The sequence below is a fragment of the Cyprinodon tularosa genome, unplaced genomic scaffold (genome assembly GCF_016077235.1).
Source record: "Cyprinodon tularosa strain WSP-4 unplaced genomic scaffold, ASM1607723v1 ctg101, whole genome shotgun sequence".
In the NCBI taxonomy this organism is placed as follows: domain Eukaryota; kingdom Metazoa; phylum Chordata; class Actinopteri; order Cyprinodontiformes; family Cyprinodontidae; genus Cyprinodon; species Cyprinodon tularosa.
In genome coordinates, this window is record NW_024037794.1 from 923,581 (window position 1) to 1,045,476 (window position 121,896).

Consider the following 121,896-nt stretch of genomic DNA (forward strand, 5'->3'; position numbering starts at 1 on the left):
ATTTTAGATCCTAGTGTTTGAGATCCTCTCATTATTCTCAATTTGCTTTTTGCATGCATGTCTGCAAAGACGGAGTGAAATAGTCAAAAAGTAAACTATAACACTGTTCCTGCAACCTGTTTCTCTGAAAAAGGTTTGAGTGCTTTTGTTTCTTATAACATCTCCCTGTGATGGTTCGCAAATGGATAATAAATGTGAAGATCATTGTGGCGGCTCTCAAAACTTTTTTTATTTTTTTATGGTTGAGTCTTTATGTAAAGCTCCTCTGTCTTGCTTTCTGTCATCAGTCTCTTCTATATAGGTGATTTTACTTATTCAGACCACATTTCTGTTTTGGCAGTCTTGTTTCTCCCCCCTATCTGCCTCTCTCTTTCCTTATTGCATCCAGGGATTTTCTATACCCCTGCCTGATGTTTTCCCATAAAACATTTCCATTCTGTTTATGCAGTAGGCTTAAATTACCTACACGAACAGTTGAAACTGAATCAAACGTAGAGCCAACTCCTCGATGCACGATGCGGCAGAAAAAGAAAGATAAAAGATTGAACATGGGATTCTTCGACCTAAGAAGAGGTGATGTAAGAAGATAATAAAACCCAGACAGAAAAACAGAGATAGAAAAAAATAAGCCAGGCCGAAGACTAATCATTATAGAAAGAAACAGAGCATAGTGAGAAATGTACACAAATGCTGCTGATATACAAAAAGATTTAAACAAAATCTATATGGAGTAATTTATAAACAACTAGACAATGTCTTAAAACAGACTTTACACTAATGGCCAAAAGAAAATTAAATATAATAAACTTCCATAAAGAAAATTAAAACGCACCATAAAGAAATTATCTCTGGAGAAAATGTGCTTCAATTTCATAAAAACAAATGAAGAATTCCGTAGCAAAAAAAGATAAATGCCATTTTTGAAAAAAATGAGTTGAGGCATGTAATACACTCTTTGCATGGTACTGCTAATAAAAAGTATGTTTTTTTTTATTATTTATAAAAACTGTGTTATCTGTTTTTTGCAAATTAACTCTTCAAATGTTTTTTCAGAGGTTCAGCCATCAAACAAGACACAGACAAAAATGATTATAATTTCCTTTGGTTGAAAGAATTTTAACTGGTTTAAGGAAAGTTTGCTGGATTGCTCAGTTTTATCTGTGAGATTTATGTTGAATGTTTTGCATTTACTGGCTTCATCTAACCCTGGGCTCTGCATATCTTTATACTCAGGGACTCTGGTGGATTTACAGGCATGTTTTGTATTGTCATTTTGCGGTTCTGTTTCCGGTTGAATTTATTTATAAGTGGTGTCACATCTTTTCCAAATCTTCCTTTTAGATATGGTGAAAGTCATAGTGGATTCAATGATGGTGAACTCACTGATTCATTGTGTGCCAAACCCCTTCCAGCCTCCAGGTTGAGTCCCTTATTTATAATAATCGATTCGATACATGTATATATCCTATTATGTTTACTCATTTTCCAGAATGGGAGGTTTAAACCCAGAAACTCAGTATTTGTTGCCACTCTTGAGCATGATAGAAGAAAGGCGCAGTTTTTAGAGTCAAAAAATAAAATGATAAATCTGCCAGTTTCAGGATTCATATGGGAGCTGTCGACCAATTTCAACAGGATGCAAATGAAACTGCGGCGATGTAGCCAACAAGGCACAGTCAGAGCTTAGATTAGATGGGATGTCGTGGGGCAGCTGCAAGATGAGCAACAGAGAAAATACAGCTATGGCATGGAGCGAGGCAATTCTGTGCACACTTTCAAGCAAGACAAGGTTGAACAGGAAACTAAATTGTGTGTGTCTATATATATATATGTATATATATATATATATATATATATATATATATATATATATATATATATATATATATATATATATATATATATATATATATATACTCAATAAAAATATAAACACAACACTTTTGGATTTGCTCCCATTTTTTATGAGATTAACTCAAAGATCTAAAACTTTTTACACATACACAATACCACCTTTTCCCTCAAAAATGTTTCACAAACCAGTCTAAATTTGTGATAGTGAGCACTTATATGTTGCTGAGATAATCCCTGTCCATGCCATATCAAGATGCTGATCAGACACCATGATTATTGCACAGGTGTGCCTTAGACTGCCTACAATAAAAGGCCACTCTGAAGAATGCAGTTTTTACACACAACACAATGCCACAGATATCACAAGATTGAGCGAGCGTGCAAATGGCATGCTGGCATCAGGAATGCCAACCAGAGCCGTTGCTTGTGTATTGAATGTTTATTTCTGTACCATAAGCCCTCTCCAAAGGCGTTTCAGAGAATTTGGCGGTACATACATACAGCCTCACAACCGCAGACCTTGTGTAACCACAACAGCCCAGGCCCTCCATGTAGTTGGTGGTCACACCAAATACTAACCGGTTTTCTGAGCCCCCCCAATAAAACAAAAATGTACCTTTCAGAGTTACCTTTTAGTGTGGGCAGTCTAAGGTACACCTGTGCACTAATCCTGGTGTCTTGTTAGCATCTTGATATGGCACACCTGTGAGGTGGGAAGGATTATCTCACCAAAGGAGAAGTACTCACTATCACTGATTTAGACTGGGTTGTGATCCACATTTGAAGGAAATGGTTATAATGTGTATGTGGACAAAGTTTTATGATTTCATCTCATAAAAAATGGGAACAAAAGTGTTGCGTTTATATTTTTGTTGAGCGTATGTACCCTAAGTTTCCAAATTAGTGACCTAAGAAGATAATTAAACACACATTTTTGTGGTTAGTGATGTTGCAATTAATAGAATATCAATCTGAAATGCATAAAAAACCATAAATATTAAGGTCTTAAAAAATATATTTGTTGTATTGATTGAAATGGGTCCCATAGATTGGCTGGTGGCCAGTGACACAGCTGTTTACAATTGACAAAATACCCACACTACTGTTCTCAAATGCTCACTTTGTATAAAAGCACTATGTTATGTATCTGTTTCTTGAATACAAATTATTTTTGCATCATGGACAAGAACAAATAATTGTCACAAGATGATAGCCGCAAAACTGTAGACCTATGACAAGCTTGGATAATGTTATGAAACCATCAGCAAAAGTTTTGGGGAGAAGATAAGGGTGATTTTTATTGAAATTTTTAGAAAGTGGAAGCCACACAAAGTGAATGTTGTAAGATATCTATGTAAGATACCTGCTTGTGGTTTGAGGATGATGGTAGAAATTTAGGAGCAACCTTAAATAACTTGGCAGGAGTTTATTAACAATCTAAAGCAGGGATGATAAAACTCAAGTTCTCAAGGGGTGGAATCCTGGAACCTTTAGAAATCTCCCTGGTCCAATGGGATCAAATAACACTTGGCTTATCTCATTATTGTGATCCCCCCCCCCCCCCCCCACTCTACTGCAGAGGGGTATCACAAAATGACTAATATATTTGAATCTACTTAGAAGGACTCAATATTACGGTTTTAGATTTATGTATAGATGTGCAACATCAGTTAACAGTTGTTCCATATAATGCAGAAAACTTTGTGTTGACATTTAAAAACAGTCTGGCACACCTCAGACTCAATGACCTGCATCACTACAGCTTTAATCTTCATGGTCAATAAAATGAGACTGGCCTCGAGCGTATATTTGTAGCACTTTTAAATATTATAGAATCATCACATAAGCTTTTCATGGTTGGTGAGCATGATGTTCACATCACTGTGTGTCCTCATTGTAAAAAAAACTGCTGCTGTTCGTTCCCAGGAAAATATGTTTCATGCAATGTTTTTGCTTCTGTTCATTAATGTAATAGCAAAGACTGCCAACTTTATATATTTGTCATCTACATACTGAAAATTTAAGAAAAAATTAGAATGTATTTACCACAAAGCACAACTACTGTACCTCCAATAATTGCAACCACAGAAGTGAAGGTGCAATTTGTAACATTTTTTAAGATACCTCTCACTCTGAAGTTTCCAGGGCTGCTTCTTAGTATTCACTTATCCTCACACTGAAGCCCCTTGGCTTTTTCCTTTTGTATTTCCAGATAGATTTAGGAGTTGCAATGCTCAGCAGAGATGTTATAGTCTAACATTGGCAGTTGCCAGACTTTTATACATATGTTTGGTTCTATGCTTTATGTTTTTGTGCAAAATGTATTTCTTTATCTTTTGGTAAACTGTTGAAGAATCATAAAACACAACATATGCACAGTTACCGCAAAACTATTCATTTGAGATTTTGCAAGAGAGAACGTATTGACAGCCTACCCCGTGGAGCCTTTGCCAGGGTGCTGAAAAACAGTCTGGCTGCTTGTTGAACGTCAGCTTCAGGAAGAGCAGTGGTCTTCGTCCTGGCTGTTGGGACTCCCAGCCGGTCCACATGCACGTTGTGGACCTGGAGAAGGCATTTGACCATGCCCCTGGTGTTGGGGGGGGGTCTCCTCCAACAGACAAGGGCCCGCCGGAGGAGGTCTGGTTCAGGGACCAGTGAATCTTGTCCCCATCTTTTTCCCCTGCTTCTGGTTACCTCAACCAGAGAAAGGTGTTTTTTTCCCCTTCAGGGGTGGAGAGATACTGTCTTAACCCTTTAAAGCCCGATCCAAGAATAAAACAAAACAGAAAATTACTTTTTTTTGGTTTGAAGTCCTTATTTGGCCTTTTAACAAAATATGTAAAAAGAAAAAACATAAATAAATTTTTGTTATTAATAATTTATTACTATGCGATAAGTCAAGATTATTTTTTGTGTAGTCTTCTGCCCTCTGTTATCAGGTATATTGGATTGTGTACAATAGGATTTTGAGCAACGTTTTTACCATTAAATTATGCAAAAGATGTCAGACGCAAAACATTTCAGAAACCGTATGTATCAAATACGATACATTTGGCATTACAGGGTTAAATGGAGGAGTTCAAGTATTTCAGAGTCCTGTTTCTGAGTGGGGGGGAATGGAACATGATATTGATAGATGGATTGGTGTAGCTGCTGTTACAATGCGGACACTGCACTGGTCACTTCTGGTGAACAAAGAGCTGAGCCGAGAGGCAAAGCTATTGATTTATGGGTCAGTCTACGTTCTTACCCTCACCTCTGATCATGAAATCTGGATATTTGCCAAAAGAACAAGTGCCCAGAGACAAGCGGCTGAAATGAGCTTTCTCCACCGGAGGGCTGGGCACTCCTATGCATCAAGAGGAACCAGCTGACGAGGCTCAGGCATCTTTTTCGATGCTCCCGGACGCCTCCCTCAGGAGGTGTTCCAGGGACATCCCAATCGGAGGAGGCCCAGGGCAAGCTGGAGGGTCATGCCTCTCTGTTGCCCTAGGAATGCCTCGTGCTTTCCCCAACAACTGGAGGAGGTGTCTGGGGAGAGGGAAAGTTTACAGTCTCTAATGTCGCTGCTTCCCCTCGACCCAGTCCTGGATGAAGCAGAAGATGAAGAGTACGAGTGCGAAAACAAAGTGACAAAAAATGTCATATGTTCATTTTGAAACAGATCATGTAAAGTTGCCTTAATGGGAGGAAAAAAAAGTTATTTGAACTTATTAATTTAAACGTTCCACTGAGTTTAAGAATGCAGAACTGTATCTATGTCTATTTCAATAGTAGGTAGGTAGACATTATGGCATGGTGTGCAGGTGCTGGAGGTATAAAATAGTGTAACAAATATATAGCTAAAGTGGACTTACTCCAACTTTTTAGTTGAAACATTGCACTGCAACAGGCTTATAATCATAACCTCTAATTAATTTGTTCGTTTCTAAAGGTGGTAATTGTGACCACATTTGCCCTGTCAATGTAGCCTTTGGGAGTCGTACCCAATGTTAAAATGACAATATACTCAAATATAGTAAAAGTCCCACTTCCTTTTAAGTCTGACAGCACCATGAGAAAAGATTTGTTGAATTCAGAAGCATAAAAGACTTCTACAAAAAGTTGCATTTAAAAATAAAAAACACACGCTTTTCACAGTACAAACTAAACTGTTTAACAGTTCAACAGTTGGATTGTACAGTAAAAAATTATCTCGAAAACAAAGCAGGCTAACATTAAGCTTGTTATATGGCCCTCACTTCAGCCCTATTGAAAATATGTCGACTGCCTTCAATTTATTGTCTTATTTAATTTAATCAAAGGTAACCAATAACATATTACCCAAAATAAAAGAATAAAGAGTGTGGGTATCAGTAAACTTATGGTGGAGAAGGACAGATAACATGTTAGAAAAGGTTTAGATAAAGCCTCTAATTCCTTCCCCTCTTGGATGATTTCCTATGGCTACTGTCACATAGGAGACGAAAGTGTCTGTGGTGTTCTTAACTTTTTCTAGATATCTCCCTGTCTTCATAGGACCTGTTGGATTCTTTTGATCAGCTCCAGTGAGATTTTCTGGGGTTTACCACATTACTTTCTCCCTAAAAAACCCTCAGGATATTTCAGGAAATTTTGAAAGGACTGTTTTACGATGGACTGGAGTGAGAGGCCTTGCTGGAGCAGCTCATCAATCCTGCCATGTTCATAGACAGAAAGCCTTTTTACCTTTGCCAGGAGCAAAAAGCATAATAGCTAGATTTATCCATTATATTTCGCTTTATATAGCTGCGGTGGGATGCACGGTGGGGCCATTGTTAGCTCTATTGTTTTGCAGAATTATGGTCCTGGTTTTGAATTCTAGTTTGTTGCCTTTCTATATGGACTCTGCCAGCTCTTACTGGATCATCACAGAGCAACACAGCGACACAAAGGATAATCAACAATAACCGCTCACACTCATACCTCATATGCAATTTAGAGTAACCAACTACTCTTATGGCCCTTGTCACCTTCTCAACTCAACTTGATTTTACACGGTTCAGGCAGTTTTCCATTACAATTAAATAACACCTCAGTATGGTTGAGATTGTCATTGCAAGCTGACCAAAGAGTGCTAAAAGAAGCATTACAAGGTTTCTTAGTGAAATAGAGAAGAGAGAAGAGAAATAGAAAAGATGGAAGAGAAAACACTCTAGATACTGTAGGTAGAGGAGAGAGTTTGAAGCGATCAAATGTATCAAACTGAAGGCTAACAGCTAGACAACAGCTAGGGCAGGATAATGGTACCTGATGCAGCAATTAAGGTGATTAAGCTCAGGATAAAACAACTCATTATTGTAGTGTGCAAGCTTTGTGTTTATCAGATGGCTGTAGGTCTTGTATTTAACCAGGCCTGGTTGAAAAAAGTCAGGATATCTAAGTAAATTTTGCAAAAATTCTGCAAAAAACTGCACCCTTGATAGAACTTTCAGTAAATGTGTGCCATTAAGGAAGAGAGAGAACACTGCTCTGTGAAATTCAGTAAGCAGCCATAGAGTACAAGATTATTCAACAACTTTTTGGGCTCAGCATCTCAAATGTGTGCAAAAGTGTGGAACAGTTTTGGGCTTCTGCAGACATGCAAATGTTCCTGTTTCCGAGCTCTTGGTTGCCTTAAAAGCTGCTGAAGTCTCTAGATAGTCACTAATTTTAACTATTCTATCTAAATTATTTGACTCTTAAAACTGGTTCCAGCCTGAAGCAAAAGAACTATCAAGACAATAAAAAAGTAAATACTAACATAATTATGGAGAATATCAAATGGACTTTATGAAACAAGATTTTACTCAAATTGGTCTTTCGGTTCAATTTGATGTTCTAAAAAAATTGAGGCATGCTGTGGGGGTTCAGATATGACATTAAGGTTATTAAGTAATTTTATAAAAATCAAATGGAGGTAATAACTTTAGTCAAATAATGTCAGTCAAGAAGAATGTACAAATATAAATATAATGTTTTGTCTGTTTGTGAACTTAAATCCGGGAAAATAAACTTTATATTTATCATGGATTTATTTATTTATTTTTTATGAACATTGACCATTCTTTATTAGGACTGTAGGCAGTTTTTAAATTCTGTGTTATGATATTTTTTCTTTGGGCTCTAAATAGTAGATTAGATAAGATTTTCTCTCTTACCAGAGAGGAATAACTACTTATTGTTGTAGATGAATTCAAATCTAATACCTTGGATATAAATTCCAGCATGACTTGTTTTTGCAGGGTTTGGAAAGATGTGGATGTAGAAATCCATTGTTAAAATCAAATTACTGCAAGTCAAGGGGTGGCCATGTTTTTTTTTTAAATGATCCGACAAATAATCTGATGTGCACAAGCTGTTGATTTTCTTTGTAAAATAGGAATAATAATAAAAAATAAAAAAATTATAACACTCCACCACATGGGAGAAGTTATATGTGAGCTTCGAAATGCAAACATTTAGATTTATCACATTTAAAATAAAAATATATATGAGTATTAGTTTATACATTCATGGTAATGATTTTTAGTCAAACATGTTGAAACACTTTCATGTTCAGAAATCATTAAAATAGGGAAGTCATGCATAAATAAAACACATGACTCGTCTCAGTAATATTACTGCTTTCTACACTCTGTAGGTGATCTCTCTGCTGTAATAAGATAAAGACCTCAGTAACAATTCATCCGGCCTGTGAGGTAGCACAGGTAATAGAAGGATAGATGAGATGAAAGCATTTTATTTGCAGCCCTCCTGGGTATGAAGGACTGTTTTGAGCTGAAACATTAGAAAGGCTAGCTTAAACACAAAGGTCTTAATCTATTCATACTAAAAAGAACCAGTTTCAGAGCTTTTCAATATAAACTCTTTCTATAAGAAATGCATGTTTTAGTCCTTGTGCTTTTACTCTGTGTTGATCTAGCAATGATTAGGATCCAAACACTCAATAAAGTAAATATACTAAATGTGTGAAGTATTAATCACAGACAAACAACAGAAAAGCTAAATAACCCACATAGAGAAAAAGCAAAACTTTTCGATTTCTGTTCAGTAGAAACAATAGAAAATAATAGGAAAAACCACTAAAACTAGCTAATTTTGTGTCTGTAAACATTGTGACATTTTTTATATCTTTATATATCAAGATGTACAATAGAATACAATTCAAATTAACCTAAAAGGTTCACAACTGGATTAGATTTTATTAGAATATCCAAGAACACCCCATTGGGAAAATTCCTAACTGATGGAGTGAGTAGCTTCAAATTCCTACGACCACTGTTTCAGAATTTTTCTGAAAATATGATGCTCTGCTTGTGAGAATAAATACTAGAAATACAGCCAAAAAATAATAATGCTGATAAAACATTTAATTAACATTTTTAAAAAGTAGTGGCTGTGAAATTACATCCCCTTACTTAAACAATGCCATAATGAATGTAAAACAGCTGAAGGTCTTCCATCCAAGAAAAAAATTGGCGGGAGTTATGTTTTAATCTATAGGAATTAGCATTATTTTAATAACATAAAGATTTGGAAGAATTTTTATTAACATGAATAAATTAATTAGAGCTACATTATTACTAAACCAATACACATTCAAATGATAGATGTTTCATTTTGTCAGGACAAAATCGCATCATAAAGTATATTTACTGAGCCACAAAGCTGGGGTTTCAGATCCCTGATCAAACAGAAGAAAAAATGAGATCCTATCTTAATACCACTAAAACTTAAAGCTCCAAATAATTGTTTAGCTAAATTGTAAAGGCAAAATATTAAATAGCTCCAGGAGATGAATCAGTTATGCTCTTCTGACAGAGCGTACAGTATCATAAAAAATTGATTTATTATTACCTATTATACACCTCAAAAACTGATCTAAAAGATATAATTTCTCTAACTAAAACAATCTTGACTAATTTCAGCAGGTAAATAAGATATTCTGCTAAAGGAATGACTTAAAGACAATTAAATATTATAAATTTGAAATAAGATAATGGCCATGTTTCTTTTTTATTTTGAATTTAAAGCATTTTATTCCATCTGCAAATCGTCTTACCTTCCTGATCAAATGAAGTAAAAACACGTATTTCAAGAAAAAATTGACTTACATATTATATATATTTTTGTAGTTTGTTTTTTTCACTCCAGGGGCCATAACAGGGGCCACAACCAGTTCTGCAGGGACACTAGCCTCTGCTGGACCCATGCTCACATTAGTCCAGGGAACCTTCCTGGCTGGTTTTTTCACTAAATTAGTGTAATAGAATAAATCCATGTTGACACAATTTAAAGTGTTATTACTATGAATGACAAGCATCAAAACTTACTGACTGAAACTATTATATGCAATATATTTTTCTACTTTGCCCATTTTTAAAATATTTCTGGCAATTGTGTTAAACTGCAAAAGCAAAACACAATGACAGTCCAGGAATCACATTACAGTTTCTCCATTACAGCAAAATAAACAGTGAGGTGAATATTTATTTTTTCTTAAAAGAAAAAAGCTATTTTAATTTGCTCACTATGGAGTTCTGAGTAAAAGCAATGCTGCATCCCGTCTTTAACCAAGACTTAAACACATCATCCTGTCCTGGATCTGCAGGAAGCACGTGTTCTGCAAATATTGTTCAACAATCTCATGCTCATTATTCAAAACTTTAAAAACACGGCCAGGTGTTTTGCTGCAGATTTCAAATAAGAGCACGGTTTATGATAAGTAAAGGTGAAATGAGGCTATTACTATCAGCAACGCTCTTTTTAGCTGATTAGTTTACCCTTTCTCATTCAAGACAAGCTAATTACTCTACTCACCCATACTGCACTGCATTTAGTGATAAACAGTAGGTTGACATTAGGCAGTCAGTTTTTACACAATTATTTAAACTTTCTAAACACAACAATGCCCTGATCTTTGTTGTTGGGGAACTTAGATACAGTCAGGAGAGTCAAAGTAAGAAAAAAGTTAGTGTTTTACATGTACGAGCACTTTATTTTGGTGATAAGGTGCTTCACACAGACATGTGAAAACACTGTCTACATATATTAGTATGGTTATTTATACTTTGGAAAAAACATAAGGTTAGCTGTGTAAGAAGGGCATTATGGCAGCTATTAGCAACAAAAGCATGAGGTTAGATTGAAAAGTGTGCAAATAAATATGTGCTGAGATGTTCTCCTTAAAGTCTTAGATCAAAATAATTGATAATATAATCAAACATATGTTGTTTATTCAAAGCATAAAATGTTTCCAAACAACATTGAAAGTCCAGTCTCATTTTTATTGCAAAATTATAATTGTAAATCATGTTTGTCAGAGTAGGCTGCGTCGGACCAATTAGTCTTATATGCTTCAAAACTCACTAACCCTTCAAATTAAGCTTTTAACGTCAAATTGTGCATATATAATATCACAAGTCTATTACAAACACTAAAAATGTAACATCGTTTAACATTAACAGGGGTCTGCTGCGGACTCATGTAGAGCAAGAGTCAGGACAAATTATCGATTCAAGAACTGCACACATTAACAAAAACTAGAGAAACTAAGTGGGTAATCTGATTAGAATGCAGTTTCTTGCTGCACAAATTATCATAATAATAAGGAAACCTAATTTTCTTTAGTGCTTCCAGATTCTTGGTTTGAAGCCCAGTTAAGATAAATATATTCTTTGCAGTATAAGGGACAAGTTCTGTATGTTGACTTAGGATTATGTGAAAACGAGCATACAGAGTTACTTAATTAATAAGCATTAAAGTAACTGCTGATCTTTTATGTACCATGAACACTTCTAGGATGTTAGGCAGTTAAAGTGTCTCCTGTGGCGGCACAGCAGCTCACTTGTGATTACTGTCGCCTCCCAGTAATAATATCTTAAATTTGAACTCAAATAAAGCATGCGCAGTAGATACTTTTTTTGTATCCATGTAGAAACCCTAATTAAAAGGAATAATAGAAATAGTGCAGATACCTAAACTGCATGAAAGTAATGAGGATAGCCCAACAGTCCCTCTTTTATTTATTTCTAAATGGCTATTTCTAAATGATGATATGTCCATTTTTAGAGACTTGCAACTAAATATGCAGGGGTGTCAATTTATATCTATGTGCGACTATATTTCCACATTTTCTCCATTGTACAAGCAAAAACTTGAATGTATGTTTTCAATTCAAGTACATGCATATTTGAAGTGAAGGGAAATAATACATCCCTCTTATTCTTTTTGCAAACATGCATATAAAAAGTATGGTGTTCATATGTATTCAGTCCCCTTTTTAACACTATATTACAGAGAGGAAAATAAATATTTGAACACCCTGCAATTACATTACAGTGACATGCAAATGCATTATGAAAAAAAAAAAATCATATAATGGGATTTCCACATTTATTTATTTTTATTGGATTATGCCTCTCCATGAACCACCATGAACATGCATCTCAGGTGATAATTTCCGACTCCTCCATTGAAGGAATAGTACACCCAAAAAATGATTAGCCTTCATTTTCTACTCACCCCCATGCTGAACAACACTCTGGAGTACTTTTTTGATATCTCAAATGCATCTGGAGATCTGGGAGGCTTCTTGCTGTCTGCTGACATTCAAATAATGGAGGTCTATGGTGCCCGAGACAGAAAGGTCCATAAAAGTCCACAAAAAACGTGTCAATATTCCTCCATACTGCTCGTCCAATGTATTCCAAGTGTCCTGAGTGGGTAGCATCCAGAATTTACTCGAAACAAAGTCATTTAGAATGTTTTTAGAGCATAAACAGTAGTGTATAGGATTTCCTGAAAGCGCGCACCTGCGCGTTCAGGACGCTACGGAAGCCGGCAGACCAAACCAGATGAAAGTGCGCATTCAGCGTCTGCTCTGCCGATAATGCAAGCATAGAAGAAGAAATGTGCTGTTTACCTGTGCAAAGAAAGAAACAACGAAAGAAAAATGTCTGAGGACTTCAGTGTTGAGGAAGAGCATGAGTTCTTTGCCGAGCTGAATGCGCATTTTCATCTGGTTTGGTCTGCCGCGGTTTCCGTAGACTCGTGAACGCGCTTTTAGGAAATCCTATACACTACTGTTTATGCTCTAAAAACATTCTAAATGACTTTGTTTCGAGTAAATTCTGGACGCTACCCACTCAGGACACTTGGAATACATTGGACGAGCAGTATGGAGGAATATTGAAACGTTTTTTGTGGACTTTTATGGACCTTTCTGTCTCGGACACCATAGACCTCCATTATTTGAATGTCAGCAGATAGCAAGAAGCCTCCCAGATCTCCAGATGCATTTGAGATATCAAAAAAGTACTCCAGAGTGTTGTTCAGCATGGGGGTGAGTAGAAAATGAAGGCTAATCATGTTTTGGGTGTACTATTCCTTTAAGTGGGAGAACTTGCAAAATTGAAGGGTGTTATAATTTTTATTTTCCTAACTGTAAAATATGTGTATCAGTTCAACTGATACAACAAAGCAATCTTTTTGCTATTTTCCTACAAAATATTCCGAATTGTATATTAACTGTACTGGTATGAAGTGTAACTCCCCTCCTCTATTTATGCATTAGATGATTAAAATGACCGCCGTCTACAACTAGTAAACATTTTATTGATTATAAAACTTCATGCAGCAATTGTGGTATTAATCATTTTACATCAGATGGGTGAAGACGTTAAATCTCCCGAGAGCTCAAAAGTTGTGCTCATAAATACTAATGGTAAAATGGAGTGGATTCTTCTTTTTCATTGGGGAATACTAAAGAATAGTATAACTTTGTAGACACTGTTGAGTTTAGACATACAAAATCAGGCCAAGAGTCCCAAAGATGTACTTTCAGTAATTGAAATCCAGGCTGATGCCATAGTCTACTACTGTCTTTAATTATTAATTTTTGATTGCAAACTATTCCACTGAAAAGTCTATATGGAAGTTAATTCTTGAAGACTCTGTAATCAGTTAAATAACGTGCTGCTGTCATTTTGCACATCTCTGATGTTGCTTCTATTTTCAAATATCCATTACTGTAAAAATGTCCACAGCTGTATATTGGTTATTTATTCTCCAGGTGTATTTATATTGTAAAAAAACTTTACAGTACAGTATTTCTATTTGTTTATTTTTTAATTCTTCACTCCTCTGTTATTTTCATACTCTTTTCTAAGTTCCATATTTGTATGACCACTATAATCTTTTTGCTGCTGTATCACCACAATTTCCCCATTGTTGGACGATAAAGGGATTTTCTATTCTATTCTAATCAACTCAGTAATTGAAAAATTGATTAAATTGATTTATTGGCTTGAATCGTCACTATGTAAAACATAATGTTAAATCTGAGTATTAATTATGATACAGTATATTTTTTAACCAATTTCTAATCTATACTATACTGCAAAAAAATGATACGATAATTTACCTTCAACAAGGTATAACTTTGAGGGACATCAAAGCCATAGGGTTTTGCTACAAAGTCAGCACACCCTATCCAGCTATAAATGGACCTCAGAAAACTCTACTTCCCTAGAGAAGAATGCTCTGCTTAACACTTAGAGATGTAAGGCTTAAAAGCAGCTGCTTGGCCAGAAAAACCCAGTAAATCTCTGTAGAATGGTCTTAAAGGCTATTCAAACATTTTTAACTGATATGCCAAAAACTCAATCTGGTTGCATGCAAAGTTTTCTGAAAGATTACCACGTCATGCTGCTGCTGAGGGAGAAGACTGAAAAAATGCTCGAACATTGGTCCTCACTGAAGTGAAAGTTAAAGCTGCCTAGGTGTTCAGCTCTGGCTGCTAAGTTTATGCTAAGTTCTTTACCTGTGTGAGTAAATATCATTATTAAAACGGATACAATTGATGGCAAGGTTTTTCTTAGTCTTTAATGTCTAAGCACAGATGCTATCAAAAATAGCCTGATTTTTCAGTTCTTATCTTGATGCCGTCTCCCTGTATAGGAATTTCCTTTTTCATTTATGTTCTGATAGATAGCTCTGGAAAAGATAACCTAGAACTTGAAGTTGTTGTAGATTGATTAACTAAATTAATATCTGTTTGTCTTCAAACACACTCATCTGTTGTTTACCATGAAGCCTCACAGGATGGTCAGCCTCTGGCTTTCCGGTAATTCTGTGCTTCAGCCAGCAGATGACACAATGCCTGTTCTGGCGTGCTGGAATTCTATTTAGGCTGAAAATGACTATCATAATGCTATCAGAATGAAGGCTTGGTTTATAATACCTTAATTTATCATGATAAAATAATTTTAATAGGCATAAAACATGACTGTGCACCGTTAAGTTAATGAAATGGCCTTATTAAGTATGAAAGTCATTAGCTGCTGTCTCTGCAGAATGCTAGGCAAACCTGCACAATGTTAGCCTATGTGTCTGTGCCCCAATTGGTGTCTTTATGTGCCCTAGAAACCATCTTGCTTAGTTAATGCTATTTCCAATCCCTTAATCTGCGTTATAAAACTCCTTTTCATTATTAAACATATTTCAAGGTACCTTGCTGACATTCACCGTGCTCCCCATAGTGATGCATTCCTTCAATGATGCTTGCTTAAACTTGCTTGAAGAAGCATCAAGCAAGTTTAGGTCATGGATTTTCCAAACCCAAAGAGCAATATACTGTATGTCAGTAGCTATGCTCCCAGTTATGACCCAAAAGAAGCACAAAATACCCCATATTATTGAAGAGTGAGATTTCTTTCAATCAGAAGCAGTGGATGTGTTAGACAAGAAGAACTTTAATTAGACTTTAATGCTGTAAACAAACTGACATACATCTATGGCACAACAATACAGGTAATACACAGAAACATCTAATATGTTTGATATGTTTTTACCATAGCATGTGAAACAGTACTGTACATAGTCCTACCACTCTTAAGATATAAAGTACAAACTGTCTAATTTGGGAAGTATTTACATAGGTCTTTTAAGCTTTAGATTTTATAAATGTAGAATAAGATGTTTTTTCTTAAAACTTGCTGACAAATACAACCTAATGTTTGACATTAATGTTTACTTTACACTGTTTACAGATATAAACAGAACCAATATACTGACAAAATATATGTAAACACATAATCAGTCTTTAAGGCCAAAGGATATGGGATACAGTTTCCAAAAGCTTTCACAAATGTCAAATGTCAAAAGTTGAAAGATGCAGATTTTGATCGTTCAGTCAATTTTAAATAAACGTCATTGGATTCTGACTAAACTTAACTCCTCCCTTTCCTTAATGTATTTTTTTTAAACAACTGCCTATATTCAGCTTGTGAAATTGTGTTTGTCATGAAATGTATTGTTAGAACTAATGAATCAGAGCTTACCATAACAGCATTGGTGTTATGGTACATCGACATTCATAACAGAAGACACTTTTTTTCCTTCTGCAAATTACAGTTTGTTTCACGTGACAATTTAACCTCAGTGTTATTTTCCCAAAATCATTAGTCCTCAGTTAAAATTTTAAAAGGTGTCTAAAAACAAGTGCTAAGAAAATGTGCTTGATCTAAAAGGACGTGTTGATCCTGATCACTATTGGTGTGGAACGTTCTACAACGTTGCTTCACCTTTTGTGGCAGAATAAATGCATGTTTTAAGAATCCCACCCATTTTCATGTGCAAAGCATGTACAATTGTATCATAAGCTGTACATATTATTTGGTTCATGTAACAAATCTGTTTTTGTTTTCTTCTTAAAAATGCAGCAGTTTAGCTTGTAATTCAAACTGTTGTAACTTTTAATGTCTGAAAGCTGTACTAAACAAAAATTGCTTTGTATACACTCCTTGTGTACAAAGTGACAATAAAAGTTGTCTAAGTCTGTTGACATTGTTTGTCATGCATCTTGGCATTTTGAAACAAAACGTGTTATGTAAGTCTATATTATAGAAATAAATGTATAATCCTGTCACGCCTTTGGAGATTTTTTATTTTTGTTTATTTTAATGTACCTGCTGCGTATATTGCAATTAATTTAGGTTTAACGTTCTGTATGTGAACCAGAACAGTGTTAAAAGTTCAGTGCTTTATGAGTGTGATTAAAGGTACCAATAATTATTGGTGAAATTAAATATGAAAAAAGCATAAACTAACCTCAATTGGAACTCTTTACAGAACTCAGAGGATTCAATCTTCATTAGTGCAGACAGAGAGTTAGCATGAGAAGCAAGGGATAAAGTCTTGTCATTAATGAGGCAGATTAATGGGGAGTTCTTTCAACATATTTGAAGTGACACTGAGTACAGCGTAAAGAGCTTCTCAGAGTTAATGCACTAATGGCAGGGAGGTTTTTGCAATTAAAATGATTTCTTGTACCCTGTCTTATCTGAAGATATGATTTTGCAGGCTACAAAAGCAGATGCACAAGAAGTAGAGTTGTACACCGTATTGAATCACAATCTTTATGGATATGTCAGTGGCTGCATCCACATAGGGTACTGGGAGACAAATTATGGGAGAATATAGTACTCGAAGTGAAAGACATTGATGGATAGATAAATGAAATACAATTTTTGTTTCATTGTGGTCTTCTTCGTATTCTAAAGGAAACAAACATTTAGAAAAAGAAATAGAAGAAAACAGCCCCTGAAAAATGTGTTTTTTTCCATGACTGTCAAGTGGACAGATTGTTACTACTTTTGATACCCACATCAAATATATGGTTTATCTTTAATGGCTGAGATGCTGATTGTTGGGGTGATTTTGTCATTTTGAAGAAAGAGAAGTCTCCAAAAAATTGTGGGTTATTGTAATTGATATAATTATCGCAATCTTCAGTATTCATATCGCAGCTAAATATTTTCCTGGTATTTTGCAGCCTTCTGTCAGCTAGTGTTGCGTCTTTGTCCTTCTTTGGATCTACTGTAGGATGGAGTGTAGCTGAAAATCTAGCCTTTACATTTCTTTTGAATTGCAAAGTATATTTCCAAGTTCGTAAAGCAGGATAATTTTTTTTCCTTTTTATTATTTGAAACATTTTATGTGGAAATACAGCATGAGCTAAATATTAGCCAGTCATATCTAATGAGCAAACATGCTAACGTTAGCCACCTATCCAAACTTCTACAAACAAAAGCATAATCAGCAGAAGCTAAATATGTTTAAATGAAGACTGTGGCTGTATGTAGAGTCAGATGCTTGGAAACAACTGATGAAGCTCTCAGTGTCAGAGCATTATAGCTAAATCAAGTTTAATGGTGTTGGGGCAGAAACGTAAGTGGTGACAAAATATCTGTAGCTGTTAAAAAAGCAAACAATAAACAATCCTAATTATAACTGTAGAATGATTTACGTAGACTAAAATTACCCCACTCTTGTGGGCTATAAGGTCCAGATTAAATTACATTTTACAGTTTTAAAATGTACACGTGTTATAATCTATGTTTACATGGACACAAAGAATTGGATATTTCATGTAAACGTGTCAGACTGAAGATTCTAATCCGATTCAGTCCGAAGTGGAAACAGATTTCATTCAGAAAGAGAGAGGTGATTTTCCTGATTGCCATTCATGGGTGTGATTGATTTAAGATGCTGCATCCTTCAAGGATCTGGTTTATCTGGACCGTTAAAATAGATCCGTGAAAATAAGGAGGCTGGAAGAGTTTCGACTATGGATTCAAACAGGTCCAGCCTTCTCCGTCCACATGCTCTATGGCCTAGCAACTGTAATAGTCGACCCACAAAGCAGGCGAAGAATGAATGCAGAACTTCTCACTACCAAAAACATTTTCGAGGAGCTTCAGCAGCAGTACCGTCATCACAAATATCATATTTATAGTCCCCACACTGCACAGATATTAGAATCTGTGCTTAACTGTCATCCAAACCCATTTGCACTGGGACAGATTAAACCTTTCAATAAACCAAACAGAAACCCACCACTTATCTGACTTAATAACCATTTAAAAAACTATTTCCATTTATTTCAGACAGAATTATTAAAATACTTGTATCATATTAAACTGCACTTACAATATTCACCACTGTTGGGCGCAATTTACAATTTTCCTCTGAGCACGGAGCAGCCGGCTTGCTTGGTCTCGCAATGAATCACGGGATACCCAAGGCTATGTAGGATACACCCAAGGCATATTAACTTAACTAAAATGCCCATCCAAAAAAGAAGTATGAACACAAAGATGCAACAATGGTCCATAATGTAAAAAACTACATTATAGACACGACTGAAGAAGACAGAATGTGAATGGCAAACACAAAGAATAGCTAAAGTTGAGGATGAGTGGACAAGTATGGGTTTGTTAACAAAATAGGCAGCTTCTTCTACTACCATAGTGTTTCCGGAAAATGTAATAATTCCGCGAATCTGATCATTTTACTGGGTTTCCATATAAACAGGATTTTGAATTCATGATCAAGGTTTAGATCCGATTGGGAAAATGTTGTGCATGGAAACAATTGATTGAAACTTTCACAAAGGATCTGATTAGGACTCTGTAGCTTATAATTTACATGGATGGGTTTTAAACCAAATCGAGTCATGATTGGAATGTCTTGAGTAGTTGGCTCAAGAAAATGTATTTAGAATTGAAGTGGGTCTTAAAGTTTAAATGAACGATATGATAGTTATATAAAACATCTTGAAGAATAGGTCAACTCAGCATGGGATTACTGAGAAGAGTAAGTATTTTAACCATAGACCAGCAGAGCATTTCTGTATATCATATATAACTTACTGAGCTGACAGAAAATTAAAGCTTAACAGGTTATTCTGTCCATGCTTTGGACTTTGAAGCTGTTCAAACTGAAGAGTTTACTTCTAAGCTACTATAAGCAAGGAGATGGTCAAATAACAGCATGATGTTACTTTGCCCTACAGCAAGTAACAGTCGAGGTATATTTATTAAACAGACAGAATCCAATTAAAGTTTAAAGTTAACTTCTAGAGAATCTGATAAGGTAAAACTGGATTTGGAGAAGCACCGCTTGTAGGCTTCCAGGGCATTTCTGTCTTCATCCATTTGCATCCAACGTTTGGCCTTCATTTTAATAAACTGTCAAGTAAATAAGACCAGACAATATGGGCTCATACAGCCTTTCCCTCATTTGTGAGATCCTGATGACGAATCTTCAGTTTAATGATTGCATATAGTTATGTAAAACAAACGCAAAAAAAATCTTTAGGGAACTTGGCTGGTTTCTTCTTGGTTTTTCTTTCTGCAAAATCTTCTCTTTACCTCTGTCCAAAAAGCTCCCTAATTTTAGAGGAAAACGAACCATCATAGGAAAATGAACACACCAGAAAGAGATATTTCAAGATGAGAGAATAATTAAATGTGCTGCCTGTTGACGGGAGCAGCCAGCAGGCTTTTTGCCCTCCTGGTTCCATCCCTATAACTTCATTTTGCTTTCAAAACATTTAAAGTATATGTTTTGGAGGGAGCACTAAAACCAGATCTCCTAGGGATAAAAAGTGAGAGGCTATGACAGCAGCAAATTGGCTTTTTTCTCCCGTGAGCCTTACTCAAGACTCCCCCACCCACACCCACCACACTACGTGCGAGCAATTTGAATTGTGCAGTAATTGCTTATGTTGCTTTTCTCCCCACACAGATTCTACAATGGATTTTGATCTCATTACTTTTGCCCGCGGTTGATTTCTGAGCAATTCTAATACTAAGCACAGCGTTAAAAAAAAAAAAAACACAAGACTACTTCTTCATGCTTTTTGGTGGGTTGAGTGCAAATCGTTGAAGGAAATGTGACAGCAAACCATTTTGAAGCTCATCCCTGGTTTTTTTTCTTTTTAAATGAAGCAATTTTTAAAAACATTCTTTTACAAAGTGGCTTCCTTTTTTATTAGCCTGTTAGAAACCGTTTCCTCTTTCTTAACCACAGTATGATGAAGAGAAAAGAAGAGCCAAAGGGGCAGCAGAAAAATGGATGCAACATGAGTTATGAAATAAAAATCAAAAGCTGCACTCTAGCCTGGTTGCAGACGGGTGGACTGGGTATGGTTTTGCGTTGAGTGTATGGTTTTTGTAGCCTTGGGTGACATTCTTCTTACTGAAGTACTGTATATGTACTTCTCACTTTAAGAAAGGGCAAACTCTAGATATAGCTTTTGCCCACACGGTTCTCTGCCCCTGCACTCATATTGTGTACCTTTGTTTACTTCCTTTCGGAAAGGAAGCTTATATATTGAAGGATGAGTCATATCTTGTTGAAATGTTGAATGAGCTCAAGCTGAATAAAAAAATAAACCAAGATGAGATACTTTACAGTCTTAGAAGGAAAGGAACATAAACTTGTTTGGAGGTATTTACATGTCTTTTCTGTAACCATAGACAGTGGTTCACAGTGAGTGCTTCAATGGATTCGACATTGGTGGCGACTCTGACACCGCGAAAAAAGGCCTTAGTCGTTCCAACATTCCCAGTTCAGGAAGAGAGCTGGCAGCAGCAGTAATGGCAGAGCGAGCTCTGCTTGGCTAGCTTCTCCTCGCTGACTCCCTCTGGCACCGGATTCAGTGCCAGAGTCCTTCTCAGAATACGGTGGGATAACGTTAAACTCCTCGTTCGCTCCCTCTTCTTCCTCCTCCCCCTCTTGCTCGCCGTCCTCCATCTGTGAAGGAGAGAAAGAGTGATTGCTCTAATTATTAAGAGCAATGAAACATAGAGGGAAGGTCAAGAAGAGACCTTCTGCACAACACAAAGTTTACTACACATGAAAACAGCTCAAGGCTACCAAAAAAACATCAAATGCCAAGAATAGGTGTTTTAATTGAAAAAAAAGTGGAATTATTTTAATTAGTCAAGCTGCTTTGGAAGATTTGATGTTTTTCTTGTGTACTTCTAATGCCATGTGTCCAGTGTAAACACATGGTAATAAAATAGCAACCTTAGTAATACAAGGTTTTTCATGTAATATACATCTTTTATTAAGAAAATTCATTAATCAGGTAAGAATTAGGACTATGTGCCTAAGAGTCTGCAGGCCCCCCTTTGTTGCCAAAACAGTCTTAACCCATCAAAACATGGATGTCAATAAACTTCTTATGGGTGCAGAGATTTTAGATTTTGGAGCCTTAAAGTCCAGCAAATTTAGATGTGGGTCTAGAACAATACCTGAGTCACTTTTACTTGCAGCATGCTTTTGCTGACTGGAGCCGTAGGTATTAGGGAGAACTGTTTCCATTAAAGGATCTTAAACAGTGACTTAGCAGCAGGTATGTCAAAGAAGCATCCACCTAGATGGCAGGATGCAGGGTTTTCCAAAAAGGATTACAGCACAAAAGCATCATACTTGCTTCCCTCCTTCTTAGCGCATTTTCATGCCATCTATATTCTCACCCAGATACCAACATGATATATAAATATTTTAATTACTTCCTTCCATTGCTTTGTGTTCCAGAAATATAGATTTATACATTTATCTAATGTAAAGTCTGAGAGTAGTATGATGTTTTAGGTGAATTTTGTGTAGAAGGACCATCCTTCCAACTCTCATTCCATCCTACCATCGCCCGTGAAAAGAAATGATAGTTAAACTTATCTGCACAAGGCAGAGACTGATCCCCAAATCAAAGGGGGAAGTGCACCTTTTTCCTGTGGATCAGATGTAAGAGGATCTTACTGTTATTCTGGATGATTGTTAGTAAGTGGTGAACCACCTCTTTAAGGTAATGGCCTAAAGAAGCCAATAATACTATATCAGCCACAAAAAGCATAGGTAAGATTGTGAGGTTTCCAAATCAAACAACCTCCTCTCCATAATTAAGATCCTGTCAATTACCCCATAAAGGATCTGTAACAAGAAGCACCACCATATATTACTGATGATACGCAAAGGTTTACAGGTGCTGGTCATAAAATTAGAATATCATGAAAAAGTAGATTGATTTCAGTAATTCCATTTAAAAAGTGAAACTTGTATATTATATTCATACATTACATACAAACTCATATATTTCAGATGTTTATTTTGTTTAATTTTGATGATTACAAATGACAACAAATGAAAATCTCAAATTCATCATATCAGAAAATTAGAATATTGTGAAAAGGTTCAAAATTGATGGCCCCTGGTGCCACACTCTAATCAGCTAATTAACTCAAACCACCTGCAAAAGCCTTTAAATGGTCTTTCAGTCTAGTTCTATAGGCTACACAATCATGGGGAAGACTGCTGACTTGACAGTTGTCCAAAAGACGACCATCGACACCTTGCACAAGGAGGGCAAGACACAAAAGGTCATCGCTAAAGAGGCTGGCTGTTCACAGAGCTCAGTGTCCAAGCACATTAATAGAGAGGCGAAGGGAAGGAAAAGATGTGGTCGAAAAAAGTGTACAAGCAAGAGAGATAACCGCACCCTGGAGAGGATTGTGAAACAAAACCCATTCAAAAATGTGGGGGAGATTCACAAAGAGTGGACTGCAGCTGGAGTGAGTGCTTCAAGAACCACCACACACAGACGTATGAAAGACATGGGTTTCTGCTGTCGCATTCCTTGTGTCAAGCCACTCTTGAACCACAGACAGCGTCAGAAGCGTCTAAAGAGAAACAGGACTGGACTGCTGGTGAGTGGTCCAAAGTCATGTTCTCTGATGAAAGTAAATTTTGCATTTCCTTTGGAAATCAAGGTTGCTTGAAGTCCAGTGTAAAGTTTCCACAGTCAGTGATGGTTTGGGGTGCCATGTCATCTGCTGGTGTTGGTCCATTGTGTTTTCTGAGGTCCAGGGTCAACGCAGCCACATACCAGGAAGTTTTAGAGCACTTCATGCTTCCTGCAGCTGACCAACTTTTTGGAGATGCAGATTTCATTTTCCAACAGGACTTGGCACCTGCACACAGTGCCAAAGCTACCAGTACCTGGTTGAAGGACCATGGTATCCCTGTTCTTAATTGGCCAGCAAACTCTCCTGACCTTAACCCCATAGAAAATCTATGGGGTATTGTGAAGAAGAAGATGCAATACACCAGACCCAACAATTCAGAAGAGCTAAAAGCCACTATTAGAGCAACCTGGGCTATCATAACACCTGAGCAGTGCCACAGACTGATCGACTCCATGCCACGCCGCATTGCTGCAGTAATACAGGCCAAAGGAGGCCCAACTAAATACTGAGTGCTGTACATGCTCATACTTTTCATGTTCATACTTTTCAGTTGGCCAACTTTTCTATAAATCCTTTGTTTTTATTGGTCTTCAGTAATATTCTAATTTTCTGATATGATGAATTTGAGATTTTCATTTGTTGTCATTTGTAATCATCAAAATTAAACAAAATAAACATCTGAAATATATGAGTTTGTATGTAATGTATGAATATAATATACAAGTTTCACTTTTTAAATGGAATTACTGAAATCAATCTACTTTTTCATGATATTCTAATTTTATGACCAGCACCTGTATACCCTGGATTAAATTTGAGTCAGTCAGTCTTTAGACGGAGGAACCAAATGTTTCTAAGAAAAACTTTAATGTGAGTATTCTTACTCCTAAAAAAAAACATCTTGTGCTTGAAACTAAATGGAGAAAAAATCAGATAAGAAAAGCACCAACCGCAAGCAATAAGGGGAGACAATAAGGTAAAAGGACAAACCAACCGCAGGAACAGCTAGAACATGAGATCAGAACTGGCAAATCAAGCTGTTAATATTTCAAAACAGGAAATACAGATAACACAGTGGACTGAATTAAAGCATTTTATCAAATTAAAAGTGGAAAAACAACAAAACAGACAAAATGTTTTAAGAAGTCAGAGGTCTGGTTCCAGGCCCAGGTTATCTCTCTCTCTTCTCTGCAGGGTGTGATGGGAAGGTGATCCCCATCACCGCTAATTAGAGCCTTTCTTAACAAGCCTGACCTCCCCAAGCTGTTCCCTGGACTGCAGGGTTTCATGCACCCACTGCCTCTTCCTCTTTGCTAGTAGAGCTAGTATTTGCTTTTTAGAACAGGACAGATGCATAATTGCTGCTGACTACACAACAAATGACCCAATACTCAGCAAACCAGTGCAGCAGCAGCAGGCGGCTCAGCACTATGGCAAGTGCAGTTCAAACTGCATCCTGTGTGAAGGACCTTTAAAAGATTTTCGCAATCTGTTGATCGTAGTGATATTTATGGGCAGAAAATTTATATTTGGGAACCTTCGACAGTAGTCCCCTAAATTGCAACTTTTCATAGGCGCAAGGTGCAGACATTCTGTCAATTAGGTGTCAGGGCAGAGAGCCCTGCAAGCTAATATGATGTAATTTAACCCTCATAGATGCGTCAGGCATAAATTCAGCTTTAATGGTCTCCTTTCTTTGGACTTTTCTTTCCAGAAATCTTCTGTCCTTTATGTCTCTTCTCTCTGCCTTCCTTTCCTGTGCCCTACATGTATTCCTTCCCTCTCACCTTATTTCTTTCCTTCCTGTTTCATTACTTCTTTAACTGTTGACCTTCTTTGACCTCTCCCTGTTTGGGTCCTTCCTTTGTTCTGTCTTTGTAGCCTTTACTGTCTGCTTCTTTCTTGGGTCCTTCATTTTCTTTTCTTTTTAACTATCATGTCTTTTAAAATACAACATAACTGACATTTCTGAAAAAAGGACATTTGCTCATGGCCACTCTGTAGTAAATTACATGCATTTTTCTGGCAGGTAATTCCAGACATAAAAGGAAGCTTCACCAGTCAGTTTGATTTTATTTTACTCCAGCCACTCAACATCACTGTTAAGACTCTAAAAGTGAAGTGTGCATAAGAAATAGGAAAGTCAAGTCATCTGTACTGTATGACAGGGTCCTCTAAGGCTTCATTACTGGGAAGAAGATATTTGCAATATAGGATATAGCAGGATTACAACTGTACATATGAAAAAGATTAGCTCACTCACATGAATATTAACAGTAAAGATTGCACCAAACACCTACAGCTAATCCTGCACCATACTGAGAGAGGGAGATATGAGACGAAGTAAAACAGGAATAATCTGGGATTATGTAGAGAGCTATTGGGCCTCAAAGTACTCCTACAGTCCTCAGTAATACATAGGTGTATTGATTCTGTATACAGTCTACTGACTTGAGCCAAATGCCTAACAGCAACACATAGTGAGCCTCTAGCAATAGAGGATACTTACACTGTTGAATTCAGGAAGCGTATTGACGCTAACATGGACCCTCTCCTGGAAGACGCGAGGAGAGGGCTGAGAAACTGGCACTGGAGTGTGCTCCATGGGAGGAGGCGCAGAGATTCCCATGGAGCTGATGGCTTTGTCTGAAAACAAAATCAGCAGGGGACATCTTCATTAGTTTCACATCTTAATTCGTCTTTGAATCAGCACTACAACATTACCAGTGTGTGTTCTCAGCAAAGATGAAAGCCAAATACTTCATGTTTTAAGATATTTATGAGAAAAGCTGTTTTAAACATATTAGCTTATAAATAAGTTTTTGTTTTAAGCCTAAATTCAGTTTAGATCCATATTGATACACATTAGAGCAAAACTCAACTAATAAATATCTTCACACAAAAAAAAAAAAAAAAAAATATATATATATATATATATATATATATATACACAGCACAGAGCACAGACAAAAAGTTTGGACACAACAAGTTTTCTTTATTTTCATGACTAAAATTGTAGATTCACACTGAAGGCATGAAAACTATGAATTAACACATGTGAAATTATATACTTAACAAAAAATTGTGAAACAACTGAAAATATGTCTTATATTCTAGGTTGTTCAAAGTAGCCACCTTTTTTTTCCATTGATTACTGCTTTGGGCACTCTTGATGAGCTTCAAGAGGTTGTCACCTGAAATGGTCTTCCAATGGTCTTGAAGGAGTTCCCAGAGATTCTTAGTCCATATAGGATAATAGGAGGGGCCACAATTGATGATGTCCGAAGCCTCGCTACAGTGATACCATGTGACCACTTCGGGAAGTGGTTAAGAAAGCGCAAGAACTTTGACAGGCATTTAAACAGCCTCAGTATTCAGTCAAGATGAGGGAGATTGTAGGAGAGCTGCGGTCAGTTGAATAGAATTTGGATAGATTCTAAGAATAGATTGGTTGTTTTTCCAACCAATCTATTTGGTTAAAACTATTTCAGTTAGATCAAACAATGTAATGTTCAAAATCTGAGCAAGCCAGTGGACACAGTTGTAGCTTCAGTTTTAGGTACTATTGTTGTCTGTTACCAAAAGTTACCAATGTTGGTACCGCCAGCTTTAAGACATTGCCTTTCACTCCTGAGGTTGATGGTTCAAGACCCACCTTAGACTTCTGAAGGTTGTGATTATACTTAAGTATTTTGGCTAATGTGACTAATTTGCATTAGTTTGCCCAAGTAAATATGTAGATTGGGTAAAAACACTGCCAAATTAGATAGATCATTAGATAAAAATGGAAAGAAAATCACAAATTTTATTACTAACTGTAGTTATGCACTCCAACAGTTGGTCGGTGAGATGTTCACATGAAGCCTCATGAACTGTGAGGATAGTTGAAGCAATTTAAAATCACAAAGGAAACGCTGAAACGCTCTCACCACGTGTTGAGGAATAAACTCGCCTGAAGACACTGGCTCGACAATAATCTCCTCAATGGAACGGAAACATGAACCTTACAATAAACCAAACTAACGCAACAGAATATGTAGACATCAAATGGGGAAGAAACAATGATCTGGCCCCGATAGCTGGGCTAAGCTGAATATAAAGGAGAACCAGCAGGTGGATGAGATGAGTGATAATTAACAGCCGGGTAGAGTTAAGCAGGTGAATGACATGAATAATTAAGGTGAGCTATTAGGGCAGATCATGACATCATCCTCCTCAGTAGTTAAAAAGTAAGTGAGACAAGAGTGTCCACATATTCATCCATTTTTTTAAAAGTCAAATGTAAATATCAAGTTTTTTTCTGATTCTGATCAGAGCACACAGTTTTATTAGAGTTCAGAAAACTTGATATTTTCATGCTTAGAATGTCTAGAAAAATAGTAATCTATTGCAACACACTAAAATACAGTTAGTTTTGGAGTTTTGTTCTTTTATCTTCTATACGATCCTCCTCAATGTTCATAGTTGCAAAATAAACATGCTTATCCAGGCTTGAGGCCAGCGACCTATAGAAATAGGTCTCTGTGTCACGTTATATTTATACCAGAGGAAGCTGGAAGGCAAGTACTGATAGATACAATTTATCTGATTAACTTTGAAAAGTAAAGCATTATTCAAAGAAATAATTAAAGATGTATTTTTTTAAAGGTTTTAAAAAATCATTTCTATTAGATGCATCTGACATTGTTTAAGAAATCCATCATGTTTTTAAGAAGTATAAATAAGACTATAACAGGAAAAGAGACAATTATATGGAGACAATTTGCTGGGATCCAGTTATCTATCTATTTAAAACATGTTAAAATAATTATGGGATGGCATAGATTGCACAGAGTACTGAGAGGCTGCAACTGTGGAGGGCAAAGTCAAAGTTCCACTATGGATGAGTGAGAGAAAACTTTTAAAACACTGCTATTTTAAGCCAATATTTTAAACCAATAAAAAAAAGCCCTAAAAATTAACACAATTTACAATAATTAAGTTTTTGTGAAAGTTATCAGGTAAAAGGGTTTTAAGAAATATATTTTACATCTTTATTATGATAATGGTTTTCTTACTAGAAATATTTGTCTTGTTTGTATGAAAACACCTTAGTCTCAGCTTTCTGACTAAATAAATGAATGGGAAGCAGAGAAATATTAAAGTGTTGAATTGAACTGAATGTAGGAAGTGTGGATGGTCACATATGGATAGGCTGTTTAATCACCAACATAATGAGCCCTGCCACAGGCCCGTCTGCTGCTCAGCCTGCTCACACATGGCCACTCTGCAGTAACAAAACATGCAAACATGATTTCTGCAAGGTTAACCTTTTTAAACGGTTAACAAAAGCTGTTCACTTTTTAGTTTTTTTTAACAATTGGTTAATTAATTTGATACTATTCATAAACACATATTAACATAAGAATAAGAGGAAACACCAGTTTTCTGGAATAAACCATCAGCTCCAAACTTCCGGATAGCTATCGTATCCAATTGGCAGGCAAAAAACAGGCCTGCAGAGTCTCCATTGTCTTTCACTATCTACACTTTGCATTGGTGTGCAATCATAACTAATCTCAGCCTCAACATTATTTCTGGAGGACAATGTTGCGAACAAAAAGTAAGCACTGCGGCTAAATGAAAGTCACATACAGCCTGATTGCTAATAAGGTCCCTCATTGTGAAATCTTATTTCTAATTAAAACCGCCTGTCTGTCTCTCTGTCTGTCCCTTATTCTTTCAGTTTTTCTTAGTACAGACTATGCTAAACAATGCATTCTTACATTTTAATGGGATATACTTAGGAAAAACTCTAGATGCTCACTCTGGTTTGGCAGCAGCTCAAGTGCAAGCCGCATCCAGTTTATCAGATTTGGTGAAAGGATTCATTGACTCTGCCGACTTTCGAAATCAGATTCACATTTGGCAGGCAGCCAAATACCAGGGAGAACGTCTTGCTGTTCATTTATTTATAAGAAGACATTATGGTTCAGTGACTAACCCTCTCAATCATCAATTATGGCCCATCTCATTTAAATTCTGTATTAATGCACATTTAGAAAGTGCTCACTTAGATCACCATCTCAACATTAATTAAGATAACACTTACATTTGACAGCTTAAATACAACATTTCCTCCCTCTTATAACAGCGGCGGATGAAGGATTGACAGTTACAAGATTCTTCTAGAAAGCATAAAGATGAAAAATAAATTGGTAACCGCTGCACTGCATTATGAACAATCAAACACAAAAATGATTTTAACTGCTAATTATGGTTTTCACATTACCATCACTATCTAATGTTTTGCATTACTGTGACTATCTGCGTTAAGATTTGTGGCAGCAAAGCCCTTAAATCACAAAGATGCAAATCATAGATTCCAGTCATATGGAAGGATTCTGGCAGAAAACTGGTCCAAAGCTTTACTCATTAAATACTATGGTTACAACCAGAACCAACAGGTGTTTTTTTCTAATATACAAATACACCTGTTATTGAATACCTTGTAGAGCTCTCTTTTGTCACTAGCTATCTTACATAATCATTTCACAAGGTTGAGGCTTTCAGAATGGGTATTTGACAATTTATCTTTGTACAATTTCTCTTCAAGGTGGATAATTCTTTTTTCCAAAAGTGCCACACATATGAACAGGACTTTGTTGAGAAAACTAACTTATTCAAATAATATATGTGATATAAAGTCTTGAAATATTTATTTTTTATAGGGTGCCAAATACACCGCTCGATGTAACTAAACCATAAAATATGATATGACATGACTAACTGAAAATGTGTTAAAAAATTATCTCTGAGAAGGAGAGTAGAATGTCATATAATTTTAAATATGGACATTCTTGTGTTTAGGTCCATGTTTATTGTGATCATGTCCATGGAGCCTGGGTGAAAGTTCAACTGAATAAACTGATTACTTACCTTCATCTGCCTCAAACACCAGCTAATCAGCTTTGAACCACACCTCTACAAAAGCCCAATCAGCATCCAGCGTTCATCTTAAAAGGCCACAGATCCACAACTCAGTCTGCTACCCAAAGCGCAGGCAGTGGTCGTGCTATGTCGGACTTCAATTCAGATGACGGCGTTTCAACCACCTCCATCCTCTTCTCTACCATCCTAACCAAAGCTTCATCAGAGTTACATTCCTCCTGGACTTTTACTGCCTTCCCTGTCTCTTTTCAACCGGTCCGGCAGAAGAAAGCCATGTTGAGCCTGGTTCTGCCAGAGGTTTCTTCCCAATGGGGAGTTTTTCCTCTCCACTGTCGCTTCATGCTTGCTCATCATTGACAGGTTCACGCAACCTGTTTTATCCAAGCTGGACTTCCATCTTTCAGGTCCCTGAGTGAAGCACTGGTATCAGCTCACGCAGCCCACTGGATCTCTCCATACAGCTCAAGCATACCGTCTCACCAACCAGCATTCATGACTGACCTTCATCTATCTTCACTCCACCACCAGTTTCAGGCTTGGGGGAAAAATCCCTGTTCTTCACTCCTGTTCTTGTATATCAAACAAAATTCAACACCATGTTTCCTGCCAAGGTCTGAGGACCAAAAACTAAAGTAATATTATCAATAAAATGGTCTTTTTCTTTCTGCGTATTTTTCAGTTTCATATCTCATCTCTATCCCTTAGAGCAGCCATATGCTCTAAAAAAAACTGAATCATTAACCTAACTCAACTTCAGTTAGTAAATATCAATGAGCCGTGCAGCATATTTCTATGAAATCTGAATGTGTGAATGTTGGTTCTTTGTGACCTTCAGCATTGTGCAGCTGCACACGCTCATAGGTGCCACAATTTGACTCCATCCAAAAGGCTAAATATCTTGTCGGGATGCAAAGGATGGATTTGTTTGCAAGGCATCTGTTTCAAGTGTTTAAAACAAATAATCTAGAAATATTATAAATTATACAGTTTTTTATGAAGACACTAGTAAAAAAAGTCGCTTACACTGACACTGTTCAGAATTATTTAGTAGGGCTTAAATAGAACACTCTAAGTGATACTAAATGAGGAGTCATTTGGGAGTAATAAGGAAGCGGAGTCAAAAGAGACAAATCTATGAAAAGAGGCAGACCTCCCATTACTGTTCTGTATGAGTTTTCTCTTTTTAGAATGATCAGATACTGGAGCACATGGGGGTCCTAAAGTAGCTCCCCGAATAGAGAAGTGATAGCAGTCATCTTCAAAAACAAAAACTTTTTCAAGCATAATAAATCTTAAGAGTTTTGTCAATTCATTACTTAATGAAGCTCCATCATATACAAGAGATTTGATTGTCCTAATGCTAGATCAAATTTTTCAGTTTCACAGCAAAAGAATGAATTACTGTTTCCATGTAACATAAAACTGGAGGAACTGATGTTTTCTGCTGTTAGGTGAAAGACAGTGAAAACAGTTCACTACTTTTGTAAAGCCAGCACAGAGCAGGTATAACCAACTGAATTTCCAGTTTGTATCTAACTTCCAGTTTGAATCTTTTCTGGCGTTTATTATCCAAGCTCTTATACCATATATCTGATTGTTCCTTATGTTCTTAACAGTGCACTTTTCTTTCAATCTACAGGTTCACTAGTGGATCCTCGAATTTCTAAAAGTAGAATGGCGGGCAGATCTTTTATTCATCTGTCTCCTTTCCTTTGGATCAATTTCCAGTTTTAGACGTTGAGGCAGACACCTTGTCTACTTTTACAGCTAGGCTTAAAACTTTACATTTCTTAAAGCTAATAAATATAAAGGCTCAGGTTATCCTGAGATATCACTGTAGTTATTCTGCTATAGACTTAGACTGCTGGAAGACATAGAGGCCACTTTTCCTCAGTCTGCTACATTTTCCAATTTCACAATATTTGTTAGCTTAACTTTATGTTCTCTTTGCTCTTTCTTGTAATATTAGTCACATCTGGCCGTGTAGCTGTTATATGATGCTGAAGGGAGGCATTAGCTGGACTAGTGCTGTCAACAACTTAATGTGATAGCTCCATCTCTCTCTTGGACATACTGAAGCTATTGGTTCAGTTTATTCCAGCAACTAACTGAATGTGCTCTCTCTTTTCCCTTTAAATCTGATAAAGGCAAAACATTTAGAGTTAATTTGCTGTTTTTTATTGATTTCAAAACAAAGCTGCCTATGAATCAGTGCTTCAGTGGTCATTTTGTGTCTGTTCCGTCTTTCTAAACCTGTCAGTCGTGGAAGAAGGCGTTCAGCTGAAGGTTTCTTCTTGTTAAAGAGGAGTCTTCCTCTTAATTTTTGCTATATGGATGCTCTGTGCCTAAACCAACCGGTCCATTTTATTCAATTGACTCCAAAGTGCATGTCATGACATGTTGTTAACGGAGCTAAATAAATAAATTAAATTAAATACTTTCATGCAGGGTTTTTTATGGAGCAATTCAGCTTTTCTCATATATGCTTTAGAAGACTAAGTTATAGAAACCAAGTTATTTTTGAAAGAAATGTGATTTCATGTATGTTGAATAACTTCTGTACTGAGTTGGCCTAAGTTTTAGATTATTTTTTTGCTATCTTCTAAATATTTCAAAGTCTATCATGTTTTCAATGGGCACAAAGTGTGGGCTTCCTGCTCTTGAGATGGTCTGTCCCACAAAGTTTATTTTACTTACTTAGACATAAGTTGTTGCTGAACAGATACTGGATGCGTTGACAGCCCTGCAGTTCGTTCCCGCTGCCTTCACACGTGCACCACTGGGATACCTCTGTGCTGCTGTTGCTCACATAGTTGGGAGTCATAATTGTTCCTGAAAAAAAAAAAAAACATATAAACAACATTTTCGCTTGACAAAGGTATTTTGTCATGCTAAATGTAAAAAAACAGGAAATCCTAAGTTTAAAGATTATATTAAATTTCTTGCATATGCAGGGTTGCCAAATTAATGATTTTCAATATTTATGAATGCAATTAGCCTTTATTGTTTTTTGTTTATTCAAAAGCAGGAGAAAAACATAAATACAATTTTTTTTTTTGCCAAGCTTCAAATGTTTTGCTTTCTGGACTTTATTAGATCCAATTTAGTTTCATCTCTTGAAATAACATTAAAAATATATATTGATCAAACATAAAAGCAAAAAACATAAAACTGATATGAGTTCTTTAAGTTACTCTAAGCATTTTTTCTCCGTAAATTTCCCTGTTTTACCTTCATGTGTGCTTTCATTTGTTTTTCACTGTCTCACCTATGAGTCCAGTATAAGCCTTGAGGCACATGGCTCTGCTTTCTCGCATACAGCCAGAGGCAGAGAGAGAGGAAGACTGGCAGTTATGTTGAAAATCTGCAAACCGGGATCTGAAACACACACGCGCAGAAACACAACACAGAGTCAGTGAAGAAAATGGGTTTTCAGATCATCAGCACATTAAAACTGTATGCATTTTAAAACATTTTAAAAATTCTGTTTTGGCACTCAGTGCTGTTATAAATCAAAACATTTAAAGAAACAGCAGGAACAGAAACAACTGCAAAGAAATGTGTTATTTTTATTCAGCATATCAGCATCAAGCACTTCTATATAAAAAAACTACAGAGTAAATGTAAAAAGTGGATCTGAATTGCGATGTGTAAGGTATTTTTTAAACATTAAAATTATTACATAAAATTATTATAATTTGATATAATTAACATAATTATTTTATTGTGTAAAATGATCTAAAATGTTTTATTTACCATTTTTTATCAACCTTTTTTATCTTTAATTTTATAGAGGGTAACATTTTATTTTACACTCAGAAACCCAAATAATCCTGACCAGATACAGTATAAATTTTAAATTTAAAACACACTTTGAGTACCTTCTCTCGACCCCCTCTTTCTATTTCTATTAAAAGATTTTGTGTGTTTAAAAGATTGGAATCTCAGATCAAGAAAAAATAATCACCCACTGCTGAGTGCTAAGAGCACAACAAATAGATCAGACAAAGTCAGTAGCTAGACCACAGATGCACTGGCAGTTGTTTACTGATTTATAGCATGTTAGAAATGCTTTTCTCTCCAACAATACTCAAATAACTTTTAGCCACTGTGGTGCTGAAACTGTAAATTCCAGTTTTAGTCCCGATGAAGGCCACTGGAAACAACGCACTTCCACAAAATGAAACAGTCTGGCTCGGTATTTTGGATTCTGATGGCAGACCACTTTAAAGCAACAGACTAGAAGCCATAGAGTTACTTGTATCTTATCCACACCTCTAAAGTAAACATTAGAGCACAAAAAATATACCTGATCAGGTGTCATATCTTTTTTGCTGGTTAACAACAACTATTAGCTTAGTTAACTCTCATGTTAAAGGGGATCTCAAAATGCCGTAAAGCTCAACTCTGGGCCACATGATACATTCATATACTTTAGTCTAGTTCATAAACACTTATGAGCAGAATTTGATTTATGTGGAGAGAAAGCAACAGAAATGGACGGGTTACAATGACAACAGCTAAACAGAGCATTGCAACAATCTCTGTGTTTGCAGATGCAAATTTGGTCAGCAGTGGTCTCAGCTACTTTGCATTCAAGAATGGGCTCACAGCCGGAAACTAATAGATAAATCCAGAAGGGTGATGATTTGTTAGATCTCCAAGTTACTGCTTCAGTTATTTCAATTCCTTACTGGAGAAAACTTAATATAATTGTTCACTCGATAAACTCAAATCTAAGGGTGCTCCGATTGATCGGTCACCGATCGTTATCGGCCGATAAAGGCTTTAAATAGTTTGATCGGCGGTCTCCATAAAGGCCGATCAGATGGGCCGATGAGACGCACTACTTGTTGGATTCACTCCTCCGATTCCTCTAGGGGCGCTGTAGTTGCTCTGCATTGGTATGCGACTGGAAGTGGTGAAGAAGAAGAAAACGGACGGTGGTCCGGTAGTGCATTTAGGTAACCTACGCGCAGCTAAAATAAAATCTTGTTTGTTTAAGTAAATCCATTTAAGTTTTATTTTTATTTTCAACCAAACAAAAAAGGTATAAAGACAGATATTTCTCCGACGCACTCAGGCCCCGGATTCGCGGGCTGCTTTCTGATGTCCTTGTCCTGGAAGCGACTGGCACTGAGCCCCCAGAGAAAGTCGAGCTGGCTCCTTAAACGCTATGTAGGCTGAGTTGTTGGATGAAGACGGGGAACATGGTGGCGGTGACATCAGCAGCTCAACATCATCGCAGATTAACCTCTACGTATCAGAGCCAGTCATCCCACGGAGCGGACAGCCGCTTGTTTTTTGGCGAGACAATAAAAGTCGTTTCCCCGCTCTCGCACAAGCAGCACAAGCCTACCTCTGGGCTCCGTACACAAGTGTAGATAGTGAGCGACTTTTTAGCACAGCAGGGAATATTGTAGATGAGAAAAGGAACAAGCTGTCTGCCAAAAATGCAGAGATGCTTATATTTCTAAAGCAAAATCTGCCATTGATTCTTAACAAGTAAGCTTTAAGAGAAATGGCTTTACTAATCTCTATTCCTCTTCTTTCTTTCTAATTGACTCATGATTTCCATGCTGTGCACTTTAAATGTATGTAGATTTAAAGGAGCTAAAAGAACATTTAAAGTTAGCATTTGTTTGAATTTTACAAAACTTTATTACTACTGAAAAATATCTGAAGTGATTAAAAGGACATTTTAGACTTTGAGCTAGGACAAAAAGCCAAACAAGAACTGATATATTATCTAAAGATGTGTGACTGTTCCGTCATGGCTTCTATTTTCAGTTAATTACCGCAGGACAAGCCTAAAATAAATACCTTATGCCTTTTTATCATGGCATCCCAAAATATTTGATTTTGTTTTCTTTGCTCTGCACTTTAAGTTTGTGTAAATTAACAATGACAGATTTTTTGTATCTTATTTAGAAATAAGGCTTATTTGTTAAGCTCTAAGCTGTTTAAGATGTTTCTAAGGAAGTAAAATGTAGAATGTTTTCTGTCAATAAAAGTATACAGTTGACAATTCACAATACATTATGTTCTGTTAATTTTAATACATATACATTTTTGTTAAGACTATTAAAATTGAATATATGACATGATAAAAGGAAGGCTTCAGATAGACCCAGTGATCGGTTACTGGTGATCGGTGATCGGTTTCAACCAATACTGCTTTCAGCAATCGGTGATCGGCCCCAAAAATCCTGATCGGAGCACCCTTACTCAAATCCATGCTGGATACTTTGCTAGTACTACTTCCAGCAGAGATGCTGTAATGACCAGGTCTTGTGTTCCACATATAACATCACCACACTATTGAAACTTCTGGCTGTCTTTTTGTAAAGCCACTCCGTATGAAGAAAGCATTCGATGTGTATTTATTTTTGATGAATATAACAATAATATTACTTGCACGTTATTAAATATTAAATTATTTTATCTTTCTGCAACAGATTCATTGCACAAACCAAAATTGGTAGCTTGCTATTGACTTCATGACATTACCACTCTTACACAATACTTTCCCAACTTAAAATAAAGTATCAAGTACATTAATAGGTTATTAATGCAGAGCACAAAAAGGCATCTATTGCAATTGAAACATTTATCTGCATTGCTGTTGGACACTCAATAACAAATTTAAATTACGTGCAGCTTTCAGAACACCTTTTTTTTCATTTGTTTTATAACATATTTGTGACATGAGAATAAAGCGCCAAAGTCAAAAACCATAAAAAACCAACAGGCATCCAGTTTTCAAATATATATATATATACATACACACATATATTGTAATCTCTTTATTTACATGTATTACTATATATTGTTGCTTTTTTTTTTTTTTTTTCATGGTTCTATGCAGTGCAATAGAGATCGTGAGTTGGATGCTGTCTGTCAGCATCTGGAGATCCATCTTAAAATCCTTTGTGACTCCCAGGTCTATACCTTTAACTTGATGTTAATAATTGCCTATAGTTATATAGTCAAGATATTCATTTTTTGTAAAGGTGGACTAACTTTAAGAACTGACATTGTGACTAGAAACATTTTCTGTTTGGGCTTTAGAGATCTAAAATTTACCTAGTTATTATTAAAATAGAAAATAAATCTGGTAATAGATTTTTAGTTACTTTACATAAATCATGCAATAAAAAAAAAAACTGCAGGTTGATTAAAAAAAAAGTCAAACACTTTTTAGAGATTAAACCCCATATGGATTTACTTGTAGCTGGTCAGAGCTGTAAGGAAAGGGAGAACTAGATATGTGTTCTTATTGCTGCCCCACATTGGACTAAAGGTCTCCACTTCATCACCCCTTCACTGCCTTCCCCAGTTGCACCAGATTTTAGTAAACTAAAGGGAGCACATAACAGGTTGGATTAACTAAACCAAAGAGTCTTATTTTTAACTGTATTATGATCCTCTGGTGTTTAGATTTCAGCTCCTATTTGTGTTTTGGTTTCATTTTATTATTGTTGCAAATGCCTTGCTCATACTAATTTAAATTGTCTCTCTTGCTGTTTTATAAAAAGGTTTACTAAAACCTTACTAGTTCACCCTTTTGTATTTCATTTCTTTGTTTATTCATGTGTTATGATCTTGGGGCATTTGAATTAACTTCTCTTGGATCTGTGTATTCCCTGGGCTTGTAGTTTATTTCTGTCTAGCTCAGTTCCCTTTGGGTTAATTTTTTTGCCATCCCTCAGTCTTACCTCCTTGCTCTCTCCCACAGCTTTTCCTAATTAACTAATCCATATTCAGTGTCATTCTAAACTCTTCCCGCTGTACATAAGCTGTCTGATTGACATTATTCTCGGCTGTTCCCTCCTGTTACTTTCTCAATGCTCTATATTCTGCTCAATGTCCTCAACATTTTCTGTTTTCATAAACAAAACCTCCATTCTCATCCCAAGTTCTGTCTGTATTTGGTCCTGTTCCGCAATATAAAAAACATGAGCCTAGGGAGTCTATCAACGATGTATTCAAAAATACTGTATTTTTCCGCTTCTCTGACGGAATGTTTCACAGCTTTTCTCATTGATTTGTTGAAACTCTTTGCTGCCTTGTGAAACAGAAAATCTTATGAATTTTTTATATTAAAGGAATTTTGTTAGTAAAAACGCACTAGCACAGCTCTATTATGAATTACCAGTATCAGGAAAACACCCTGTGCATTATTGTCCCCCTTAGTCATTTAGAAAATAGAGTAGGGTACATTTCACATAACATCAGCAAACTACACTTTTCTAGTTGCACTTGTCATAATTTTTTTAAATAAAATACAAAAAAAAGCAAATAATCTCATGTTCCAGGATAGACTTTACAATGCACACCTCTGGGTTGAGCTGTATGTGTTTATGAGTAAACTAACAGTGCCAGATGAATCAGTAAGTCACATTCAAATGCATTTCCTTTCCTTAAAAAGCACCATGCTGCTCCAGAGTGATGGGAGAGTCTCTCTCAGGTGGAGTAGTTCAGTTGTCTCCCAGTATTATTCATGACTGATAGGAAAAGAGACCATGAAATTGACCGTGGGTTGGGTGCAGCTTCTGCTGTGGTGTGGCTGCTGTACCATGTCTAAGTGTTAGGAGAGAGAGCTATGGCAGAAAGAAAAGCTTTTTATGTTCATGCATCCTGAGTCTCACTGATCAAGAGAGTGTGACCAAGTAGGCTACTGCACTACCCAAGAAGAGCTGAGAAGTTCTGCAGACCTAAAGGAAATTCTCAAGAGGTTTTGGTTTGGATGGTGCCCTGAAGCTGACCCTTTACTCACATGGAGACCACTGTTGCAGAAAACATGACCCTGAATTAAACTATAGTGCCTTAGTATTCATACTATGTGCCTGACTTCACCTATTGCAACCAAGAAAAAAAAAACCTAATCTCACTCTAGTCCAGTGTCCAATATTTCCCTGGCCACAAATTGCCTACATGTTTTTGTTCTATGAATGCTAATATTGTAAATTACCAGCAATCCAACAGCATCAAGTAGACCAAGTAAGGGATAAAGCTTGGAAGATGTCCATTCCATCCTCCTTAAACTGGTGATGGATTACTTATCAGAGGAAATCAGAAAAGCAAGGCTGAAGATCAATATGCTGACCATTAAACACATCAGCTTCAGTATCATACAGTGGGGATTATGTTTAGATTTAATGTAAATACAGATAAATCCAAGGAAAAAAACTGGTAGAGACTGCAAATATGTTTAGACTAGAACCGGAGTGTGGTGTATTCACAATCTAACCCAACAATTATCCTAAACACACACATTCACATGTTGGAATGCCCCAGCCAGTCCATACCCAAATCTAAGGCCATTAAAATATTGTATCAGTACTTAAAAAAATATGCAAATACGTACCAATACCCAATGGTATAGTGGAGGATTTTCGTGATTTTTTTTAAAGACCCACCCTCTCCATTAAAAAAAAGCACATGAGCAGCCCTGTACTCACTCCCGAGAACGAACGCCTATTGAACATGCATGCGAGAGCATACACAAGTCCATTTCTCCTCGTGCACACTATGTTTAAAAGTTCCTGTTTGCATCGCTCATACAAGCTTACTTTCCAAAAGAAAATTTGCAATTTTTCCACTATGTCAGACTCACCACCAGTAAGTGAAAATGGGGACGAGCACATAGGACAGGCTTAAGTAAACATATCACCAGAATGATTGACAATTAGTAGGAGCAGTTATTTTGGTGATCCACACGGAAAAAGAACATCCTCCACTATAACATTAGAAAGGGAAGGGATATGTTGGAGAGCTCATTTACAGGTGATGTTCAGGTACGTCTTTAAAGGCCCCATCACAGAGTGTACGGCACGGTCTTACCTACAAAGCTCATCTCTGGAGCAGTAATTCTGAAGACTGAGGCAGTTTGGTTTTCCAATTCTTTCCTCCCCTCTTGCGTTCTCCTCAAAAGAACATGACGGCACAATGGTTTTCCTCCGGCGCTCTCCACAGAGAGTGTCGGAGCAGGGGCAGAACAGTAGAGCAAAGCTATACTCCTCTGGCACACGCTCCAAGAAGCGCCGCAGGGCTTTGTGGCATTTCTGCCGGTTACAGCTGTTGCCAGTGGCTGTTGCTCGCTTGGTACAAGCTACTACATACTCTGACCGCAATGAGCCACATTTCTCATACAGGCCACAGTCCTGAGCAGCCTTCAGACACTGGTTCTGTCCGTCCACAACAGCAGATGAAGCTAAATGGGGCAGAAATGTGCCGATTAGCATGAAATAAAAACAATGACTTATTTTTTCTTGATTTTGTTTGTTCCAAAGAAATATGACATACTCTACCTGCCATAATGGAGGCCATACGTGATACTTCTATGTTCCTCACCAGGTTTAACTTCAGCTCTTCATATGGTGACACTTCATACTCATCATATGCTGAAATAAATGGCACCACAATATGAAACCACATGAATAAACCAATCCAATTCAAAGAGCATCCAAATACAAGCTTGTGTTTTATGCCCACCTGCAAATCTCACAGTCCAGTAAACCTTCAGGCAGTGCTCCTCTCTGCGAGAGCCCCGCTGACACTTGCAGACTTGAAGGGGGCGATAATGCTGCAGTGAGTTCTGGGCCTCCAGGCATTCCAGGCGGGCATCTGAGCTGAGGGGCGACACGGCCTCCTCCGCTGCACAGTACTCCAGCAGTCGATAGATGCTTTTGCAGGACGGCTCCTGGATGCAGCCCTGTTCTGCCACCAAACAGTCTAAGGATGCAGATACGGTAACACTTCCTGCGGAAGAGAAGGGGCTGAGATTATGAATCATAAAGATGCAAACATGTTCATTATTTTGGCAACCTGTGGGTTCAAATGCAAGATAGGTAGAGTACTGGTTACTCAACTGGGGGGGGGGGATGAAAGAACAAATTTGTAGCAGTATAATTGAAGACTCAGACTAAACATATGGACACAGAAAAACACTCAAAGGGATATTTTGGAATTTTTAAAGTGAGGTTTTTTATTGAACTGTTCAAGCAATAACTGTATTACCTGTTTAAGATTACCCTCTTGGCATCTTTATTTAATATAAACCCAAATTAGGTAGACCAGGAGGATTAAGCAAACCTACTGTAAGAGGGACCAAAACCATAGTAGACTTTCTTGTCTTGATGTTAATTGTAACCCCTAAAAGTTTATTTTTGTTTTTTATGTTACAGGAAGTGGTCAGTATCAGTACTTTCTGGAACTAAAGCATAAGCTGCTTCTTCATTTTTACTGCAACTGTATATTTTAGATGGCTTTGTTTTTAATTGCTCAATAAACCCCCTTCTATAGATGTTAATAAAAGTGTGTTTAAACAAGTAAAACTTGCTTCATTGGCTGTTTTGTAAACACCCTTTTCCTTGGAACCTTCATTCATACTGTGTTGATTGAAAAACTCAGCAGTCAGCAACTTGCATTGATCATCACTTATTTTAAGATATTTGAAAATGAGAGAAGCATACAAGTATTATACCTCAAGTCCAACCCAAATATATAATAGAGTCTGTAAATGTATGTTGCTGTAGGCAGCCATTCATATCCTGTACTTTTGTCCCTACCACCATGCCCCAACACACATGATTTAACAGATACTGTAACCTTTCAATATTTTATCAATGAACTTAAAATACAACAATCACTAAAAGCTGCCTAAATTATTTTGAAAAAAGATCAAGCACAATATGTACCCCAAAAAATTTAACAAATAATAGAAAGAGACTGGCGATTAATAATGGGAAATTTCTGAATCAAAGATTATGTGTATTATTGTCTTTAATAACTAGTCAACACTTGTTAATATCTATCTTCATACTGTCCAGTCCTTTACTTACTTATATATACTCTATTTTGGTTTGAATTATTTTTTCTGGGACCAGCGCTGGTGTTATCATTCAACCCTTGTTCAGAGGCCTTAGTCCTAAATATAGAATCTCGAACCTGCAACGCTTGATCGGGAGTTCCATCCATTATTGCATGTCTTCCCCCTTTCCTATTTCCATTTCATATCCGCCCACTTTCAAAAATAATAAAAAAGTCCACTAGAGCCTAAATAAACATCTTTTTCACAATCATAATCTGAAGCTTTTGCTGTCAATTCCAAATAGTAAACATATTCCTATGTAAGCTACCCTTGTGTGTAGCTGATGTGTCTCTGCTTCCATGCCTAAATCAAAAGGTTGAATTACCTCCTCAGCATACTGACAAGTTCTCCAAACACCTGCTAATGAACTGATTATTATACTCAGGTATGTTAAAGCAGAGACACATTTAAAAGGTGTAGGACACTGGAGCTCTAGAAGTAATTGAGGAACCCTGTTCTATAATATTACATATCAAGAAAAGATTTTAGTCTCTAGAGTATGTGGTGCAAACAACAGTCAAGGGTAAGGAACTTATCAATAGCTGCATCTAGGCTGAGTAAGGTTGTTCATTCACTCATACCAGATTCCTTTTGCAAAACTCTGTACTGAATCCTTTTTATAATGTTAGTTTAAGTAATAAGCTGCCAATTAGAACAAAGGTACAGATAGAAGTTAGGAAGCAGCATGGTGAAGTTAATGATTAAATAAAATATTTGGTCTTACAAGAAGACAAAGAAATGAACACAGACACGGGAAATAAACTGAGAACCCAATACCAACTGTAAAAAAAAAAAAAGACAAATAGTGAGAAAAACAGGTGTAAGAAATATTCAAAATGAGGCGACACAGGTGAAGAGAATTCATTAATCAGCTGATGAGTCTGGCTGAAGGGGAAATGGGACAAACTGGGATGAAATAAATTGATAAGATATATTCAATAAAGTAGAGGGAATGATTAAAAAAGCAATTGCATAACGCACTAACAACACTAAGAAACAGAAATCACCTGCCAACATGAAAATGAGAAAAAGGTTCTATGGCGAACCATAAATGGTTAAAATAGCTTACGGCAAGACAAAAGGAACATTAAAGCTGTGAAGAAAAGGTTAATATACAAGAACCAAAGCAAAACCATAATCCTACTGTTTTTTGCACATGATCTGTCTGATCCACAAAAAACGGCTTATTTTAGTCATGATGTCAGTTTCAATACATATTTCTTGTTTATAAGGTCCAGTAAAATGTAGGCTGTGTACATGGTTTACTGATAACAGATTCTATAAAAAACACCACTTGTAATTTGTAAAATTTTAACTGTGTTTTGGAAACTATAACATTTTAATTCCAAGTTTCCTGAACATATTGCCAACATATACCCTAAATCTTCCTAAAAGGTCACTGTATTCTAATGTACTAAACAGCATAGGAGAACTTCAGGGAGCCTTTAAGGCATTTCTTTTGTTTTTCAAATAAGGATGAAAAGGTCCTTGCAGGTCCCTTTTCTGTTTTTAAACCAATACTAATACATTACTTTTATAGGGTATGAAAACGAGCAAGGTCTTAATAATTATAAGTATTTATTTCAGCATCTTTGACCCATATTTCCTCAGCTAGTATACACGCACATTTAAAAATGTCAACTGTAAAGCCACTAAACTGTAATGTCTCATTTCTGGCAATACAGTGTTAGAACATATATTATTGTCCTGTATGATTTTTACTGTAAAAAAGAAAGTTGTTTTTACAGGCATTCATTTATCTGCATTCTCAAAATGCTGGATTACAGTTTCTGAAAACTTTACAAAGCACATTTTCAAGATTGATTTCTTTCTGAGTTCAGAGATGCAACAACTTATTCAAGCCTTTATTATTTTGAGAGACCCGATTTTCATAGTTATTATGTTGAAAAGCCTCCTGAAGTCAGCTGCCCAGCAGATTTGCATTCATTAGCTTGGCATAAGTTTTGGCAAACAGACAACCAGCCAAAAAAAAACAGAAAAGACAAATATGAACGTTATAATTTTCTGCCTCAAAAGCGACGCTGTTCAGCTACCAACCATCAAATATTAAATGCCTCTAGATGTATAAACCCTCACAGAGGGGGTTGTTTTTCCCTTAAAATTGCTTCTCTGTTTTGGAGAATAATAACATACTGAAAACTTTTCTTAAAAAGGAGAAGCTTACTTAACTAGTACATTCATTATCAGAACAAAACCTGTGGTGTAATTAAAAGCATTAGATGCCCAGGTGGGTTTTAAGAGGATGTATAAAAAAGTTTACTTCGCTTGTTATATTTGATATACTGGATCTTTTATTGTTAGAGACTAACAGCTAGGAGTAACAAATGCTGTGCAACAAAATAATTTATTTGGACTAAGCTTTTTACAAGCATCAGACACCTCCTCCAGATGCAACACCTCAGTGAAGATAAAAACACCTTTCTAGTTAGCACATTTCAGCTTTGCAAAACAAGAGCACAGATATTTCAGCTTACTAAATTCATAAAAAGAATAAAGCTATAATGCATAGCTCATCTAGAAAATAACACAACTTCATAAGAGCATCTTAGCTAAAAATTGTGATGTCAATTGTTTAATATGGTAGGTTTAATAATTTAGGACATATATAACATTCACTGTTATTTAAGAAATAAGAAAGTATTTACTTATAAAGAGAAATTAGGTTAAACAACTCCAGCAATCCAATTGTTTTTGTATCAATTATATTGATTATCTTTGCTCCCGGCTGCAAAGTAATTGACTCAATGCAATTAGCTGAGCTTCCTTACACAGATTAAAACCATGTTATTATTTGGATAGATCTAAATTTTATATAATTTGATCTAAGTTTGTCTGAAGAAGCGGACTACATTGAAATAAATTAGATTAATATTAATTATATTTTGGACTTTTTGGTATTGTTGCAATGCACTGTTGAATTAATCAAAACATCACTCAACTGTCTGTAAGTTGTTTCTCCCTGACTGTTAATAAAGATCCTCTATTTGCCTCATTATCACTGTTAATATATTCATATACTTATGCATGCTGAATAACATTAATCATATTATTTTGTATACGGTGCTAGTTTTGGATTAGTTCAAAGATTTGCACCAATTGCACTTAATTAGAATATTGACTAACCACTGTGTGAAAGTTTGGAATGAAATGCTCTACTTGTGTTTATCATGGCAATGACCAAAAAGGGATAGACTAAATGGTTGACTGAACTGGTCTGTGTGAGAAAAGTTTTGGATAGTATCAGTTTGGATACGAGTTGGACAGTTTTGTCTTTTAATGTTCCTTTTAATGTTTGTGTACTGACACCGTCTAAATGAACAAAGCTAAAAAATAAAAATAAAATAAATAAATAGGTCAGTTAAACTATGCATTCTAAAAAGAACTGCAACCAGTCATAAACAGTTCTTTAGTTCTAAAAGGCTTATCCTTTACAATGGATTCTGCCTTTTTGAACCTTCTGTTATGCTACAAAGTTCTCACTTTCTGTGGCCAGACAGGACGGTTGACGGGGTCAGAAGCAAGAAGGTGAGATGGCTGTTTGTGAATGCAAAGTGGTACAAACTGGGAAAAAGCACAACAGTGGAAATGTATCTGACACTGTCTGATCATTTCACCTGTTAGAAGTATATATAGCAGAACTGGCTATAGTCATTGAACCCTGGGGTACTCCTATGCTAACCATGGAGTTTGAGGAAGATTTGTCATTTAATTTGAACAAATTGAACTGTCTGAAAAATAACATTTGAACCAACCTAGTGCTTTTCCGTTAATCTTTACAGCAAATCTAAAACTCTCTGAGATCTAAAGGGACAGTCACAGACACAAGTCCATTATCTAAAGCCATGAGAATATCATCAGTGCCTTTCACCAGTGCTTTTTCAGCACTATAGTAAGCTATAACGCCTGCCTGAAACACTTCAAACAGGCCATTACAGTAAAAATACTCACATATTTCATTAGCAACTATTTCCAATATGATTTTATAGAGAAATAAATATTAGAAACAAGTCTGTAATTCATTAGACCATTCTGATCGTTCGGATTACAGCTACCGAGAAAGCCTAATGCATATATCCTTTTACTAAGGATCAATTAATCCTATTTAAATGGGGGCTGTGATCAGAGGATAAACTTCCTTAAATAATTTGGTTTTGATTGGGTCTAATATAAAACTTGAAGGTTGAACTTATTTACATAATAAATAATTATTAGAAATGTGTATATTCAAAATAACTTTTCTCTACAGAACTAAAACATTCCAGCTGCCTATTATGATATATAATTAAGACATTTATTAAGAATCTTCTAAACAGAAGGCATGTGAGGGAAAATACCACAAATCAATTTGTAATGATTGTTGCTCCATTAGAAGCACAAAGCAGGAGAGACAGAAGCAGCCTCAGGGAAACAATGGCAAAAAAACTGTTTTAATAAAAAATTAAAAAAAAGTATCTTAATAAAGGATTTGGGGAAATTAGTTTGTTTTTTCATGAGGCACATTATTACATATACATTTTTTTACACATAGGATTCCAACCTTATGAAAAACGTATCTCGTGTGGGAAAAAAACAAAGAAATGACTCTTGATTTTATTAATAAGTTGTACCATTTTACCAGCAACACACAAACACACACACAGAAGAGATAAGCAGACTAATAAACAGTGTAGTTAGAAATAAATCTAATGGGGGCGTGTTAACAGATCTTTACCTGTCTTATCATTATGTGTACGTATTGGCTGAGTTCCTAAATATAAACATATAATTCTTCACATCAGTTACACCTCAAACACATACTTTTGTGTTAGACCGAATACACACTTCGATTAAGCTCCTGCTGACACGCGGTACAAAGCACGACTGCAATTCAATTCTACTGCTGCATGTTTTGTAATCTTAGGCACCACATGAGGTCCATGTCTCACTTTGGTCTAAGACATATCATAAGCAGAGGCTGTGCTTCATCCCCGCAGCAGGAGAACCCCCAAAGCTGCCACACAGAATCCATAGGTGGATGTGAAAATAGTATCACACAGGGCAGTGAGTCACAGTCACATTCACAACTCCCAAAGAAGTGTAAAGGAGATCATTACCTCTCTATCTGCAAGTCTCCCACTGTATTATATATTGATAATTGCACCAAAGTGTCACATCCCATCATGTTGAGCTGTAGCTTTAGAGAAGTTTCATGTAATATTCTGTATGTACAGTAAGCTGCTTTCTTCTATTCTTACCACTGCTCCTATGGAAAAGTCAGCACTCTGAATGGCTGGGAACATTTCATTGTCTGCACAGGTGAAAAAATATGATTTTATAAATAAATTCAGCAGTTGGCAAAAAAAATATGGATATTTTGCCAATTTACAACCACAAACTAGATTGTTTTGAATATAACTGGTATTTAGTGAGACATACACAATGTAGTGGGGAAGAAAAAAATTTAACGTTTCCACATTTTTCAATAAAAATCTGAAGTGTTGCCTGCACTTTTACAGTTTCTCTGAGTCATATTGATTCTGCGGTAAACCTGCAACTCTTTTGGATTATGCCTCTACCACAGGGGTGTCAAACTAATTTTTATAGTAGCCCAGTTTAACATCATGGAAACTTAAAAAGGTCCGAGGGTTGAACTGTGAAAAAGGAAAGTTTGGATTCATCATTTCAAATAAAAAGAGCACACTGATCTTGTACTTTTAACTTTACTTCATTGTTTCTTCAAGTTTCAGCCACTTTGTTTACTTTAAAAGAGAAAATGTCTTTACTCTATGGCCTGATGTAAACTTTTTAGCTCTTGAGAGCCCGATATATTTCCATAAGAGGCCGGATTCGACCACTGTACTTTGAGTTTGACACAAAAAAATAACGAAATAAAGATTAAAGATCAATATATGATTTTAATTCTAGTTTTTAAGTCTGGCCACAAATTCTTAAAAGAATTACAGACAAACATTGGGCTGATCTAAATTGCTCCATTGTAGCACTAACTTTTAACAGTCTTGTATTCAAAGTTATAAATCATTTACAGAGAATTGTTCTGTATTAAGCTCCTTGATCTACATCCCAAATCATTATACTGCCACCAACTGTGGTATACTGCTGCCATTTATACTCCATATTAGGTGTTTCTATTTAGTACACTTCTGAGGGTATTTAAGAACAGTGGATTTTATTAAGAGGAATCGGGTGTAAAGGGGGTTGAAGAAATTGCATGTCACATTTTTAACATTATGTATTTGTAAAGAAATACATAAACAACAAAATAATATTCATTCTTCTTGACAATTAAGCATTATTTAGTGTGAGTTATGTAAAATAAAAAATAAACATACTGAAGCTTATAGCTGTAACAGGAAAAATTGTTAAAAAAAAGTTATATGCCATACGATGAAATGACACAGTACATACTGATAGGAAAATACAAAGATAGGAAAACAGGTTATATGAGAAAAAGCATTAGTTTCAGAAAAGATGAAAGCTGTTAATTTTTTTTTTCTTCAAATTATATGAAAGAAGAGAAAGCTCAGAGAGAGATGAATTACTTTGATATGTGAGCTGTTATGCACCCTATTGATTTCTCGCTGGAGTGATTAATAGAATTTGTGAGGCAAAGCTGATGAAGGTTAACACCATGATTATTGCACCGCCCTCAACACTCAGTGCCCACTATCACAAGGAGCGACAGTTTGTCAAATTCCTTTCCCGTCTCTTCAAACATGGTGGGTTAGGTTGAAGAGAATCCAGATTGTTGGGCACTAATTTGATTAGAAGAGGGAGACCGCCAAGTAGGAAAGTGTGAGTCTGATGTAAAATTTGGTCGGGGACTGTGACAGAAGGGACTTGTCGACAAGAACTCACACACTGGGGGGAAAAGGCAGCCAGGCAACACGATGAACTAAATGTAGAAACACACCAATAAAAAGAAGTGATGCCACTTGTCACAATTTCCTTCTAATAATTTCAAATGAAACTAGGCTGTATTCTCAAACTGACATCTTGACTAGATATCTTTGTTTGATAGTTTTTTTAAAACCAGTTTAATGAACTTCTAACCAATCGGAGAGAATGGTAAAGGAGAAAAGGTAATAGATATTTCCCAATAACATACATTTCAATCAAACGGTTAACCAGTTACAGTAGCAACTAGAAAATACAGCAATACTGGCATGTGTAAAGTCCATTATTTGTAAAATCTCTCCAAATCTCTACTTTTAACCCATTAAGTCATTTCAAGGGGGCTGCAGCTCTTTTGCAACAATAATGAGCTTGTAGCTCACCAACACACACCATATGTCCAGATGCTTATCCAAGACACCTCTATAAGACTACTTACTTCGTTCTATTGTCCATTAACCACAGGTCCCACACCGTGCCAAAAAGTGCTCAGATACCCCAAATGCAATTTATGACCCATTTTGTGTTTCGGGGGGGCTGACTTCAACAACACCCGTAGCAGAACCTAACAATGCCTTGCTAATGAAAGCCAACAAGGCACTGAATCCACCGCAGTCTAACTCAGCAGAAGGAAGCAAAAAAAATAAAAACACCAGCAAAACCAAGAGAAGCACATAAAATCTGTCCAACCTTTCATTAAAAGACTCTTGCATCTTCAAGTTTCTTCTTCTCTCTGTATCACTCTTCTGTGTGCTTAAAGGAATATTACACCCAAAACATGATTAGCCTTCATTTTCTACTCACCCCCATGCTGAACAACACTCTGGAGTACTTTTTTGATATCTCAAATGCATCTGGAGATCTGGGAGGCTTCTTGCTGTCTGCTGACATTCAAATAATGGAGGTCTATGGTGTCTGAGACAGAAAGGTCCATAAAAGTCCACAAAAAACGTGTCAATATTCCTCCATACTGCTCGTCCAATGTATTCCAAGTGTCCTGAGTGGGTAGCATCCAGAATTTACTCGAAACAAAGTCATTTAGAATGTTTTTAGAGCATAAACAGTAGTGTATAGGATTTCCTGAAAGCACGCACATGCGCGTTCACGAGCCTACGGAAGCCGGCAGACCAAACAAGATGAAAGTGCGCATTCAGCGTCTGCTCTGCCAATAATGCAAGCGTAGAAGAAGAAATGTGCTGTTTACCTGTGCAAAGAAAGAAACAACGAAAGAAAAATGTCTGAGGACTTCAGTGTTGAGGAAGAGCATGAGTTCTTTGCCGAGCTGAATGCGCTGGTTTGGTCTGCCGGCTTCCGTAGGCTCGTGAACGCGCGTGTGCGCGCTTTCAGGAAATCCTATACACTACTGTTTGTGCTCTAAAAACATTCTAAATGACTTCGTTTCGAGTAAATTCTGGATGCTACCCACTCAGGACACTTGGAATACATTGGAGGAATATTAACACGTTTTTTGTGGACTTTTATGGACCTTTCTGCCTCGGGCACCATAGACCTCCATTATTTGAATGTCAGCAGACAGCAAGAAGCCTCCCAGATCTCCAGATGCATTTGAGATATCAAAAAAGTACTCCAGAGTGTTGTTCAGCATGGGGGTGAGTAGAAAATGAAGGCTAATCATGTTTTGGGTGTACTATTCCTTTAACTGTAGCTTTGGTCTATCTCAAATTGGTGCACATAATTGGATCATGTTTATTGTGACCTTTGCAAAGAGCTATAAAGCTCCCTGATTGGACAAAGTCCTCATGCATTTTCGACTTAGCTTTATGTATATAGTGTGTAATTATAGTGTGGAAATAAATTGTGCCAAAAAAATAAAGCTTAGATTATTACGAGAAAAATAAAACAATATTTTTATAACCAAATATATAACAGCATTCCAAATGTTCTATTTCAAAAATAAATTGCAAATTCAGATATTATGCCAAATTGTTCCAAAATGGCATAATAGGAGTTCACTTGGATTTTTTAAAACTTAACATCTATAACTTCTCAGTTGCTTGTTGGATGGATACCAAACTTGCTACATATGCACCCAGGATTTTGTATTTGCGGTTTATTATGCTTATTTCCTTCGTTACTTGAAAATAAAACTTTTTTTATGTAAACATCTGGGTTTTTTTTTATTTTTTAGGCTGAAACTATTTTTTGGCAATTTAAACCATATTTACTCAGGCCCAGAATAATTTAGCTTCAAATTTTCACTTTCAATTCATCCTCCAGGACCTTTACAGTATATCACTTGATAACAAGATTAGCAGGTTAGACAGTGTACAATTTCAAAAATCTCTTATAAAGAATAACTATCTTTTTTTTTAAAAATTGACCTGTAGGCTTTTAAAGGTGTGTTTTTGATTTTATCACCACACTCCGTGCTAAGGTTGGCAAAATATTTTGGTTACTGTCTACGGAGTCAGCCGCTAGAAAAGTCCTGTTTACAGCCTAGTAAACCTAGACAATCCTGACTGTCAAAGCTGGGTAATTTATCAGCTGATCCCCACTTTAACTTAACTCTAATAAATATTGTAGGAAATGCAAGAGGTGTCCAACTTCATTCAACATAAATATGCATTAGAACAAAGCTGATAATATTCCAACTTCTTCCTCACTCTCTTTAAACTCGTATCTGCATTGCACTAAGCACTTTATACTCCACAGTCACAGGAGACTGAGGATAGAAGCAAGAAAAATGTCACAAACCTTAAAAACTCCAAGCTTAGAATTGACTAACATTCTCATGCTGTCATCCTTTGGCAAGAATTATTCTTGATAATTAACAATGGATTCGGTACGGCAGGTAAGTTCAGGGATGTGATACAGTTGAGCCTGCTTTTCTGTATGCACACTAAAGGAAGAAATGTGCACATATTTCTATGCAGGTACTCTGCATCTCTAAATAAAGGGAATCAAGGACTAAGCCCAGTCAAGCTGTGATGGACGGTGAGAGGCTGTCTGGAAAAAAAATGAGAGCCAGGGCTGCTCTCCAGTACACACTCTGATTTTATGTGATCTGAAACAGTGCATCTACAACGTGGATAATGTCTCATCTAATGAGGCGTGACGGTCGAACTGTGCAGTCACAACATACATGCATTGCACATGCTCCGCCTCACAGCATAAAATGCATCAGGTGTCTCAACAGCAAGTCTTTGTGATTAGTGGTGCTGTGAATATTTCAGGCTTCTGCTGTATAGTTTGTTCCTAAATTTAAATGTGCCAAATTATTTCTTGGCCACATGGACAGACACGTAGGCTTCATTGGCCTGAGCTTGTTTATATGTGCTGTCGAGTGTGTGAATGACAGCAAAGATGCAGATTAACACAAACAAATTGAGTAACTGGCAGGGACCGCTAAGTGATAAAGATTAACAATCAAGATAACACATTTTTGAAGAGACTCATGGTCACAAATCAAATAAAAAATTTTTTTTTTAACTTGATTGATGGAATTGTCCTTGAGAAGTTGATTTACATTTTATTAACTCTCTTCAGTATGAGGAGAAACAAAAACAGCACAATAGCTAAGTAGATATAAAAAAGGTGTTTTTACATCATTTAAACTCAAACAGGCGGCCTGAAAAGGCCTTAGTATGTCTTTTACAATAAAGAAACTACAGATGAACCACAATGATCCCTTTGGAAGCGGTTATTAAGGCTCAATCAAGCCCACTAAGCCTTATTCTAAAATAGCAACCGTTAGTCAACAGTTGCAGCCTGCACTTTGATTTTTGTAATAATCCATAGAGGCTTGGCGGCAGAAGGTCAAACTCAGGTTAAATGTCATAGAACAATAGTTTTTAGAAACATGACAAAGCATGCACAGGCTTTTGTTGGCCTTGGGATTTATTTCTGATAGAGTTTTTAACTGCAGGGTAAATTTGAATAAAATAACCTAAGATTACAAAATAATAATAAAAAATGAATAAATTCGTATAAATGAAGTAAAGTCACCAAAATTAGCTGGAAGACGATCGCAGGGAAATAATTTCAGGTATGCTGACAGACCAAATAACCAAAGAAGTGGGTTCCCAGCTCACATCAACACAATTGTCATTAATGCCTTTTAAATTATATCCAGGAGATCAACAACTACAGAGTTTTAAATAGAGGACGCATAGTTTTGACAAAACGTTTGGAAGGCGTGCTATCCTGCCTGTGTTTAGCCCACTTTATTCTAACACTCCCAAATAAAACCAAGAACATGATCCCGCAAACAGCATTAAAAGTTTGTGTAAAATTGCTGAGAAGTATAGAGTTTACAGCAAGGTTACATTGCAGAATAACATCACATGTACTATCATATAATCACTATTATAACTATAACATTTGAAATAAATAATAATAAAATCTAAATCTACATAAGGATTTGTGCTAAGGTTTGGAGGTTGATGTTTACAGGACTGGTACATGTCCTGTCTGTCTGTCTATCTGTCTGTCTGTCTTTTAAAACATTATTTTTCAGATTCATACCTATTTTATAGCCAAGTGAAGGCTGGCAATGTGCAAAATAATGATTGCCAAAACATCTTATTTTTCTTTTATTATAACCAAGAAAGATCATTACCTGTAAATCTACATAATCATATCACAACTCACTTGTCAAACGACACACCTCAAAATAATGCAGATTAGTTTGCAAAGTTTCCAAATATGTGTGCCTTTTAATTATTTAATTTATTAATTTATAACAAACACCTTGTATTCTATAAATGCACCTCTAGTTCAGATGTCACCAACCTTTTTAAGGCTGAGAGCTACGTCATGGTCATGAGTCATTGGAAGGGCTACCAATATGAACCTGTGAGCTGGAGGGATCAGCGTTCATATGAACTATATGCATAATACACATACTTTTTATTGTGTCCTTTAATTTCTATTTTTCTTTTAGATATTGCCATGATGAAATCTCTGTAAATGCTTAAATGCTCTATATCATTAGTATGATAAAATGCTCTATAAATGAATAAAAAAGAAGAGCAACAGAATAAAATGTCAAACTTAGCCCACTGGTGAGTTGATGACGCTGAGGTCATCCCATGCAGTCCTGGAGGGCCCCTAGGGGCCAGTGAGAACTGCATTGTTGACCTCCGCTCTTGTATTTAAAATTCCAATGAAAAGAAAGATTTCCAAATTCTTTGACACTTTAGATCATAAAAAGTAACTGCATAGTTACTTTGGCTAGTAACAAGTTACTTTCACTGAGCCGTAACTGAGTCACTAATTCAGTTACTTTCTAGGAGAAGTAACTTGCCTAACACTCATTGTGAAAACCCTAGTATCATTAATGGCAGCAGAGGAACAGGCCTTCAGCACCAGAGCAATAAAGGCCCAGATCTACAGTACCAGGCAAAATCCCAGGGGCAGGCTAAGTAAAGAGGTATCAGAAACAACCCTACATCTCACAGCGAAGTCTAAGATTCTAGCAGGAGAGGAATCATAACCAAGTGGCTGGTATAGTACACAGCAACATCTGTGCAGGGTACTAAATGGAGACCTCAGGTCAAAATTGGAGCCACCTCCCAAACTTGAGTTTAATGATGGAGTTAAGATCCTGTGGGAGTTCAAGATACAAGCAGACAAAATGGTTGTGGCCAACCAGCCGGACATTGTGATCAGAGGTGTCTTGATAAAACTCGTTCATTTCTGATACCATACCGATATTACAGCTTTGAGAATTGAACAACGAAGTTATTGACCTGATATAAGATTAGCATAAATCATACATGATTTTAACACTTTGTTACGAAGAATGTTAGAAAAGGCTTGGTCAAGTACCGCAAAAAAATGTCAGCATCTGGAAAAAGATCACTTGAAACTGGAGTTTCTCTTCCCTTCGGAGAAAGAGAGGGACGTTCTTCGAGGATTGAGGGACTAGAATGAGCCTGGAAGGTGAACGTAAATGTAGGGCGAGTGCTTTCAGGGCAGTAAACCCCAGACTGGAGAAGTGTCTCCAAAGAAATATAAGACATCTCAGCCCAGAGAAAGTGCACTATTAAGGAGAGCTAGGATACTGCAAAGAACTCTCAAGCTCCCAGGCCTCTGGTACCTGGACCTGCGCTTCAGATGACGAGCACCTATCTGCAAATATTTTCAAAGTTAGAGAAGGTAACGGCAAAAGGAAGAACAGTTAGATCTATATATATATATCTATATATATATAGATATATATATATAGATAAAGATAGATAGATAGATAGATAGATAGATAGATAGATAGATAGATAGATAGATAGATAGATAGATAGATAGATAGATAGATAGATAGATAGATAGATAGATAGATAGATAGATAGATAGATAGATAGATAGATAGATAGATAGATAGAAAGAAATATATAGTCTTCGATAATAGAAACTTTGACAGATTATCCCATTTTCACGTGTAATGACTCAGATCTCGATTAATTGATGCTTAGAAATAACTGCTTATGCTTGGTGTGATTCCACCAGAGTGCTCTGTGTGATACTCCAGATGAGCGGTTCGATATACGAAAGAAAAGCATTTATCATCTTTACTCATCCCATTCTAAATCAACATTTTACCAGGATACTCCTTGGCATGTGGAAACTCCCTTTTTCTTCCTTTTATCTTGCCATAATACAAAACAATCACAGTTTGCCAGCATTTCAGTGGGATTGATCCCACCGGGAGAGACGTTCTATATAGAAATAATTACATACTGTTAAATGAAAACAGCAGGACATCCGCAATTCAAACAACAGCAGTGATTAAACGAATATATATTTGAAGGTAAAAAAGCTTTTTCAGGACATATATATATTATTGGCTTGATCAAAACTTCTTTAGAGGAGACTAAATGCGAATATAAAAACACTGGGCAGCTTTGTCTCCATCTGATCACCAGCTAAAACAAATGGATGTAATGAACCTGTCATTGTTTGTCTAAAGATGAAAATAATTAATTGATTTGTTTTGTATATTGGAGCTCAGATTTAAAAAGGAGCACCTTTACAGGTTAAAAGAATTCCTGTGTGATATTTGCAGGAGCCTGGGACAGTCCAGTCAATACTCGAAAGTGCCTCTGTTTGGAACAGGTCCAAGGCAAAGATATCAGACCTGAATCCATGATGTCATCCACACAGAAAACACTTCTCCTGCTCTATGATCTAATAATCCTCTTTGACTTGACGTCTCAGCGGTTTACCTTTAACCAAAAGTGCATTATTTCACCATAAGTGGTTCTGTTGGTTAGAACAAAAAAGATCTCCGTCCTAATCTGATGTAATCTCTCCTTTACTTCCCCCTTTGTTCATTTATTTTTACGATTATCCAACATTTCTGTATATCAGAACATTTTTGTTATTTAATTATGAAATGCTCTCTGCAAAGTAAATTAAATTCAAGAGTAGGTAATTATTTGCCTCTCACTGATGATTTTCTCACGGATCACATAATTTTGCCATATGGATGAAAATTGCATTCAGAAATGCAGATCTGTTATACTTAATGGTATCCTGCACACTATAGATTATATTATGCATCATATTATTAAACTGGAATCTAAATGTTCATTATTCAGCAACTTAAGTACTTATTTTTTCTACATTTTAAAAGCATCAATTTTAATGTTTATATATGTGAAAGCTGTTTTTAGGCATTTTATCAACGGGTCTCAGAGTAAAAGGGGTGCATGCTTGTCAAAATGCGACATTCGCACAACTATTGAGGATTCTTTTATGATGCAAGATTTAATAATAAAAACAAACTAGATTTCTGATGTAGTTAAGTTTAAAAAATGTGTTCCTTACCGTAAGAAAAGACCTTTAGTAAAAGTGCAATGATTAGAATCATCCTGTCGGGTGACATGCTTCATCCAGCCTCCTGCTGCGGCTCCTGCTGCTGCGTCCGCTCGGACTCAAAGACCGAAAGATCGGACGGTCTGCTGCTCAAAGTTTTTTCCAAACTGCACAAAGGCGATTCAAGCGCTCGCGCATTTAGTCGCTCCCTTCATTTTCTGTCATTAATAATCGGCGTGCATTCAGAGGATTTGGGTTGCATTGAAAAGTGGGAAATGTTATCAGCAGGCCAGAGTAGAAAGGATCCCGGTTAGAAAGGCGCACCTGTCTGCAAATCGTATTGCCTTTGCACTTCTATGTGCGTTTCCACTCAGCTCAGCTCCACAGTTGTCCACACTTGGAGGCTGAGGCTGTGGAGCAGAGCCAACGTGATTGGTCCCTGAACAGACTGAATATACCAATGGGGAAGATTAAAATGTTTTCTGTCGCAGGACAGCTAGGGCTTTTACTGCAAAGTTGTAACTTGAAGAAAAACAGGTGTAGCTAAAATATAGAGTACATTTAAACCTGTCTTTTATTCTTTTTTTTTTAAATTAATGATAAAAAAAGTACACTGAAAAAAAATTATGCAACTTTTTTTTGCCATTTTCTTAATCATATTTAGTTATTTCAACACAATTGTTTCATGTTTTCAAGTGTAGGACATAGAAAAAATGTGTTAAAGTATCTAAATATGATTAAGTAGATGTCAAAAACGGTTGCATTAATTTTTTCAGTGTAAATCCTAATGCAGGAAAGGCATTACACAGCAATAAACCCAATAGAAAAAGAACTAGTGTTACTGCTTAAGATTTATTTTTTTTTTTAAGATTAAATGCCATGTTGAATATTGTTTTCCATATTCACATAGATTGGTCAAAATAAAATCAGTTGATTAGCAAGTTTTTGTTTTCAGCCAAGATAATAGGGGAACTTAGTCTGATCATTTATTATAAAAGTTACTGGAAGCCCCCATAAGAAAGGGCCTGTAGGGAGGGAGGACATAAGTGGAGTTATGTACAAGAGTAGAAAGAAAATGTTTAAAGTACAGTGAAATGCTCACTTAAAATCAAATATTTCTTTATCCTCCTAGATTTACCATTGATAAAACAAAGCATATTTAACTGCGTTGTCCCAGCTTAAGTTTTTAACCTTGGAAATGGAGAAGGATGAGCTCAGAATGTAAAAAAATATATATAATATAGACTCCAAGCTCTTTAATGAGAAGACATCCTCAGAGTATTTTCTACTTTCCATTAAAGCTAGACAAAGGGAGTGTTGAATCTCACCTCACCTAACCCTATGGTTCAAAGGTGCTTACCCAAAGGAAAGATTTACTAGAATATGACTTGTCACCTATAACCCTTAAGATGTATTTTTCCCTTCCACGTCAGCACACTCAGGTAAAAGGCTCCATATAATAACCTTCTTTATCAGTAGAAGTAATTCATCCTCATACTTTTACTTTGCACCTTGTTGATAAAATGAGTCACAGGACGTCTCAGAGAAGGTTAGCTTTAAAAAAAATACAGTAAATCAAAAACGGCTTAAGTTTGGCAAAGTTCACAAAATGACTCATTTCACTGCATGAAAACATTGTTCTTGAGATATGATTAAAATTATCCACAGCTGCCTCTAAGCAAGAGAGAACAAAGCCAATTTCCAGTTGCAAGGGGCATGAAATTGACCTTCTCTCCTCACTGTAATTAAAAAATAGCAGAGGGATTAGTGGATTAATGCACACATCCTGTTTAATGGCACACTCAAGTGGAGGTGGGGGGAAATTGTCTCAGACTGTGATTACCATGCATTTAAAACCAAATGAAAACAACAAGGTAAGACATTTAATAAGACACTTCAAGGAGTCATTGAGGCAATATGAAGTCTTGCACACCAACCAATATACGGCTTGATGTCTTCTAACTTGTTTCTTTTTGTAAATTTAAGTGTTTAATTTAACAACCTCTCCCCAAGAGTCCTATGAAGCCAGAATCATCTTCACTGAGGAGGTTTGACGCTCCAAAATACATCAACAGCCCCTCCCTGTGGTCAGCGTTGGGCACAACAGCCGGGTATGCACTTTTAAATACAGTATTAACAGAAATGGGGAAAAAGAACTTACTCAAGTAAGAGTAAAACTACTTCATCATATTTTTATCACAGTGACAGAAAAAAGTGGCTGTTCAAGAAATGACCCAAATGAAAATAAAAAATTGTTACCTAAGCACTGATCATCTGATCATCAGATTTATAATTTAAAGTGATGTAGTTAGACAAACCAAAATATAAAGTTATGTGTGTGCTATGGTATTATAAAGACTAACTAACTAATGAAGCCAAACAGTTTAAAATACCTCACAGTTGAAAATGTAGTTGTCTCTAAGTATTAGTTTGACTTCTAAACATCATAATAGGCTTAGCCGATATAAAGCAAACTTTTGTACCAAAAAGGAGCATGAATTTTAACATAAACATGAACTGTGTGTCTTTGTTTGGAAAACTTTGTTTGAAACAAGCTTGTTTGTTTTTTAGGGAAGTTACTCTCAGCAGGGGCGCTGATATCATTTTTTAATCTGGCGGGGGAAGGTATGTCAACCAATAATTTCTACATAAATTTGACTGCACTACCACTGCATGGAAAGGTCCCCCATATCATTCTGTTTCTTTGTATTGCTACCCAATTCTTATCAAAAATCAAGTTGTGCCATTTCCATATGCATTACTTCGTCAGATACGCTTCGTCAGATCATACTTTCAAAGCATCTGCTGTCTGACTGGTCATGTTGCATTTATCCGTCTTTTACGTCACTATTCAGGCTCTAACTATACACCCCACACACAGCAACAGCAGTTTGGGCTCCATAAAAGACTGTAGACTTAGACTAAGACAAACTTCATCTTTGTCATTTTGTGTACACCGACTGTAAACGAAATTACAAATAAATTTAAATGAGCAGCTTTCAACATTGAAATGAACATTATCATTTTAAGTACATAAGAGATCATTCCGTAAAAATTCAAAAAATATCCACTGGACTTGGTTTCCAAGATTTGAAGACGTTTCACCACCTCTCCAGGAAGCTTTCTGCCTCTTCTTAGAGGGCTGCAATGAGAACAGACCATGAGGGGTGTGAGGGGTCACTTATGATGTTATGGACTCGGGACACGCAGCGCTGCAGCCTCCACACCATACAGTGAGACAGAACACTCTCAATGGAGGTTCTGTAGAAGGTTGTGAGGATGGGTAGGGGCAGGTGGGCTCTCCTCAGCCTCTGCAGGAAGTACAAGCACTCCTGTGGACTCTTGACCAATGAGGTGGTGTTTACAGACCAGGTGAGGTTGTCTGTGTTGTGCACAACTAGGAATAATTTGGTGGTACTGGCCACCTCCACAGCTGAGTTGTTGATGAGCAGTGGGGCGTGGTTAGGCTGGTTTTTCCTCTAATAAACAGCTGTGGTGCTTTCATCTTATTTAATCTCACTATGTTGTCATTTTAATATTATCTCTCTCTCTCTCTCTCTCTCTCTCTCTATATATATATATATATATATATATATATATATATATATATATATATATATATATATATATATATATATATATATATATATATATATATATATATATATATATATATATATATATATGTCTCCTTCTGTTCTGATAGCGGTCACATTTAATGGTAGTATTAAAGGCCACTCTTTTCATAAATAAAGCAAAGAAACCTCTAAAACCTACAGGACAGCGGCCCTCAAGGACCAATTTTGGGCATGCATGCCCTAGAGCCTCCTTAGAAACCCTTAGATACTTATCTTTTTTCCTGTAAATAATATTAATAATTCAGTTATTCAGTGAATATAAAATGGCATGTCTGTGATTTTTTTTTTTTTATAAATATGTATGTTTGTTTAATTTGTTTGGCTTACATTATATTTCACAATAGCACATATAGAAATGTAAAATATTGAATTCACTAATGGCTCATCAGTGATCAGCTTCTATAATTTGTTTATTTTTAAAAGTGCTCCCTTAAACAACCATTTGTGGAAGAGTTGATATAGAAAAACTGTTCAACGTCCATATCTCTAAGACAAACATTTTGGAGAGAGGCTTACTGAACTATCTGAATGGCTATGAATAATTTTGGTCAAATAATTTTGAGTTATTATATTTGTTGGGTTGCCAGTTAAAGTAATACGGCCTAAACTACATTGATAGCATTAATTTTGTTCTGTCACCTGATGATAAAATATCACTTGATGTATGAGACTGTGGCCAAGGGGTCTACAACCAGAAGCTCCAGAGATGCAGGTCGCTCTTTGGACTACAATGGCTCTCTATATAGTGGCCTGAAAACTAATAGTTTTCAATACAGTACATTAGCAAATGTACTATACTGAAAGTACTTTACTTCAAGCTTAGATAGTAAATTTACGTAAACTTAATTTTCACTACAAAAGGACATTAAAGAACCAGGAATATGTTTTGAGATCATTACCTTGGAAACTATTTGTTTATTTTTTATATAAAATAATATCCTATACAACAAAATCCAAAATAAATGCTTCTTCTTTATCAAACTGTCATGTTTTTTCCTAATATCAGAAATTAAATCAAATGTACCACTGTTTAAAATGGCAACAGATTTCCTATTGCAGATATTTAAAAAAATAAAAAGTGTTTTATTTAAAAGCCTTGTAATATTTGCGGCTCTGAGCAACTTTTACTTAGCTGGGTTGGAGTAAAATGGCTCTTTGCATAAGAAAGGATGCAGACCCCTGCCTTAGAGCAAATAAAATATTGTTTCTCCATGTCCATAGAAATGATGGCAGGCGTTGAGACTTATTTCTTTGAGGGACCAACGCACCACATAAGCCCATAATACTCTCTGCCGGACTTTGACAGCGGCCTGCCAAAGTGGATTCAATTCCAAGCTGAAAGAAAAGAAAAATAATTTTTGTTAAGTGTTTTTAAAACCATTTATCCTTACGGAACTTGAGAATGTAGATGAAGATCATCGTGATCATGATGGCCATCAGCCTCATCATGCAGGGACCTTAGACTAGACTTAAACAACTTTTATTGTCATTTTGTATACACAAAGTGTATACAAAACAGCTTCTCGGACAGTAAATTAACATTTCTATTCCATAAAGTGCAGCAGTGATCAAATGTAAACAGTGAGGGAGAACTAGCATGGTGCAAAAACACCTGAGGATGCAGGTGATGATGGGCCTCATGGTGTTGATCAATAACATAGTTCAGGAACCCGATCGTGTTTGCTTGTTTTATATTTTGTTGTGTTTCTAATAGTTCTGCTGAACCACAATACAAAATCAATGTCATGATTTTATCAATTTTTTACTTATTACTACTGTTATCAAATTCAAGTGAGTTTCAAATGAGAGCCTTATTGTTTTATAATTATCCATCTATCATCCATCCATCTACTCCTGCATAGTCCTTGTCAGGGTCATGGTGGGGCCACAGCCTTTCTCCAGTTCTCAAATCATATAACACTATATGATTTGACTGAAGAGAAGTAGAATTTACTCCAAGTGAGGTGGGTGAGGTGGCACTGTAGTTATTGATAGTGGAGGATGCTGTAATATTTCTTAACGTCTCACAAATTGGTGGCTCTTAATGTTTACAGTCTTTTATTTACTTTTTCAGTGTTATACCATCCCCTTCTGTGGTTTGCAGGTACAAGTTGGTTTCTGTCTGAGAAAGTTTGAGACGGAAAGTTGCGTATTTTGCTGTAAATAAAGAAATTAAGATATCATAATAATTAAGAGAGAGCTGGGCCGCACACAACATCATTATGACTTTTGAATAGGCTAGGCAGTGCATCTATCTTTTCTCCCTTCCCTGCCACAAATTATAGTGACTCTAAACTTGTCTAGCAATGCATTTCAGATATTTTTATTAGTATTCTTCCTATCTAAAACGAACATTTCAGATATCTGAAATGTAAATACAAGCACAAATTCCTTCATTTTCCACACTGTTGAGTATTGGGCTGGTATTTTAGAGATATCTGAAACAATATCACTCCTATATTTCAGATATCTAGAATCATCGACTAAAAATAGCCAAACTTACGAAGTTTAAGGCGTTTAAGACATTACGTTTTATGAGTTGAGCTTCCTCTCTGTGGATTTGAAAGCAGTATCGGTGCCTGTGACAATTTAATTGACAGAATCAAAAGAAAAGGAAATTAGTTTGTCCCCAGCAAGGGGTTTTGTGGCGACAGAGAACGTCTTGCACGAGAAACTTCCCCAAAAAGTATGTCAAATGCAGAAGTTCAGAGTCCAGTCCAGAGAGTAAAATATTCCGACGATGTTGGACGATGGAAGCGGGAATTATGACTTCCTGGTTTGAGGTGCTCAAAAATGTCTGACTCAAGCCAAACCAAACGTTGCATCAATAATCAGTAACATAAAAACTCTAATTTCTAATTTAGATAGGAAGAACAGTAATTACGGATATCCACAACCAAATTGTTCCTAGTAAAACTGCAGCTGTAAATCCATCCATCCATCCATCCATCCATCCATCCATCCATCCATCCATCCATCCATCCATCCATCCATCCATCCATCCATCCATCCATCCATCCATCCATCCATTATCTGACACACTCGTCCCAATCGGGGTAGTAGAAATATATATTTGAGGTGAAGAATTGGATTTCTGGATATCTAGAATGTTATATTCATTTTTGATATCTGAAATTGTCATTACAACAAGTCGTAACTGTATTATGGAGATCTGATATTAGATCATCCTCGGCAGAATTCAGTTTAAGGTATCCAAAATGTTTGAAAAACATGACATCACAATTACATTTAAGATATATGAAATGTTTATTTTAGATAGAAAGAATGTTATTTTAGATATCTGACATGTTAACTATGACTAGGAAGAAATCCATTTAAGACACTTGGATTACATATTCAGTCAAGCTAAAAAATGTCAAAACGGTCTTTTATTGTTGGCTCTGTAAATACAAAACACCTTTTTTGGGAGACCTAGATTATTGTCCTACAGTCAGTTCCAGTGTAATCTATTTTTAGTTTATATATCACAAGGCAGAATATAAATAAAAAATACAGAGGACATGACTTGGTGTCCTCAATGGTAATTACGGCTCTGTAAATTTTACATTTTATTTTTTAATTAACACCTATCTCAAAATGTACTTTTTATCTGGACTAAATAAAAAATTTTGAGCTTCTTGCATTTGGTTTCAACTAACTAACCATTAGTTGCCATTTAACACAGCTATATCCTTTCCTGGTAATAATATGTGAGATTCTCAAATAAATAAAGGTGGTCATAAAGTAATTTCTATCCACAACTTATCTTTTAAAAAGAGCAAACTGCCGGGGAGTGGCGGCCTAGGGGTTAGGGCATAGACAATTGTGCATAGAGCTTGGAATCCTGAGGTTCTGGGTCCAAGCCCCACTCCCACTTCCAAGGCCATTCTTAACCCCAAACTACTCCCTGGGCACTGCACAATGGCAGCCCACTGCTCCCTAAGGGGATGAGTTAAATGCGGAGAGTTCATTTTATTGCTTTGTACTTGTGACAGTGTAATGACTATATTAGCTGGAAGAGAAAAACCAAGAAAAAAAACCAACAACACATGAAACCTATATGAAATAAATTGGAACATCAAATCATGACTATTCACGGGGGTTGGGGGGTTACCATTAGACAATATTAGGCTCAAGTTCTTGGGGGCCCCAAAAAAATCTGTTTACATGTATGTTGAATACAACTATTCCTTATTTGTGCACATTAACTATGTTTTTGATTTAAAAAATGTTCTCTAAAATGCCATCAGAACGCTTATAATATTAGGTGTGTCTCAGGCCCTTCAGGGTCCACCACATTGGATTAGTCCATTTGCTACACATGTTCAGTAAGGTCTCCCCTTTCTTCCCCAATGTGGCTCTCCTATATCTCCACAGAGACAAAGGCAGCGCTATTAGGGAACCACCTGAGACCTGGGAAGCCAGGTAACTGGTGGGAAGCCATTAGAATGCACCGTTCTGCCGAATGACAGCGTTCTGTGGCATGCAAGGCCTCAGTCAATCCATTCCCCCCTCTTAGTCCCCCCACCCAAGTGTATGTGACGTATTGTGATGAACGGCTGTACTGAAACTGAAATTTTTATTACAATGTAAACTGTAGTTGACAATAAAGAAGTTTTGATTGATTTATTGATTGAAACAGGCAGCAGCAAACCGTTTAAAACCAAAGATGCAAAGAGCAGTGTTGCAAACTTAGAGCTTTTGTTGCTGTATTTTGCGATTTTTCAAACCCCTCTAGTAATTTTATTTATATTTTAGCCAAATTTAGCAACTTTTTTCTGCTACTGGAGATTTCCACGGCAACATATAAAAGCACCGAACTCTGCTCTCCGGAGCAAGTAGATTTGTAACCCCGCCTCCTGCTCTCCTCTCTCTTTGTCTGCTGTCATGATCCATGCAGCTATTATTTCATACAAATGAAAAGTGGAGAACAGATCAGCAGATTATAGCTTGTCTACAGTGAAGAGAAGGACTGTGTTATTTACACTTGCCATCACCTTTTTGGAAACAGGAAGGAGAAATCGGCTAAGTGAGCTTAGTGACTGCAAAAAATCTTTCATTCCTTTTAAGACAGCATGAAAAGTCAACTGAGAACAAAACATGGAGAGGAAACCAACAAAAAAAAGGGACAAAAAGAGAGGGACAAAACGTAGAACAAATTATGTATGTCTATTTTATTCAAATTTCTGTATCTGTACAATGGGTCTGTTTTATGTTTTGTCTTCTCAATTCAGAAGGCCCCCTGCGTGTCTTTGCCTAGGACCCCTAATTTCCTAGATCCGCCCCTGACTAGTCATATAGTAGTTATCCAAATATATCAATTACAAGTTAAGTGGATGAACAGAATTCAGTATAAAAAGCTGCACAAGCAGGACAGAAGAATTAGCCTTAAGACGGCTTTGAGCTAAGGCCATTTAAGCTTTTACAATGTGTGAACAGTGGCTGGAGTCATAGGGCCACGTATCAAGATACAATCAAGAACTAAACACAACGACTAAAGCTATTACATTCTTTGGCTTAAGCCTCTGTTGAACAGGAGACAATGTCAGAGGAGTCTTATCATTAGAAAAAACAGTGGACTATGCACATGGGTACAAAGTTCTCTTTGTCTATTAAAGTTTTATTTTCTTTATTGTGTCACCTAAAGGTTACAGTCCCAGTTTGTACGGGGATGGTTATGTTTTCTTAGTTACTAATGATGTTAGAGTCATATCCAAAGTAAATTAATTTTAAGTAATCACAGCAATCTTCTAGAATTTTTATCCTTCTGTCTGCTTACAAGCTTCATTGTGATGCTGAACTAACTTTAGTGGCAAAGGTACCAACAGCTACTTTATTGACTCTCATTTTTTGTTTGTGTGTTTTTGTGTATTTTGTTGAGAGGGGTGTGAGATACACCAAACCAAACAATGCAAATGAGCCAAAGCGGCTTGAGCTTCTTGGACACAAGCATATCAAGGGTAATCACGAATTTGATGGAGTGGGCTTATTGAGATACACTGAATAAATTAACATACTATACCATAGGTATACTTTTGTGCAGAAGTGTAAAAAAAAAAAAAAAAAAAGGGGGTTGGGTTATGTAATATATATATTTTTTTAAACTAGGATGTTATTAGTCCTAAATTATACGCTTAATTTTTTTTTTTTTTTTTTTTACATTTTATTATATTAAACATACTGTAGATGTTAAGTATCCACTGGGATAATGCTGGCATAATTACATTTAATTGTGTATGAATATGCAGTGTCCCTTTTAGATAAAAAAATCATTCAAATACATTACTCTATACACAATTAAAGTAAATGTTGAATAGGTTACAGAAATAAATTGTGTTCCAATTTATTAAAGTGGTTTAAATTATTTGGGTTCAGTAAAGATGTGTTTATTTGTAACATTGTTTTTTTTCTCTTACGGTAACACTAAACAGGAAAGCAGATAAGAACATGAAAATCATTGCTGAGGTTCGCTCCATCTGTTCTGTTCATAATGTAAGAGTCGCTTCACGTGAATTCGCTTTCCTGAGAAAAAAAAAAATGAGAGCACGCTAAGCTACGTCATTCAAATCAAGACCGCATTGGCAAAAATCCGTGTGACGACGAAGGCTCGGCCAATGAGTCACTGTTCGAGTTCCCGTGCATTATCGCGATCTATCTGGTTAGATAAATCCTCTACGCGGCTTCTCAATCGGCCATTTCGTCTGAGCAAGGCCATCAGCCAGCTAGGGCAGCGGGGAATCTGTGTGATACTGGTAACCTGAAAGGCACATTAAAAACATCGCAACATGAGTGAAACAGCTATCTCATTCGCCAAGGACTTCTTGGCTGGCGGCATCTCCGCAGCCATTTCCAAAACAGCCGTCGCCCCAATCGAGAGAGTGAAGCTTCTCCTTCAGGTAAGAAAAAAAAATCATCTTCCGGGATGCTAGCTGCTTAGCTTGTTTCGCTCTACCGAATAACTCTGATGTGACAAGTCTTTTCATTGCTCATCCACACGCTTCCCTAGACATTCACTAGTATTTCTAATCTTTTCATTTAAAAAAATCGGGCCGTTTCAGTGTTAGCGGTTCTAAGGTCACGACTAAACTGGCAATGACCTACACGAGCCCGGCTGCTAGCGTTAGCGCTACGCCTTAACCTTAGCCGGCTGTTAGCACTAGCTAACAAAGGACAAAAGCTCGTAGCGGCTTTGGTACAGTTTGTACAAACCCCTCACACACTTGGACTTTTTAATTTTTCGGTTATATTTTAGCTGCAGTGACAATATTATAACGAGTCGGGCTTTTTAATACAAAAAGTTGCGGCGGGTAGCGTCATAGTTGGTGAAAGTATCAAGGCCCATAAGCTGCGATTAAAGCCGGGTCAACTTGTTTCCATCCGCTCCGGTTGGTTCTACAACGTGACAGGAAGTTAAAACTGAAATCACATCGACCTTTGAGGTCACCCTTTCCTTTTTAAATTGATGGATTTTTAAGCCAGTCCGAGATCAATCAATGCAGTAATTATCAGTGATTGCACGGGGACACTGATTAGAGGTAGCAACTGAAGGAACCATGAACTTTTCTCCCAACTTAAACTTCGTGTACAAGGTCACAATGTAACAATCATGTGACTGCTATTTGTTCAGCTGTTAATTATTTAATGTTTCTCTCCTTTCAGGTCCAGCATGCCAGCAAACAGATTGCTGTCGACCAGCAGTATAAAGGCATCGTTGACTGCGTTGTCCGCATCCCCAAGGAGCAGGGCTTCCTTTCCTTCTGGAGAGGCAACCTTGCCAATGTCATCAGATATTTCCCCACCCAGGCCCTCAACTTTGCCTTTAAAGACAAGTACAAGAAGATCTTCCTCGATGGCGTCGACAAGCGCACGCAGTTTTGGAGGTACTTCGCTGGTAACCTTGCCTCCGGAGGTGCTGCTGGAGCCACCTCCCTCTGCTTTGTGTACCCCCTCGACTTTGCCCGTACCCGTCTGGCAGCAGATGTGGGAAAAGCAGGAGCCGAGAGAGAATTCAAGGGCCTGGGTGACTGTCTGGTTAAGATCTCAAAATTAGATGGTGTTAAGGGCTTGTACCAGGGCTTTAACGTGTCTGTGCAGGGCATCATCATCTACAGGGCTGCATACTTTGGCATCTATGACACAGCAAAGGGTATGTTGACTACATATTGGATGTCTACAGTCAACCTTACCATGTGGGTTTTTTAACACTTTTCTGCTCTTGCATTTACAGGTATGCTTCCAGATCCTAAGAATACCCATATATTGGTGAGCTGGATGATCGCACAGACTGTAACGGCTGTCGCTGGCCTGACTTCATATCCATTCGATACTGTTCGTAGACGTATGATGATGCAGTCTGGACGCAAAGGAGGTAAGTCTGTAAGGTTAGCCTGGTTGTCATATTTATGTATAGATGTTAGATTGTTTATGTAACCTCTCCCTTTTTTCCCCTGCCTCAGCTGACATCATGTACAGTGGTACCATCGACTGCTGGCGCAAGATTTTGCGCGATGAGGGTGGAAAAGCTTTCTTCAAGGGAGCCTGGTCCAACGTGCTCAGAGGCATGGGTGGCGCCTTCGTGCTGGTGTTGTACGATGAGCTGAAGAAAGTCATCTAAATCTTCATGTTGTCACGTCACTGTCCAATTTGGCTAAATGTATTAACTTACCATTTCTATGGACATTGCATTCTGCCTTATTTATGGGAACAACTAGCATCTCACGAAGTAGCTGTGAGAGGTGGCTGTATGTTGTGCATCTTTGATTTTAAAATGTTCCGCACCCACTTTACCAATGTCATTCCAGATATAAAAAGAAAAATATGAATACCTACTTGTGTCATTCACTAGGTTTGTATGGTCCCAACTTGAATAAATCTATCCTGGGGAACAACCTTTAAGATTGATGTTAACTGTCCCCTTCACTGTCATAGCATGAGATGAACACTCACAGGATAATGAAAGGCACAGAGTGGATTACAACCAATTGCTATATATACTTGCGCTTATCTCTCTTGAGCCTCCAGAGTAGAACACCAGCGCTTGTTCTCCTTTGCATAGCACAGACTTCTTTGAACCTTTTAAGATGTTGGATAATTTTTTTCCCAATTAAAGCACCTATTTCATAGGAATACATACATTTTAGTTTAAATGCTCTTTTAAAACCCTACCTTCAATCTACAGTATTAAGGGGCGCATTTCCTCCTTTAAATCTTCAAAGGTCTTAATTTGAAAACAGCTTTCATGTTTACACAGTGGTGGGTAGTAAGTTGCTAATGTTTTTTTTTCCAGGGTTAAATTAAAGCCCTCTTCATTCTACAGGGAAGTAAAAGCTTATGGGTTTTGTTAAATGCATTTCAAATTTAAGCATAAGGCATTATTGGCAGGTTATGGTTAAACATGGAAAGATGGTTGGTTGTAGTTTAGCCTGATGGGCAGCAGGTGGCGCCAGTGGTAAGGGGGGGGGGAAACTTCTGTTGAAGCTCAGACAGGCTTACAAACAGCATTTTAAGTTTTTCATATTTTGAAGGGGGTAACGCTGTAAAATGAAAAATTGCAGGAAAGTTATGTCTTGCGCACCCATCAAATGACCGCATGCTTCTCAGGATGGTTGAAAGTTTAATGGTTGGCAGAACTGCTAATATAGACAAAACAGAACCATTTACGTTTGTGATGTAAATAAAATTATCTTAAATCCTTTTCCCGAGTCACTTCTGTTTTCAAACAGAATTTTGCCAAAAAGGTGCAACATATTGATGAAAATGTATATTCAACAAGTGTAAAGTCAGACTGCAATATTATCTGTGGTTAGAGCAGTGCGCTTGTGCTTTGAGAAGGTTGCAAGTACCTGGTTGGATCCACACAGCCTAAGCTTAGGGTTGCTGAACAAAACCTTTAACCCCCACACTGCTCCCTGGGTGCTGCACAATGGCAGCCCGCTGCTCCCCAAAGGGATGGGTCAAAATGCAGAGAATTTCCCATTGTGGGACAAAGGAAATTACATTAAATGCTTATATTGCCAACCCACTCAGGAGGATGACTGCTGATGCTACATTTGTCCAGCAGAGGGCAATTGAAGCAAGGAAATAAAGCAAAAAAAATTCAAAGTAGCTGGCCATGGATACTATAGTAGAAAATATTACAGAAATCATGAAAACTGAAATTTTCAGGACAAAGGTCAAGCTAACCAACAATTTGAGAGATTTAGATTATATTAAACGCTTAAAACGGATAGGGACACTGAATCAAAATGCCAGAAGAGATGCTCTAAATTTTGAATTTAGTCAAGATAAAATGTAAATTTTATGATGGGTGTTAACTTTTAAACAACTTTATAGTCTTTACAGGAAAAAGCAGCTGTTATGACATGTAGAAAGAAGTTTTCCTTTTTTTTATGTGCATAAAGCAATATTGTGCACATACAATTTTTATCCTCCCATCAGACTCTTAGGTATCACCACTAAGAGCAAAAAAGGGAAGGGAGTCTTAATGTGATTTTCCTCATATGAATGAATGATTTTTGTCCGAAAGAGAATTGATCCCACTTTAAAAAAAAATAATTGTATCTGAAGTCTCCTGAGGAAGCAATCTGATGTGGGGTTGCAGGGATTCAGCACAACTCTTCCCAATAAAATATCAATCATAAATGCTCACACTTAACTCTGCAATAAAGTATGTATGCAGTTTTATTTTCCATGTGATTGCACTTTACAGTTCCATGTTTCAGTCAATACTGATGTGTGTTGGCAACATTCAACTTGTTGACTGTCATCAGCCTATCAGGAAACATACAGGTGCTGGTCATAAAATTAGAATATCATGAAAAAGTAGATTGATTTCAGTAATTCCATTTAAAAAGTGAAACTTGTATATTATATTCATACATTACATACAAACTCATATATTTCAGATGTTTATTTTGTTTAATTTTGATGATTACAAATGACAACAAATGAAAATCTCAAATTCATCATATCAGAAAATTAGAATATTGTGAAAAGGTTCAAAATTGATGGCCCCTGGTGCCACACTCTAATCAGCTAATTAACTCAAACCACCTGCAAAAGCCTTTAAATGGTCTTTCAGTCTAGTTCTATAGGCTACACAATCATGGGGAAGACTGCTGACTTGACAGTTGTCCAAAAGACGACCATCGACACCTTGCACAAGGAGGGCAAGACACAAAAGGTCATCGCTAAAGAGGCTGGCTGTTCACAGAGCTCAGTGTCCAAGCACATTAATAGAGAGGCGAAGGGAAGGAAAAGATGTGGTCGAAAAAAGTGTACAAGCAAGAGAGATAACCGCACCCTGGAGAGGATTGTGAAACAAAACCCATTCAAAAATGTGGGGGAGATTCACAAAGAGTGGACTGCAGCTGGAGTGAGTGCTTCAAGAACCACCACACACAGACGTATGAAAGACATGGGTTTCTGCTGTCGCATTCCTTGTGTCAAGCCACTCTTGAACCACAGACAGCGTCAGAAGCGTCTTGCCTGGGCTAAAGAGAAACAGGACTGGACTGCTGGTGAGTGGTCCAAAGTCATGTTCTCTGATGAAAGTAAATTTTGCATTTCCTTTGGAAATCAAGGTCCCAGAGTCTGGAGGAAAAGAAGAGAGGCACTTCATCCACGTTGCTTGAAGTCCAGTGTAAAGTTTCCACAGTCAGTGATGGTTTGGGGTGCCATGTCATCTGCTGGTGTTGGTCCATTGTGTTTTCTGAGGTCCAGGGTCAACGCAGCCACATACCAGGAAGTTTTAGAGCACTTCATGCTTCCTGCAGCTGACCAACTTTTTGGAGATGCAGATTTCATTTTCCAACAGGACTTGGCACCTGCACACAGTGCCAAAGCTACCAGTACCTGGTTGAAGGACCATGGTATCCCTGTTCTTAATTGGCCAGCAAACTCTCCTGACCTTAACCCCATAGAAAATCTATGGGGTATTGTGAAGAAGAAGATGCAATACACCAGACCCAACAATTCAGAAGAGATAAAAGCCACTATTAGAGCAACCTGGGCTATCATAACACCTGAGCAGTGCCACAGACTGATCGACTCCATGCCACGCCGCATTGCTGCAGTAATACAGGCCAAAGGAGGCCCAACTAAATACTGAGTGCTGTACATGCTCATACTTTTCATGTTCATACTTTTCAGTTGGCCAACATTTCTATAAATCCTTTGTTTTTATTGGTCTTCAGTAATATTCTAATTTTCTGATATGATGAATTTGAGATTTTCATTTGTTGTCATTTGTAATCATCAAAATTAAACAAAATAAACATCTGAAATATATGAGTTTGTATGTAATGTATGAATATAATATACAAGTTTCACTTTTTAAATGGAATTACTGAAATCAATCTACTTTTTCATGATATTCTAATTTTATGACCAGCACCTGTAATATCATCTACAGATGGCAGCATTTATCCTGCTTCCTTTACGAAGGCCATCTGTACAGCTTTAGTCTGTTAATAGATAAAGGCTAATATTCATATTGTTTAGGTCAATCATGAAGCACATTCTTTCACCAGTTTGACCACTTCAGAGCACAGAAGAAAACATTTTTTTGTCCTCCTAGAGAGAATCCCTAACGGCCTATCAGCAGCCCTGTGTTTCACTGCGTAGCCTCACTCCCACTCTGTGGTTTGTATCTGTGTAAAGCCTGTATATCGGCTGTATCAGTCTCCTCCCACAGTCCAAACACTAGAGTCTGCACGGTTGAAGTTCACGTAGGTGTGAAGTGAAGAATGAGTGTTTGTTAGTCATCGGATTGTAACTGGCTGGCAGCTCTTCCTGGGTGTTTCCTGTATTCTGGCATGCATTCCAGGCTGCAGTTTAACTGTAATTGGCATCTGCACTCACCTCCACCAGGAGCCTGGCATCTGTAGGGGAAATGCATATTTGAATCACATACTGATAGATTTGATGTAACATTATACATAATCATTTGCCTCATTCAGTCCTACATTTTCTCATGTGACAACTATAATCTGGTGTAATTAATTTGGATTTTGTAACCAGCCAAAAATAGTGCATAAGTGTAAACTGGACAGAAAGGGTTTCCATTTGCCAAATTTTCAAAGGTACAAAACAAAAAAACATTAATAATAATAAATATTAGGGTGTATTTTTATTCAGACCCAATGAGCCAATTCTGGAAGATCAGTAGGATCAGTCTTTTAGGCAGCGTTTCTACTAACTTGGAACATAAAGAACAGGAATTTTTGCCAATCTTGTTTTAAAAGAATCTATCTTAGACAAAGTAAGATTTAATGGCCAGCTTCTGAATTCGGGCCTCAGTTTCCAGCCTTACCACAAATAGCCAATTAGATTTAAGACTGACTTTTGATTAGATATTATCTAAATAATGTATACATCGTCTAAGACACATTTCCAATATTTTGATCTGGATTTTGAGTGGGCCATACCTGCACATAATATATATATAATCATCCGTCCCTCATAATTCTAACAACTCTGATCAGCTTCAGAAGGATCCCTACAGCCTGATGCTAAAAACCTTTTGTGTTGGGCATAATGTGTTCAGGTTTGCATATGGACAAGGTTTTCAAAGGTTCCCATGTATAAAAAACGTGGTGTGCACAAAATTGTTCTACTTGCAAGGTGCAAAATAAATTGTGTCTCTAGAATGACCAGAACATTAAATAGAAAATGAGCATTTGCCTTCATGAATGTGGCGATCATATGCTGATGACCTAAATGTACTGATTTTTTTTTTTACGAGGAGCTTATAAAAAGGTTAATTCTTACAGCTTACAAAGCAATTATTCAAAGCTGGAGCAGATTGCAAATAGTTTTCTCATTCATATCATATTTATCAGTTAGCAGCAAACTTGCAAATAGACATTTTTGTGGTCAAAAGGTGCACAGACACACAATAAAAGTCTTAGTGCATGTGAACATGTTTAAGATGTCAGATTTAATGATAGTGGAATGCTGTTAAAGAAAAAGATGCCAGAGCTGGAGAGATTAATGCAGCAGGAAGCTGCACAGAATTAAAATAAAAAATACTTAACTTGACAATTTAGGTATGTATATATGCTTTTAATATGTACAACATTTATCATGTGTTTTGTACATGAGTACATGTATTGTACTCTAGGGCTTTACATTAACAGCCCTTAGAGAAAAAAAGCCCTCAAGCATGGTGCTTGTAAAGGGGACTCCATCATGGACACCTGAAGGTGTATATCCCTATCCCATAGGCAAGGGCCTTTTTTTCTTCATCAGTGCTCCTCTGTCAGCTCCACATCTATCTTAGTCCGAACTTTCGGTTCTCTGGGTCAAGATCTTTCGCTTGTCAGGTGTATGAGTTAAGGCTAGATGACAAATCCGGTTTTCTGGGTTTTACAATCACTACTTAAATTTTAAATTTTTATCATTTTATTGTTACCCTTTTAAGGGTTTTTACTTTTTTTTGTTTAATTTTGTGATTCATATATGAAAGGTACACTATAAATATAATTCATTTTGTTACTATTTATTTTATTATAATTACGTCCAACTTTATGGCTTAGATATTAGTCTTTTTCTTAAGACCACCCTGGTCCCAACAGGGTTTCAATAGGGCAGCCCTGATCACTCGTACTCACTCGTTCCATAATAGGTATGCAACACACCCACTTACTTCACGTGCAATTCTTTTTTTTTTTTTTTTTTTACAATTTACCGCTCCTTATTTGGAGTCTTTGATTATCACAACCTTAATGTTCTGCATGTCACATATTGGTCCCATATAATCAGTGTATTTCTGTGTGCCCTGCATAGCTTGTGGCAAACTGCAAACCTGTTTCTATTTTTGAGGTTTTTGTTTCAATGTTGGCTTTGTACTTGACATCTTTCCATACAGCCCAGATTGATTTTCCCATCTGAACTGTGGATCTCTGCATCTTCTCAGCTTCAGGACCTCTCTCCTGCTCCCCTGGCTGGTGATTCCTCTGCTCAGCCTGTTGGTTTAGTTGGATGGCCATGTTGTGATGGTTTTGCAGTTGCGTTATACCATTTCCTTACATAAAATGTCTGTATTAACTAATTAGGGGAATTATAAATGAAGCTGGTTGTGCATCATTTTGTATTGTTATTTTTGTGAAATAGCTGAGCAGTTATCAGAGTAAAAGGTGGCTAAATATAAAAGCACACCACAACTTTTACATTTTATTTAAAAAAATCCTTAAATGTCATAATTCTACTTTACTTGGTTTACTTTTTATCACATCAAATCCAAACAAAACAGGAATTTGGTGGCAGTAAATGTTTGGGAATAAAGCACAAGGAAAAAAAAAATGCATAAAAAAAAACCAACAACAAGACTTTCTGTGAAGTACAGGAAAGTACTAGTTTTTATTCCTTCATAATCAAACTTCACAAACAGCTTGAACTTGTACAATACCTCAGAGAGTGAAAATTACAAAAAAAGTGCTGGTAACATTTACAAAAATCATCCTTACTTAGCAACAATCAGTTTATTCTTCCACACTTTTTTTAGTCTTTTGTATTAAGGCTTAATACTTCTTTATAAAGTATATGCAAGATAAGTCTTCACAGTTTTTCGAAAAAAGTCACAATATTATGTAACATAATGAAGCTTTTACGGCTATTTTCTTTATAATAACAAATACACATCACTGGTAAATATATGTGAAATACAGGGCTTATTGTAAAATGGCAAGTAATGATACTGTTTGCTGAGATAAATTGATTCCATACACTGTTATAGGAAAGTTTTGACATACCGTTGCTAACTGATAAAGGAGAAAAAGAAAATGACAAGCAAAACAAATCGAGAGATCGCCTCCAAACTTTGGCACATCCTTTAAAACAATTTAAATGGTGGAAATTGGGATTCAGATTTCAAATCATACATATGGAAGATTAGCTAAACTGGCTTAAAGTGAAAACATGCTGTGTAGTAAGGTGCAAAAAATCATAGATATTACGCTGCCAGCCTTTTTTCTTTTGTTGCTGTTTTTCCTCTCAATGGACTTACATGATTAAGGTGCAATTGTAAGACTCTTTAGATGTCACTGGAAAAAAAAAGAAAAAAAGTAAAAAAAAACATTCACCAATAGTCTTGAGGCGACCTCTTTTACTCATGCATTCCCCTGGATTTGGAAAAATTAAGAATAATTCTTGCTGGAGTTCTGTAACTCTAACTGTGGCATGTGGAAGTAAAAGCTGTATTAATGGTATATGTCATTTGATTTTTTTTTTTTTGTGTGATTTTTTTAATTTACTGCTGAAACTGAAAAAAAATATGAAACTGCTGTATAAGGAAATGGACGTGAAAACTTAAACATGAAACTAAGCCGATATATATTCACAAGGATCCTCTAAGCTGCACTGGTTTTACAGGTCAACAGACGAGAGCTCTAGCCCTAGACTTTACCAATTTCACCCTCATGCATACTGTACGGTTAAAGTGACGCAACAAGTTCGCTTAAATAGTCTACATCACAAAGAAGAAGAAAAAAGAAAAAAAGCAATTTGGTTTTTAGTGCAAACCCAATTGGCTGGCATCAGCTTTTCAATAATAAACAGACTCACCAAGGAGATTACAAGAAAGGCACATACTTATGCTTTCTGTAACACGTGAATTTAGACGAAACTGCGAACATCTTTCAACAACACCACGGAAGGAAAAAACAAGAAAGCCACTACACCCAGGTAAAAAGAAAAAAAAAGGCGACATTTTGCTGTGTAATATTATTTTTTATCGGGAAAATCTACAATTATCCGTCAACAAAATCATGTCAGAAAAGCTGTAGCTGCTGTTGGTGATCCCATTAAAAGGAGAGAGAGGCATAATGCAATTTGATTTGAAAAAAAAATATCTCAATACGAGAAGCCAATAATGGTGTGTTTACAGAAGCACTTTTTGGATTTATAATTGTTTAATTAAAGCAATTTTTTTTAAATTTTTTTTTTTTTTACATTTTTGTAAAAATAGCAGTCAAAGTGACCAAATATGCAGAGATCCGTAACCAGTGTTTTAAATGTGCACAACGGTGGATATAGCTGGGTTTTGTCTTTTGGCATTTTCTTTTTTTTTTTTTGTTTGTTTGTTTTTCTTTTGAAACATGTTGCAGGCTGTGTGATGCAGACGACTGACATGGACTCATCATGCATTATTTCTTTTCCTTATGACATCCTGAATCCCGACTCTCATGTGTAAGCGTATTTTGTCCAAAACGATCACAGGAGAAAACAAAAAGTTTTAATGCCACTTTTTTTTTTTTTTTTTTTTTTTTGGACAATAATACGGGATCAAGTAAATTTAGGAATAAAATAAACCCTGCTACAAAAAATGTATGGATGTGCTTCAAAATGCAAGACATCCTGTACCTACCAAAACAAAAATAATGGTCAAATATGAGCATCCACACTGCAGGGACAGTGACAACCGTATACGGTTAAAAACGTGTGGAGTTTGTTATATTGCTTTTAGATAGAAGACAAAAAAATAAAATTCTAGTGCAAATCTCTTTTCTGGTTTGAGAAATGGTGCTTGATCTGACGATTTGCTTTCTGCTTTACTATACAGGAAATGGTCAAATTAATGTGATAACTGCCCATGGTGAGAAGTGGCGTCCCTTTATATATTGTTCTCCTCAAATCTAAAAAAGGTACTCCTATTTTTCCAGACGAAAACCCCAGAAGAAACATCTGTCACCTGTCTTTGCCATGCAACAGCTATTAAATATTTCCTGTATTATACAGCCATCAACTAACCAGTTGACATCTTTTACTTCCCAATTGTCTTTTTTAAGTTACTTCTTTTTATTTAAACTGGAGGATCCTGTCATTCACTCTCCCACTTGTGAAATCTGGTCTGACTGATGAAATCAATTCAAGGAGGTGTTGTTGGTGCAGTTAGTTTGTCATATTTCTCTCAACTTGGAAATGTTGGAAAACTCACTCCAGTCCAGTGTCTGACAAATCATATAAAAACGTCCTTGCACATACATAAAAACTTTATCCCCTATTTCAAAAACAGCAGTCAACACATTTCAAACAAGCTTGTTTCATACCAACAATAATAACATCATAATAATAGTAAAAAATACAAACCAACTTGGAGCATAAATTATCAAAAAAAACAAAACAAAAACAAAGTGAAATTACATTACTGCAGCATATATTTCAGGGTTGCTTAGTTGTGATGTTAAACTACCTTTACTAAAACAGCTCTACTTCCGCCAAGTTTAGAATTATGTAAGAAATAATTTGTTGGGAAATAATTAAGATATCACGCTACACAAAAAAAGTATCTAACAAAATATACACATATCTCATAGTTTAAATCAAGTGCATGTTTACAAAAGCGTCTACATACATGATATGGCAGCAAAAAGCCTTATAAAAAAGAAACAGATCTATATAAGCTGCTTTTTATCATTATTTGGGTTGATAAAATTTAGGATTTACAGTTATTTTGTTGTTAAAGTCTTCGGTCCATATGCACAATACTGCATGGATTACAGTAATTGAATTTTCCTATTTTTAACCACAGGATATGGAAGCATACAGCAGATACTAATTGTCATTGGCCATATACTGAAGCTCCCTAATTTATTTTTTTACATTTATCTGGCAATGTGTGCTATTAGCAAATTTTTTTTTTATCAAAAAATAGTTTCTAATCACATATTTGGATTGTTTTGAGATGGTTAATCCATCGTTTAATTTGGTTTCAGTGTAGTTTTTTGTTCACATGTTGCCAGGGGATGATTTAGTTTTCTTACCTTGACTAAATTGAACTTTTTCTGAAAGGCTGAGATTGAAAGATGTGAATCTTTTTTTTTCTTTCATATTTGGCTTAAATAAACAACCTACAAATATGTGCAAAATTAACATCTTGGTCCATCTCAAGTATCCATGGTTGATCTATTCTAATCCACATTGTCAGATTAGTATTTCAGGGACAGCCTTAGAAGAAGAAATCTACTACAAAAATGCAATAAAATATCAGACATGGTAATCTACAATTATCCCAAGCGAAGGAGAAAAAAAATAGTTTGCAAAAAAGTGTGTGTGTGTGTGTGTAGGAAACAAATGGATATTGAATAATGCGTTTTGCCCAAGCAACGATGCAACATTTACAATCTGACACGTTTCAACATGACATGTTTACATCACAGCTACTGTGTCGGGTTCATTTTTACGTTTTGTTGCATTTTGCTGTTTAAAAAAAAATCTATTTTGGTCTACAATAAGCAATTGAATACAAACCACAAACCTAACAACCAATCAAGTGACAAAGCGTACACACAGTTTCACAAGCACCCTGCCAAGAGGAGGAAAAGATAGAAAACAGAAAACTAAAGTAACCGAGCTTGATTGCAGGAATCCTGGTCACGTAGAAAAGGTCATTTCTCCAAAAACTGAAGTTATCCTAACCCTTCTTTGGTATATGAAAAATAAAATTGTAAGAAATAAAAAAAATTCAGTATCTCCTAATAATTTGAAAATTCTCACAACTTTTATGACTGTGTTGAAAGTCACAAATCAAAGCCTGCGATGTTGGCAGAGACCGCAGCAGCGTCAAGAATCTCGACTTCTCTTTTTGCAATTCACTTCTTTTTAACTTGTGCGTCTGCTAAGTAAAAATGTGATCCAGACATCCATGTGAGTCAGAGAAGTAGCCCGGTGCACGCTGCCTATAAAACCAGTCTGCACAAGTAGAAACTGTGCTCAGAGCTTAGGAGGTCACGGGATCACATGGGGAAATTTGAATAAAGGAAAAAGGGAGTTAGAGTAAGGGAAATGGACATTTTACTCAAGTGGTATTAGAATTATTCTCATGTAAATATGCAACAGATTTCCAGTTAAAGATGTGTGATATCAGGTGGTTTAAGAGCAGAAAACAAATGCCAGACTCGGAGGTGGAATGTGCTGGACTGAGGACAGGAATGCATGTTTTTAGTTACGCTGCTGCTCGCTTCAAAACTTAATTGTCTCATCCAGCCGAACTCCGCTATTTAAAGGCCACAGTGACTGAGAACACAAAAAAAGCTTCTGAGTCGAGTCTTTAGAGGCTCAAACATGACTGAGTCTCCACATCACCGTGACAAAAAAGTAAAAAAAAAAAAAAAAAGGTTGCGCTCTGCAAAAAGATAGGGGTGATCCGCCATGATTACCGGAGGAGGAAAAAAGGGGAAGCATAATAACTGCACGATGATAGTGAATATAAAGTAGTTTTTGTAATAGCTTAGTATCGCTGTCTTATATTTTATAATCTGCTTCTTTTTCTCCGCTGTGTTGTAAAGCTCAAAGTCAAAACAGAATCTGGATATTTGTAAAAACCTGAACAGACACTGTTTCGAGTAACGATTAGATGACAGGGACTACCTACACAACATTGCCTATATGCTATGAAACGAAGTATGTTTCTTGTTAAAGGGACATTTCATAATATTGGAGAGATGCTCTGTTGAATGGTGAAAAACAGTTTATATTTAAACTGCAGTTACTCTATTGACATCTTTGTTTAAAATAAATCCAGACTACTTGGTTTTGAAGGAAAACTGAATGGCGAGTCTAAGAAGGGCCGCAGCCAAAAGGGGCTTTAACTATCTTCAGACTTGGACGAAAAAGAATGCTATGTTTGTTTTTTTTTGAAGCAATACATTTCCACCTATTTCAAATTTTAAGTGAATATAAAAAAAAAAAAAAAAGGGGAAATGGAATCGGAGGCAGCGCCAATGATTGTCTTATGTGGTTGGGGGGGGCAGATAAAACATATATCAATAAAATCTTTTTCATATAAGTTTCAATAGTTTTGTAATTTTTTAAAATGACTCGGATCATAAACAATAAAATCATTCCCACTAAGTCCATGTTTCAGATAGGAATGTATTCTCAGTGCACCACCTCCAGCCTCTCTTTTCCTGTGTAAATAATGATTATGCGTCATGGGCTTTTAGGACTCAAGGCAGCTTCTTTATAAGCCACTAGGGTGGTGTAAAGATGTAGGTTTGAAATACTCAAAAACAGGATTTCATCTCGGCCCCACTCAGACTAGCCATTAGCGTTAGCATCAGTACCAACTGATACAGATTTGTTTTTAAACAAAGACATTATGGGAGTAATCTCATGCAGACATGATATTAGCATGAATCAAAGGTTCACTTCAAAAATTATGAACCATCTCTTTAATCATAGCTCTTTTCTCCTATTTACTTTAAAAAGATGCATTATGGAGGATTTAAAGATTCAAAATGACAGCAATCACATGCTTTGCATTTCCTGTTCACGCTCAGTTCTCACTTTAGATTAATTCTCTTTTTCTGTTTCTCACTTCTGATTTAAGAATAGTGGTATAATTTAAAAGTGCACCCCTTTCAGAAATTGGCACGGCAACAGAGTTGGAGAAGGTTGGAGAGAAAACTGTGGTAATTAGTCCACAGGGGACGGAATAATAAGCCATCCTGAAACCTTTTCATCTCGCAGCAGCTCAGTTTTGTAACCTGATTTGTGTTGTTTTTTTATTTTTCTATACTTTCTTTCTGTTTTTGTTTCCATTTTGCTCATCAAAGCAAGCTAAGAAGTTGCTCGGCTAAAATATGTTAAAGCCAAAATGGAAAATGTTCCTTTTGTCTCTAAACTGTGGTTCTAAAATTAAGCCAATAAAGCACTTAATGCCAACATTCTCGTCTCTACAATGCTCATTGCTAGACATTTATAAGTCTGGATTAAACATAAGCTAGACTGTAAAATACAATAAAACCTATAAGGATCACTGTGAGTAAATTGGGCTTTGGTTTGCATTCATTGGTGCTTTTTTAAAATCAAAGCTCTGGACTTTAAAACCAACTACTGGACTAAAAGCAGCTTCCAGACCGTACAGATTGCAAACCATCACATTCATTAAGAAAAAAGCTCAAGTTTGAGCCACGACTGCTCTCAGATGCTGTTATAATCTCGCAAAATGGCATTATTTACCAACAGGGCGATATGAAAATATCGAAGGATTAAACCTCGATTTTTTTCACTCTAACGGGCAGGTGTGTAAACTTTCCTGCGTCCAGCTGATGTGTGTCTCCCCCTGCTGCTCACACAACAAGATTGCCCGTTTGCCCACTCATACAGTACATTCCAGTATATGGCTTGTTTGCAAATGGCAAATACTGTGAACTAAAGAAAAGAATTTAACAACTAACAAATGAGGAAAATAACTAAGCGGAGCTTTTTGAGCTCAAATCAAACCCTACTTCATTTAATTAAAACGAACATGATTGCATTTTAAATCTTCAAATCCTCCAGATGGTACAAACATAACACGCAAATCAAACAAAAACTTGCAGATGTAGCTTTTACTGTATATGAATAAAACATTTCAGGTATTTTTTTTAAAGGGTTCTCATTTGCTGCACTCACAAGCACTAGGTTTTCAGCTGTACTAGTATAAATAGTATATTCTTAATAGCGTATATACTGTATTTGTGCAATGCAGGAGAGAAAAACTATGAATATTCTGTATAGTTGCTGCATGTTCTGGTAGGCACTTGAGAGGCATACTCCCTATATCCCACAAGGTACAGTAATACTCTAGCTGCAGGAAAGATTATTTTTTCTTTTGTATCAAACTATCTGAAAAATGTATTCTTTATCTGCACGGAGATGGCAATACTCAAAATATATATAGCATATTTGTAACCATTTTACTCTTATATGTATTGGAAGGACAACATGCAGTTTACTACTGGCTGAGTGGTGTTTCTTTTAGTCTACTTTGAATTGTTTTGTTTGCCTGAATAAAAATAGAATCTGACTTTAAAATTTAAGACAGACTGTAAGACGGACCTATGCTTTTCAGACTAAAATGACCCTGTTCCATCCACACGTCAACCAATCCATCTTTCACCTCAATGCAAAGCATAAACAGATATATAAATACACGGTAGAAAAAAGCCCACTACTCCTTTAATCCAGCCGCGTTGGTGTTGTTCAAAATGCTTTGAACAACACCACAATGACCACCAGAGAAGAAGGAAGAGTTCTGAAAGAATCAACTTTAACAATGAAATTTTAAACTTACTGCAAGAAGGACAATGTACTGTAGACCCTGTGTCTCTACGCTAATATAAACGAAACAAACAGGAATATATTTCAAACACAACACAAACGGCTGCAGGCTCAAGGCTATCATCTATTTTTCCATTAGTTTTTTTTTTATATTTTTTTGTTGTTGCGGAGAATATGCAAAAATGTTGCAACAGAAAGGTCTAGATCTACAACTCTAAGAAGCACGATTGAGTAAAAAAGAATTTCATTTTAGGATAATGTTGCAACCACTTCTAAAGTACCTTGCAGAGTGTTTATTACCCTTTAAATTTCAAAGTTTCTTTCACTTCATAATGGGAAACTTGCATGTATTTCTTTGGAGGATGGTCTAAGTGATATTAGAATAAAAAGTAAGTGCAAAACTGTGAAGCAAAGGAAAAAAAACCCAAGGTTTTCAAAATTGTTTTTGCAAATATCTGTGGAGTGTGATATATATATATATATATATATATATATATATATATATATATATATATATATATATATATATATATAAGTAACATGTATACACTGTAGTGTATATTTATAATCAGCAGTAATTCTACACAGATCTGAGGGAACACACAAATCAGTGTCAAAAGCTGTGAAGCTTTTTTAAATTAGAGGTAAAAGATTTTTATATTGATTATTATAAAAAAAAAAAAGCAAAGTATTCAAACATAAATTTACATTTTGACTTCACTTTAAAAATTAGTTGTAGGGCTAGCGAGGGGTAGGGTATAGCCACAAAAAACATTGTTTTTCATAATACTTAAATAGTGATGCAGCTTTATCATAAAAAAAGCAGATAACTGCATTTACTCATATTTAATTTTAACAGATTTTCACCGATGCTCTAAAGGAATGAACGAGGGGAAGAAAATAAAAGTTTAAAAAACCCAAACTAACTTTTGAACCATTAATATGATCAAAAATTGTCTCTACAACCATAGAACATAGATTAAATACCATTCTAATTATCACCAAATGTATTGATTTTTATTTATAATAAATTCTGTAAACCATGCATAGTTTTTCTTCCTTTACTTTGCCCGTTATGCACTGCTTTCTGTTGGTCTCTTGTAAATCCCAGTGAAATACTTTAAGGTGGTGATTATAATGTGACAAACTATTAAAAAGTTTAAAGGGAATAAAAACTTTTGCAAGGAACTATATGTAACTTCTTTTTTGCAACCGAGAGAGAAGAATTAAGCACCACCACGATTAGCCGAAGTAATCTAAGGAGTATATATATAACTATGGACAGTGAAGGACATGTGATGCTAATGCAACGGGAAGGGGAAATGGACTGGGGGTGGGGTATGGGGGGGGAGTCTATAGCACATTATGACACACTGGAGCAAAAGGTTCTTCCCCTTTCAAACTTAGTCTCCTATCAAACACCTTATGATACAAGAAGTCAATCACCGATGGGACGAGTTCTAGCCCTCAGCCAGATCAAATGAAGATTGGCTACTTTTAAAATTCCCAAAACAAAATGAATAGAAAGGAAAAAGAGAAGCGACTGTGAAATAACTGATAGTGTAATCGTGAAACCAAACATTTAAAGAAACCAACACCAAGCTACAACTATCAGGCCAACGACACCACAAGGCTGGTTGTACTAATCTAGCTACAGTCAAAAGTGCATTTGATACACGTGTTCACATAAAAACATGTATGTCAAAAAATTGAAGGAATTCTAGATCGCTGAAATAACCCCGCAGTTCATCTTGCTTTCTCTGCCTTTTCACTCTTTTTCCTGGAAAAAGGGATGATGTTGGTTTGGCAGTGTTTGGATCTTCAATGGACGACAAACATCACGAGCTGCGCTGTGCCATACAGGTGGCAATACTGTTGGAAAGAGATCTCGGCAGTTGCTAACATATTTCTAATTAGTGCATTGTCTGTTAAGGCATGAGATTTAACCCTCCACGTGCTGTGTAGAGACAAATATAGCCTAGAATTCATAGGCTTTTATTCACACCGTAGAGACAGGCCCAATCAATTGTTCAATAACGTGCTACTTTTACTGAGGACAGACCTCACACTTTCAAAGATCTGTTTCTCATAAGAGTGATTCCTTTCTTCTGATATCTATCAAGTTGAACCGGAACCAGATGTGTGCCAGCTGACCTAAGCTAAGGAATTGTTACAGGCGTCCTATTAGCCCAAAAAGGTTTGGAGAGCTGTGTGTGTGTTTTTTTATAGTACCTGCGCTGCATATTGCAAAGGAAGCCCTACAGTTGAGATATTCCACTTATCAACAATTTGATTAGGCTATTTACCGCATACAGACGCTCACGGACACACAAACACCGAAAGGAAAGGAACACGACTGCGCATAAGTGACGGACTGATATCAAAGAAGCTCTACTCCATCACAACAGAAAGTTTTTTTTTTCCTGGAGACACACATCATTTACACACATACACACATATAAGTGTATTATTAATAATCTAATATTACTTCCGCCGGCATACTTGGACGGGAGGTTCTTTATTATTACTGTTGTTTCACTGTCAATGATGTTTGGCTTTGAACGATCTCATAGGAAAATTCTGCACTGTTAAAAAAAACAAAAACCAAAAGAAATAATAAAACCTTTAAGGGAACTGAGACGATAGAATATTTCAAAGGTTTAAACGTAGACGAGCACACACAATGGTTAAATAAAATAAATGCTTCCATTAACGCGGAACCAGAGTATACTGAAGGTAACAGCAAGCGATAACAAAAGCAGAGAATTGCGAAATTTACAAAATGAAAAACTTGAAACACCGCTATTCAGGTGAACTCTTAAAAAAAAAAGAAAGAAGAAAGTTTTTTTTTCTAAAACTATATCTCTGTTAACAGTAGTGCACTTATTGGTTTAAGCAGTGCAACATATATGCAAGAAGATAATGCAGTCCACTTATCAAAATTAAACAAAAAATTTTTTTTCCTTTAAAATTGAGAAAAAGAAATTTTATTAAAGAAAAACAATTAAATATTAAGCACAGGCATTTTAAGAAAATGTGCAAAACAGCACTTTTTTTCTGAACTGACAGAAGGTCTTTTGAAGACCTCCTGAATGCAGTTAGTTATTCGCTTTATCGTACAACTACCAAAAGTGTTTGCTCGCTTAAAGAAGCAAATCCTTTAGGCTGCAGTTGCACGTGTGCATGTGTTTCTCTGTTCGTGTGTGTGTGAGAGAGACCTATTTTGGATAGAAAATCAAATACAAAAGAATGAAAAAACTATCTGAAATCAGCCTTAAGTAGCACAATGCAAGAATGACGACATGAACACACAAGCTTCCACATCTAGTCTACACATACTGTGTCTTGGTGTAAGAGAAAATTGGGAATGTATGCTGTTTTTCCACACAGTCCATCTGCAGCTTGTGGTATATCATGAAACAGCGTGCTATCGATTGATGGAAGCTACTTGTTTTGCTTTCAGACTGTATTTCCTTTCAAAACGTTGCATGCCATTTGAGCCTTCAGGGAGAGAGAGAGAGAGAGAATGCACGAAGAGTAATGCACTCAGCTCTCCCACCTGCTGAAACAGCTCCACAATCGTAATGAACAGGTTACACAGGCGTTCTAGGATCAGGACGGCAATTATTTTGCTTTTTAGTCTGACTCAAAATTAATTTACACCATCTTTTACAACGCCGATCCAATCAGGAACTGGCCGACCCCCTCCCCACGAAACTGTAATTCAATTATGAGATTAAAACCAAACAGGCTACTCGATAACAACAATAGTTGAAGTGACAATTCCTTTTTTTTTTTTTTTTTTCCTCTAAATCTATATCCCATAACAGTCGGGTGCAGGTTGAGGAGCAGCAATTATGAAGGAGAGAGTTTAGTCCCATATTCCAGCCTGCCTTAACTGTGAAAAAGGCTGAAAAGAAAAAACAACCATCAGCACAAGAATCTTCCATTTTTTTTTTTTTTGTTTTGCAGTGGAAGAAATCTTAAGTAGCCTTAACAGTCTTTTAGGATATTAAAAAGGCAGTGTATGCAAATGAGATAAACTCCAAACTCCAGGAAAAAAAGGAAACGTCTTTTTGCTAAAATACTGTCTGATCCACACATATTAATTTAGTAAACGTTATCTTGACCGTCAAAATTCATGGACAATAATCGTTAAACAGGTGAGAAATAATAAGTTTCCCCCCCATCACCTTTGACAGGAAGTTACTATTATGTAAGATGACTAAAATTGGTACCTTGACAACAGCTGCATTATAATCCCTTAAACCACAGGAATAAATAAAACCCAGTGTCAAATTAAGTACTCTGCATTTTTTTTTTGATATAAGAAGGCAATCTTGTGACCATCAGTATTTTAGAGGGAATATGTAGCCCAACCCCAGATATATATACTTTTTTTTCAGTTTTTTTGTCTTTTTTTTACTGTTATCGTTGTAAATTATACCACAGTAAGCTTGGACATCTATGTTTCCAAACTGGTCAATATGGATTCACCACTGCCATGATTTTTGTGTTACGGCAATACATACGCACACACAGACACAATTGGACAAATAAAGAGACCAACATGTATGCAAAAAAACACAGACGTTCGAACATATTTGCTCATTTAAAGTCATTCAGACATATCTAGACTAAAGGTGTGTTTGTGTGTATGTGTTTCTTTCGTAGGCCTTTCGGTAGTGTTCAACACATAAATCAGTATTTTAGGAAAGCATACATTTAGAGGCCCGTAGTTTGGATCCATCCAGTAGATCATCATCAAACTACTGAGCCTTAAGGCCACCATCTTTTTTTTTCTTTTAGAACAGGAAAAAAAAAAAAAAGTAAAATTTTTTTGGGGAAACTTAATGTGCCAGTGTCTATACTCATTACTCTTCATACCTCAAAATAAGAAAAGGAAATTCTAGTGCCATTGTATTTGTCATTCTTTCAGAAAGAAGTTTCTTTTTTTTTTCAAATTTGTACTTATCCATCGGAGACATGCATTCGCATGTGGTCATTGAAGAGCTCCATTTGGTCGAACTTGGCAGGGCAGACGGAGCACACGTAGGTGGTCCCTTCTTGGCAGCTTGCTTCAGCAGCTACACCCACTCCCGTTCCAACCCCAGCCCCTACTCCGGCGCCGCCGCTCACTGGCATGGCGAGGGCCACAACTCCAGCTCCGGGCTCGGGGACAGCAATCGGCATGGGGATGGAGACAGGACCCGCACTGCCTGCACTCACAGACAGACCAGTGATGGCACTGGCATTGCTGTGTAGGGCCATGTGGCGCTCCAGCAGGGTCTTGTGCGAGAACTTCTTTTTGCAGATGTAGCACTCATAGGACTTCTCTCCACGGTGCAGCCGCATGTGGACGTTCAGCGAGCTCTTCTGGGTAAAACGCTTGTTGCAGATGCTGCATTGGTAGGCCCGTACCCCTGTGTGTGTCACCATATGTTTAATTAAGTAATCCTTCAGGGAAAACGAGCGCCAGCAGATGCTGCACTGATGAGGCTTCTCACCTGGAAGTGCAGACAATACAAAAGCATTAAGGGATTGAAACCCCCCCAAAAAAAAATATGGTTTACACATTAGACAGGAACACTCATTTGCAGTGTCTGAACAGTTGCATTTGAGTAGTTCCATTGCCATGTGTCCAACTGTACTCTCAATCTCATGCTAAAATTATGTTTTAGCAAAAAAAAAAAAAACTGTACTATTTGCATCACTCCTGGGAAAACCGTGCAAATCTTAACCTCCTCATTCTATTCCCATCTCCGTTTCTAAAGCTAATTTAGCTCCATCTGTTCATCGTGTAAACAGCCAACTTGATGAGGGCTTTGACTGAAATGTCAAAATCTGTGTGGTGCGGCCATTTTTAATGAAGGATTTCAGCTTCCTCATTGTGCAGAGTGTTTATTAGGCTCTCTGAAAGCATATAGTGAGATATTAAAGGCAAAAACATGAGCAAATAATTGATTTGGAAGAGAGTCAAGTCCATTTTGTGACCCTTAATTTTCCTGAAACACAGCCAGCAGACTTTTCATATGGATCATGTAGCTGGATTGTGTGCATAAACCTCAAATGCTATCTTGTAAGTACATACCTTAAGCTAGAATTAACTAATTCTGTGTTCATTTTGTTTAAACTTTTATTTCACTGAAGGATGCGGTCTACAGACAGTGTGAAAGATTTATTATCTCTGTCTAACACTGCTCTGTCAGTATCCCATATATATCAAGTACTTCTGGCCAGGAAATGGATTGTAATGAATAATAATGGTTGTTTGAATCTGGTTATTTTATGGGACCATCTAATTATATGATATTTGATTCTTTTCTTTTGTCAGGATGATTTCCACAGGAGCTAAATGATGAGGTTGGCATTGCTTAAAGGGGCCAAGTCACATAATACAACTATAGGGAAAACATAGTATATGTATTTATCTTCAAATCACGCAATACACTAAGCATATTGAAAGTGTTTACTTAGTCCTTTTTGTAAAGAATTTTTGCAGCAGACGTGATCTGCAGACACAAACATTGTTGCACATCATCTGCTATCAGCTTATATAACCAAATTCGAAACTCAAACAACTGTTAATATCATATGTTTTATACACTAGAAGAAATCAAAATCTAGAGAAGTAATTTTTTCTTAAAATAAGTGTATTTGTTGGCTTGAGAAAGTAAAAGACACATTTTGCCAATGGAACAAGACAATTTGCATTTAAAATAAGAAAACACAACTGCATTGTCTTATTTCAAGTGCATCTTATCTAATTATCTTATTTTAAGATTTAAAATACTAATTCCATTGCCAAACTATCTCATTTACCTACTCAAATTATGGGTGAAAACACTTAATTTGAGTCATTTTGATTTATTCATAGATCCTTTTTCCAGTGTATACCCTAAAAATGTTTCAATCACTAGAACTTGGAGCGTTAGATTGGGCTTTTTATCAGGCATCTGTATCCGTAAGGCTATGTCCTCACGCATCTTTTGACTTGGCAGCATAATCGAAATCCAGCTATACATTTCTTCCAGAGCGTCAGCGCCCTCCTCAGTGAACACAAACATACATGTTATATTGCAAGCATGACTTTTAGTTTATCCCTTCTGGGATCTATTTTGTTTTTGTACTTTTTCCAACTTGATCTTAGATATTCTAAGATATTCTTAGATATTCTTGCTGATTTCCCAAATATGCAATATTGTACCTGTGGTAATATTTTATGGTGAATATATACAAAGCGCTTTGTTTACAAACAAATAGAGCAGAAACAAACTGTTAAATAAAGAAAAAATATGAGAAACCAACAGGGCACTATAATTAAATACGGAAAGCTTTTTATGCAACTCGAGTGAGCCGCTGCCATATTGACAGGTAATGTCATAGTATGTGACCGGGCGCCTTTAAAAAAACACAAAGACTTATTTTCAGCTGTTTTCAAATTAACCTAATTTCAGACTATTTTAATCAGTCTAGTTTAGTCTATATAGTAAATATGTATAATTTCATAATATTATTGAAGTAGTTCGACTTGCACAGTTAGTACAATATTTATTCAGTATTTTTTATTTAGTCATAGTCTGGATTTTGTCAAAGTGGGGTTCAGTAGAAAGGTGTTACTTTCACTAAATGGTATTAAACAGGAAGTAATGTACTTTAGAGGTGTGCTTGCTAATTCTAGTTTGAGTCAACTTTCAAAAACAAGGCTGAACTTAGTATAGAAATGTTGGCCTGTTTTATTTTTATCCTCCAAACTCATGAGATGTGCTGTATGTGGAAATTTCTCAGAGCTAAGCACTTTACAGTTAATCATGCTAACCAGGCTAATTGCTAATTAGATGATTAAAAACATCATGTTTTCTTCTAATATTTTAACACATATTTGACCATAAAGCTGGAATAGAATATTATTTTATGCTTTCAAATGAAAATAATGTGATATTGTCAAATATTCTTGACAGTCAGAATGCTTCAAAATGTTCCAAGGAATCTATTCAAAACTTAATATCACTGTGAAAATCTAACTGAAATAAAAATATGAATAAAAGCTAATTATTTCATTGTTAAAGGGAACAGCGTAACCATGACTCTACATTGGGCGCTGTAGTGTTTCTACTAATATGGAGTAGGCTGTAACTAATGATAATTTTGCTTATCCATTAATCTGTTTTTTTATTTTTTTTATTGATTAATAATTGGAATAGAAAAAGGTTTAGTAAAGAAGTTTTTTTTGTAGAATTTAAACCAGGTGAAACTAAAACCTTCCCACTTAAAGAGTTCTGGATAGAGCATATTTAAGGATAAAACTTTTTTTTTCTTTTTATATCTTGCATGCAAAAAATTTGTGTATCTTTTTAATGGTCTATGTGGGTAGCTCTGTCAGCAAAATGCATGTTTTAGATTCTCTTTACTACAGTTAACAATTAATCGATTACTAAATTTGTTGACGATTATCTTAATAATCAATTAGTCCGAACAATCGTTACAGCCCTGATATAACTATCTGACTCCACAAGGCAGGAAAGAAATAAACAAAGTATAGTTAAGTAGAAAGATTTAAAACTGCTGAAATTGGGAACGGCAGATCAAAGCTTTAGGAAATCCAAAGATAAAGTAAATAAGCCACAAAACTATTGATAGGTACAACTCTAATAAACAATAGATGGGTATTAATATAGAGGAATCATAATAAACCTATCATCTTTTAAATCCTATTGTTTCAATGTTTGTATGTAGGGTGTGCTTTTCATTATCATTCCTATAGAAATAAGTACATGGTGCTGTCTCATCTTGTGTGGTCTGTTACACAATCCCAGGATTTCCTATGCAAAACAAAACAAGTTGGTCATAACTAAACCTGAAGAAGTGAAACAAAAAAGAGATCCATATCAGCAATAACAGCTGATAATATCAACAACTGGTATAGTGGTTCAAGCAGATAAAATACAGTTAGTCCAACTAAGCTTACCAACATATTAAACTAAAATAGTTGATTCTCAAAAAAATGAGCAGAGATTACACACTAGATCATTTACTGCAAATGACCAAATGTAATTCGACTAACCTTTAACTATTCCTCAGCAGATAAGATGCTGAGTGTGATATAAAATAAATGTAATTATAAGGATTATTATAATTATCTCTATATTTGAGCTTTTAATATTTGTAAAACTACAAAAAGCACAATATGGGATGATTTCTTCATTTTTAAAATCAAAACCTAAGATATTGAAAGAATCTGTGATGATGATAAAAAAATAAAATCCTACTTAACCCTAATCCTTTGTCTCACTTAACCTTTTAGCAGGCATTTAACATTTCTGTTGGAAACTTTGACTTACCAGTATGAACAAACATGTGTTTGACATAATTCTGTTTGGCAGTAAAGGTTTTACTGCAGAGAGTGCATTCATAGGGCTTCTTCTCCCCTGGACCCATCCCTCCTGTAGCCTGCTGTTGCTGCGATGGTGCCTGCGGTACCGACATGGGGTTTGGGAATGATGGCATTGCGGGCGGGGGCACTGCCACAAACTGGGGCTGCTGCTGGCCATGAAGGTACAGGAAAGACTTGTTGTCTCTAGACGGCTGTGCGGGGAAGAGTGTGGGCAGGAAGGTACTTACAGCAGTGCCCACTTGGGAATTGCTGGTCAGGGTGGGTGCCATCCTCAGGTTGCTGGTGTGTGATTCTATCTGGCGCATGTACTGGGACATGGGGCTGAGTTTGACTGAGTTTGGCAGGGGCTGCATCATGCTACTGTCACTAGTGCTGTGGGAAGTGTCCCCATCCTCCGTCTTTTGCATTTGCTCCGGGGACGAGTTGCTAACCTCTATCTGCACCATGGCACCTTCGTTTTGCTGTCCCTCCCCAACCCCGTCTCGACTGAAGCCTGTCAGGTATGACTGCTGCTCCATGGTATCCGTCTCTGTGCTGATGGAAGAGCTCACCCCTGAGTCAAAGTTTTCAACCTTGGATTCGCTCTCCACACCCTCATTGTGATCAGTGTCATCCTGGCAGTCGCCCATATCGTCACAGCAGGTGTACTCATCTTCGGCCTCCTGCTTTATGTGCAGTCCTTCTGTACTGATGCGTGACGGTCGTTGTTGCTTGCGGCAGTGAGTAGACTCTGCAGTGGAAAACAAGCGATCCCCCTGCTGGGACCGATCCTGGATGCGGTTCATCCAGGCTGGATCTTGAGACTGATCCCTCTGATTACTCGGATAGTTTGCAGACAGTTGATTAGCGTAAAGGGACCGCTCACGGGTGCCATTCTGCAGAGATAGGCCAGGGAAGGAGTATAGTGATGTGTATGCACGATCTACACTTTGCTGTGATGTTACTTGCATATAGCCTGACTCCGCATCGCTGCTGGGCCCAGAGGTGCCAGACTCTGGTGTGCCACGAGGGGTGTCCTGGCCAGAATCTCCTGGTATCACCGGGAACCCCCCTGGACCAGCAAGGCCCACGTTCTGGGACACAATGCGAGTGCACTCATCAATGACGGTCTTTATCTGCAGAATGCTGGCGGCGGTGAGGATCTGCAGAGCTTCTGACTGAGACACTCGCAGAATGCCACTGTACATAAAGTCAATCAGCTTCTGGATGGATTGAACTGAGACCACAGAGGGGATCTCGATGTCACTGTAGCCCAAGAGCAGCTTGTCCTGAAAGAATGGGCTTCCAGCGGCCAGCACGCACCGGTGAGCTCGCAGCATGCTTCCATGGATCCGAACGGTCACGTCACAGAAGTGCCCGCGGTTTCGTTGCTCATTGAGGGTCTCAAGTACAGAATTGCTGAAGTTGTGGAGATTGATGTTATGAATGCGCTCGGTCATCCCCTTGCAACTGATGACACCTGGAAAGAGGGAGGAACGAAGCCGGCTGAAAACCTTACCATTAACAGGTACCTCAAATTACAGATTACAAAATAAAACACAATATTTGCTTTATTATATGAAGTGACATGTTCTAAAACTTTGTGTTATAATTTACACAACCATATGGAAGGTGTTGATGACAGAAGATAATCTGATCAACGTCCTAAATAAAGAAGCTGCCTGCCTAGAGTGTCTCGTCTAAGCATATTGATAGAAAGTTGAGTGGAAGGAAAAAGTGTAGGACATAAACATCCGGGATAAACGCAACTTCTAGAGCTGCTATAAACAGTTGAATCCAGGAAATTGGCAACAACTTTTATATTGTTTGTGTTGGGCTACTCCTGAAACAGGGATGACACCAGAGGAATCTTACCTCTGGTGTCAGAAAACAGATTTTGGGAGCCTTTTTATCTTCTGGTGTTTCATCAGGTCCAATTTTAATACAGCTGCTGACCAAGATACTTTAGATCACTTTATGATTACTTTCATGCTTCCTTCTGCTGATACTTTTTTAGGGAAAACTAGATTTATTTTAATGCAGAACTTGATGGCCACATTGCCAAACATATCTGTTTTAAGTGTCACTGCATAAATGCTTTACAGAAAAATTATCACATTTTCTCAAAAAGGAAGATGATATCAACTGAACCAAACAGTGCAGAATATATGAGGGCTGATAATAAAGCAACCTCCTAACACCTCAGCAAAGCCATAGACTGATCGCCTGTCTGCAGTGGCGATCAAAATGAACCGAGACACACACTTCAAACATATCGGTCTGTGTGTAATGAGTATATAGAGCAGATTAGTTTCGATGTATGAATTTAATTACTTTAATAAATTAACTTTTAGTGCCGTTCACCAAAACGGCCTTTTAATTTTACACATCACAGAAATATACTGAAAAAAAAAACAAAAATCTATTTTAAAAACAAACAAAAAAATTTTTGTTAGTATGACAGAATCAATTATAAATTTAAAAAAGTAAAAAACTAACCTATAAAACAACCAGAAGAATTATTTTTATTCATACTGACACTACTGGTTCTTAGCACTGTGCCTGATACAAACAAACAAAAGTTGTCTCAGGTGATGAAGAATCAAGATGATTATTTTATTAAGTAAATTTAGTTGTTTTTGTCCTGAAGTACCTACAACCGCCTTTAGGTGGTGCACTGTGCTAAAAGGACAACAGGCCTCTTTTGTCAGCCATGTGTTCACAATGATGCCATTTCCTAACTATCCTTTGAATACACTATATGTGACCTAGCTGATCAGAGATAACCTAATGTGCCTTTTTTCCCTCAGCTGGAAGAAAGAAAAAAAAAAGAATATTTAAATAAAGTAAGAAGAAAATGTAGAAATGTGATATTTAAAGCTGCAGCAGATTTGATTTAGTAAAGCTTGTCAAGTATTGGATTGTTTGCAACTGAAGGTGTTTTTGGATGAGTTTAAAAAAAATACAAAATAAAATATGTGCACTCCCTTTAAAACTAAATATAAAATAAACCTATGTGGACATTATATATAATTTTAGGTTAATGTCTTTTTTAAAATGTATTCACACACACAAAAAAATGCAATTTATTAAAATTAAAAAGAATGCAACACATTATTAATCAACCTTATGACACTAGGTAAACTAAAGTGAAAATCACAATTAAAATAGTGATGTGAGTTAAAAAAAAATTAAGCTGGCCATTACTCACAGTTAGATGATGTTTTTTTTTTTTTTATGAAATGCTTGTGAGGCTGGTGATGAAAAGCGGGTCAGCTTGCTGGTGGAGATGGCTGATCAGTGACCTGGTGCTAGGCAAGGCTGTCAGTCCTCTCAGTCCAAATCATGTGTTCCTCTGCTACAGTGTTTGGAGAGGAGGGGAAGAGAGGGGGGAAGCGGGTGGGGAGGGGGGACACAAAGACAAATCTTAATGCCACATTCTGCCTGTCGATGTTGCCACTCCCTTAATGAACCTCGAGCCACAGTAACAGGAATATCTGCCACAGACATGCTGCAACAGATGTGTGAAGAGTTTTTACAGCAAGGCGAGTGGACGTTTCTGTGATCACATGACTTCCAAATCACAAATCAATGTTGAATATGATTTTGTCTTTGGTTGCCTCTCCCCCCCCCCTCAACTGCAGAATAACAAAGCCACACCCTTGTCAAGAAAAATAATCTTTCGCTCTTATAAATATCAAGGATGGCCTTTTGTTTGAATATAAAACTGAGAAAATCAAAACCACGAAACGTTCTTTAATCCAAAATTTTATCTGTGTAATGTTGCATATAAGTGCAGAGTAAATGTAAGCTCTAAGATAATAGAGATGAGTCAAATATTAAGCATGCAAGGCTTACTCTGGAAATCACAAGAAAGGCATTCAACAGCATGAGGCATGTGATGTGCTGGTTTGGTGACGCCAAGAAAGCCTGACACAATTGCTCTTCATTTCAACAAACGCATGAACTAAGAAACGTTTGACTCCAAAAAAACTGGCAACAGAAACAATCTAAAATGAGCCACAGCCCAGAAAACATCACCCAAAGTAAGGCAAAGTAAAAAAAAATACATAGAAGCAATATAAAAATTAATTTCCACACACGTTTGTTCTTTTTTTATGTGTTAAAATGTCCAGAATACATTGAAGTACAACCAGTAAAGCCTTAAAAGTATCTGGAAATTACACACTTAATGTCGGTTCAGTTTGACCCGACACTCTTAAATATTTTTGTGGGATATATTGAACATAGAAAAAAAACAAAAAACATTCAGCACTAGTTCCATTTGCCAAAACACTAAATTGAAGTGCTCTCTTTCTGAAATGCCAGCAGCCACACCGGGCCGCTGAGTAACCAGAGCGGTGCTGGGGTTTGACCAGACCTGCACATTAGTGTTGACACGAATTACTCTTTCACAGCACTAGAGAAGTTCTACAGAGGAACTCAAGCACAATTTTGTGACGCATTCTGTCTGCAGATTAATGCAACTATTTGATTTTTTTCTGTACCAAGGTAATATACAAATATGTTTTAGATAATGGATGTGCCTCCAGCAGGATGAGTTCTTTCCTGATTTTGGTGCTGCAAAGTGGAGGAGAGCAGAAGTAATTCCAAGCGATTCCACGTTTTCCACTTTACGATGTTCTGAAATCCCTGCACCGATGTTTGTTTCCCTGAAATGTGCTTCATCTTACATATTTGATGCGGACAAGTATTGGCATGTAATGGCAACGGTAGAGAATAATTTCCCCAAATTGGGATGGATCATTCTGTGCCATGGAAAACAGTCACACACAGTCAAGAAAAAGAAAACAGACGCTTCGAATTAAAATCTCTAACTATGATATTTGAGTAAACTTTTGCTGTTACATCGATAAAATTAACTTTAAGTAAGGTGTGCTCAAAACAGACAAGCCTTGAGCATATCTACCCGGGATGTTACTGATTTCAGCTTTTTCTCTGCGCTCTGTTCTGCTGAATCCCATTTTCTTTTTAAGGACTTGAACAGCTCTGTCAATTTGTTCCGTAGCCAATTTGTAGCCCCCATTTCTTGCTTCCTGTACATAAATCACTTCATACCCATGAAAACATAAAACCATGACGAATCACTTGATTTTTTTTCCATGTTGTAGCATTGGGTAATGTGACATTGTTAGATCGTAGCGGATTATAAAACTTACGAGCTGCCAAAGCAGAGCGATCATGTGTAAGGACACATTCTATGAAGTTTAATTTTATGCTCGTGGTCAGATACATCAGTTTCATTTTCCTCCTTTTCTGGTAGCTTCATAAATTAACTTTGGTATAGAAAAGAAACGGTTTGTGGTGTTAATAAATAGCATAGTAGTACAGTACTATTATAGCTAGTCTTACTGATTGAAAATAACATTACCATCGAGGTCATTTTCAGTTATCTCCTTATTAATACATTGTTCTTTGGTTGTTTATTGACCGTATTGTGTCATAAGCCTAATTGCAGATGCGAGTAGGAGACAGTGAAAGCCTGGTGTGGATATTTTAGCCACTATAGAGAGCGAGACCAAACCTTTTGATGAGGCCCCAATTTGAATGCTATGAATTTGCTAGTGAGGGCTTTTAACAAGATTTTAACCATAAAAGTAGAAGTAAACTGCAAAAAAAAAAAAAAAAAAAAAATCCACTCTTCCAGTGTCTACTACATGCTCAATTACAATATAGGGACATTTATTAAGATGTTTAAGCTCCTGGTCCTTTATGTCTCCGTAACCGTCAGGCATATTGGACTATAGTCTATGTTCTGTTTGCTAAGCCAAAATAATTTCATGGTGGTTTACGTCTCTGTTTTCACACATGAGCATTACATACCTCAATGAGAATCTTTGCTATGATGGGACCTTCAAATAGTGTTTTTAAATCTAAATAAAACGCTTTAATGTAGAACACTTGAATGCTTGGTGTATTGTGTGTTCAGGGTGCATTTCTTTCTGACAGATATGTAATATTTGAGACCTTCTGAGGGTGTCTGAAGAGAGAGAAGCATGAAATATTATGCAACTTCCCATAGTATTTTACAGCTACTAAAATGCTAATACTGGAGATAACCAATTATTCTGACGAGATTTCAAAAATAAATATTGATATATTGTATATTGATGGACTATTTTTGTTAGCAAGTTTGGACTTTACCTGAGTAGTGGTATTACCAAGTTTAAAAATGTAAATTTTCTGAGTTACAGCCACTATAGACTACGATTTACAGACGAAAATCAGCATTTGTAGGAAAAATTTTATCTCTCCTTTTGGTTCAAAATCTGTTCAAAGACAGGTTTATGGACAGCTGTTGTTAATGGCTCGTAAACAAAGATAACCTGCAAAAAATATGTATAAAAATATTGATAAATATTTATAATGACTAAGTCACAGAAGGGTAGTTGCTACAAACTATGTCTATTAACAGAAATGCACGTTATGTAAAGCACTTGCATGTGTGCAAAATTACATATAGTGTGTGCTAGTGTCTGCATTACAAAAAGTCCTATCTAACCATTATATATGCATAGAACTATTTTAAATAATCACCACTTCTATAATCTTATCTCTTTTCAAACCAAAATACAAGGCAATTAGGAAAAGGCGATTGTCCTGGTTAAAATGGAAAAATGTTAAAATGTTGTGGTATTTTCAAGATAATGATAAAATTGTAGATTAAAAATTATTTATTAATTATTCTTTTGCAGTCTCTCTTAGGTAACAATAGTGTCACAATCATAAAAAATGCTCTTAAAAAATATTTAACTCTAAAAAAGGCTTTTTTTAGGACACCAGTTACATACAGAACTCACTAAACTTCCCACAGTTACAGCAGTTAATCATATTCTTCAAATTTGTCAATTCACCCAATGGAAAAAAAAGGAAAAATTTGAAAAATCAAAATCATTGCAATTCACCAAATTTTTTGAAGCATCATTCAGTTTAATTTATCATTTAAACTATAAATAAAATTATTATCATGATGACCCCTGTAGCCAACCTGCTAATAGCATTATTAATAGATTTCACAGAACTACATTTCCATAAAGCAATCTATGACTATGAAAAAAATGTCCCCGGCAACAAACTGCAGCTCGGTTATTACTAGTGTTGCACTGATGCCATTTTTTTGGCCCCAATACCGATACCTGGCTGTGCATCATTGGTCGATACTGATATGCCGATACCATCTGTTTGACATCGATGTGTGTGTGTATATACGAAGAACTACATACAACTTGGATGTAAAATAATTGCCATCATGGCTTTGTCAAGCTGCTGCCTACCTTTGGGAAGCAGGAAAAAGACTAATACAAAGTGAATCCAGTAGAACTTTATATTGCCTACCTTGAATGGTGACAATAGTTGAATAAACTTTTGGCTCTCAAAATGGTATCGGTGCCCTATTTGTTAGTATATTACGATACCACCATTTTAGTGCTGTATCGGGACCCCGCTTGATACTGGTATCGGTATAATACAAGTTATTACAGGATCTGATTTGAAAATGAGACAATAAGAATACCAAGTAATAAAAAATAAAACGTATCTAAATTTATGGCAAAGCAGACAAAGCTATATAATATAATGTGTATTGGTATTTTTGACTAAGTTGTGGTTTGCTCCCTTTGTGGAAGAGAGAAATCGTAACCAAGATTTATGCCAAGATTATAGCAATTTCACTAGGCAGACAACATTAGACTAAAGTATTTAGTAAAATGGCAACTAGCTAACTGTTAGCCGCTAATCATGCTAAAGCTGTTTCCTAGCTTACTATAGTCACTAAATCTTAGAGGTTTTTAGGTGTTTGCTTTTAAATGAGTCGGAATACCATTTGAGTTTTGGGCCAGACTTTTTACTATTTACATTGAAATAAATCTGAAAAGTATAAATTTACACTGAACAGATATTAGTGGCCATCATCATCATTTTTAGAATTAGGATAGCCATAACTATGCAATTGATGGACTATATTTAATAAGTCAGCCCAAAATTTCATTTTTTTTTATGTGTTAATAAAAAAAAAATGAAATTTTGGGCTGACTTATTAATATCACTGATCAAAAATGATTTCCAGTCAACTATGGAGTTGTTGTTTTTTATCTTTGGAGAGAAGCTTGTATTATATCTTGTCAGAAACAATGTAAAAAATATTAAGTAGTGTTTATTTACATTTGATTTAAAAATTGTGGCAAAACCTTTTTTTTTATCATTTACGTCTCTTTCGTCAATCAGTGGAATAATTTAAATGACCAATGGAGCAATCAACTGTTATTAGTGCTTGCAATTTTGGCAATTTATCGTAATTTTTCGAAGATCTGCTTGATATTACCCAAATCCTTCCACAAATTTTCTGTCAGATTCAAGTCAGGGATCTGGTTAGAACTACAAAACCTAAATGTCATTTACTTTTAGAAAAAAAAAGAGAGAGATAGAAACTGTAAAATTTATACATGGAAATTACACTCCAAGGGTATAAAATTGTGAGTTAAAATTAGAATTTTATAAAAAGGGATAATGGAGAATGTGTAGGTACAAACGCTGAGGTTTGGATTGGTAGAGGGGTAACATGATGTAAGGAAAACCATTATTACTATGTGCTGAAACAAGTGCTTATGATTTTGGGGGGTTATATTTTAAATATACAAAGCAAAAAAGCGCAATAAAGAAAAAACAAACTCCTATATTTCTTCTACCTATATGATTGTTCTTTTCTGGAAAATCATTCTGTAAAAAAAACAAACAAAAAACATCCGTTCCAAAAGGAAAGGAATCGGTTTAGAGGCCTCCTAACCATCACCCAGATTTTTAGCTTCCTCCCTAGTCTCCAAGCTACCAGGTCAAGGGCCATTGTGCATTACATTGCTACTCTAGCTAGATAACTCAAAGACATTGATATTTCTTAGTTTAGAAAGAAACGTTTTGCTAAAACTAAAATATTAATTGTAAACTTAAATCTACTGGACTAAATTATTTGGGTTTAACTTTCCAAAAACAATTTTTTTTCAAATCTGATGTTGAGTTTTAATCCCAACATTGTGTCTGTTCTTATCTCATGAGACTTATGTATTGTTACACCTGTAATAAGAAACTATTCAGTCTAAATCCCATGTCTAAATGAGAGAACTGCCCAATTTTAATTGCATAATGACTTTTCCCCCATTTAAAAAAAATATTTTTAAGAAAAAAAGAAACCAAAATGTCATATTTCATTGCCAAATTCAGACCAATTTGGCTAACTGCTTAAATCTATCCCCAATAAAAAAACATTTTACCTTTTTCATTCCCTACGGGGGTTATCGTGAGGCGCTACTGTATCCTGCTGTCATAGACCATTTTTCTTCCTGTTCGTTTTTATTTGCTTTCGAAAATGCAAACATGTGTGTTTGTAATATTCCTTGTTCGGCGCAACCAAACCGACATGTAAATCCACCGGCCTGAGGGGTAAAGTAAGGTGAACACTGGCAACAAAGGAGCAGGCCAGGATAAGGCAGGCTACTGTTGCCCAGACTGCCACTCACAACAGTGGTTCCATTTTAGCCGTGACACAGTGGGTGAGCAGCAGCCAGCGCCTACCTGCAGTGAATTCTAATCACCCCAGGGGTCTGCCTCCCCTCCCGCCCCTCCTGTACCCTGCCTCGGACTAAAGGGGCTGATGATCCTTCAAAATTAATTAGATCCTCGTAGGAGGCGGCCATTTTCTCTCACTTACCAACAGAAAATACTATACTGAAAAAAATTAAATGTAGAAATCGAACTTAATTCCACATGTTTGCACCCCTTGTCCCATAATATCGATTTTTCCCTCCTTGTCTCCACCTGTTTCCTGCTTCACAGTGTTGAAACTCCTTTGCTCCATGCATTTATGTGTCAATCTTTTCTTTTCTGTGCCTATCTCTTTACAAACCTTCTCCAACGACCCCCACTCACCCAACGCCTCTCTAGCTTCGTCAACGCTCTATCCCAGCTCTGTGTCTGCCTCTGAGGAGTTTACTGTCAGTAAATCCCCAGAGGTCAGTTTTGTCTGCTGGAAATCAGACACAATGCTTCAGACCGCCCCAATGCAATGCATGCTCCGCTGCTGCCACCACAACAAAGGGCTGAGGAGGGGCGGAGGAGGGGTAGAAGGGGGGTGCAAGAGACCAAAAAAAAGAAAAAAAAGAAATTAAGACAGGACGGGGATTGGAGCTTCAACAGCCAGACCCCAGGTTAATCAGCTGCCTGCATTAGGTGACAAGCTCCTGAAATACGCTGTATCAAATTGGACAATAGTTAATCAAAAGGGAGGGGTTCAAAATGTTGAGGGTGGGGGATGGGTCTGAAAAGAGACACATGAGGCCCGATTATGAAAGGAGCAGTATCAGCCATGTGAATAATGTACATGTTGAATATGCAAATAATGCTTACAGCGCACAAACACTACAGGCAGACTAAGGGCCCTGGTACATTTAAATCTGGAGACAAAAGGGCCACGGGGCACCGTGGAAAAAGCTCACGTCCTCGCTTCTGCTCGCATCATCTCCATGATTCTGATGGGCGACTTGCACACATGAAGAGTTGCTGAAGTTTTTTTTTTTTGCTTGCAGCTTCCACAACCTCTAAAGTTTTCTGGTTAAGGAGTAAATTAAATCTATCTATGCCAATCCAAGCTTTCTCACTTAGTGATCCGATGCAATTTCGTTTACAGTGTAAATATATAAAGCAAGGACACAATGAAATGCTCAGCAATAATGGTGGAGATCAGATACGAGATAGAAGAGGGTGTGTTTAATAGAGGTACACTATGTTCACCTGACAAACAGTATCCAGGCACAATTCATTGTTATCACCATCTTCTCCAAAAAGAACAGGAGAAAAAAATCTAATTAAATGTCAGCGAACATTGAAGGATCGCAGCAGTCCTCTATCTACACCACAATAATTTATTAAAAATTATTCATCTCCAGCCAACAAAGTTGTGATTGCTGATTAAATCCGAGTAATTCAGAGCACTGTGTCTCTTATTACCTTTGAGTGTTTCTCTATAATGCTGCGAAGCACTTAACACTGAAGTAATGCATCTAACTATATGCTACATAAAAAAAAGCAGCAGAAAAACAAATCAGTGTCAAGATTTAATTGATTTGCCTTTACAGCAGAAGCTTGGATTTCATCAACAAGCACACGTAGGCTGCAGACAAGTGAAGCCAAGATGTTTACACATCTACATTTTCTTTTTTTTCTTCTATTTCTGCTCGTCTTTTGGCTGAAACCTAAGGGGGCGTCATTAGAGATATAGTTTTAAATAAATAAACAGAATTCTCTACAGGTTTTAAAGAAATTTCATAACCCTCCTACAAACCAGAATCTTTATGAACTTTTGCAATAAGAAGCCAGAAGATTTCACTTTCGCAACTTTATTTCAAACATGCAAAATTACTTAAATTACATTTCACAAATTTGGTCAGAGTATCACGGAGTAATTACATTAAGGAAACGTTATGACCACAGTTAAGCTCAACGTGCTTGAGTGACCGGTATTATGATTGTGGATTTCTGTGCATCGGAGGAACGTGTGTTAACACCGTAAAGCACACTAAATTTAATCTGACTGTTTGCGATTAGTTCCACTGCCAATAAAACGTCTCAACAGAAAAGCAGATTAATTTGTTAAGGCATTCGGTCCAAAGGAAAGGGGATCATTGTGACAGGATGTGCAGCTTTCAAATGAGCTCCTTAAGCATATAATAATAATAATAAAAACTTCAAAAGCATTACGCACGTTGAAAACACTCAAATTTATATTTCCTTTTAACAGAGGAGATGTTTCAGGGTCTTCATTTTGTGGAAAGAACACATTCACCATGACCTGATATCCACAGCGGCTTCTTTTTTCTTCACAGATAGGAAGATTATCAACTTCTTAAACACTTTCCAAGTCAAAGTCCACAAAAACACTGAATAATCAGTGAATCCTCTATTTAAAAAAAAATGAAGGACCAGTTTGTACCAGAAAACAACGAGCCGTTACCAGTTTGTGGCTATTCAAATCAAAGATTGTACTTTGCAGAAGTGATGGAACAGAATTCAGATTTGGCAAAAGGCTCAGCTGTTATTAATTAGCTTTTGACCAAAATGAAACATCTGACTACTCATATGACAAACTCAAAAAAAAAACAAAAAAAAAAACACCTCTGACCCCCCCAGCCAGACCTCCAGAAGCAAATAAAGTTAAATTCAAGAGTTATCGTTCAGGCACAAGAGTCTACAGCAACTGCCACTCTACAGCTACTACACAAGTCAAGGGCATGTTGGCTCTCTAAAAAGAGACCTAACGGGCTATTAAGAGATCTTCATGGACCTACACAGCTGCTTATGTAGGAGATTTTTATCCATTATTGGTTATTACAGTAATGAGGAGGGGTGTGACGATGCATCCGACTCCTGAGACATGAGAGGAAACAGAATGTTAGGTTTTTGGTGAGTGATTTAAGGGGAGATTTTAGCTATATTCAGGGAAAGCTTTTTTTCTTTACGAAACATTTTTAAGGGTTTGCAAGTAGGGTTGTCACAATACTAAACTTTTCAACTCGATACCAATACTAAGGAAAATATTCGATACTCGATACCATTTTCGATACCACAAGGATAAAATTTCAACAGAAATATTTTGATTAATAATTAAAATACAATAAATAAATAAACAATAAGAACAACATTTTGAGGTTGTTTGCTGTGCACAGTATTTAGCAAGCTTGATAAAAAAACTTACAAAATTAAAATTAAGTTTTCCTTACTTGGCTATGCTTTGTACACATAACAATGCCACTAACCAAACCGGTTAAGAAAAAAAATTATTCTCAGCAGCTGCAACTGTTACAAAAAAAGTCTGAAACTGAAAAGTGCGTAGAATTATTCGATCACACAGTGTTCAGAAAGTGCATTTTCCTCTATTCTGCACTTTTGATGAATGACTGTTTAGGTGCGACTGGTACTCGATTAGGGCTGGGTACCGAACTTCGGTACTTTTATGGTACCGACCGAAATGCTTCGGTTCTACAGAGTACCGAAACACGCCTCGTCTTTCGGTACCAAGTTTCGGTGATTGGCTGTAACACTTAACGTGATTGCGTCATCCAGGAAAAATACACAGGTGGTCACGCCTACAGCCAGGGTTCATGTGTATCTGTTGTGAACTGGTTGTGAGCGTCGTGGAACCCCTTTAAAATGCCCCCCAGGTCAAAAGTGCGGCTTCACTTTATTAAGACTGATGCCAATAGTGCGTAATGCAATACATCGTGCACGGAAACAATTTAAGAGCAGAAAGTTGCTCGGTGTTTGACTGCAAGAAGAGCGGACCGCAGCCGGCGCGACCATCCTCCTCTCAGCAGCCCGTGGGCAGAGCAAAGCCAGGGCGGAGTGAATAATGCGAGACACTATTGGAGAATGCTGCTTTCAAACTGGACGCAGCAGGAGCAGCAAAATCACGTCTGCTGCTTCTTTTTTGCTGCTTGTGCCGGCTTCTGACGCGCGGCTGAAGAAGCTTTGCTGCTCTGGCTGCGCGGTCGAAAAGTGGCTCTGACGCGCGTTGGGCGGAGATACTCTATCCTTTATTTGCCTTGCAGCTATATTTGCTGTGATCAGTGGGAATAAAGTAGTTTCATTATGTTTTTAAGTGGGAAAATCCACCTGAAAACTTAATCAGTGCAGTCAGTTCATCCGGCCTTCCAATATTTCTGTGGGAGCCGCTCAGACCCCCCATACCAGCGGTGCGCTGTCAGTAGGATCCCATTCAACGGGCTTGTTTGTCAGACATGGTCATTTTTCTAAAGGAAAACTGCTAAGTAAAAAGGTCCTCACAATGTAACAGTGAATATTAGACACTGAATTTTTTTTTTATGTAAGAGGAAAAATGTAAATGGAAAAAACAGAGCTTAAAATAAAACTCAAGATTTGTACTTTTTTATGTTGTGTAATTTTCTTTTTTTTCTCGAATTGATATTATAAAACTGGTATCAAAAAAAGTATCGTTCAGGAACCGGTATCGAAGTGAAGGTATCGGTATTGGTACCGGAACCGAAAATTTTTGAACAATACCCAGCCCTATACTCGATACTTTTGAAAATGAGTATTGTATCCGGATACAACGTTTCAGTATCGATACTTTTTTGAGTATCGATACTTTTGACAACCCTATTTGCAAGTTAGAACATTTGTCCTATCTTGTATTTATATTTGTTAAACATAGGTTTTACAAAATCTATAATCCGGTTCAGGATTTTTATATATTCTATATATTGTCCTCTTTAAGCTTTTTTTTTTAAATAAATGATGCTCTTAAAGCTACAAAGCTGAAAAAAAAAATTTTTTTTTGCGATGTTTTCAAACGATCTAGTTAAGGTCTGTTTTGGTGTCACAGATTTTAAATGCATCAAATGCTAAAAAGACCCATTATAAGAATAGTAAATAGCCATTAAATGTATCTAATTGGTTGGTAATCCATAGATAGCTTTAGCATTATTAGCAGCCAGCAGTTAACAATATATTTACATGGTGTTAACAAATCGTTGAGTTGTTGGCAATGCTTATGTAACTAAGCACCAGCATTGAACCTAATAAACCGTTTTTGTTAGCCGGTAGTCAACAAAAAAAGGAAATACAATAAAAGTTTCTATTTTTTTTTTCTTCAAAATATGAGTCTTAAATGTGAATATAAAAAAAGTGTCAACTCCAACCCTTAGCAAAAAGTAGTATACTTGAAGTAAGTTCTATTAAGAATACATACGTATAAGTTTAAAAAATATACCGAACAATGTACTTTGAGTGTACTTGAAGTATTACTAAAGTAAAACCTCTTCGAACTAAATCGGGACATTTTTAACTTTACATTTTAACTTTACTTTAAGTATACTTAAAGTATACTTTAGTAAACAATAAAGTAAACAATAGTATAGCCAAGTACCCTTGACTATACTTTTGTTAAGTATATGAAATATAGTTTAAAATAAGTAAACTCTAAGTGCATTGCCTGATTTTAAGTATGAAATTAGTGCACTTTTAGTATACTTGAATAAACTACTTTTTGCTAAGGGAAAGATTGGCTAAGACCAGAAAAACAAAGTTGTATGATTAAAAAAAAAAATCTGCTCGAAGACAGACTTCAGTTAAACGACAAAAAAAGTGATGTTCTAACAGATACAGTGTAAAGACTTTCACAATTTATCTTTACACATTAGATTTATAAGTTGCCAGGATGAGTAACACAGTGAAATGAGTTCCAGCATAGAGAATCACAGTCTTACCCCATCTGCTGCAAGCTTTATATAAGATGTCAAATTTGATCTCATATTTTTAGGTACTTATTTCAAAGTGTGCATATATGATATTCCTAATAATTCACAATTGTTATTTATTATACTTTTTTTACTCAGTGAAGATAAATATTATATTTTCCCATCCCAAGATATTAATGGAACATCTGTTCAGCAGCAGAATCCAGGCTAGCAAACAAAACTTGACAAGTTAACTAAACAAAATCTGTTTTTTACGTCTCTCTGGAAACAGCTGGGCAGCAAAAAAGGTATAACATAGTAAGCACTTGATAATTACTACCACTACTATTAAAAATATATATATTTTCTGTATTTTCAAAAAAATTGTTGACATAAAAGTTAAGAAGAATTACATTGTCAAACTATCTCGCACAGTTTTTCTTGAACATCTAGTTCAAGTGAAACTGATTGATTTGCTTCTATATTTCAGTTTCAAACCTGTTTGAAAATATGATAACATTTCTGGATTTTTATTTAGAGCACTGTGAGAATCCCATAGTGGCTCAATTCTGGTAATAATATAAGTGGAAAATGTTTTGGTTTAGATAAAAACCTAAAGAAAACAAGTATAACCATGACACTATATAGGACCTCATGCAGAAAATGTGGCAACATTAGGCCTTTATATCTTATCTGAAGAAAACAAAGTGTCTTCTGATTTTCTGTCCTAAAGAGATAAATGAGTAGAGAAGGCGCTTTGTGCTGATTTAATAGAAGGCAATGTGTACAGTAGCTTTAGGTAACGAGCAAGCTCTTCTTGCACTGAGCAGAACAACACAGATTCTGAACATATTAAGTTCAGGATTGTCACTTGGAATTAATAGTACCATTGCTGCAACAAGTTTTACAACCACATGTCATCATTAAGACAATAAAAACACCAGTGAACAATTGTTTTCTATCATTTGCTGGCAAAGACACTTAGAATAAACACCTGGCCATGTTGGTTGTAATCTAACAGGCAGTTTAGCTACTAAATCTACATTACTCTTCCGCTTTGTGAATGCGATTGTAAGCAGATTCAGGATTTCTGTGCCATGTGTTTCACCAGCAGCTGCACGAGGGTCTGCCGGCTCGTGCTCCCTCGTGCAGCTGCCATGAGGAGCTGGACATTCACAAAGGCACAGGGTTGGGGAGGCGTCAAGTAGCTCAAGCACAATCCTGAAGTTTTGGTTGCAGGTCTTGGTTTGAGGCCAGAACTTTGGGGGCCTCCTTTATAAAATCTTAAAGCCTCAATATTTTGCAGTTGAAAGAATTCTGAAAGCCTTAAACAATCTAGTCATTTTTGGTCAAATTTACATAAAAGGCAACAGATAAAAAAGGTCAGAGATTGCTAAAGAGTTTTACACCGTTTCTTTATTGCGCCAGAGTGCATCTAAAGGGTCAACTATACAAATTTCATCATGAGAAAGAAGTTGAGAAATAAGTATACGTGCTTTGTAAAAATGTAAGTTATTTTGTGCATTTAAAGTGTCATAAACATGCATATGCACAGTTCCCCAATATATTAGTAAGATAGTAAATCCTTCAGAGTTAATACAAACACTCTGTGCTTATTCATAGACATATGGAGGTTAGCACTGTTTGGTGTATTTATAGTCCAGCAAGCTGTTGTGCAGTAAATACAGATTATATATGTCTCAACAGCTCATTTGACATATGACATCTAAAAGTGTAACGCTGACGCACTGAAACACAACCGAGCACCACTGAATGCACACACCGTCACCAAGTGCCTCTAATGTACATTTAGGTCGGTGGTCTGAGGCCATGCTGACAAACACTGTTAAAGTTAGGTCTGTCGAACAAGTTAAAACAAAAAGAAGGTCTTCAGTTAATCCTTCAAGGTGTGGCAATCAAACCACACTGGGAAAGTTTATCCAAGCAGCACCGTATTGCAAAACAAACTTAAGCAACGGAATTTGGCAAGAAACAGGAGATAAAGGCCAAAAACTATTTCACCCACACCAGTGTAAGCGAGACTGATAGGGGAACGTGTAACGTCAAAGCAAAGGCGAAGTAAAGGGGATTATTTCGAAAGGTTGAGTATATTTAAAATATTTACACACACTCATCACACTACGCATTTGGTTTAATAGAAATTAGGCTTTAATAAGGACACAAAAGGTCATTCAGCTAAAGAGAGCGTCGGGTCCCAGAGGGCACCTGCCACATGTACCATAACCAGGTTGATAGAATATCGAAAGAAGGAAGTCAAAACATAGTCATCTGCAGAAAACTAATGAATAAATGACCTATTAAAATATCTGTTAAAGCACAAACTCGGTTGAGTCACATTTACCAATCCTGTAACAATATTTTCATCCCTTATTAAAAATCATACAACCAACGGGAAAAAAAATAAAAATTAACAGATTCCAAATAACGACGCTGACTGCCTTTAAAGCTTTTGTTGAAGCTCTATTGTAAAACGTTCGGTCTAGCTTCGTTTCCCAGGGAGATTTGCTCTCAGGGTTGAACCTGTTATTACTAGCTGCCAGCAAAACAGCAGGAAAACTATGTTGGGCTGACTTGTCAGGGAGGTACTACTAGTTATAAGGCATATTATAAAAGTTGGGCACACAGCCAATTATCATTCCATGTTGGCCTCAGAAGAGGTCACAACATTTTTATAATGTTTGCTCTTCTTATGGAAGCCACACATACAGCGCCTTTAGAAGCAGCCTTGCCAATGAACCTTTCCACATTTGATCACATAACAACCATAAAGTTCAATGTTCTTTATTGAAGTTTTATCTGATACACAAACACTAAGTGGGCAGAGTGGCCAAGTTGAAACAATATAGACTTTTATTGTTATTCTTTTTGTTGATAAAAATCTGAAAGGTGTGGCATGCTTTTACAAGTCGTCTGACGTTATTTCTCAGGCCACCAACATTTTTTTTGCCAATTTCACATTATGATTAGAGTGTATAAAAAGATTTTTAAGTGTTGATTTTAGCAGGATAATTCCAGCTAATTAAAATGTTTGATCTAAAGTATTCCATTATAGACTTCTGAAACATGTTTTCTTCTTAGGTGTCTTCCTATCAATTTTGACCAGCTTCCGTGTCTCTGTAGAAGAAAGGAACCACCTTATTTCATGGGAGGATTAGTGCTCACAGTGACATGCAGTGCAACTTTTCCATTGAATATCTGTTTTGTCATCTAATCCCTAAGCTTTTATCCCATCTACAGGGAAAAACATGCTAGTAGATCCCCTAGTCAGGATAAACCTTGATTCTCTAACCTGAGATGTGGGATCCTGCAGCTCCACTGATACTATTTGCTTCTAATGCTCTCTTGCCAAACAGGTGGATTTCATTTGAGATTAAGTTGCAAACAGTTCAACTTTATATAACAGATAAATTATGAGGGGAATAGTCCCATGTTTTTTTGTTTTTTTTTTTTCTCATTCATGGGTAATAAATGTATGCAAAAATGTATATGAATACTTTTGTAAGATGGTTACTTCTTACACTTGACCATCAAGTTTGCAACAAAATGCACAACAAAATGTTTAGGTGACAATATTTTGATAATTATATATTTTTTGCTGCACTGCATGCATTAAAGAAGCAAAGCCACCTTCCCCAATCATAATTTATAGTGTACATAGCTTAAGACTATTATTACCTGTTTAAATATGGGTAAAAATATGATTACGATTTTTTCTAAAACGTTTTTTTTCCCCCTAATAAACATATTCATACCTTCAGTATAAACCCAAAACTTACCATTAAAGAATGTTTTCATATTTTCTGATAAACCTACTTGCCATTTTGGTCTTATCAACAGGACGGCACATTTCCCACCATCGCTTTCCTTGCTGTGATGATCTGTTCCAGCTTAGTTTGTCCTCTGATTTGCTCTATGAACAGAAACAGTTACTACGGAGGAGTGACCTCCTAAGTGGAGAGATAATATAACCGCCCACCACCTCTGTTTATACGCTAATCATCTAGCTCTTTAGTCTTGCTAAACCCTATGAATTGTTGGTTACTGTCGTTTTCGGTGGAGCAGAAAGATTTCCTTTAAAAGGAATAATCTATACACGAGTGAAACCTTAGCCTACCAGCTTTTACTGCTAATGTTACTATAAAAAATACTGCAGCTATTTTCAGTAGGTCATCAGGTATTAAAAACGGGATACCTCATGTGTGCCATCATGGTTAGATGAAAAGGCTTTAAAAGGATTTACGTCAATATGGATTTTTAAGTAATCTTTTTTTGTGCACATATAAAGTTGTTTTGTATGAACCCACAATACTAGCATCTTTAATAAATACATCCTATTACCTCTCTAACTGTCTTCCTTTTTTTGTGTGTGTTAGCCTGGTGACCTGGCCTTCCTATAAAAGCATGTTGGAATACGCTTGGCTGACCCTGAAAACTGGTGGAAACACTATAAGATTAATAGATTGAATGATCAGACTGTAGCTAGCAGCAAAGCCTGTGACACTTAAAGACTGAAAAGGATTTATTTTCATTGAAGCATTAATTAACCTTAAAAACTATAAGTGAAAAATAACATATTTGCTAAATTTTAGTTTCATGGGTTATCCTTCAGTGTTATTTAAAGCTCTGAAACATAAAAAAAGCACAGTGAAACTGCTATTTTGGCGTAACAAGCACCTTAAACATGAAATGAATCTTGACATGTGGTCTGCATTTATAATGAAAATGCAATGCAGGCAATACAAGCACCACTTCAACAATCACACTTTTTTTCTCCCTCTAATTATTTTAAAATGTCAAAGTCATTGTTCTGCATGCGTCGCTGCTTTCATAGAAGTGAATTTGCGTGGGCATTTGTTAAACCTGGTCCAACAGTTGTAATTTAAAACTTGGACAGAAATTAACAGTTGGGATAATCTCTTATCGTAAACAAATTTCACATGATGAAACATGAATTTCTGAGCTATTACACTGAAGGATATAAGGGAGAAGTTTCAATCTCAATAGGTGGCAACTTAAATAACAGGCAGCAATTTGTGAAGATATATCTATATAATTACGGTATGAATGTTTTGTGGGGTACCGCAGGGCTCTATGTTAGGACCAAAACAATTATTATGATTATCCATGAAATATTACAGTCATTAAATAAATAAAAAATTCAGTCCAAACAGTTCTCCACGGCTAAGGTAACACATTTTTTAATTATTTTTTTTTTTTGGTTGATTCCAGGACACCGCTGGTTATGACTGATTCAAGCAAAAGCTGTTGCAGGAAACAGCACTGGAAAATATTTATTAATATATTGATACAAATGCGGGCCATAATTTAATGGCCTCTCTATTGCAACTGTGATGTACAGTGCAAGATTAATTTTACAAGGTGCATTAGTTATTTGGGGGTCAGTGACCCAGCGTACAAAGGATTGTGATAAGTTTTATTTGTTATCTTAGTTTGTGGTTTATTAAAAGCTATCGCTGTATGGACGTGTAGTTGTAATTGGTTGATTGTGAGGTGGCAGTTTGCAGCAGTTTTGCCCTGCAGCAAGAAGGTATCGCGTTCGATTCCCGGCACGGAGTCTTTCTACATAGAGTTTATACGTCCTCCTTGTGCATGCGTGGGTTCTCTCTGGGTACTCCAGCTTCCTCCCACAGTCCAAAAACCTGACTGTGGGGTTAACTGGTATCTCTAAATTGTCCTTAGTTGTGGGTATGTGCGTGCATGGTAGTGTGTCTCTATGTTCCCTCTAATAGGGTGGCGACCTCTCCAGGGTGTACCTCGCCTTTCGCCCATAGACTGCCGGAGATAGTCACCGGTGCCACCACAACCCTGACAGAATAAGCAGGAGAAGATGGATGGATGGCTGGTTATGTTAAATTAATGGTTATTGATTTTTTTTTAAGTACTGCAGAGCTTTTCAGCTAGTTAAAAAAAATCATATATCACCTCATGTTATTTTTTATTTTTTGCTTACATTTAAACACCAGCTTGTTTGAGAATAAAGAAAATAGCTAAGATATTCCTGCTATATTCCCTTTAAAAATCAGAAAGCCTGAAAATGACATTACTAAAATGTTTTATGGAGATGTGTAATACTGATCTAAAGAACAAAACTATAAAGAGTAACTGCACACTCTCAACCTTTAGCCTACTATGATTCCAAATAAAGCAAAACAAACAAAAGAATCCTTAACGATAACAAAATGAGAAGATCAACAGCCTCACATATCTTTACACTATTAAAACAAACCAGATAATTCTCAGAACAGATACTTTCAATAGTTTTTCCTTCAGCCATGCAGCCAACACGCCCTTACTTGCAAAAAACATATGGGCAGCAGGGTGAACTGAGGACACACATGCACCTTGGCAAACATACAACATTGCTATTAGAATCCAAGATAAAATTTTCCCATCATTTGAATACCTTGGCATTAGGTTTATCTTCAAGGAGTAAAAACGCTTGCTTGTTTCTGCCTTGCAAAAACAGGAAAAAAATATACATATATATCTTTTTTTTTTTTTTTTACTTCTGGAGACCTAAAACAGAATAAGCTGGGTGTTAAGAATCCTCAGGTCAAGTCGTAACACAACCTGAATTATAAGGAAGCCACCCCTGCAGACATACAGTACTGATAAACAGCCTGCTAGTAATTCTATCGTGGGTAATCGAAAAACATGTTCTCTTCCTCTTTATTTAATTTTAATTTGAGCGTATGTATTGTATCAAACAACACCAAAATGTCACCATTTCAAATGTAATCTTCGGTATTGACAATGTATTTTATGGTAACAATAACAAACTTACATTGGCGATCTATGTCTTGCGTTTTTTGTTTTTTTTGTCTTATATTTTAGAAATACCAAACAGTCACTTTGACAATAAAGGAGGACAGTATCCGCCTCTCAGCTATTTGGGAATTGTAACTGTATTTCATGAGACTCTGTGAGGTTTTAGAAGTGAACAAAAGCTTCCTGACAATCTTCCTGGCACATTCACAAATACTTATTCAGTCTCAGTGTGTGCTTTCATTACGCATTCCCCCGATACTTGCAGGAAGCAAGATTCCAAACAAAAGTTCCCTTAAAATCAAAGAGCATGCCATAAAGTTATTTAGTACTCCACGATGTCAAAGTTACAGTTTGGTTTAAAAAAAGAAAAAACCCAACAACTTTCTTTTCATAACTTATCTTTGAATTCTCTTTTGAAATTAAATGAAAAAAGGTGGAATTTATTTTTTTTTAATTCCCCTTTTCACTGGAATGAATAGACCAAATTTCTCCTTGAATACAAGCTTTTATTCAGCTGCATGACAGTAGATTAATGGTTAGATGTAATAAAAAAAACTCTCATTCATCATTTACCTTAAAATAAAACAAACAACTATATACAAGTACAGATATCCTGCTTTGGCCAAAATAAATAAAGCGATATTCCTCACTATAAGAAAAACATTTCATTTTATACTAGGCATATGGTTAGAGGGGTACGCACTCATCATGACTCATTGAATTAACGTTTCTGTGTTGCATAATCCAACTAAATTTACGAAGGCAGTCAACAGAAGAGTTGTTGGCCAAAGGTCAATATAAAGTTAAATATTTATGTTATATAATTCCAGTTATAAAAAGCTCACAATGGCTGAATTGGTTAGGAGATACTTAGGTAAACTTTGCTCTGATTCAACCGTACTAAGTAAGGTAAAATATTGAAAACAATACATTTCTGTCACTATTTATTGAGCCAAGGATAATAATGCTTTTATCCTTTCCATCTGCAGCAGCAAGCTTTGAAAATCAGAACACATTTTATGTGATTCTAATCTTCTACAGTTTAAAATAAGAGATCCACCAATTAATCAGTCAGGGATCAAAATCAGACAATTTCCATTAATCAGCTCAGATCGTGCAAATCCCTCCCAAAAAAATGTATTTTCTCTGAGTGAATAAATTAATAGAAATTAAGAAGTCTCTTTTTTATCAATACAGACACTAAAAAACAGCATTAACTTTGCTGCACTTTTTTAAAGCTAAATAAAAAAAAGAGATTAATTTGATGCATTCATGGGTAAAATTATGTAATACCTTCATTTGATGTCTGATCCAAAAATACCTGCTCTTTTGAAGAACATGTAGCGGATTTTTTTCTCTTCTATGTGTTACAGTCGTACGTAAGAAACAAAAAAAGTGGAATAAGTAAAAAAAAAAAAAAAAAAAGCTAAAAACAAACAAACAAATGAAATCTGTAATGATGCAATCTAAGTGGTAAAAATCAAACTTAAATTTCCATCAACCCAACTGGGATGTTTTATGTATTCTAAATATGGAAAAAAGGAGAATTTGATTCATTTGAAAAAAATATATAAAAATAAATAAATCATACTCTTAAAGAAAAAGGGAAATCCGTTTGTTACATATCAACATAGAAAGTAAGCAAAAGATTATTTTCAGTGTTTCAAAGCTTAAAAATAAACGATTAAATTGAAGTGTCTTTTTACAGCACTACCTGTGAGTTCTGTACATCCTGTGTCTTTAAATGGAAAAACCAGGTGAGAAACATTCTGCAATGTTCTTCAACAAAAAAACTAATGTGTAACCTTAAAGTCTATTAAAGGCTTACGGCTACTCTGTGGTTTATTCAATTATGTGAATTTAAGACTTCTTAACTTTGTGGCGTTGCACCCGAAAATAGCCTCAGTGAACAACCTTAACAAAGACGCAGTTTGCTCGAAGAGGAACACTGTTCAGACTAGTCATTTCAAAGAAAAAAAAACAAAAAAAACAGAGAGGACCGACTCTGCCAGAAAACGAAAAGAACCAGTTGATTACAAGCACTGTGACATTCTGGATGCCATCCACAAAGTGACTCGTTATATCGATGGATCTCGACTGCATTCCCAAAATGGCTGCCAAATATGTTCAACTGTGTGAGACAAAGTACAACAATGGATTTCAGTGCAAGTCTTATTTTTTTTATGTTTTTATTTTATTCTATTTTTTCACACCACAGCAAAATAAACCAAAAATGAAAACGTTTGGAATTCCAGAATTAGTTTGGACTCATCGGATAAGGTTAAACAGGGCATTTGAGTAACATTTTTATTAGAATTTTATCAGAGCATGCTTTAATTTACAGCAAAAAATGTAGACTTCAAAAAGTTGAATTCATTTTTTTTCTACAACTTTGTCGTCTCCGATTATTTCCTCTTTGTGCTGTTATAACCCAACTCCAAAATGAGCTTTAAAATGGCTAAATAAACGTCTTTAAATGTAATAATGTAAGATCTTGACCACCTGTATTACCAAGTGAAAGCCTAAAGAGAGTGACTGAATATTGTGAGTAAACCAAGAGCCAGGGATCCAGCAATGTCGAGGCGTCCAAGTGACGTTTCTCTCTCGTCTGTTTGGGCAACAGTGCCTCTTCAACAGCACTTAAAAAATAGTTTGGAATGCTGCTCTGCCATCTGCGTGCAAGTACGGTACCAGATGATTGTTTTCTGTCCTCTCTTTTATAAAGGACTTTATTACATAGATAATCTCGTTTTTTTTTGTTGTTTTTTTCAATTGAGTAAAATCCAAATGATCAGGTGGGAGAAATGTGTGAAAGTGTGACAAATATCTGTCAAAAGCATTTCCAAACTAAAAAGGTCTGTTAACACTTTATGACAGTTTCTTGGTCAACAATGAATTGGAGAAGGTGAAACGAGGGCAACCAGTGAAATAATATTTAAAGCCAAAACAGAAAAAGTGGGATTGATTGCTGGGTGTGGATTTTCTGATTACCACATCCCAACCTTCCTCCTCTTTGTAGGTGTACAGTTCCCTCTGCATGGGTTTGCTTCATGTAATAATGGCTTTCCTTCAACTGCACGCAGACTCTTAAATATTCATTAGTCAGGGGTGGGTCTTTTATACTGTGACACTTGAAAGAGGGCAAAAAGCAACAGCTCAAATAGGGTGAATTTAAATGCCAGGTCGGAATATAAGGATAAACTAAAGCTGCAACAGTCAATCAGCCTGAAATGGCAATCTGCCGATGTTTATCCAACCAGCTGTGATCAATGTTCAAAGACAAAAAATCTGAATTTGCTTTTTCTCCTCATTAGGTGCACTAAAAAACAAAGACTTTCAGCCATTTTAGACTCTAAACCAATCAACCTAATGCATTCTCGACAAAGTAGTTATTTTATTGTAATAGGGGAAAAAAATAAAATAAAATTCAGGGTCATATACTTTTAAGGTTTGCTATTTGATATGTTCAATATGGCTCCCCACACAGGGAACAATTCTGTCATGGGGCGACCTAAGTAATTATAAAAAAAAAAGGAGGAACCTTCCAATCAATAATGAATGGAGACTCAAATATTGTGCATTGTTTCAGCACTGAATAAAAGTATGTGCATAAAAGTTTGTTCATGCAGTCGTTTGTAAAACTAAAGGATTATGTCTCAATCTTTAAACAAATCTTTGGTCATAACTATGTTAAAAACCATAACAGGTTACCGGGTCCAACCCAAAACTAGATTATTCTACAGTGACCATGATTTTTTTTATTTTTATTTAATTAAATGTGAAAAACTTGAATTAATTTAGTAAAAACACATGAGAGCAGATTATTAAATCAAGTTAGATTGAGGAAATATTGAAAACAAGAAAATACAGAGAACCTGGATAACCCTGGAGTGAATTGTTCTCCTAATTTAAGGTTCTTTCAACAATTGTTTGGCCGGTGAGAGCAAAAGATCTAAAATGGAAGATTTTTTAATTCCATTCTCTCCAATTCAAACTTGTCAAAGAGATATAGTGGGGGGAAAAACAACAACAACAAAAAAACGATTTGCATGCAATTCATGCAATATGCATGCAATTCGTGCAAGATCCACTGCTGTATGATTTCAAAATTAGGCCAGGCTTCAAATATAAGAGCTCACCTAGATCAACAGCACAAAATAATTTGCTGTGCACATCCCTTTATTTTGTGTTGGACTCAATTCAAAAATGTGCACCATATTTTTGTTGATTCTATTATCCTTTTTTTCCCCATTTTAAACCAAGAATTCCTAAAGAAAACCGAAAATCAAGGTCGATCAGGAAACGCCTGATTGGCGCATAAATAAGAAACCAAGATGAACCAAAGTGGGATGAAACGGGGCACCTGATACTCACAATACAAACACTCCCACAGCACGTAATGGCTGACTCTACTCCAGCAGCTACTGTACGCCTCTTTGTTGAGTGTCTGACATTAAGTCACGATGGCGAGGGCTTACTTACAGACCAGACAATGACCCTTCAAGTCCTCAAAAGATACACGAAACCAATGCACAGGTGTATTTTTATGCTTTTCTCTCCTAACTAACCTACATACATACATTCACACTATCAAATATCTGTGCTTTTAGTCATGGGACAGATTTACAAACTGTCTTCATTTGTGCTCAGCCGTGCAGTGCGCTCAGCGCGTCCATTCAGAAAATAAACCATCCAGGGAGAATCCTGCGATTTGCAAACCAGCAAATCCTATAGGACTGCAACCCCGTTTTACGTTGTGGAGCCACATTGTGAATGAAAGCGGAGAGAGGGAGTGATCACAACAAAAAAATCGCGAAAATAAAAATAAATAAATAAAAAAGCTGATGGACGTACAATCGCGTTGTAGAAAAACATACACACAGGTGCACATCTGCGCATTTACTGTGCAGAAATGCGAGGCATGACTTTAAAAAATATATAAGTTTATCCCCTCGGATGCATGCATATGAATGATGTGCATGCATCTATTACACTGTATTCTTTTTTTTTTATCTGACAAAGCCGAGCGCTTTGGGACAACATCTGCTCGCCTCGCACGTGCACGCACGCTCGAGCGCAGATAAAGATGAGCGAGACTGACATGTTGCTCGGGATAAACTCCCCGTGACCCTCCTCTGTGCATTTTTAAAGTGCACTTTTTTATTATTATTTATTTATTTCCCTTAGCGTGCAAACGATACAATAGTTTTTTAAACTTTCTTTAAGAGCGCCATGATGGGCTGCAGATGTAGGGCAAAGGAATCACGAGTTATTCGCATGAATATTTCGCCATTGAAACGTATCAAAAGGCACTCCTGCAACTTTAATTACGCGGGAGCGTTGCTGCATATCTCAACTGAAAGCTATGAATTAAAATATTTATTTCATAAGAGGAAAAAGCGGAACAGTCAGACATCAGTGTTCATTCCTTTTTTATATAAACATGGCACCTAAATTCACTATTGCTGCATCCTGGAAACCCAATAATAGCCCTTCCTTCTCCTTTCCAAATCCAATCCAGCAGGCTGGATGCATCACTTTAATAATAAGTGATAAGCTTTACATAAGTAAAAGCGATGAGTTCAAAAAAAGGTTGAAATATATATTTAGAGTAACGTTGAATAATAAAAACCAAGCTGACTCAAATAGTTGACCTAAAAGCCCCCAAATGCGCACGTCAGGCTGCCTGCCTTCAGTTGCTTTAAGTCTCTCCGTGTGTAAAATGTGAGCCAGCATCGCGTATAGGGAGAAAATCCGACCTTTGGACACACTTTGGACTCTTCGCAAGTGTCCCCACATGACATTTGGAAAGTAAAAAGAAAGGAGGCTCGAACGAAAATGACAGATGGGAAACTTGCGTCATACCAAGAGAACGCGTTTTTTGGTAGTCCGAAAAGAAAACTCGATATACGAGCGACTCCTGTAAAGGGCGTTTTATTTACTGAAGAAAAAAAAAATAATGAGTTGATACTGAAACCTATTGGTGTTTCATTTGGTCCGTAAAGCCAGTCCTAACTACATGGAAGTCCCTTGGATTCCACGCGTGTGCGCCCTTAAACTCACCTATCAGTTTTATTCTATAGCATGCCTTTCCACGAAATGTAATATCCTCCGAGCCGTTATAGCAGCCGGACCAATCCCCCCTTTTCCTACTTTTTTAATTATATTTATTTCTTACCTGCACTTTGAAGCTCGTTCAAAAAAAAAGTGTCGACAGTGTTTCCCCGTTTTTCCCCCCGACGAAGCGCGTTTACTTTGCTTTTCTTCTTTCTCAGTATGTTCCTTTACTTTGTTTCATTTCTCACTTCCATCTTCTTTTCATCTCATCAATAAACACACGCTGCAGCCTACCTTCACAGAAGAGCTAGGTTCAAGTGTGCCCTCCCATTTTTTAACTATACATCGAGTACTTTGAGGGGCGGTTTGGTGTTGGAGGGAGAGGGGAGGGGGGAGGGTGTAAGCCTGGGACATAGACATAGAGGAGTAGACGCCCCATTGGCTTCGCTGTCCAGTAAAATTATACGTCAGCGCATCCGCCATATTAGGAAGGGCAAAGAGAATCTCAAATAGATGGCAAAATGAATAACACCTTTAGGAGGGAATATTAGGGTCAGGCTAGAGATTTTCTTTATTTTTATTTCGAGAATAAAGTCGTAATATTGTGAGAATGAAGTTGTAAAATTTCTAGAATAAAGAATTAACATTACAAGAATAAAGTCGTAACATTACGAGAATAAAGTCACAATATATTGACAATAAAGTCATAACACTGTGAGAATAAAATAGTAAAATTGCTAGAATAAAGACGTAACATTACAAGAATAAAGTTGTA

At 36.5% G+C, this 121,896-nt stretch overlaps 3 protein-coding genes across 3 annotated transcripts; 1 reads left to right on the forward strand and 2 right to left on the reverse strand.

The window, feature by feature from the left end:
• Window positions 1-18,972: 18,972 nt before the first annotated feature.
• On the reverse strand, window positions 18,973-57,379 carry LOC119778395 (GDNF family receptor alpha-4-like). The gene is made up of 8 exons (XM_038277606.1): window positions 56,953-57,379; window positions 40,878-41,144; window positions 40,694-40,786; window positions 40,227-40,596; window positions 33,649-33,758; window positions 33,078-33,212; window positions 25,960-26,096; window positions 18,973-21,456 (listed from the first exon to the last, which is right to left on the reverse strand). Exons 1-8 carry the CDS (start codon window positions 57,008-57,010, stop codon window positions 21,250-21,252), a joined length of 1,377 nt encoding a protein of 458 aa, XP_038133534.1. The 5' UTR covers window positions 57,011-57,379; the 3' UTR covers window positions 18,973-21,249.
• A 9,879-nt stretch (window positions 57,380-67,258) lies between these two features.
• Window positions 67,259-70,272, forward strand: si:dkey-251i10.1 (uncharacterized protein LOC100038774 homolog). Its single transcript, XM_038277617.1, has 4 exons — window positions 67,259-67,474; window positions 68,238-68,724; window positions 68,806-68,946; window positions 69,035-70,272. Exons 1-4 carry the CDS (start codon window positions 67,364-67,366, stop codon window positions 69,190-69,192), a joined length of 897 nt encoding a protein of 298 aa, XP_038133545.1. The 5' UTR covers window positions 67,259-67,363; the 3' UTR covers window positions 69,193-70,272.
• Window positions 70,273-85,780: 15,508 nt separating this feature from the next.
• Window positions 85,781-121,474, reverse strand: zbtb20 (zinc finger and BTB domain containing 20). The gene is made up of 4 exons (XM_038277630.1): window positions 121,243-121,474; window positions 96,206-96,352; window positions 92,963-94,474; window positions 85,781-89,128 (listed from the first exon to the last, which is right to left on the reverse strand). Exons 3-4 carry the CDS (start codon window positions 94,452-94,454, stop codon window positions 88,593-88,595), a joined length of 2,028 nt encoding a protein of 675 aa, XP_038133558.1. The 5' UTR covers window positions 94,455-94,474; window positions 96,206-96,352; window positions 121,243-121,474; the 3' UTR covers window positions 85,781-88,592.
• Window positions 121,475-121,896: the final 422 nt, after the last annotated feature.

Excerpts from the sequence above, each read along its gene's own strand:
- si:dkey-251i10.1 (XM_038277617.1), top strand. The coding sequence starts at position 67,364 with ATGAGTGAAACAGCTATCTCATTCGCCAAGGACTTCTTGGCTGGCGGC. Across the intron at positions 67,475-68,237 it reads GAGTGAAGCTTCTCCTTCAG|GTCCAGCATGCCAGCAAACA; the intron begins GTAAGAAAAAAA and ends CTCTCCTTTCAG. Across the intron at positions 68,947-69,034 it reads GCAGTCTGGACGCAAAGGAG|CTGACATCATGTACAGTGGT; the intron begins GTAAGTCTGTAA and ends CCCCTGCCTCAG.
- LOC119778395 (XM_038277606.1), bottom strand. The coding sequence starts at position 57,010 with ATGTCACCCGACAGGATGATTCTAATCATTGCACTTTTACTAAAGGTC. Across the intron at positions 41,145-56,952 it reads ACTAAAGGTCTTTTCTTACG|GAAGTGTTACCGTATCTGCA; the intron begins GTAAGGAACACA and ends TCTCTTCCGCAG. Across the intron at positions 26,097-33,077 it reads CAGCAACAACTTATGTCTAA|ACAAAGCCATCAGCTCCATG; the intron begins GTAAGTAAAATA and ends TTTTGTTTTCAG.
- zbtb20 (XM_038277630.1), bottom strand. The coding sequence starts at position 94,454 with ATGACCGAGCGCATTCATAACATCAATCTCCACAACTTCAGCAATTCT. Across the intron at positions 89,129-92,962 it reads ACACATGTTTGTTCATACTG|GTGAGAAGCCTCATCAGTGC; the intron begins GTAAGTCAAAGT and ends CTGCACTTCCAG.